The 144,179-nt window shown below is 41.8% G+C and overlaps 1 protein-coding gene and 1 long non-coding RNA gene across 2 annotated transcripts; one reads left to right on the plus strand and one right to left on the minus strand.

Moving 5' to 3' along the window:
- The first annotated feature begins 7,857 nt into the window (after positions 1-7,857).
- LOC134349227 (organic cation/carnitine transporter 2-like) lies at positions 7,858-87,959 on the plus strand. The gene is made up of 10 exons (XM_063053238.1): positions 7,858-8,333; positions 16,786-16,889; positions 23,613-23,767; positions 28,943-29,114; positions 45,455-45,581; positions 56,440-56,540; positions 67,801-68,015; positions 76,775-76,948; positions 80,196-80,331; positions 85,733-87,959. Exons 1-10 carry the CDS (start codon positions 7,947-7,949, stop codon positions 85,821-85,823), a joined length of 1,662 nt encoding a protein of 553 aa, XP_062909308.1. The 5' UTR covers positions 7,858-7,946; the 3' UTR covers positions 85,824-87,959.
- LOC134349228 (uncharacterized) lies at positions 75,151-107,156 on the minus strand. Its single transcript, XR_010018613.1, has 4 exons — positions 107,139-107,156; positions 98,188-98,233; positions 93,156-93,221; positions 75,151-75,170 (listed from the first exon to the last, which is right to left on the minus strand). It is a non-coding gene; the product is annotated as an uncharacterized LOC134349228 (long non-coding RNA).
- Positions 107,157-144,179: the final 37,023 nt, after the last annotated feature.

The following is a 144,179-nucleotide window of genomic DNA, read 5'->3' on the forward strand; positions in this document are numbered from 1 at the left end:
CCCTATCTCTAGTAATGGTAACTTGATGCACTTCATGACCCCTGTCAGCTGGAACATACACTAGACTGCTAGTGTCTTCTACAAAGAAAAATACTTACTCCATTTGCTTGTCTCCCAATACTACCAGTGGTCCGATATCCAATCTTAAAACAATCTTAAAAAACTTGCTGTCTGCGCATACACCGGTCGTGCATGCAGCCGGTTACAGTTGCTCTGTAGTTTCTTACTTTTAAACTTTTTAACTTAGTTATTTGTTGTATTTTTTTTCTCACAGTAACATGTTGAAGCTGCACCCTCTCTAACATGCTGGTGGAGAGAGTTTCATAATTTACTGGCATAATTTACATATTACTATTTAACTATTTATGGTTCTATTACTATTTATTATTTATGGTGCAACTGTAACGAAAACCAATTTCCCCTGGGATCAATAAAGTATGACTATGACTGTGACTATGAATATCTCTTGTAGTTTATCCTTTACACCCATTGCCATTGAGTGCAGAAGAAGCAGATTCTATCTGCTTTTGTTTTGGAGTGCCACAATTCCCTCTGAGTCTCTCTTGCTTGGAGGTACTTCACATGCAGTGCCAAAAAATGGTAACGGCAGGAGCAGGGTTGTTAAGGATCAGTGTTGTTAATGATCATCCACATCTAGGAAAAAGAGGATAGTCCAGGGAAACTTTACAGATCGAGGAGGCACACTGCTGTCCACCATAGGGAAAGTCATCAGTAGAATTCTCCTCAAATTCCTCCTCCCAGTGGCTGAAGGTGTGTTCCCCAAATTAGTGTGGATTCCATCAATCCAGAAGCAAGTGGACATCATCCTTAATGTGCAACAATTCCAGAGAAAATCAACTACTACATATGCTCTTCCAAAGTGTCTGATTCTATCAATTTAGAAGGATTGTGGAATGCTGTTGCCAAATCTGGCTGCTGCAGAAATTCACCTCCATCTTGTGATTGCTTCATGAACGTTGACAAGCCTTGATGTGAATTAATAGGTCTACAATAGATTAATTTCCAGTGAAGACCAGTGTTAAAACAACACTATGTCATTGTCCTAACAGTATTTACAATTAGCATTGTTAAAACATTGCATCTCACATCTGACAAACTATCCAGAAAGAGTAGAGTTAATCTTAGAAACTAATGGGAGCTATTCAACTGATGAAGTCTACATTCCAGAACCATGCTTAGCCAAAGACCTGGTCTTTTGCCTAGCCCATCCATCTGCACCCAGACCATAGCCCATCAAATCCCCCCCATCCATGTACCTAACCAAACTTCAGTTAAATGTTACACCTGAACTCCCATACCACTTCAGCTGGCAGCTCATTTCACAGTTGCACCTCCCTTCAGATTCCCCTTAAATATTTCATCTTTCACCCAAAGCCTATGACCTCCAGTTCTAGTCTCACCCAATCTCAGGAGAAAAACCTACATGCATTCACTCCATATATACCCCTCTTAATTTGGTTTACCTCTACAAGATCTCCCCTCATTCCCCTGTCCTCCAGTGATTAAAGTCCTAACAGGCGGTGACCAGTGGGGTACCGCAGGGTTCAGTGCTGGGACTGCAGCTGTTTACAATATACATTAATGATTTAGATGAAGGGATTAAAAGTAACATTAGCAAATTTGCAGATGACACAAAGCTGGGTGGCAAAGTGAAATATGAGGAGGATGTTATGGACAGGCTGGGTGAGTGGGCGGATGCATGGCAGATGCAGTTTATTGTGGAAAAATGTGAGGTTATCCACTTTGGTAGTAAGAACAGGAAGGCAGATCATTACCTAAATGGAGTCAAGTTAGGAAAAGGGGAAGTACAACGAGATCTAGGTGTTCTTGTACATCAGTCACTGAAAGCAAACATGCAGGTACAGCAGGCAGTGAAGAAAGCTAATGGCATGCTGGCCGTCATAACAAGGGGAATTGAGTATAGGAGCAAAGAGGTCCTTCTGCAGCTGTACAGGACCCTGGTGAGACCACACCTGGAGTATTGTGTGCAGTTTTGGTGTCCAAACTTGAGGAAGGACATTCTTGCTATTGAGGGAGTGCAATGTAGGTTCACAATGTTAATTCCCGGGATGGCGGGACTGTCATATGTTGAAAGATTGGAGCGACTGGGCTTGTATACACTGGAATTTAGAAGGATGAGAGGGGATCTGATAGAAACATATAAGGTTATTAAGGGATTGGACACACCGGAGGCAGGAGGCATGTTCCCGCTGATGGGTGAGTCCAGAACCAGAGGCCACAGTTTAGGAATAAAGGGTGGGCCATTTAGAACGGAGTTGAGGAAAAACTTTTTCACCCAGAGTGTGGTGGATATGTGGAATGCTCTGGCACAGAAGGCAGTGGAGGCCAAGTCTCTGGATGCTTTCAAAAAAGAGATGGATAGAGCTCTTAAAGATAGCGGAATCAAAGGTTATGGGGATAAGGCAGGAACTGGATACTGATTGTGGATGATCAGCCATGATCACAGTGAATGGCGGTGTTGGCTCGAAGGGCCGAATGGCCTACTCCTGCACCTATTGTGTATTGTCTATTGTCTATTCAACCTCTATCTATAACTCAGTTCTCAATTTATTGATATTTTTCTCATATACAGGTGACCAGAACTGCATACAATACTCTGGATTTGGCCTCACAAATGTATAATACAACTATAAAGTAACATCCCAATTCTTGTACTGAGTGCCATGATATATGAAAGCCAATATGCTAAAAACTTTTGATGACCCTTTCTTCCAGTGATGCCACTTTCACAGATTTATATATCTGCATTTCCAGACCCCTTTGTTCTACTGCATACCCCAGACCCCTACCATTCCCTATATAATTCTTGCAACACACATCAAAGTTGCTGGTGAACGCAGCAGGCCAGGCAGCATCTATAGGAAGAGGCGCAGTCGACGTTTCAGGCCGAGACCCTTCGTCAGGACTAACTATATAATTCTTACCCACATTTATCCTCCCAAAGTGCAACACCTCACACTTGTCTGTATTAAAAATCAGAATGTTACACTCATTCACCTTTGTGTTCTTTGTATAGGCAATATATATATCTGGCAATACTTGGCCACATCTCACCCCCATACCTGGCCATAACCCATGTCACTTTAGTAGATAACACATTTAGTCTTGGCCTATATGGGTAATCCAATGATACAGTTTTAGAAGATGATGTCTTAAATTGTCATCACAGCCCATGTGCAATTTTTCCATATTCCTTCCTTAGTACCCTGATTCATCTCCTGAACTTCTAAGATTCCTAGTACTTCTGTATCTGCAATAATTAATGATAGATCTATAGTTGCCTCCTTTGGAGACTGATTTGCATAGCTATTCCCCAATGGTCGTGCTTCCTCCTGCTCTGTCTTATTCTTTCTCTTGTCATGTGGTTTAGCCACTTTCCAGGGTGTCTCACTAACTTGGACAAATTATTTATTCATTTATTGATTGATTGATTGATTGAGCATGGAGTAGGACATTCTGGGCCTTTGAGCTGCACTGCTCAGCAACCCCCAGTATAACCCTAGCCTAATTACCGGGAAATTTACAATGAGCAACCAATCCACCAGCCGGTATGTCTTTGGACTGTGGGAGGAAACTGGAGCATCCTGAGGAAACCCATATGGCCACAGGGAGAAAGTACAAACTCCTTACAGACGGTGGCGGGAATTGAACCTGGGTCGCTGGTACTGTAAAGCCTTGTGCTAACCACTGCACTACCATGCCATCCAAGGTATTGTATGTTATCTCTGTTCTTCACCTCTGCCCCACTAATAGTCGTGAATCCCCACCAGCATATTTACATGTACTACCCCTAAATCAAAATGACTGTCTGTGTAAGTACTGACTCCTTAGTCTGGTCCCATTTCCTAAGCTCATATAAGAACTACAAACTCAGTCATCTGTAGAATCAATCCTGTGTTATGCTCCCATGTCTAGGATTACAGCCTTTCCCATTGATTACTACTCACCCTGTCTTGGAAATATAACATCCACTTGGCCTATGCAGGTACTTTTTGATCTCTGGGTTTACTGTGCTTTCAGGACATAGAACAGCACAGCAATATATAAATTGTTCTGGGACTCACCTTTAGTTCTCTAACTCTATCTGATCTGTACATTCATGTGCTTCTCCAGTATAATCCAGTGAGGAAGGTAAAAACTTTAATACATTTCAGAAGAACAAAAGGACATAAGAAATAGGAGCAGAAGTTGGCCATCCGACCCATTGAGCCAGCTCCGCCATTCAATAAGATTATGGCTGATCTGGCCATGGACTCACCTTCACCCACCTGCCTTTTCCCCATAACCCTTAATTGCCCTATTACGCAAAAATCTATCTAACCTTGACTTAAATATATTTACTGAGGTAGCCTCCACTGCTTCATTGGACAGAGAATTCCATAGATTCACCACTCTCTGGGAAAAGCAGTTCTTCCTCATCTCCACCCTAAATCTACTCCCCCAAATCTTGAGGCTATGTCCCCTAGTTCTAGTAAACCTTTTTCAAGGTAATATTCTAACCATGAGTGTCCTAGAGATGGAGCTGACTGACCAAATCACTTAAATTCAAGTATCCAAAAGAAACTGCATAACTGTGCACTCCGTTGGGATGGTGTGAGGATTAAGGCTAATGATATATGTAAATCCTATACTATCATTGGCCAAACCATGATTTAAACTGAACTCATTTGCATTTTATGAGATACATTGTGGTTACAGCAGATAAAAACAACTCTTTCAAAAGAAGTCTAAAACTTCAAATCCATATGTCAAAAGGCTCTTAATCTTCAGGAAAAAACTTTCTTGTTATGAAAAGCAACATTTGTTTTAATCTTCCTATCAAAATGCCAGTTTTCAAATTCCCAATTTAAGTACATGTATGTATATATATTAATGACAACTTCCCCAAATTACAAATACAATAAAATCTACTGGAAATCCAAAGCAGCATACACGAAATGCTGGAGGAACACAGCAGGCCAGGCAGCAGCTATGGAAAAGAGTAAACAGTCAACATTTCATGCTGAGACCCTTCATCAGGGTGGATGATTGTTCTGATGAAGGGTTTCACCAAAACATCTAATGTTTACTCTTTTTCGTAGATGCTGCCGGGCCTGCTGAGTTCCTCCAGCCTTTAGTGTGTGTTGCTTACCCAAATTATGGCTTCTCTGTGAAAAGTAAGAACACCATACCCAAAACAGAGACAGTCACATTTTTTATCCCTCAACCTGCATTCCACATGGATAATGTGGAATCTAGATCTTTCTCTCTTTCCCGTTGATTCCAAAGGAAATGAATAAAAGAACACAAGCTTAAAGCAAAGGTAAAATAAAACAAAGTCCATGTATAGACTTTCAAAACAGAATAAACAATGAATTTCCCAAAAATTCACAGAACTTCTTAAAGGGATACCATTTTGTAAAAAAAAGTGGTCTTACAGATTTAATAAACACACATCTCTTCCTCTCCCTATCCCTCCCCCTCTCCCTCAGTACAATTTGTCTTTTGGTTGATCAGGATATGCTGAAGTAGGGTCTCAGCCCTAAACGTCAACTGTTTATTCCTTTCTATAGATGCTGCCTGACCTGTTGAGTTCCTCTAGCATTCTGCATGTGTTAAACTGCTTACACTGCCTATTGAAAGAATTGACATGGAATCTAGAGTCTGGAGTTTACTTTCAGAACAAACATTATTTTATTACAAGTCAACTTAAACAGTGGAATCACTCATACTGAAACCAAAGCTCTCCAATCCAGAGTTTTCATTATATTTATATAATTTCTTATCTGGGGTGTATGGGGTGTCAGGGAGGGGTAGCACCTCTGGTGTGAAGACTTGTTGCACCTTCCGAGGTAGGTCCTTCACCTTTGGTCATCACCTTGCACTCAGCTCTCAGCTGTGGTTTCAAGTAAGCTGTTAGCACGTGACAGTGGCCACACCCCGGGCAAAGGCTTCAACAGACTAGGTGAGAGTAGCCGTCAGGGTTTTTTTGAATCCTCAGTGAATTCGAGCTTGTCTACCTAAAGCAGGTGAAGTCTGGATTTGGCAGACTGTGTGGAAGAAACAACTAGCTGGTTCAATGGGCAGGAAGGCATTTCGCAGCACACATTGTGGAGTGCAAAGAGCACGGCAAGACATATAGATCACCCTGGTCATCAACTGCATCCTGACCTATCTCCAGTTGTCTTGGCTCTCGTCTTGCCACTGGATCCAGATGGAGCAGGACGAGAGAGTGAGGTTGACATCCTGCACAACTCACCCCTCACTTTAATCAAACTCATGTGTAAGTCCTGACATTTCTTATCTACTTTTCACTATCCCCACCCTGCAGTACATATACACAAAAGCTAAAAATATAAGCCTTTTGTTGTGCCGTGCTTCAATATCTATGTGATGCACGTGTTTCCATTGCTTTGTGTGCTATATCAACTTTGAGTGGTTCCACTTTTACCATATGCCATATATATAGACTGGCAAGCTTCCACTCAAGAGTTAATAAGATTCTTATTAAGCTGGTAAGCAGGCATGAGTTCCTTAAATTTACAGTTTGTGGCTTGGGGTAATTTGAACCTGTTACCGGTTTTATCTCTCTGCTGCACTACAGAGCCGAAGTCCAGCTCACGTAAATGTACGGATGCACATGTCACAGACCTATTGTGAAAGTATAAAGAAGTATTATACTTGACACTGTTTGGTTATAGCAGTTGTAAGACCAGGCCATGAGGAGTATGTTTATTTAGTGTTGCATCATTAAATTGTTTGCTTCACAAACTTTTTTTTGATGACTTAGTTGGAGGCCCATTAAGAGAGCTGCGTCATCCTCAATTCTGGCAATGAATTCTCAATGCACATGACTTTATCCTCTTAAGCAATGCCAATAAAACTATCAAAAGAGACCTGCTTTGTTGCAATCCTAATCTGGATTCATAGCAGATACAATTTCTTTGCCATGTCCTCCGTGTCACTGTTGCCTCTTTGGTATTTGTATCACACTTAGTATGGAACCTCACTTCAAGCTTGTTCTCCATAAACACCATAGTTTCAAGACTTAGACTATGTAGCCTGATATTCCTCAGAACCTGAGGACAGCTTAGTTCACAGAGCAGACTTGAGAAGCAAAGTCGCCTGACCTGCTGAGTTCCTCCAGCATTCTGTGTGAGTTGCTATAAATGCTCTCCATTCGACATGCAGCTTACATTCCAGATATTTATAAATATTACTTTTCAGTGAGTAAGTTATTAATTGAGTACACTTCCCACTAAAGCACTCAACATCATCAAAGACTCCACCCACCACAGGCACCCTCTCTTCTCCCCCCTCTCATCCTGCGGAAGATACAAAAGCCTTAAAACACTTATTACCAGGCTCAAGAGCCGCTTCTATTCCACTGTTATAAAACTGTTCAACAGTTCACTGGTAAAATAAGATAAACTCTTGATCTCACAATCTATCTCGCCGTGAACTTGCTCTTAGTGTCCATCTGCACTGCTCTTTCTCTGTAATTGTAACGCTTTATTTTGCACTCTATTTTCCATCGATGCACTCTTGTAATTAAGTGATCTGAATAGATAAGTATGCTAGACAAGTTTTTTCACTCTACTTCGGTACATGTGACAATTGTTCCCATTTACCAAACGTTTTCAAGTAGTCTGTATTAAACCGCTTGGGATTCTTTTTGTATTATCTGTGGCTATATGAGTGGCGAGTTGTTGTCCTGCCCAAACGGGAAAACACTTCAGTTTAAGCAAACAGTTTGCTGACTGAAGGGTGATCCGTGATGGTAAACGTCTCACAGTCTAATTATAGTTGAGGCGATCGATATTACTCATACTTGCAATTACTTGCAATCCACGGCCGCCCTCCATTGGTGAAATCCTGCATGTTTCCGGAAGAAAGTCACAGTCGTTTCTGCCACTGCAACTGACATGCGGGGCTATGAAGAAATTGTCGCGTTTCTGGGAGAATGGGGACCGTACCAGAAGTTAATGTTTTTCATCTTGAGTTTTAGCATCTTTAGCAACGGTTTTTGCGGACTCTCCTTTGTTTTCGTTGGTGGTGTACCGGAGCACCGCTGCTTAATTCCTGGGAATCTCAACCTCAGTGAAGCATGGAGGAACAGGGCAATTCCTCTGATACAAGGTGCCGAACTACAGCATAGTAAATGCACTCGGTACCGGCTGAACGTGATAATGAACCTTTCGGAGACATTCTCCAACCCAGATTTCCTCAACATGTCTGAGATCGAACAGGAACCGTGTCTGGATGGATGGGAGTACAGTAAGGAGCAGTACATCTCCACTATCGTCTCCGAGGTTTGTGACTGGGCAGGTACACTGCTCACACTCAACCACAGTTAGCCTGGGAATATTCTTTTGAAATTAGCTGTGGTGCAATAATTTTTAAAGAGCGAATGGACGAAGTGCGTTTGAATCCATTCATGAGCCTACAGCTGTAAATTTATCGCCAATACGAGCTCGAGTCAGGGATATTTTTAATGTTTAACCTTGGATGAGGATTTTAAAGTATTAAACTTCAACCCTGTCGTTAACTCCCTCGATCAGAGTTCAAAATGTCCCCTTCTTCCAAGAGGTCTAAGTTCATTCAATTTGCCGCCCACTTCTGTTAGTTTAACATTTTCAAAAGCTCCATAACCTCCGATTGTAGATTGTAGACAGGAAGTTTCTTGGTTCTAAGAGTGGGGAGTGAATGTAAAAGCTGCCAGGGGAAGGGAAAAAAAAGTGTTTTAAGTTCCCGAACAAATTTTTGACAGTAGAATTGTTTGCTAAAATGTGCTGTAGTACCAGATGGGATGCATCATCTTTCAGTTTATTCATGTATTCCTCTAAACCATCCTTTCTTAACCTTTTGGTCCTGGAGGAACTTGTGAAATAATTTTCAGGTCTCAGGAAATTCCTCCATAAAAAAAATCTACAGCTCACAGTTCCTTAGCATGATGAGTAAGTCCTAGATATAATAATCCAAAAATAATTGTCAATGTTCCTTTGAGTAGAGAATGATTTTTTACCCAACCTTAAGAAAGCTTAGCTTACCTTTCTTGAAATTAATCTTTCTTTCCCTTCCATAAATTTGAAAAACTCATAGGGCAAATATAATACATTTCTGTTAAATAACTAGCTTAAGTCAAAATGGGATTTAATTTTTTCTAAAGGTAGGCTCGGTAGATTTAATTTGAGTAGTTTGAAAAATGATTTTATGCTATTTACAATATGAAAATTTATTGACAATTTTGAAATGTAAAGTTACTAAAAACCATAAGCCAAAGCAATACGAATAAAAATATAGCCTAAGACACAATTTTATACAAAGTCTTGAAAAAACATTTTCTTACTAAGTGCCATTTTCTTACTAAGTGACATTTTCTTACTAAGTCCTCCCCTCTGTACAATACAGCACTCACCAATTATCAATGGCATCCCGTATGACACATTAAAAAATGAGAATGGACACAACCAAATAAACACAGTCCTACTGCACACTGCCATACTGGGCTGAGAGACATCTAATGAGATTGCTAATGCGGCTACACACACACAAAATACTGGAGGAATGTAGTGGGCCAAGGAGCATCTACGGAAAAGAGTACTGTCGACATTTCGGGCTGAAACCAGTCCTGCTGAAGGGCTTCAGCCCAAAACATTGACAATACTCTTTACCACAGATGCTGCCTGGCCTGCTGAATTCCCTCAGCATTTATGTGTGTTTCTTGGATTTCCAGCATCTGCAGATTTTCTCTTGTTTGTGATTAAATTGCTTCGCATGAAGTTCACAAAACAATGATTTTTTTAATCACAATCTCTCACAGAGCCCCTAAGTGACCTCTCATGGAACCCTAACTTTCCCCAGAACCCTGGCTGAGAAACCCTGAGCTAAAGTATGCCCTGTTAATCAAGTGAGGTCAAGTTTATTGTTATTTAACTATATACACATATACCGTCAAATGAGACATTTCTCCGAACCAAGGTGTAAAGCATACATAATGCACATATAATACACAATAACTGAGGAAAGTAAGGATAAAATCTACAGATGAAATACACATAAACAAAGTTGTTGTCATATGTACGTCTCGAGAGACAATCTTTTTGTGATGTTTCTTGGGGTTGTAGTCTTGCAACTATTTGCACTTTCTAGAGTGGCTGTCCAACCCTACTCCAGAGTGACAGGCTCTTTCACAAAGGCTGCAGGTGAAGGAGGAAGGTGCTCTGGGTGATCAGCTCTGGCTTTTCTTCTGGCTCTCTTGTTGATGAGCATGTTGGTTCTTGATATCTCTGCACGTTGTACACCACTTTTGACTGCAGCCCTCCATTCTATCTGGTCTTCAATGGTTTCCTCCGAGGTGCTGAGGTCAATGCCTGCCAGCTTCATGTAGTGTTTGCAGACATCCCTGTAGCAGAGGCATGGTCTCCCTCATGGGCTTTAACCTTCACTCAGCTTGCCATGCAGCACGTCCTTGGGAATGCCTCCCTGGTTCACCTGTTTGATATGGCCCAATCATCTGAGACGTCTGTGGCTGGGTGTGCTTGGATACTGGCGGTGTCGGCCTGCTGCAGAACCTTTGAGTTGGTGCTTCTGTCTTGCCAGGAGATGTGCAAGGTGTGCCCGAGGCAGCGTAGGTGGAATGAGTTTAGCCTCTTACCTGAAGTATAGCATCCAAGCCTCACTGGCATAGAGGAATGTGCTGAGCACGCACACCTGGCACATACCCAGCTTTGTTTTCTTTGTGCGCTGTCTGTTGTTCCACACTCTCTTGCTCAGAATGGCCATGACAGCTGCAGCTTTGGCAATCTTGCTGTTTACCTCTGCTTCGAGGGACAGGGAGCTGGTGATGGTCAACCAAAGATAGGTGAAGAAGTCAATTACATAAAGACAGCAACCATCAATGGTGATGTTTGGGGGAGATTCTGCACCCTGGACAGAACTGATAAACAAAGTAAAGTGCATAAATTAAATATTGTGAGGTACAGAACAGATTAATCCATAACACTTCGAATGCAATGCTGTAGGAAGGTCAGAAGCCTGATGGGAACCCTGGTAATACTAAGGGCCTTGTTTATGCAGCATTCCTGATAAATATCCCTGATGGCTGGTTGGGAGACCCCGATGATCCTGTCAGCTGCTCTCACAGGCTTTTGTAGGGACTTCCAGTCCAATGCTTGTCTGATCTCATGCCAGAAGAACAGGCAGTTTAATCACTTGTTTCCTAAATTCTTTTATGCAATATGCTGGAAATCCCAAAATATAAAGAATGGTGCTGGAAATATCCAGCATATTAAAGAAGCTCCTCTGTCATGATTTCAAAGGAGACAAGAGTAGCTTGTAAAGCTAGAAGAGAGGGGATGTCTCTGATAGGGCAAAGCTGGGGTTACCATGGAGCAGGGTGTAAACAAAGTAACTGGCCAATGACTGAATGGTAGCGGTTAAGAATGAAAAGACAAAAAAAGAAGGTGGGTTTAGTAAAAGGGGAGAAATTTAAAGAAAATCTGAGGGGCAATTTTGTTTACGCAGAAAATGGTGGTTATATAGAACAATCTTCTGGAGGAGGTGGTGTGGAAAGTTGCATTTACTACATTTAAAAGGCATGTGAACAGGTACTTGGACAGAAGTGGAGGGATGTAAGTCCAGTTCATGGCGGGCTGTTCAAGAAGGTTCAGTCTCTTGGCATTCAGAGTGAGGCAGTAAAATGGTTTTGACATCGACTTCATGGGAACAGCTAGAAATCAGTCATAGATGGTTGCTTGTGGTGTGCCTCAAGGATCAAAGCTGTGCCCATTGCTGTATGCCATCTACATCAATGATCTGGATGATAATTTGGCAACTTGGATCAGATTTGTGTGGTGAATACCAGGAAAGGCTATTGAAGCTTGCAGTGGGATCTGGATCAGCTGGAAAAATGAGCTGAAGAATGGCAGATGGAGTCAAAAGCAGACAAGAACGAGGTGTTGCACTTTGGGAGGACAAACCAGAGTAGGTCTTAGACAATGAATGGTAGGGCATTGGGAATACAGATCCATAATTCCTTGAAAGTGGTGTCACAGGTAGAGAGGGTGGTAAAGAGAACTTTTGGTATATTTGCCTTTATAAATCGAAATACTGAGTGCAAGAGTCAGGAGTCGGGATGCTATACTGAAGTTGTATTAGACATGGGCAAGTCCTAATTTGGAGTGTTGCATGCTGTTCTGGTCATCTTCCTCCAGGAAAATTAACAATAAGACTGAAAGAGTACAGAGAAAATTTGCTAGGTATGGATGAGGAAAATGATCACAGTTTTGTTCCTAGGATAGCGGAGCCTAAAACTAGAGGGCATAGATCTAAGGTGAGAGGAGGAAAGATTTAAAAGGGATCTGAGAGGCAATTTTTTTGGAGGGTCATGGGTATATGGAATGAGCTTTTGGAGGAAGCAGGGTATAATTACAATGTTTTAACAATCGGTACATGGATGGAAAAAGTTTAGAGAAATATAGGCCAAATACAGACAAACGGGACTACCTCAAAAGAGGTAACTTGCTCTGAAACACCTGATATTTTATATCAGAGGAAGTACAGGTAGGTGCTAAGTAAAGGATAAATCAAAAGGACAAAGATTAAATCAAGTAGATTTGTCTCTTTGCTCCCTTAATATAATTTCCTATTTAAATGAAAGAGCCTTTTTTCATGAGAAATTCATTCCATTTTGTTTTACAGAAGTTGTAATGTGTTTGTAGTCCAGGGTCCCTTTTCTCGGTAACATCTGCAAAGCTGGTTGATGCACTTAAGGCTGAAGTTGTAAGGAATAACCATGCATTAAAGTATTAGGGACTGAAACATTACCCTAGATGATATGCTACGTAATGTTTCACTGTATGTTGGAATAACGGAAGAGATCTCGTCAGCAGGATTCAGAAGATGTTTTCAAAAAAGAAAGCAAGTGGGGCAGGAGTAGATATCCTTGAAGTTGTTCAATAGTCATTGGCCCTTGGAAAGAAATTATGCGTTGACTCAAATTTGCTATAAGAAATGAGAATTTGCCATAAGAACATCAGAATAGGGGTAGTTGTGTGGGTCCACTAAACAATAAGATCATTGCCGATCCTTTGTCAGTTTGAACTCACTTGATTCAGATTGTCCTTTGTTCCATCAACAAAAATATGAGTTGTTACATTATCTTACAACAACTTGACTACACATAATGATAGAGGAAGCCAGCAGACCAGGCAGCATCTATGGAGGGAATAGATGATGTTTGGGCTGAGACCCTACATCAGGACATCATTTCCCTCCATAGATGATGCCTCACCTGCTAAGTTCTCCAGTATTTTGTGTATGTTGATTCAGGTTTCCAGCATCTACAGCCTCACTGTGTGTCTCTGTTAACATATGGGCTTGCTGAATCTACTCCAGGTTTTCTAGGGCAGCCCAGAAGAAGATGGAATAGATTCTGCAGATGCTGGAAATCTCTGGCAATGCATACAAATGGTAGAGGAACTCAACAGGTCAGGAAGCGTCTTATAGAGGCAAACGGATCATCAATATTTTGGGTCGAGACCTTTCATGAGGTCTAGAAAGGAAGGGGGAAGACAGGAGGTTCTCCACCTCCTTCCTTTTATTCCATTGTCTACTGTCTTCTCACATCAGATTCATTTCTCTTCCTAACTTCTTCAAACTATCACCTCACATTGTTACATTTCACTCCCTCACCCCCACCTACCCACCTCCTTACTTGGAATCAACTATCATCTGCCAGCTTGTGATCCTCGCAATCCCTCCACCTTTTTATTCTGGCTCCTTCCTCCTTGCTTTCCAGTCCTGATGAAGGATCTCAGCCTGAAACATCAACTGTTAATTTCCCTTTATAGACACTGTCTGATCTACTGGGTTCCCCCAGCATTTTCTATGTGCAGCCCAGAATAAATCACTTACTTTCTGGTCTAAATGAATGTGCTCCAGCCTTCCAGGTCCATCTGCAATCAATCACTGTCCTTCCAGCCCAGGTCACTCCATTCCAGGATCCCAGGATCCCAGGACTGACCAGACACAGCCGCTTACCACAGAAGCATGGTAAGAGGTCTGTACTGCAACTGAGACTGAAACAGCATAGGTTCAAATTCCCTATCCGCACTGTACTACTAGTTAATGCCAGGCTGCTAAGAACAAAGTTGATGAATTAAGGGCAAAACTGACCTCCCTAAAAGAACTGAGGAACTGCTTTGTGCTCTGTTTTACAGAAACATGGCTTATACCTCTTCACAACAGCCTTGATACAGGGTGCCCTGAGGGTCTCTTCCTTTTCAGCGCAGCTAGCACCTTCAACCAGTCCAACCAAGAATGTGTTCCAAAATACTACCAGTATGTCTCCTGTCTCACCTGGGGACCAGACATCTTTGACTAAAGTGCCTACCCAGCCAACCCACACCTACACTTTGGAAAAGCAGACCTCCAGGCTGTGCTCTTTCTCTCTGCATACAAACTGAAGCTGAAACAGGATCCAGTACAGAAAGTCATTCAGTGCTGGTCTAAAGAAACAGACGATCTTCCACACAACTCTTCTGAGTCAGTAGGCTGGTCCATATTTAAAGACTCAACAAGCAGCCGAGGATGTATACCACAAACATGGGAAATCTGCAGATGCTGGAAGTTCAAAGCAACACACACAAAATACAGGAGGAATGCAGCAGGCCAGGCTACATCTATGGATGTAAACAACTGATATTTCAGGTCAAAACCTTTCATCATGACTGATGAAGGGTCTCCGCCCAAACCATCGGCTGTTTACTCTTTTGCATAGATGCTACCTGACCTGCTGAGTTCCTACAGAAGTTGGTGTGTGTTGCTTTAGATGTGTATATCACCATTGCCATGGACTTTTATCAGCAAGTGTGTTGAGGGCTACGTACCAAGGAGGAAAATCCATGTGTTTCCAAATCAGAAACCATGGATGAACTGGGAAATTCACTCCAACTGAAGACTAGCACTGCAGTATTCAAATCAGGCAGCCCTGACTTGTATTAGCCGCTGTAAGGCTATTAGGGATGGCAAGAGATAATGCCACTCCAAAATTGAGTACCCCCTCTTGCCAGGGTGCTCTCAACACAGCTTCTATCCTGCTGTTAAATATTCAACATTCAAGATTCAAGATTATATAAGAACAAACCTTTTAAACACAATGTACAAATAAGTGTGGAGAGTGGCTGTATATAAATAAGATTAGCTTATATACAGTACAGTACATTGACTGATTGCATGTACATAACGTGAGACTGACAGTAAATGATGAAGTGATAAAGTGACTCTTGGCAAGAGGAGCTCTTCTAGATTGCAGCAGGACATATGAAAACACAGTAGGACATGACTGTATCAGTGTAGGTATGAGGTGTGGAGTGTAAGCATAAAGTGGCGGTACATGGGGGCTGGGGGCAAAGTGTGTTGAAGGGTTATGGAGAGGAATGGCTGATGTCGATATATTGGTTGTGGGTTACTGTATGGAGGTGTTGGTCAGCCTGAGGGCTTGGGGATGTAAATGTTTTTGAGTCTAGTGGTCGTGGTGTGCATGCTGTATAACCTCTTCCCTGACTGAAGTGGGACAAACAAGCAGGGTAATGTTGGCCTTTTTCTGGCATCTTTCTGTATATGTGCCTTTGATGGCAGGTAGGCTGGCGTACATTGTAGAGCTGTCACGTCTGCCGCAATGCAGTTTCCGTACCACACAGTAATGCAGCATTTCAGGAAGCGCTATTAAGAATATTGAATCGTTTCTAAGTATGATGAGATGGGCTCTTGACCTCACAATCCACCTTGTTTTGACCTTTCACCTTATTGTCTACCTGCACTATACTTTCTCTGCAACTGCAACACTTCATTCTGCACTGTTATTGTTTTACCTTATACTACCTCAACACACTGTTGTAATTAATTGATCTGTATGAACAGTATTACGCAAGATAAGTTTTTCATTATACTTTGGTATATGTAATTCTAATAAACCAAATTTCCAATTTACCAGCCTTGAATATATGCAACTAAACATTCTCAACATGGTAAGGAAGTGATTTCCAAAGAATCACCATCTCGGAAGAAATTGTTTCCGTATATCTATCCTCATTGACAATTGCCTTATATTTAGACTATCTCTCAAGTTCTAGACCTCCTCAGCCAGCGGAAAGAACCTCTCATAATCCTAGAATCTTGGATACTTAAATCCCAATGCAATATGAACAATGAGATAAACACATTTAATTATTTCTGGTTATGTATACTATTGAACTAAAATTATTCATAATACTGTAAAAAGAAAAGCAATGTAATTTTACAGCTATTCCATATTCTTCAAAGGTGCCATAGAATGTTTCATATCTGTCAAAGAAAACAGCTGGATTCACAAGTTTATCAATTCATCCAAAACATATTATGACATGGCATTTTTAACTTGTCGTGGGACATTGCTCATATTATAACACTAATGAAGTTCCAAAAAACTGTAACTTTATAACCTCTGAGGCCACGTTACAGGCAAAGATAGTTGTGGCAATGGGAGTTCTTTCTCATTCTGGAAGAAAATATATAGTTCACATAACTGTATATGCTTTAGATTATTAAATGAGATTTGAAGCTCTAGACTAATGGTTTGGACATTTGTTTGTTGCTTTTGAGACTTATTGGAGAAGTTGACTGAGCTTTGCACCTGTTTTGAATGTCTATAGTGCATGAACTGTGATCCAATATGATGTAGCACATAGTTGGACCCCTCATTTTCTTCTTGTTTCTTTTTAGTGGGACTTGGTATGTAAAGATCATTGGAAAGCCCCGTTTTCTATGTCGATGTTCTTTGCAGGCGTGCTGGTTGGTTCCGTTGTATCTGGCCAATTGTCAGACAGGTGAGTTATCTCTTTTATTTAGTTTTGCCACAAAGTTTTTTTTGACATTCTTGTTTGCTATTTGTAAGAGCTGCTATGTTTTTGACTTAAAGTTCAATGTTCAAAGTTCAAAGTAATATCTATTATTGAAGTACACATACAGCTATGTTATTATATCCAACCCTGAGATTCATTGTCATGCAGATATACTCAATAAATGCATTGAATAATAACTGTAACAGTATCAATGAATGCACACACCAACTTGGGCTTTCTACCACTGTGCAGAAAACAACACACTGTGCAAATACAAAAATAAGTAATTAATAAATAAATAAATCAGCAATAAATATCAAGAACATGAGAGAAGTGTCTTTGAAAATCAGTCCATAGGTTGTGGGAACATTTCAATGTGGAGTAAGTGAAATTGAATGAAGTTATTCCCTTCTTTCAAGAATCTGATGATTCAACAGTTGTGAGTGCAAATCAAATTTGCTTAATTGAGTGTAGGCCTCTTTGTGATGATGTGAAACCATGAAATTCATTACATTATTTGATTTTAAAATATAGTTTTACCTTGAAAGAAACTATTGGTCATTGATCCAATGGGAGGTTGGTCAAGAAGTTCCAGTTGCTCGCCATTCAGGATGGAGTAGTAAATTAGATTAGACATTAGCTTTGAGGGAGAAGTCAATCAGTGGTAGTAGAGGGTTGTCTCTCTTACTGGAGGCCTGTGACTAGTGCTGTGGTGCAGGGACTGGTGCTGTGTCCTTTGTTGCTTGTCATCTTTATCAATGATCTGCATAATAATGTTGTTAAGTGGATCAATAAATATGCAGATGACCCCCAAGATTGGGGGTGTAGTGGGCAGCGAGGAAGACAAGAATGTTGATAGATCTGTTATCAAAAGTCTGTCTGTCAACATTCTTGTAAATTTTGTCTGTATTCTTTCAACCTTGTTTACACCTTTCCTTATGAAAGAGAACCAAAACTGCACACAATACTCCAAATTAGGCCTCGCCAACGTCTTATACACTTCAACATAACATCCAATCATTTGTCTTCAACCTATAAAAGAGTGAGTAGGTTAGGACTGTAATCCTTAGAATGTAGAAGATTGAAAGGAGATTTGATGGAAGTATACAAAATGATGAATGGTATAGATAGTGTAAATTCAAGCAGATGTTCTCCACTGTGGCTGGTTGGGACTACAACCAGAGGTTATGGGTTAAGGCTGAAAGGTGGAAAGTTTAAGGGGAATATGAGGGGAAACATCTTCACTCAGAGGGTCAGGACAGTGTACAATGAGCTGCCAGCACAAATGGTGCATGCAAGCTCGATTTCAACATTTAAGAGAGGTTTGGATAGGTATGTGGATGGTAGAGGTATGGGGGGCTATGGTCCCAGTAGTGCAGGTGGATGGGAGTAGGCAGTTTAAATATTTTCTGCATAAACAAAATGGGCCGAGGGGCCTGTTTCTGTGCTGTCCTTAACTATGACTCTATGAAATGTCGATAACAGTGCACTAAGCAAGCATATTCCTTTGACTTAAGGTCAAAGGAAAATGGCTGGGTTATCTGCTTCAGTTAATCATTATGTGAAAATATTATGCCAGAAAGCACTTGCTGCTGTAGATGAAACATGAGATGTTGGATTATATTTTAGGTCCAGAATGGGACTATGTGTGATCATCAGCAGACTTCCCCATTCCTGACATTATGCAAACAGAAAATCATTCATAATGACTGAATGCTGCCTTATTAAGAAATACTGCTGTATTATCCTGTGGCTATGATAAATGGCCTCTGGCTAGCCAGAGTATAATATTTGTTAGCTATAACTTCAGTCACTGTGAGCTTTGCTATCTGACACAGATGTGTTACTTTGAGCTGAGGACAGTTACTCTTTTCTGATATTCATCCAGTGCAATATTAAAAGTAGATGGATGTGTATCATCTCACCAAGCTAGCTCCGTCTCTTGCACACTGATGATCTTTGAGGCCAGGGTTTTCGGGAAGTCTTGATCCCAACTTCTTGGTTTCTCTTCCTATTATCTTGTTTTATTTTTTCTTTCACATGGTATGGATAATGCTAGCATTGCTCTCAATTAATTGTCAATTCCTGATTGTCCTGAAATGAAATTGCAGTTAACCTTTGGATGTACATTGCTGTGGGTTCTATTGTGGTCAAGATCTGAAACCTTAAGAATCAACCATCTTGGTGGGTTTGGAGTCAAATAAAGACCCAACTGTGTAAGGATGGCAGATTTCCTTTTCCAACGTACATTTGTGAATGTACAGAGGAGGAAGAGGATGCTCAGCAAAGCCATATTATCAGTGAACTCAATAGTAATGGCTTCTTTGTGCACCTTGGCTTTGTCTGCTGCAAAAGGCAAGGTCTCCCAGTGATCACCCATTTCAATTTGACCCCATTCTGATGTCTGTCCTCTACTGCTACAATGAAACCATACACGGGTTGAAGGAGCAAAACTTCATATTCCATCTGGGTAGCCTCCAGTCTGATGGCATGAACATCAATTAATCTAACTTCCAATAAGTGCTACACCTCCTCTGTTTTAATGCTCCCTCTCTCATGCCTTCTCTTATCATTTTCCCATCTCCCTCCTCTGGTGCTCCCATTCTTCCATGGTCCATTGCCTTCTTCTTCAGCCTTTTACTTTTTCCATTATCACCTCCCAGCTTCTTACGAAACTCTTTTCCCACCCACCCAACTTTCCCCTCTCCTACCACCTGCCAGTTTGTACTCATTCCCTCCTCCACCTTTTTTATTCAGGATTCTGCCTTCTTCCGTCAGTCTTGATGAAGAGTCAACTGTTTATTCCGCTCCATAAATGCTGCACGACTTGCTGAATTCCTTCAGCATTTTGTATGTTTTGCTCAATAGTCAGGTTGTTTCTGCAGGCAGGAGCATGATTTTATTCTATGTATTTTACATGACTGTTGCTGCAGAAAATTTCAAAGAGGAAAGGTTAAATTACCTGAGCCCATTCTAACCCTTCCAATAGCACTTGGCGGAAACAGGGATGTAATCAACTGGTAGATTGCTGGGAAAGAGGGAAGTTATTACAAACCAGTACTTCAGTAGTGGCAATCTTTGGGTTTCAACTAACACCAATGATGAGTGAATAACACTCAGTGGCCACTTTTTTAGTCACTTTCTGTACCTAATAAAGTGGCCACTCAGTGCATATTTGTGGTCTTCTACTGCTGTAGCCCATCTGCTTCAAGGTTTGATGTGTCAGCTATTTGGAGATGCTCTTCTGCAACCATAGTTGTAATGCATAGTTAGTTAAGTTACTGTCACCTTCCTGTCAGCTTGGACCAGTCTAGCCTTTCTCCTCTGACCTCTTTCATCAACAAGGCATTTTTGCCCATAATGTGGCAGCAATTCAAAGCACGAAGGCATACAAACATAGTCAAGAGGTTGAGTGATTTCTCAGACCAACATCAGAATGGTGAAGAAATGTAATCTATGTGTCTTTGACACTGGAATGGTTATTGGGGCCAGACAGACTGGTTTGAGTATCACCAAAATTGCTGATCTCCAGGATTTTTATGCATAACAGTCTCTGGAGCATATAGAGAGTGGTGTGAAAAACAAAAAAAAAAAAATCCAGTGAATGGCAGTTCTGTGGGCAGAAATGCCTTGTTAGTGAGAGGTTGGAGGAAAATGGCAAGACTGGCTCAAGTTGGCATGAAGGCAACAGTAACTCATATAACCATGCATTATCACAGTAGTGGGTAGAAGAGCATTTCTGAATGCGCAGTACACCAAACCCTGAAGTGGATGGGCTACAGCTGCAGAAGACCATGAACATGTACTGAGTGGCCATTTTATTAGGTACAGGAGGTACTAATAAAGTGGCCACTGAGTTTATGTTAAGCCTCCAGTCAAAGGGAAAGAGAAGAGAATATACATTCATAAGTTTTCAAGAAGTGACAAAAACTCTCGGGCAACAGTTCATCATCATCATCATCATGGACCATCTTGTATGATGTAGAAATCATGGTCTATCCATGACCATGATTGCTCTTGGCAAATTTTTCTACAGGAGTGGCTTGTCTTTGCTTTCTGGGCAGTGTCTTTACAAGATGGGTGACTCCAGCTGTTATAAAGAAGATGTAACTATGCTTGCCTTCATTAGTCAATGCATTGTCTTCAAGTGTCACAAAATGAAATTACAGCTTTATAAAGCTCTGCTTCGGCCACATCAGAAACGTTGCAATAATTTCTGGTTGCCCCATTATAGGAAGGATGTGGATACTGTAGAGAAGGTTCTGAAGAGACTTCCCTGGTTGCTCTAGGATTAGAAGACGTGCTGTAGGGAAAGGTTGGAAGAAATTGAACTGTTTTCCTTGGGGCGGTGGAGGCTAAGGGGAAAATTCGTAGAAGCTATTACAATAATGAAAAATATAGATAGACTGTTCGCACTTTTTTTGTCCCAGGGCCAAAATGCCTAATAGTAAAGGGCATGCATTTAAGATGAGAGGGAAACATTTCAAAGGAGGTGTGTGGGGAAGGATTCTTTACATAGAGTGGTGGGTGCCTGGAATGCACTGGTAGGGGTGGTGCTGGAGGCAAATATGACTGAGGTGTTAAAGAGACTTTCAGATAAGAACATGGAAATGTAGAAAGTAGAAGGATATGGATGTGGGCAGACTGAAAAGATTAGTTTGATTAGACATCATTAGCTTAATTATTCAACATAATGTGTGGGCCAAAGGGCCTGTTCTCGTGCTGCTCAATGTTCCAGAAAATCTTAAATCAGAATACAGAAAACTAATTTTGGTGTGGGGAATAAATATGGAATAAATATCAGTGTGAGAATGTTTTGTTGGCAGCAAGCATACAGATTCATTTAGATTTAACAAAGGTGAGGGAAAGCACAAACGTAGATTGAAGATACAAATCTTCAATTCGAGCAAAAATACTAGATAGAGAAAAGCTGTAGCAAAAGTTGACTGGAAAAATCTCTATAAAGTTCATCGGTGATAGTGTGGTACATATCCAAGTACATGGCAGAGTTCAGAGCAAATACATTCTCAGTATAAAGAAAGCTGGAGTTTCCAATTCTACAAAGAGCCAAAGGTGGAGAAGTATTCAGGATTGGGTGAAGCAGTAATGAATGCTTAAACTCAGTATTAATGTTCTGTAATACTGCAACTCAAAATGTAGGAACTGCAAACTGTCCATGAATATATTACCAGCAAGTTGAAAAATCAATGGTGGAGGAAGAAAGCTCAGTAAATCCAACAACTGGCAGACGCCAACGACACTCGAGGCTTTTTCAACGCAACTGAAGCTATTTTTGGCCCATCCGCTCACGGTCAAGCCCCTCTCAAAAGCAAAGATGGTTCAACCATTCTGAAGAGCAATGCTGACATCAATTCTAGATGGAGGGAGCACTTTGAAGATCTTCTAATTCAAACCGTCTCATTTGACAGGAATGTGATTAACAACATTCCAAAACAGCCTGTTGACGACTCCCTAAGCAAAATACCAACACTTGAAGAAATCAAGGAGGCCATCAAAACCTTGATAGATATATTCACCAAAAGCCATCTTTGAGGCATTCAGCGAGGTCGTACTAAAAATTAAGTTGGAATCTAGAGATTCACAGTGCATAAGTAAGATCCAGCTTAATTTCTAGTCTATCCTTGCTGAATTCCTGGTTTCGTATGATGACTGTGTAATGCCCTGGTTGAGATTTTTACTGCTATGCTGCAGGTACTTCATTTTAGCAGTTACGCAAAAGCAGATTAGAATATTTTGGTTTTGGCTAAAAGCTAAGGGGCTTTAATGTTCAGCTTGGGAATGCTGTGTCACCCAATCAGGATGGTGAAATGGAGAGACGGTTCTCGAGGGAGCTGTGTGTGGGGTGAGATTTCTGATGGGCAGTGTGGTTTGCGTTTTTTTTGATGGGAGCTGCTGAGAGGACGGGAGGGAAAAAGGCTGAGGATGCCCCGGGAAGGAGCATCCCTGTTGCACGAAGTGCTTTATGCAGATGAATGGCTTCAAGGGCCAGTACTCCCAATGAGAGCACCCGTTTGTTTGAGATGGATTTCAAGCGGTTTGGAATATGGTTTGTGTTTTCACGTGTTCCGTGGGTCCAGCGTGTGGGTAATAAGGCAACTTCAGGATGACCTCCAACTTTATGTGCATGTTTGGACATAACTTGCTGAATTTCTGGTTTTGTCTGATGCCCTGGTTAAGGTTTTTACTGCTCTTTATTTTTCTCCTTTTCTTTTTCCTATTAACTGCTCAATAAAGTTGAAATTTGTAAATACACTTTCTTTATAAATTTTATGCAGTGTACAATTTGTTATTTCTTGCTGACCGACATTTGTGTATGGACAGTATTTATGCACTATTTACTCAAATTGAGGTTTCTTTAACCAGAACATCACGACGTTCCTGTTTAGTTGAAAGCCAAATCAGACCAACCCCAGATGCCCATTGTTTATGAAAGGTGGACTTCTCACCGCTGAGTCCCGTGGCTGTTGTCAGGACTGACTGACGAGCCAGGTTAACATAAGAGCCTGGTGAGGAAGCTGCATCTGAAATAGGTTCCCATGCAGTTTTTTCATTTGTTGACATGCATAAATCTTTGCTTAGATCATTTCCATGAAGTAACGTACAGAATAAATCCATATCATGTGTATTAATCAGTGGCAGAGAGTCTGTGCATTCATATCGAAATCTTCATTTGTTCTTGCTTTGCAGGTTTGGAAGAAAGCTAGTTCTATTTGGAACGATGGCTGTACAGTGTATATTCAGCATTGCTCAAGTGTTCGCTCCAAGCTGGGAAATATTCTGCCTTCTTAATTTCCTCATTGGTCTCGGACAAATATCAAACTATGTAGCTGCCTTTGTTCTTGGTATGTATCTTTACTGGCACTTCAATACCATAGATTATTCTTTCACTGTCAGTGAAGCATTAACTCTAGTCAGTGGACTAGAGGCTAGTAGAACACCCATACATTTTTGAAATCTTATTCTTTTTCTAATTCCTTTGCTATGGAAAGAATATCTCAAAAATCTGGAAACATTTTGAGTAGTTTGAGTGCTTCAGTTGACCAGCTAATCAGATCATTTCTGAAATGCAGAAATATTCCATACAGTAAAATATACACAAAAATTCCTGAATTTTACATTTATGTATTTGAAATCTTTGGCCCTATGTACAGACAACAGCCCCACATGAGCACCTGAAGAGCAGTAAACATTGAGATTGCAGGTCAAAAGTAGGAATTGTCTTGAATAGCTTTTTAAAAAAATATTTTTGCTTAGCACAGTCATGAAGAGCAGAATAGCCTCTTATTTTTTAATTCTATAATTCTATGAGATGCATTTGTTTGGCTGGAAAGAATGGTTAGGAAGGGGGAAAACACAATTTTTGTGATCTTTATTGAATCTGCTAACATCAGGATGAAGGGAAATGGTCCTAATGAGATTTGGGAGCTAACTTCAAAAGGAGTTCAAGTGCAGTGGTTTCCAAATGCATCTGCTAATGGAAAGGGGCAATGAGATCCAGAAGGAAGAAGCAGTTTTATTTAATTTGACATTAGACTCAATATTAGGAGAGGAGAAAATGTTATTCCTGGAACAGTTTGTTTCTCAACCATGTCAGATAAGATGGTATAAAGAACTTTAGTTACCAATAAATGGGAGAGAGGTCAGTCAGAAACAATAGTGCATGCAAGGAAGTAAGAATTTGATACATAAGAAAATATTAGGGATATGGGCCAAGCGTGGGCAAATAGAACTACTGTAGAAGGCCGTGCAGTCCACATGTACAAGTTGGGCTGAAGTGCCTAATCCCATGTTATATTGCTCTGTGACTCCATGACTCTAAAAAGACAGAGTTCAGGTCATAAAAGATATTGAAGAATGGGCAATAAACGATGAACTTGCTAGTAATGTTTAGAAATTTCTAAGTAAACTGGTGATAGTGATACGGTAGGTGAATGAAATTCTTGTTTAATTATAACAGGGAAGAGAAATGGAATTAAAGAACGTACCGGCCTGATTAAAATTGGTTGGGTGATAGAAGAGAGACTTCAGTGATGATGGATAAACATTCAACTCAGCAAGAGGTGATGGTGCACAATGGCAACAATGACATAGGTAGAAAGGGGAAAGAGGTCCTGCACAGTGAGGATAGGGATTTAGGAAAGAGGCTGCAGAGCAGGATTTCCAAGGTAATAATCCCTGCTTCACTCCTAGTATTATGTGCTAGTCAAGGCAGGAATTAGATGATAGTATAGGTGTAGGAGGGCAAGGTTTCAGGTTCTTGGATCATTGGAACCTCTTCTGGGGCAGGGGCAACCTGTATCAGAAGAGGCCAAGGGGAGAGCTGATAGAGGTTTATAAGAATATGAGAAGCTGAGACAGAGCAGAGAGACAGTATCTCTTTCCCAGGGTTCAAATATTCAATACCAGAGGGCATGAATTTCAAGTGAGATGTGGCCATTTCTGAGGAGTTGTGAGGGACAAGCGTTTTACAGAGGGTTATGGGTGCCTGGAATGCACCGCCTGGGGTGGTGGTAGAAGCAGAAAATTAGTGACTTTTAAGAGATGTTTAGATAGGCACATGAGCGTGAGTATAATGTAAGGATATAGACATTGTTTTGGCAGAAGAGATTAGTTTGTTTAACCACTTGATTACTAAATTAATTGGTTTGGCACAAGATTGTGGGCTGAAGGACTTTTTCTTGTGCTGTGCTGTTCTATGTTCTATGTACTATATTCATGATGTCTCAAAAGAAACAAATGGCATTTAATTATTCACAGTTTTGTTAAATTTATAGGTATTATATTAACAAAAACATTGAAATCGACTAGCTAATTAACTTAGGTTGCCTGTGACACAAAGATTGCTGGCCCAATAAGTAGTGTAGACAAAAGCATTAAATTACAAAGAACCATGAATAATCAGAATGTGGGTTGAAGGTGGAATATGCACTTTACTGAGACCGTCCTTTCAAATAGGTATAGACCTGAACACTCATAACTGATGATAATCAAAGAATAGAATTCTAATATATTTTGGGATCTATGTACATGGATCATTAAATGTACCACTCAAATACTGAAATTTTTTTTTGTCTGCTATATCAAATAAACGGGAAGTTTTTCTCCACAAAGCACTGAATCAAGCACGCCTAGAGTATCAAGTAATGTTGTTGCATCCTAATTTCAGTAAATATGCAAGTAATAAGATCTCACTGGGAATTTATCAGAGTTCTAGTGATCAATTTATGAGAAGGGTTGCCTAAACTAAATTTGTACAGCCTGGGAATTATGAAGATAATTTCAATGAGATTTTTATGATTTTATGAGGCAGTTTGAAACTCCTAGTACTAGCAGAAACCAAAAGCAAATAGAAATAACTCTAAAATCAGAGTTGGTCCTTTAGGAGGAAATGAAGTCCCTTTCTCACAAAATGTACAAAATATATTGGAAGTGTGAAACTTTTTCTCCTCAAATATAACAGGTGAAAGAATAATCATTTTAAATCAGGTGATTCATTTGAAATTCATTAAATACTGTATTATTATAGTGTACAATATGGATGGATAAATTTAACTACAAATTAGTCCATGGTCTCATTAAATAATAGGTTGGAGGGACTGCTTCTCTAATGTGTCTGTGCTCCCATGTGTTTTAATTCTCTGTGGGTCCGATATTTGTTTTCATTGTACATGAGCTAAATTCTGTGTGCGGAAATTAAACACAACCCACTGCATTTTAACAATCAGAAGCTATACATTCCACACTCCCACAATGAAATTAACCAGTGTTTATCCCACTGACCAACACATTCCTGGTATTCCGTTACAAAAGGAAAAAAGAACTTAAGGACATAGTCATTGAATCAACTATTTTCAAATTTGTATTTTTCACTTGTGAGATAATCATTCTTCATGTATAATTGGTCAAAGTATTTAACTATTTCTATTTCACATGGTAGATAATTTTGAACTTGTTTCCTCTTATATCTCGTTAATTAATCAGAATCAGAATCACTTTATTGCCAGTATGTGAAACACACCAGAAATGCTTGTGTTTCGGTGCCAAGCACAAGCACAGCATAAGTCCTCTTCATGCATATGTTATCCTTAATATAATTTGAGGATTTTTTTCCAAGTGCGATTTCTATTCCAGTGCTCCTGTATTTCACAACAGAAATGCACTCATCAGTAAATAAGCTGTTGGGTAACTTCTGGATTTGCTCCATTAGTATCACCCTCCCATTCCAACTTGCACAGGTCACTGCCTGGGGTGATTGATTTGAATCTCCAAGAGGCTTCAATATTATCACCAGCTCAATTGCCAGGATGATAACCACATTAGCATTGATGGAATAAGAGTGGCTTAACAAGAAAACATGTTTTCTTACACTTCTGTTGAACTGACTTTATTTCTTACATCCTTCACATACATGAGAAATAAAAATCTTTACGTTACATCTCCATCTAAATGTGCAATGTGCAATCATAGTAACTTATAATAAATAGAACAGTCAATGTAATATAGAGTACACTCAAATCAGTGTGAGTTCATCAGTCTGATGGCCTGGTGGAAGAAGCCTGTTGGTCCTGGTTTTTATGCTGTGGTATTGCTTCCCAGATGGTAGCAGCTGGAGTAGATTCTGGTTGGGATGGCTTGGGTCCTCAATGATCCTACAGGCCCTTTTTAGACACCTGTCCTTGTAAATGTCCTGAATCATGAGAATTTCACGACTACACATCCGCTGGGCTGTCTGCACCACTCTCTGCAGAGTCCTGCGATTAAGGGAGGTGCACTAGATCTCACTGGAACCAATGAATACTTGCTGTTAAAATTCTATGACATTTTAAATGTCCTTAGCAAAACCTGTGTTAGTTTTCTACATTTTGGGTGTTGGGTACTTGAAAAGATATAATTTCCCATGGGAGACCATGAAGCCTGCTAGTGGCATAGTGGCATCAGCGCTGGACTTCGAGGCGAGAGGTCCTGAGTTCGAATCCGGCTGGCTTCCTTGTACGCTTTCCAGCCGTGCCATGCCTGGATTGAATGTCGAGCTAACAACTCGACCTCGTAAAAAAAACCTGGAGAAAGATGGTCTCCGCCAGGTTTCAGATGCCCAGGACACACCGTATGATGAGCATACCAATGAAGCTTGTCATGATGGCACCCCGACAACTGGATGCTGTCCAAGTTGCATGCCATAGTAGCAGCTGTACAATAGTACATAATGTACTGGTTGGGCACAGGAGTACATTCAGTCAGAGACTCATTCCACCAAGATGCAACACTGAGCGTCATAGGAAATCATTCCTGTCTGTGGCCATCAAACTTTACAACTCCTCCCTTGGAGGGTCAGACACCCTGAGCCAATAGGCTGGTCCTGAACTTATTTCCTGGCATAATTTACATATTACTATTTAACTATTTATGGTGTTGTTACTATTTATTATTTATGGTGCAACTGTAACGAAAACCAATTTCCCCCGGGATCAATAAAGTATGACTATGACTATGACTTAAGTACACACACACACACACACACACACACACACACACACACACACCCCCAAGAATTTCCCTAGTTATATTTCTTTGTTTTGGGAGGACATATAACCCTTTCCCCAATCCTCATCTAATACCTTCATTGTTCTCTATAAATGAATTTGAATCATACAAACACACAGTTTCCATTCTCTTCTCCTGTGAAGAAACTCAGAACTAATTGCAAAAATAGGATTGTTGGCTTCTCCTGATCTGATTTATGGTAGTCAATCAGATGTTACAATTGACCTTTGCACTTCTGGCCAGTGCTGAGGAAATAATATTTCATAACCATACATTTGCTCATATCATGTTCACGTGCTCTATTTTAGGTATGACTGGACAATCAAGTCAACAAAATGATGGTTAAGAAGAAGATGTATACTACTGACAGAAAATGCGCAAAGTGCAATATTGGCAAAGAACAAAATGTCATTGTGTTGACCTATCACCAACTGAAGTCAAGAATTCTGTTGTAATTACTACTTTTTTTCTTCCAGGATCAGAAATTCTCGGAAAATCCACTCGGCTTGTGTACAGCACGTTGGGAGTGTGCATTTCTTATGCTCTTGGCTACATGTTGCTGCCCTTCATTGCATACTTTCTAAGAAACTGGCGGATGCTGCTTTTGGCCCTTTCTCTCATAGGCCTGACATACATTCCTTTGTGGTGGTACGTAGGAATTTCTACCTTAACCACTTATTCTTACTGTCTTCTGCCAGAAATTATAAACAACTTAAAAAAGGATGAGTGTCCTCCTCAGGTGAGGTTAGGGATTGTGTTAATACTGGCAATGTATTTAAAAAGTCTAGTAATCTCTTGCTTGTTTGTAACATAAGTATCAAATATTTCTTGGCATCAAATGATTGCTAGCCCGTTGTATCATTTTCATTAGACCAAGCCAGTTAAATTAGGTTGGGTCTAATTAAACCTGAATTTTATTTTAATTTTTATAATGAATTACATTTTTGTTTGGTGTTCAATTAAGAAATACACAGGGAATTAATTTAAATTTCTGCTTAATAGAATCTGCAAACAGAACTATGCAAATGACCTTTAGTGCTCAGTTGTCACGTCAATCCATATTACTGCCAGCCAAAATCCAATGACTGAGGGAGAAGGTGAAAACCAACTATCAGGGCAATTGTTAGAAAAAACTGTAAAAAATTGAGTAAATTTGAAATGACTGGGCCAGATGGAACCAGCATAGACTGGACAGGCTTCACCGCGTTTGGTATTGCTCTCCGGGAGGGTTTAAACTCGAGTGGTAGGATGACAGGAACTAGAACAGAGAAAGAGAAGGGAGAAACATGAAGAAATCATCAAAAAGGAAGCATAAATGGAAGAGAAATCAAAAAAGACGAGGGGGAAGTTGGGCCATGACGCAAGTAAAAAAATCTAGGAGGGGTTATAATATTCCAAAGATCAAGTCTAAGGACATTGTACCCGAATTAAAGTTCCAGCTCAGAAATGGGAGAGATTACTACCAGTGAACAAAGAACTGGCAAAACATTTAAATGTTACTTTGGTTCTGACCTCACAAAGAAACCACATAAGAGTTTACTTACAAATCTAATTTTACTTCAGGTCCAAAAATTGCAAGTCATTATGCCAATATTATCCACTATCTCTTTTAATAACAAAATGCAAAGTAAACTTTGGACGGGAAATAATGGAGAATAATGATTGGATTCAGAGGAATTACAATCTCCTGATACACAACCACAAGAACAGTCAAGCTAAGCACCATTTTGTTCTGTTTCCCTCTGGAACAGGGGTTCCCAACCTTTTGGCATAAAATGGGACTGGGCCAGAATAGGCCCTTCTGGCCCAACAAGTCTCACTGCCCAACAACCCACCTATTTAACCAAAGGACAATTTACAATGACCTATTAACCGACTAACCGGTTCATCTTTGGAATGTGGGAGGAAACCGGAGCACCTGGAGGAAACTCACGTGTTCATGGGGAGGGTGTAGAGGCCCCTTGCAGATGGTATGGGAATTGAACTCCAAACTCCTACACCCGAGCTGTAATAGTGTCATGCTAATCACCAACTGTCCATCGCTTTGCTGGTTCCATCTGGACTAGTGTCATTTATCCTAAGGATATGAATCCCTCCCTCCTACATTCATTTCTCTAAACACATACTTATCCCATATCCTGTATCTTCCTGTTTCAACTTTTACTGTAGAGTGGTACGGGGAATAATTTTGAGATTACTAACTTTAGGACTAACTTCTCATATACAGGTTGTGGGGCCTCAAGCAGTATACATCAATGTCAATGTCAAAGTCAATATCGTTATATCAATCAATATCATTGGAATAGTAATATGCCACACCTATTACAGGTAATTCATACTTCACAGCTTTACAGTGCCTTTTATTTAGATTCAGAGCTCTTAGTTTCAGATTGAACTACGTCAGTTTCATCTTACTGATCCATTCTGTCATGTTATGATCACCCTTTTAGTTGTTTAGTCCAGTGGTCCCCAACTACCAGGCCGTGGACTAGTACTGGGCCGCAAAGCGTGTGCTACCAGGCCGCAAGGAAACAATATGATTTGGTAGTATGCTAAGTAAAGAACAAACGTCACTTGAGAGTTTCTTTAGAAGAGGTGGTAGGGGACATAAAAGGCCTAACGATGATGATAACGCAGAGACAACTGAGGCCAAGACAACAAAAAAAAAGAAAGCTTTCTTCAACAGAAAACACGACGAGTTGTACATAAAATATGGCCTTATTGTGACCGGTGACTCACACGCTCCAAGCCCCAGTGTGTGATATGCAGAGACAAGCTGGCTAGTGAGGAAATGAAGCCCTCAAAACTGCTTCGGCACCTTGTACAAGCAGCCTGCACTTAAAGTCAAACCCGTTGAGTTTTTTGAGTGGAAAAAGCATGAGCTAGTGCTGAGAGCCACCACTTCCACAAAATGCTGCTGCTCTGAGAGTGTCGTGTTTAGTGGCTAGCCGTATTACTAAGGCTAAGAAACGTCTATTTGAGCGGTTTTGCGAGAGCACAGAGCACAGACGCTTCTCTTATACACTGAAGTCAGATGGCTATCAAGGGGGAGAGCCCTGGCCAGGATTTTTGAGTTAGGAGAGCAGCTACAGAGATTTCTTTTAGGAAAAAAGTCACCACTGGCAGCTCACTTCAGTGATGAGGAATGGATAGCAAAACTCACTTATCTGTGTGACATCTTCAACCTGCTCAATGAACTCAATTTGTCACTTCAGGGGAGAATGACAACTGTCTTCAAGTTGGCAGATAAAGTGTCTGCTTTCAAAGCCGAACTGGAACTGTGGGGATGGCGAGTGGACAGAGGCATATATGACATGTTCCCAACATTAGCTGGGATTTTGGGAGAGACTGAGGCTGCACCATCTTTCTCACAGCTGGTGCGTGATCACCTATCTTCGCTGTCAACAGAATTCGAGCGTTACTTCCCAACCGCAAATGAACCAAAATGTGCCAAAGGAATGGGTCCGTGACCCATTTGTGAATGTCCCCGGTGAATCATCCATGTCAACGCGGGAAGAAGATCAACTCGAGCTTGCAAATGACGGTGGGCTGAAAAGTATGTTTGACATAACATCTCTGCTGGCATTCTGGATCAAAGTCAAGGCTGAATAGCCTGAGATAGCCACGAAAGCACAGAAAACATTGCTTCCATTTCTAACATCATATCTCTGCGAAGCGGGATTTTCTGCAATGAATACAATGAAAACTAAATTGTGGAATAGACTGGACATAAGGAACCCCCTTTGAGTATCGCTGTCTCCTATCACCCCTCGATGGCACCGTCTCGTTGCAGGAAAACAAGCCCAGGGCTCCCACTGATGCAGCGATATTGGTGTGTTGCAATGATTTTATATGTTCATACAAGAAAAATATGCGCTGTGTGTTTAATATTTAAACATTACTTAAAATGTTATGACACTATAGACTTTTAAGTGTCTTATAATTGACTTATCACTACATTCATGCGAGGAAAATTTGCACTGTGTGTTTAACGCAGCAAGCCTGCTGCATTCCAGCAGCAATTTTTGTGTGTGTTGCTTGAATTTCCAGCACCTGCAGATTTCCTTGTGGCTGTGTGTTTAATATTAAATTCGTTAGGTAAACACTTTTAGAAACGAAATTGAGTGTATTAGCCACTTATAAGTGACTTATAATTGAATTATCACCTATATTCCGGTCGTGATTAACCCCACACCCCCGTCGGCCAGTCTGCAAGAATATTGTCAATGTTAAAGCGGTCCGCGGTGCAAAAAAGTTTGGGGACCCCGGTTTAGTCTGAGAAGTCATGTTCTCAAATTTGGGACTTCGATAAGGAGAAATTTTTTCACCCACAGAAAGGAAACTTGTGGAATTGACTACCATGGAGGACTGAGGAGGCAAAGTTGCTGAATACTTTTAAAAAAGGGAATAAGTTTCCAAATGCAAAAGTCTTTGGGACTGTGAGGAGAGCATTTCAATATGGCACTGAGGGGGATTAATCACAATGAGCATAAATATGTGTTAGTTGTAAATTTAGCTCTGAAATATGTTCTGCACTGGAATTTTATGAAGTTGCAGTCACTCGGTTCATGTAGCACTATTTCTAGAACTTAGACAGGCAATAAATTAGACATCGGAACTTAGTAGCAGAGGTACATGAAAAGTCATACCTCTGGCAAAAATAGATCAGGGAATGCTTTAACAGCTGACATAATTTCCTCTAGTTTACTATTTACATTTGGTAATTACAAATGTTCATTCAGTTCAAATGTTATTTTCTAAATTAATATAAGTTTTGCTAAATCTACAGATACAGATTCATTTACAAAGTAGCTCAGAGATATTGAAACTTCCTATGCTCTTATGGAAGTATTATTGAACCAAAATTCTATGAAACCATAGAAACCATAGAAGAACTACAGCACAGAAACAGGCCTTTTGGCCCTTCTTGGCTGTGCCGAACCATTTTCTGCCTAGTTCCACTGAATAGAACCCATGTTGAAACTACAAAACGGAAAGAATCTTCAACTGCATTTTATGCTACCGATTGTATTCCCTGAAATTTCAAATGATATGAACTTCTAAAATTGAATTAGTTTTCAGTTAACGGCACATATCTTCAAATAGGGTGTTTATTGAAAACATGGGATGAGAAGTAACAAATGGAAGATGAGTCAATGATTCACTGCAGTGCTGTTGTCATTTGACATCTCAATTTAAATTGGCGGTAATTGTTAAAGTCCTTGGCAAGGCTGAGATAAACAAGTTCTAACTCTGAATGCCAACTGACAAAGTTTTAACTTAGATGACAGAATTTATGATTTCATTTATTCTTTATATCTCAGTAAAGAGATGGAAAATTCCGGTCAGTAAACATACAAACTGATATTTTAGACGCAGGAGTTGTTGACTGACAATTTCTTTTATTGCAGCTGTCTTTATCGTAGAGCAGAGGTTCCTGCTATCCTAGTACTCTGATACTGATGCCAGTAAATTTCATGATGAGGCCTCAAGGTGAGGCCTCACTAGTGCCCTATAAAGCATCAGCATCATGTCCCTGCTTTTGTATTCCAGACCTCCTGAAATGAATGCTAACATTGCATTTGCCTTCCTGAACACCAATTCAACCTGCAAATTAACCTTGTTCTGTACAAGGACTCCCAAGTCCCTTTGCATCTAAGATTTTTGGATTTTCTCCCTGTTTAGAAAATAGTGGGCACATTTATTTCTACTACCAAAGTGTATGAACATGCATTTTTTAATGTTGTACTCCATTTACCACCTTCTTTCCCATTCTTCTGATCTGTCTTCTGCAGCCCTCCTGTTTCCTCAAATCTACATGTCCCTCCACCAATCTTCGTATCATCTAAATGATTGATATACAACATAAAAAGAAGTAGTCCCAACACCAACCCCTGCAGAACACTACTAGTCACTGGCAACCAAACAGAAAAGGAACCTTTTATACCCACTCACTGCCTCCTATCAATGAGTGAATCAGCTATGACCAGAATGTTTCCAATGGAAAATACTTTGCATTTGTATGGATAGTTGTCAAAAGGGATAGTGCACATGGAATCTTGGGTAATGTACTGACATAGCTAGAGAACTGTATGCCAGGCATAAGGCAAAGAGCATGAGTGAGGGAATCCGTTCAGCTTGTCTGGTGGAGTACTGCAGTAGTTAGAGGTTGGGCCACAGTTCTCCACAATGAAAAATATGACCTCAAGAACCAAATCTTGTATTGCCATGAACTTGCTAATTTAGGTGGGATTTTGATTACAGAGAAGAATGTAAGTAGGCTCTCGTGTAATATACGGAAACTAAATAAGTGGGTGAAAAGATGCCAGAAGGAATTGCATGTGGAAAAAAATGTGTGAACATATTTCTTCGACCCATTCCAAGGCTAAAACTAGAGCAACCATCTCAGATGTGAATACCAATACTTTGAGAATCCTTTCTTAATAATCATCTGAAACTTTGGAATGTAAACAACAGCTGAACATCCTGTCACTGGATCTTTTAAAAGATCTTTAAAAAGAAAAGACAGTATGTATATAAAATTCAGAAGATGGTGGCAACCCAACTAGGAGATGTTTCTGATTAGAGTAATATACTTTTTAAAGTGAACTCCTATTTGCCGTCGAATCACACGCAGCTAAGCACCTGAGCACATTAAGGGCTTTTTCACACTTCTCTAGAATTTTATTCATATGGACCTTCTATGTTAGCCTTATGTTCATCCACATGCCTAAAAACTTTACAACTGACTCCTGTTCAAGAGATTTCCCATATAAAGTGAGATCAATTGTGGGTGTAATTTTCCTATTAGAAAAACAAATAACTTGAATTTTAGCAACAAAAAATTTAACCCCCCCCCAACTAATGTCCCCATTCCACTACTTCATTAATAGCTGCCTGCATTCTCCTAACTATATAATTTATATTCCTACCTTTCTTGACACTGCACCATCACCAGCATTTGACAATTCGGAAATGTCAAGATTCAAGTACATTTATTATCAAAGAGTGTACAAATTATAAAACCTCACAGGTAGCCACAAAGCAAGAAACCTGAAGGAACACAATTGAAGGAAAAAAAGAATAGAAATAAGAATAAAAGACCAACTCTCAATGCGCAAGAGGAAAAAAATACAAATCATGCAAACAATTGAAGTAAACAATAGCAATCCGAACCAAAAATGAGTCCTCAGATCCGAACTCCAAAGCAGCCTGGTATTGGCTCAAAGCCTCACTTATGAATTCATCGTAGTAGTGGAGACAGAGCACAGCAGCCCGGGCGGTCTTCATAGCCTCAGTGCTATGGAGATGACCATCGCAGAGAACAAGCGAAATTGGCTCTTGCCCCAACTGATCTGGGCCGGCAAATAAATTGACCAAACAATGGAACAATGAAAGGCTCTGTGCCTGTCGTGGAGAGTGCGTGATATCGGTTCTCACCTCTGGTGACTGAGCCAGCATTTAAGTAAATGTGATTAATCATAATATTAAAAAAGAGTGGCTACACACACTCCCCTGTAGAGTCCCATTTTCAGTCTCATACTCCTCAGAAAATGTTCTCTACACCAACAAAAAACTGCTACCACTGAAACATTATTAACTTGGGCTTTACAAATATCAGATTCCAAAAGTAACACCAAGTCTATGGTCATTCTCCATTTCAGAAATCCATATTGGTATGCAGCTAATTTTTCACCACTTTCCACAAAATATGAAAGCTTTGCTGTAACCATTCATTCTATAATATTACCTACATGAGGATTTAGTGAAATAGGTCTATAACTGGAACGATCTGATTGATCCTTACCAGGTTTCTAAAAACCAGAGATAAAAACCATTAATTTCCAGAAAGCAAGAAGTCACCCTTCAACCCATAGCATTAAAGAATTTCAAAACTCGTATAAGTTTCAAATCCAATAATATGTAAACCTATAACAAATACCATCTTTCCAAAGTGATGTCTGGCCAGCACAATTAATAGCCCTTTTACTTTCAACCAATATACAGTATAGTAAATTCAACATCTAAGCAGGAACTGGAAAATTCTTTTTTCATGGCAAAGCGAGGATTGCTTGCCTAAACTGTTTGTGTATCTGGTCTTTCTTTTTTTTTTAAATTTAAATTGGCTGAACTATATGTACTGATAAAAGTTTTTGCCAATAGTTCTACTTTTTTTTCCAAGTCAGTAACTGCAAACCTCTCACAAAACTAGTAATGCATCATATTTTCTAACAGCACTCATTTTCTGTATCATACCCCAAATTTCTCCTACCTGGAACTGCTTCCCAATGCTATTACAGTATGCTCTCCAATACATTTTCACTGCTTCTCACTACTTTTCTAACTATAGCTTGAGCTCTTTTATATTGTATGAATAATGAATAGGAGTAACACTACCTAACTTTCCTAAAAGTTTTATTCCACTCCTTCACAACTCTTTTTCATTGATCCATCCACCAGGAAACTGACTTCTTTTACTATTTCCCAATAATTTGGGAATTCATTCCTGAGTTATTGAGCTGCGTACAGAGCACAAGGTACTCAACTCAGTCTCCTCCAAAACAAGAAAATCAGGAAATCTACTTTCACATAGATCAGGGATGGCCAACCTATGGCGCATGCGGCAAAAGTGGCGCATTGCACCTCAATGATAATAATAAAAAAGTAAGCCTACTCATGCAAAAATTATTTAACCAAAAACCAATTTGTAGAAAAACAACCTATAACAGGATTTCAAGTAGCTTAGAGCCAGAAATGGGTTTTACTGAGAATAAATGTAAAATTTAGCAATTATTCTTAGCGATTTTATTATCTCGTGCACATCTTTTGGCGAATGTTATCTTCTTTCACATTAACACACATAAAAATTGCTGGTGAATGCAGCAGGCCAGGCAGAATTGCTAGGAAGAGGTACAGTTGATGTTTTGAGTCGAGACCCTTTGTCAGGACTAACTGAAAGAAGAGATAGTAAGAGATTTGAAAGTGGGTGGGGGAGGGGGAGATCCAAAATGATGGGAGATGACAGCAGGGGGAGGGATGGAGCTAAGAACTGAAAAGTTGATTGGCAAAAGTGATATGAGAGGATCATGGGATGGGAGGCTTAGGGAGAAAGAAAGGGGGAGGGGGGAAGCCCAGAGGATGGGCAAGGAGTATAGTGAGAGGGACAGAGGGAGAAAAAGGAGAGAGAGAGGAAAAAAAATTAATAATAATAAAAAATAAATAAATAACGGATGGGTTACGAAGGGGAGGTGGGGCATTAACAGAAGTTAGAGAAGTCAATGTTCGTGCCATCAGGTTGGAGGCTACCCAGACAGAATATAAGGTGTTATTCCTCTAACCTGAGTGTGACTTTTTCTTGACAGTAGAGGAGGCTGTGGATAGACATATCAGAATGGAAATGGGACGTGGAATTAAAATGTGTGGCCCCTGGGAGAACCTGCTTTCTCTGGTGGACAGAGCGTAGGTGTTCAGCGAAACGGTCTCCCAGCCTGCATCGGGTCTCGCCAGTATATAGAAGGCCGCATCGGAAGCACCGGACGCAGTATATCACCCCAGCCAACTCACAGGTGAAGTGTCACCTCACCTGGAAAGCAGGATCTCCCAGTGGCCACACATTTTAATTCCATGTCCCATTCCTATTCTGATATGTCTATCCGCGGCCTCCTCCTCACCTTATGTTCCGTCTGGGTAGCCTCCAACCTGATGGCATGAACCTTGACTTATCTAACTTCTGTTAATGCCCCACCTCCCCTTCGTACCCTATCCGTTAATTTTTTTTTTTCTTTCCCCCTTTTTTCTCTCTTTTTTCTCCATCTATCCCTCTCACTATAACTCCTTGCCCATCCTCTGGGATTCCACCCCCCAGCTTCTTTCTCCCTAGGCCTCCTGTCATGATCCTCTCCCTTCTCCAGCCTCGTATCCCTTTTGCCAATCAACTTTCCAGCTCTTAGCCCCATCCCTCCCCTTCCTGTCTGATTGTTGGTGGTTTTGTATTGCTATATTTATGCTCTATTCTTGGTTGGTGCAGCTGTAATGAAACCAAATTTCCCTCAGGATTAATAAAGTATATCTATCTATCTATCTATCTATCTATCTTCTATCATTTCGGATCTCCCCCACCCCCTCCCACTTTCAAATCTCTTATAATCTCTTCTTTCAGTTGGTCCTGACAAAGGGTCTCGGCCCAAAATGTCGACTGTACCTCTTTCTATAGATGCTGCCTGGTCTGCTGCGTTCACCAGCAGTTTTTATGTGTGTTGCTTGAAATTCCAGCATCTGCAGATTTCCTCGTGTTTGCGTTCTTTCACATTAATCTGTTTTCAATTTTAAAAAATGTTCAATGAGTCAAACTAGGAAAGAAGGACTTTGTTCTGCGGTAGTTCCATAACTGTTCAACACACGTTTTATACTTGTTTGATCCTGAGGCGCCAGGCGTCTGCGCCAGCAGTGCGTCGCAGGTTTTTGCCGGTCAGTTTACAGTTGACACTCGTGCCCTACGGAGTTGTGCTTTATTTGTCCTTTGTAGACATTTGCAGTTTTGTACTTTTTCAAAAATTAAGCCTTGTTTTTACATTCAGTTACCCATCACAGTGCAAAAGAAATGCAGAAAGTGATAGTAAGCGTGAATTCAATGAACAGTGGGAAAAAGAGTTCTTATTTTGTAGCGGGTCCGTCAGGAAAACTGTTGTGCATTGTTTGTGAAAACACTTTCTCACATAATAGAAGACATGATCTTACTAAACACTATAAAACACAACATCAGAATGAAATAGAAGGAAAACTGAAGCTAGTGCTTGGGTCTGACTTACGGAAAGAATACATGATTAAGAAAAAGGAAGAAATCAAAAAAAGACAAAATATATTTGTTAAAAGAAGTCTCATTAAGGTAAGTAATGTTTATCTTGTTTTTATATCAAATCAATTCATCATGTAAAAATGCTAAATATGTCTATATTAACATATTTTTACAAGAACTGAATGCGGGTACAAGAGTTGTATGGTGCATCTGAACTCGTGCATGAAAAAATTGCTGCATGGAATGTAAAAGGTTGGCCAGCCCTGACAAAGATCATCAAAAACATGTCAATTTGTTTTTTTTTCAAATTCCATCTGGAGATACGAGAACCTTTCCTCTGATTCACATCAACTCCTCACTGTTCTATCTTTATACACTCCCCAGTTACACCCACTTGCTACATCCTCAAATACCAGTATAAAGTCTGTAGCAGGAAAATTGCTGTTAAATAGATTCACTCTTGTACTCCTACCATTATTCAAGCACACCAAATACTTTTCTTCCAGAAGGTTTTCCACCACCGTTCCATTCACATTTGTGTCACCACGCTTCTACATAGTACTATAAGCATCAAAATTCCTACACCATATGACGTTATTTTTCCCATTTCCACCCGCACTTGCCAATATATTAGATGTTAACATTTCACATGGGTTATAAAAAATTATTATCTGTACTTTGCTATTCTTTCCCCAAATTACAACCACAATTGACTTATAAACAACTCCAAACTCTATATGCTATTCCATTTTTGACAAAGGTAGCCATTCCTCATCCATTACCCATTTTCCAATCGTGTCTTATATCAATGTAACCATGTACCTTATAACTTAAGATTTTAACAAGGTTTATTTGGTAAATCTTCAATAAATGTCTTAAATTCTTGACCATTAGGTAACAGGCTTCCAGCATTCCAGTGTAAGATTAGAAAAGCCATTCGCAACCCTCCTTTGAAGTCTGAACATTATTTATCCCTCCTTGTAAGGCGTTATTAGTAACTTCTAGAGTTAAGTCTTTTATCTTTGAATGTTTTTCTGCAGCTGTTAATATAATCTTAATTCTTTCTGTCCAACTATTAGTTTGTGCTGGGCAATTTACCACACTTGCCATGAAAGAGACAATTTTTAGTTTATCAATGATCTACAATAATCATGCTCTTCACACAATGTCCCTAATATATCTGTATTCCGGATATAAATATGTCCCATTACAGAAGTCATGGTTTTCTGTACATTCTGCAGAGCCTCAACATATGATATGCCCATTTCCACTCGAACACACTGGACTTCCACAGCTTTCTCTTATACGGAGCATCCTGCATCGGCAGAGCTATGTTCTCCTCCACAGTTGGTACATTTTAGCCTAACAGCTTCTCCACAATTGTCAACGTCATGTTCTCCACCACATCTACCAAACTGCTTTTTACCCTTACGCACAGCCTAACTTCAAGCATTGAAAATATCTCAGAAGAGGAGGCACATAGGCTCGAACCATGTAACTTTTATAAATGAAATTTACCCTATCTGGCAAATTTTCCCATCAAATTTAATCAACACAGATAAGTTATCTGTTCTTACACCACCATGGAACCCATTTAAACATTTAGCATTCACAACTTTTCCCCGGACTAAATTATTTTTAACACTGTCCATGAAAAGATCGAGAGGCTATACAGGGACTGCAAATCTCCTCACTGAGATGCTGTTTTTAAATTTAGAACATTAGCCAATGCTGTTAAATTATGTGCAAGTGCAACTTTTTTGCTGACTTCCAAGGATTTGCATTCTCTTTCCTAAAAAGCTGTTCTGAGGATCGTCACTTTGTTATGATGGAGAGGCTCGTGAGTTCTTGAGATTCTAAGAGCAATGCTGTTTGGAGTTTATCTCCTAGTAGGCCTCTCAGGACAGTAAGTTCAAGGCAAAGGTTCCAGACAAAGAACGATCCAAACAAGAACTGAGCAGTGAAGCTGGCAGAAGATGATAACTCATCACAATGGCAATGAAGGCAAAGGAAGGCTGCAGCAGTGAAGGGTCTCCAGTGGTCTTGCGTTCCACAGCACTGGACCCTGACACCAATCTGTCGAGGACTGTGTAGTGGCTTCCTGTGCACGTTAAACAGACATCCTCCATTAAGGGAATAACCCCTTGGGATAACATTCACTTATGTAATGCTTCAAAAGATTAAAGTTGTGCTGCTGGACAATGAACAATCTGTCTGCATATCGAGACATCTTGTGAATTATTCCAGCTGAAGCTGTATTCAGGAATCACCCTGCTCAGTGCAAGATGGTTGATTCTGTCTTCCGGCACTCATTACTTCTGCACGAAGGGAACCCAGGAATACAATATGTTGGGCAGCACATGGCGGTAGTGACATTTGAAAAAAAAGCGAGTTGGGGCAATTAGGACATCGTACACACCACAGATCCCAAGGAAGTTAGGTACTTGACAAGGACCAAAACAAACAGATTTTTAGGGTCTGTGACATTGCATGTGGAATAGCATTTGTGAGACCTCCCATCCCCCTGTGAATAAATGTCAGCCTGGTGTAGATTCTGACACAGATTAAGCATATTGATTCCAAGGCAGGTTTATGGATTTATTGGAATTATTACTTTACAAGCCTCTTTTGTTATCTAAGTATGGCATTGTTTTTCATCATTTCTGAATCACTCTTTTTAAGTAAAACCATTCCGCTACACTTGATATCCTTCAAGAAAACTCATTGTTACCCTCAGTGTGAAATAATTACAGAGCCAAAGACTGGGTGACCAACCAAACAGAGCCCTGACTTTCCACCAAAGGAGACAAGACTACTATTTAATCTGAAACCTACCGTTAGTGGCCACTTTATTAGGTACCACCTGTACACCTGCTTATTAATTCAAATATATAATCAGCCAACAACTCAATGCACAATCATATGCAGACATGGTCAGGAGGTTCAGTTGTTGTTCAGAACATCAAAATGGGGAAGAAATGTGACTTCGACTGTGCCAGACGGGTTGGTTTGAGTATCTCAAAAAACTGCTGATTTCATGGGATTTTCACACACAATAGTCTCAAGAGATTACGGAGACTGGTACGATAAACAAAAAGAATATCCAGTCAGTGGTAGTACTGTAGGCAACAAAGCCTTGTTAATGAGAAAGGTCAAAAGAGTATGGTCAGACTAGTTCAAGCTGACAGGAAGGCAACAGTAACTCAATAAGCATATGAAACAACAGTGGTGTGCAGAAGAGCATCACTGAAGCACAACATGTAGAACTTAGAAGTAGAGAAGCCATAGCAGCAGAAGACTATGGACATACTTTCAATGACCACGTTATTGGTTACAGAAGAAGCCAGACACAGTTGCAACTGAGTGCATTCTCATGGCTAGCAGGACTATTGCTGCACCTGCCCCCTCCCTGTGGCCCTCCTTCCTCATTCCTCTTCCCTTCCTCATCTTCCAGACTTACCTCCTTCCTCTTTGTCTCTCCTCCTCCATCCCTTCAATGTCATTCTTCCTTTCCCTTGTCTCTCCTCCTCTTCCTTCCCCAAGACACTGTCTCTCCACCTTCCTTTCTCCCTGATCTCTATCTCCACCTTCTTTTTTCCCTTGCCCCCCCCCACCCGTTTCTCTCACTTTGCTATCTTTCCCTTCAAACTCTCTCCCTCTCTCATCCTCCTCCTTCTTTCTCGGGGGATACTCCTGCAGATAAAGGCAATGTAGTTTGCCTCATGTAGTTGAACATGTCACCTGCAAATTCAGCAGGTTTCATTCTCATATTATGTGTCAAGATTAACCCAGTTCTTAAAGTGCAGGAGTCAAGTAGATGCACATCTGATAATATTGAGGGCAGCTGAACGACATCCAAGCAAAGAGGTGAGGGCATTGTGCACCATGCCAATTCAATTCTGATGGTGCATCACTGCATCACAGCGTGCCAGGGGAACACGGATTCGTAGTAGATGACTTTAATAATGGTACTTTTTGCTGATAGGTACATGTCCTTATGAAGTTGGTAGTAAGCTATTTTCTTGAAGTGTCAAATTAAAGTCCTACCATAATACTGTTAAAGTCAACAGAATGAGAATTTAGATCCAGTGACAATGAAGGGAAGAAGAAACACATTTTAAGTCAAAATAGGTTGCTGATTGAGAAAGGCAGATCTTTGCCAATGACACAGGATTGCTGATGCTTTTCCATAAGCCTGTCAGAATATTAAGCCATCTTTCATACTATCTTCTGCTCTTTGAGATTTCTGAATCAACTTCAAGCTAATAAGAGGGATATAATTTTAAGGAGAATGGAGGAAAGTATATGGGGGATGTCAGGGATAGGTTTTTAAACAGAGAGTGCTCAGAATATATTGCCAGGGATGGTGGTAGAGGCAGAAACTGTATACTGGGGACATGTAAGACACTCATAGATAAACACATAGATGAAAGAAAAATGAAGGATTATGTGGGAGGAGGGCTCAAACTGACTGGCATCTCCTTAGAGCAAAGGGTTTGGATGGGGTGGAGTTTGTTAGATGTGCTCAGGAAGGTTTTCTGACGCAATATGTAGATAAGCCATCTGGAGGAGAGGGTGTTCCTGATCTGGTATTGGGAAATGAACCTGGTCAGGTGTCCGATTTCGCAGTCAAAAAACACTGCAACTACTAACTCTTTATTTCCCTGGACCTTCCTTATTTCAGTCTCTAACCTTATCACTGAGTCCTCCTTCCTAAAACCACTCTGATAACTTGCCAGCATTCCCCTCTTCTCAAGCTCATACGATAACCTTTCTGTTATCATCCTTTCCATTATCTTACGTATATTTGATGTTAACGCTGTTGGTCTGTAGCTAGTGGGTTTTGACAGATCCTTGCCAGGGTTCCTTATTAGAATCACTACTGCTTCTTTCCATTCACTTGGTAATCTTCCATCCTCCCACACTCTGTTATAAAAATGCAGCAACTTCAAGAGCGCTCCTTCTCCTAGATTTTTTAGCATAACATAGCATATCAGATCTTTCCCTGGGGATGTTGGTCTCGATCTCTTTATTGCTCTCACCGTTTCTGCCAATGTAAATGGATCATCAATTATATCATCAGTTTCTTCCCTCCTGTTTAACACACCTGGGTGTTGACTGATGTTAACATTTGGAGTGAACGAGCGAAAAAATTGATCGCCAGGAAAAACAAGTTTCGGGTTGAGGGAAAGAGAGTGGAGAAGGAGTGGGATACGGATTCGGGATCAGAGGTAGGCTGCTGGGGAGAAATGGATTATGGTGAAGGGAGAAATAAAGGGAATGAGGAGATAGTGAGGGGACAGATGAATCAAAACCAAGACAAAGGGAATAAAAGAATAAGAAATGACAGTGGAGAGAACTCTGAAAGTGAGGAAGATAAACAAGTTCAGAGAGAAGGTGTTGTCATAATATCCTCCTTTACTTCCTGGAGTGGACACTTCCTGGATGTTACAGCTATATAAGATCTTAGTTAGGCCCCACTTGGAGTATTGTGTTCATTTCTCGTCACCTCACTACAGGAAGGATGTGGATATTATAGAAAGAGTGCAGAGGAGATTTACAAGGATGTTGCCTGGGTTGGAGAGCTTGCCTTATGAAAATATGTTGAGTGAACTTGGCCCTTCCTCCTTGGAGCGGCAGTGGATGAGAGGTGACCTGATAGAGGTGTATAATATGATGAGAGGCATTGATCCTGTGGATAGCCAGAGGCTTTTTCCCAGGGATGAAATGGCTAATACGAGGGGGTGCTTGGAAGTAGGTACAGAGGCAATATCAGGGGTAAGTTTTTCACACAAATTATGCTGGTTGTGTGGAATGCACTTCCAGTGAAGGTGGTAGAGACAGATACAATAGAATCTTTTAAGAACCTCTTAGATAAGTAATTGGAGCTTAGAAAAATAGAGTGCTATGTGGTAGGGAAATTCTAGGCAATTTCTAGAGTAGGTTACATGGCCAGCACAACATTGTTGTCTGAAGGGCCAGTGTAATGTCAGTGATGTGCTGGAGAGTTCTATGTTCTATGATCTTAGATGAGGTTGAAACGTTGGCATTGTGGGCTGAGGGGCCTTTACTGTGTTGTAATGTTCTATGCTTCTAGGTAATTAAATTACGTTATGTCATGTGATTTAAAAGTATTTCAACTTGCGAAATTATTTGTGAAGTCAGTATCCTAAAATAACACTTCTACTTTCAGGTTTATTCCTGAATCTCCACGCTGGTTGTTGGTAAAAGGAAGGGTAAAGGAGGCAGAAGAAATACTCCAATATATTGCAAAGAAGAATGGTGTCACTCTCCCAGAGGTGCTTTTCAATGAACCTGAGGTATTAGCTGCCATGTTTCTGCTTACTGTGTGATTGGTTAGCTCAATAATAGAGACCAGTTCATTTTTAAAAAAATAATATTTCTTCCCTATCCCCTCTCTTTTTGCTGTAGCAAGCTGTGTGTAGGTAATTTCAGCTCCACTTTCACCCAGCAACAAACCACACATGTACTTTCTAGGAGGATTCTCCATTTATTGATTAGACCATGAGAACCTCGATGAATACTTCCCCATAAGTTTTAGCAACAACAATATTATGAGCAAAGCACAGAGAAAAGTTCAGATATGTTTGACAATACTATTTTGTATTGATTAAGTTTGCTTACTCTCTCCTTAGTAATGTAGGCAACTATACCATGTGCCTTTTTAACAAGTTTATCTATATCTGCTGCCACTCTCAGGGACACTTGGATATTTGCATTTAGCTCCCTTAACCACATTATGGATATATAAATAAGAACCCAAGCATTGAATTCTGCTTCAACACACCAGTCATCACTTGCCACCCTGACAAAAGATCTCTTTATTCCTCTGGTCTGTTTCTATCTGGCAATCACTTCTCAATTAAGGGCAGGCCCAGTTACCCAGTTCATCTGCTAAAATGTACACTTGCTTCTTATGAGATCTTGTTGAAAGCTTTGTGAAAGACTGAATAGAGCATAATCTCTGCTTTGCCTTTATCTGTTCCAGCAGTTACATCCTCAAAAAACTGCAGTAAATGTGTTGTGATTTCCCTTTCAAAAATCAATGTTCACTTTGCCCAATCCCACTAACATTTTAAATCTTTTATTACTTCTTTCACAATAGATTCTAACATTTTCCCCATCACCAAGGTTAAGTAGATTGTTCTGTATTTCTCTGTTATACCCTTCCTGCTTTTTATTTGTCATCCCTAATCTGGAGGAACTGGTTTAGGGTCCTAAGAATCTTGCAGATGGGAGCCAATGCATCTGGGGCTGCCTCAGTTGATGCTTGTGGATTTCCAGAACATAAAGAATAGGAAATCTGGCCATACATCAAGACCATGGCTTGCTTGCTATCTCAGCATCACTTTCTCACTTGACTCCTTAATTGTCCATAAACATATTGATCTCTTTTGAATGGAGATGACTGAGCCTCCATAAACCCCTGGTGTAGAGAGTTCCAAAGATTCAACACAATCCGTGTGAAGTAATTTCTCATTATCTCAGTACCAAACAACTTACCTATAATTCTCAGATTGTCCCTCCCACTCCCCAGGTCCTCAGCCAATGAAACAGCCTCAATGTCTCAAGTCTATCAAGCCATTTTTAACATTTTAATTGGATCTCCCATTGTTCTAAATTTTAGAGAAGACTGACCAAGTCTGCTTAAACTCTTCTCATATGCCATCCCTCTAAACAGTAATTCTTCGCGACACTATCTCAATGGCAAGAACAAGTTTTCAAAAGTAAGGAAGCCATAGTTTCACACAGTATCTGACGTACATCTCACCTAGATCTTCAAGATTCAGAATAAAATTTTCATGTCTCAAATCCTTCATGATTCAAATCCTCTTTTAAATCAGGTGAACATATTACTTGCCACTAATTATCTGCTACACCTGCATGTTGCTCCTGAGCAATTTATGCACAATCACATCCGGCTCCCTCTGAATATTAGAGTCTTTCTCTATGTAGTAAATACTGCTTCACTTTCTTATGCTGTGCTCCAAAGGGAATGACTTAATATTTTTCTACATGACAGTCTATTTACAATAATCTTGGCACACATACAGTTTCCCTAGTTATCCCTGGAGATTCTTTCTATTCTCCCTCAAAGTCACAGTGTAGCTACTTTAATGCTTCAAGTGGATAGGGCAGTTTAAAAGTGGCAGGATTTGTTCATCTTCATTAGTTGGGGTATTGAGTTCAAGAACCATGAGGTAACTTTGCAGCTCTACAAAACTTTGATTAGACTACATTTGTATGCTATGTAGGAGGGAAGGTTAGATTGATCTCAGAGTATGTTAAAAGGTCAGCACAACGTTGTGGACCAAAGGGCCTGTAATGCGTTGTAGTGTTCTATGGTGTAATATCATCAGTAAACTCTGAAGTATGACATTGATCTCATCAGCCAACTCACTGATATATGTACAATATGAAAAGAGGGGCCCAAGCATTGATCCTTGCAGTCCCCTACTTGTTTGTCAATCTGAGGATGATCTATTTATTCTCACTCTTTGGTTATTTGCTGGTAATTTATCTGTTAAAGATGGCGCCGGTAACTGGCGACTTTGTACATGCTGTCCCAAGTAAACTGCCCTCTCCACTATCCTATACCCAAGAAACCCTTCTAAACCTCCAATCTAGCAAGATCAAGATCAACAACACCCTGGCAAAGCTACTGACCCAGCTGGAGATCACCGCGCCAGAATTGCTCCTTAAACTCCGGACCGCACCTGGACCTGACCAATGAGGCCCACCACGTTCCCGGAGACCTGCGGTCTGCTACCTGCCGGAGCGCTTGGAGACACGGCTCATTCCGACCAGCACCTCTCCGGAGCAGACCACCTCACAGAAGTGACGGCGGAGACCTCAAGGTGCCCCAGACGCTTCCCCGGAGCGACCACCATAAAGCCCCATTGGTGGCCATCCACAGCTGCTGGAAGTGAGGCCTCTACCGCCGACCTCGGAAATCAAGCCCGAGGCTCGGCTGGAGTGGAGGTCTCCACAACCGTGACTCGGCTTACTGACTGGTTTCAGCAACAAACCCGGCCATCTGGGATTAAGTGTCGGCTTCGGGGCCTGACCCAATTGACAGCCTGGGCCCCCAGCAGCTGGAAGTGGCACCAGAGCCTCCCCCACTACTCGGCCCGACCCAGAGCGCACGATGACGCGACTCGCCACTCGATCCCTGCGGAACACATCCTCCTACCTCAAAGAGCTGCCAATAACACACTGCACCGATGAAAACCTGGAAAGATGCACTATTTACCGAGGAAGTGTGGGAAAAGAGCTGGGCTGCTGGTCAGATTGAAGCTGAGGGGCTTCAGGGTCCCCATGCCCACCATCCTACTAGCTAATGTGCAAGCTATAGAGAACAAGGTGGATGATCTTAAAGGGAGACTCACCTACTGCAGGGAGATGCAGAACTGCTGTGTATTCTGTTTCACTGAGACCTGGCTCTCCCCTGCCACACCCGACTGTGCCATCCGACTGGAGGGACTTTCGATCCATCGGATGGACTGCACGGCATCTTCGGGCAAGACGAGGGGAGATGGTGTCTGCCTACTGATCAACACTGTGTGATGCTCGGACACAGTGGCACTGACAAGCTCCTGCAGCCCGGACCTGGAAAACTTGTCGGTGAAGTGTCGTCCCTACTATCGGCCACGGGAATTACCTCGGTCATACTGACAGCGGTCTACGTTCACCCCCAGGCGGACATGGAATGTGCTCTGAACATACTATATGCCAGCATCAGTGAACTTGAGACCAGGTATCTAGAGGCTTTGCTCATTACAGCCGGGGACTTTAACCAGGCCAACCTCAGAAAGGCGCTGCCAAAGTTATACCAACATGTCTCCTGCCCCACTAGAGGCCCGAATATACTTGACCACTGCTACACAAGACTCAAGGATGCCTACCGTTCCATCCCACGACCTCACTTTGGAAAATCGGACCATCAGGCCGTACTCCTCCTCCCGGCTTACAAAAAGAAACTGAAGCGGGAGGTCATTGTGTCAGAAGTAGTGTCGCATTGGACGGAGGAAACGGATGAGGTCCTCCGTGACTGCTTTGAATCGGTGGACTGGTTAGTATTCAAGGACTCGGCAGCTAACCTCGATGAGTATGCCTCAGCTGTCATGGACTTTATTTGGAAATGCACGGAGGACTGTGTGTCTCACAAGGTGATCCGGGTATTCCCTAACCGGAAACCTTGGATGAATTATGAGGTCAAGTCCCTTTTAAAGGCTAGAGCTGCAGCTTTTAGGGTCCGGGGATACCAGTCGCTACACGGAATCCAGGCGTGAACTCCGGAAAGCCATTAAGGGCGCCAAGAGGCAATATCAAGCGAAGTTGGATGCCCAGGCTAACCAAAGGGATGCCGGTAGACTATGGCAGAGTCTAAATGAGATCACTGGGTGCAAAGAAAAGGCTGGGAATATCAATAACTGTGGAGCTTCTCTTCCTGACGAAGTTAACGTATTCTATGCAAGATTCGAAAAGAAGAGGAGCGTCCTGCTCCCTCCGGATGAACTGGACCTGGTGGCATCGAGATTCATCGTCACCAAGGAGGACATTAGAAGGGCCTTCCTGAAGATAAATCCAAGGAAGGCGGCGGGCCCAGATGGCATCCCAGGACGGGTTCTCTGGGCCTGTGTAAGCGAGCTAGCGGGAGTGTTTGCTGATATCTTTAACTGCTCCCTGCTTCAGTCTAAGATCCCCCCGTGTTTTAAGAAGGCAACGATAATCCTAGTGCCGAAGAAGAGCAAGGTGGCATGCCTGAATGACTATCGACCTGTGGCTCTGACATCAATTGCTATGAAGTGCTTCGAGAGATTGATTATGGCACACATCAGCCACAGCCTACCGTCAACCTCGACGCTTTGCAATTCGCCTACCAGAGCAGCAGGTCAACAGCAGATGCCATCTCTCTGGCCCTACATTCCTCCTTAGAACACCTGGAGAATAAAGATGCATACGTTAGGCTCCTTTTCATTGACTACAGCTCTGCCTTCATTCCAAATAAACTGATTCCTAAGCTCCAGAGCCTGGGACTTAGCACTCAGATCTGCAGCTGGATCTTCAACTTCCTCACAGACAGGACCCAGGCTGTAAAAATAGGGGACAAGCTCTCCTCTACGATCACTCTGAGCAGCGGTGCCCACAAGACTGTGTACTCAGCCCCCTGCTGTACTCAGTGTACACCCATGATTGTGTAGCCAAATTTCCATCAAACTCAATATTTAAGTTTGCTGACGACACAACAATTGTAGGCCATATCTCAGGTAATGATGAGTTTGAGTACAGAGAGGAAATTAAGAACCTGGTGGCATGGTGCGAAGACAATAACCTATCCCTCAACGTCAGCAAGACGAAGGAATTGGCTGTTGACTTCAGAAGGAGTAGCGGACCGCACGACCCAATTTACGTCGGTGGTGTGCAAGTGGAACAGGTCAAAAGCTTTAAGTTCCTCGGGGTCAATATCACAAATGACCTGACTTGGTCCAACCAAGCAGAGTTCACTGCCAAGAAGGCCCACCAGCACCTTTACTTCCTGAAAAAACTGAAGAAATTTGGCCTGTCCCCTAAAACTTTCATTAATTTTTATAAATGCACCATAGAAATCATTCTTCTAGGGTGCATCACAACCTGGTATGGAAGTTGTTCTGTCCAAGACCAAAAGAAGTTGCAGAGGATCGTGAACACGGCACAGCATATCTCACAAACCAATCTTCTGTCCTTGGACTCACTTTACACCGAACACTGTCGGAGCAGTGCTGCCAGGATAATCAACGACACAACCCACCCAGCCAACACACTTTTTGTCCATCTTCCCTCCGGGAGAAGGCTCAGGAGCTTGAAGACTCATATGGCCAGATTTGGGAACAGCTTCCTTCCAACTGTGATAAGGCTGCTGAACGGATCCTAACCCGAATCTGGGCCGTACCCTCCAAATATCCGGACCCGCCTCTCGGTTTTTTTTGCATTACCTTACTTTCCATTTTTCTATTTTCTATTATGATTTATAATTTAAAATTTTACTATTTACTAATTTTTACTATTTTTAATATTTACTATCGATTTGTAATCCAGGGAGTGGAAGCGCAGAATCAAATATCGCTGTGATGATTGTATGTTCTAGTATCAATTGTTTGGCAACAATAAAGTATAAGTAATCGGAATATAGTCCTATTGACTTACATGACACTGTGAGAATAAAATTGTTCTTTGACAACACAGACAATATCACAAATTTTGACATGGCACTGTAACAATGAACAATGCCTTTGATAATCAGGGAAAAAAAGCTCAAATTAATTTTACTAAGCTGTATTAACAGTTACAGTCACATTAAATTTACTTAACATATCAGTTTTCTTATGTTTTTAACTTAATCAAGAAGACATTCCTGTTTAAGGCATGGGAGACAGAAGGACTTTGCTTCCAAATGAGCTCAATGCCTTCTATGCTAGCTTTGACCGTCAGAACACAGTGAAACAATTGTGAACCCTCACATCTTCCAATGATCCTATGATCTCGATATCTAAGCTGATGTGCATGCTGCCTTTAGGAAGGAGAATCCAAGGGAAGCCTCTGGATTAGATAGGGTACCTGGATGTGTTCTAAAGACCTGTGCTGCCCAACTAACTGATGTGTTCTCAAAGATCGTTAATCTCTTGGTTCAGCAGTGTGTGCTACCCACCTGCTTCAAGCAGGCTTCAATTATGCCAGTGCCCAAGAAGAGCATGGTGACCTGCCTCAGAGACTATCACTCAGTTGTAAATACATCTACAGTGAAGAAGTGTCTGGAGAGCCTGGTGATAAAACATATCAGATCCTTCTGAGAGGCAATGTGGATTCACTCCAATTTGACTACTGGAGCAACAGGTCCATAGCAGATGCCACCTCACTGGCTCTTCACTCAATCCTGGAACATTTGGACAGCAAAGGTGCGTACATCAGCATGCTCTTTATCGACTACAGCTCAGCATTCAATAGCATCATCCTCTCAGAACTAATCAATAAGCTCCAAGGCCTTTGCCTCAACACCTTCTTGTGCAATTGGATCCTGGATTTCCTTACTTATAGACCCCAGTCAGTTCAGATTGGCAACAACATCTCCTCCACGATATCCACCAGCACGGGTGTACCACGGGGCTGTGTGCTTCACCCCCCTCCCCTACTCACTTTACTACGACTGTGTGGCTAAGCACAACTCCAATGCTAGATTCAAGTTTGCTGATGACACCACTGCCCTGGGCCAAGTCAAAACTGATGATGAATCAGCATACAGGAGGGAGATTAAAAACTGGCCGAGTGGTGTCATAACAACAGCCCCTCATGCAATGTCGACAAGACAAACGAACTTATAGACTTTAGGAGAAGTAAACCAGAGATCTATGAGCGCCCCCCCCCCCCCCATCAGAGGCAGAGGATCAGAGGTGGAGGCAGTTAGCAACTTTAAATTCCACTGTATCATTTCAGAGGACCTGTCCTGAGCTGAGCACTGAAGTGCGATTCCAGAGAAAGAACAGCAGTGACTCTACTCCCTTAAGAGTCTGCAGATATTCAGAGTGACATCTAAAACTTTGACAACCTCCTATAGTTGTGTAGTGGAGAGTATGCTGACTGGCTGCACCATGGCCTGGTACGGAAACACCAATGCCTTTGAATGGAAAATCCTACAAAAGGAGGTGAATTCAGCCCAGTACATCATGGGTAAAGCCCTCCCTACCATTGAGCACATCTACATGAAGCAAGCAGCATCCGTGATCAGAGATCCCCACCACTCAGATCATGCTGTCCTCTCATTGCTGTCATCAGGTAGGAGGTACAGGAGCATCAGTACTCACACCACCAGATTCAACAACAGTTACTACTCCAAAACCATCAAGCTTTGAATAAAAGAGAATAACTACACTCCCTTGGCCCCATCATTAAAATGTTCCTACAACCAATAATCTCACTCTAAGGACTCTTTATCACATTAACTCATGTTCTAATTGTTTATTGCTCTTTGTTTATGGATTCAGAGATCCAAAGTACATTTATTATCAAAGTATGTATGCAGTATGCAAACCTGAAATTCATCATCTCCAGAGTCACAAAACAAATAACAACCATGAAACCAACCCGGTCAAAGAAAAGCATGAAACGTCAAAACCCCACCGTGCAAAAAAAATTGTGCAAACGGCAACAGAAAAATACCAGCCAAAAACATGGAATATAAACCACAAAATGAAAAGACATATTTCACTACTGTTCCACTCAGTGTTCATTGTCTGCAGGCTGCCCAAAAAGAGCAACAAAAAAAGAGTGACCAGAAATGGAACTAGAAACCAGAACACATCCTAGAAACAATCTACATTCTGTGGTGATTACTCCAGCCCTCCCCGCCGACAGCATCGAGGGAGAGAGGGATCACTGGAATGCAAGGGTACTCCCTTGGGAGCAGCCAGTGAGAGTGAACAAGAGACCACCATACACAGACACCCTCTCTGGCAGCAGCGAGAGGCTGGTAGACTGCGCTGAATGCTCGCTCGCATTCACAATCACCTCAATCACTTCATTCCGCTCGGCACTTTAATCGGTGAGGTCGGCAAGTGATGGAGTCGATCCTGGGCTCGCACCCCGTCTCCTGGCTCCCTGGCCTGCATGGTCACAGCTTCGTGGAAGACTCTCGGAAACAACAAACCCCGCCGATCGCCCAGTCGGCCCGAAATCACATCGCCAGAAAGTAGATGAAGGGCCTAATGGTACTGGAACCATATCTGAAATAAACACAAGATGTAAACAGAGTGAAAGTGGGACGGCACACTAGTGTGGTAGGCAGCACCACGCATTACAGTACCGGTAACTTGGGTTTAATCCCTGCCTCTGCCCGTTAGGAGTTTGTACATTCTCCCCGTGACCGCATGGGTGCTCTGGTTTCCTCCTACACTCCAAAGATGTACTGGTTGATAGGTTAATTGGTCATTGTAAATTGTCCTGTGATTAGCTAGAATTGAATTAGAAGTTGCTAGGCAGTGTGGCTCAAAGGGGTGGAAGGACCTGTGCTGAGCTATATCTCAATTAATAAACAAAAATAAATAAATGAAAGGAATTGCTTTGTGACAGATCTTGAGGATGTTGTCTTTGGTAGCATTGTTTACCGGCGCCGTCTTCTTCTAGATGTCTGCATTTGCACAGTTTGTTCTCCATGTAAGCTGCTTGTTTGGGTTACTATTGAAGATAAGAGATAGGAAAAAATGTGTGCCTTCCAATTGGGATAAACGGCTTCAGTGGAAATTTCTCTGGTGAGGGACACTAAGGTTGGGCTTGGGGCTTTTGAGAGGGGAGAAGAGAGAAGATGCCGGAGAGAAGAGGTCAAAGGAGTCGACCCATAGTAGGGTCGTGATTCGATGAAGCCAGTGGAGATCGAATGAGGATCGATGAAGGGAAAACCGTGAGCTCCAACTTGTGCATATTAGACTGTTTCATTTAAAATGGGCCCTTTTCATTTTTTTGCTTTTTCTTTACTAACCCTTTAGTCAAGTTAAGAATTATAAAGCTAAGTCATTTAGTTGTAAGCACTGTACTGTCTGTTATTTCATGGTACTTATTTGTAACAGGCTAACAAATCACGTAGCATCCACGCAAACAAGGGGATTTTGGGAGGCTTGCACTTCAACCTCCCACGATTGGCAGGGCCGGAGGGTGTCTCCCTAGACTTACACAGCCAACAAAACCAGAGTGTTACATAAGCAAGAATGATAGTTGATTGAAGTGGGGTTGTAATCATATATCCCAGGAATAAAGAGAGAAGTGCTGAAGATCAAAGGATCACATTCCAGCTCATTATTTTCATAATGAGACTAGCTACTCTTAATTCCAGTCTGTTCAAGATGAACAGAATAGGAAAAAAACACAGGTGAACGAACAAAGCTGTGAATGTGATAGTTCTCACAGGAATATTTCCATATTTCCATTGTGCATGTTAGGGTGTATTCTGGAGTTATGGAATATAGCAAATAATAATTTGAACAGCAGCCATTCTTCAGATCTGAATGTTGATTTTGGATTGAATTTAAAATCTAGCTCAGAACAATGACTGAGCACCTATGCTCCATCCACCAGAAAAAGTGGGATCTCCCGGCAGCAACCCACTTTAATTTTACTTCCCATTTCCATTCCGACATCTACTGCAGCGATGAAGTTGGAGGAGCAACACCCTATGTTCTGTCTGGCTAGACTCCAAACTAATGGCATGAGCATTGACCTCTCGAACTTCTGGTAATTGGCCCCATTTCACCATTCCCATTTCTGTTTCCATCTCTCACATCATTTCCTTACATGCCTGTCAACTCCCTCTGGTGCTCCTCCCTCCTCCCATTCTACCAAGGTTATCTACCTCTCCTATCAGATTCCCCCTTCACCAGCCCTTTATTTCTTTCACCTTTCAGTTTCCCAGCTCTTTACTTTAGCCCTCTCCATCTCCCAGTTTCACCTATCACCTACCACGTACCACCTTGTAATTCTTCCTCTTCTCCCACACCTTCTTCCGCTAACTTACCATCTTTTTTTTCCAGTCCTGATAAAGGGGATCACCCCAAATCATCAAAAGGTTACTCTTTTCCAGAGATGTTGCCTGACCTGCTCAGTTGCTCCACCATTTTGTGTGTGTTGCTGGCATTTCCAGCATCTGCAGATTTTCTCATCTCAGCACAATGGCCTTCCTGGAGCTGCAGATTGGGGTTGATTGCAAGTCAGGAAACACTTCATTGACCTGAGGTGTTGGCAGATGCATGAATGTAGCTCAGAGACAGTGCTGATTAACATTCAGTTTAGGGTGTCTTGAGTGTTGGTGCAAAATTCTAGTTGTTTGAAAATTACATGTAACTCAAAGGAAGCACTGTGAATGCATTGTAACTTTAGAATTGTCCAGCTGTTACCTTTGATCTTCGGCATATAAAGATGTAATGGTGGGTCAGGGAGCCTCTCTCCAGAGTGACTCCAAATTCTGTCAGTTTGTGTGTAAAGACTGTTTTATTACCAGCAGCAAATCTCTCCAGTGGCTTTCATTGACAGTCACAACAGTGCAAGTGTCACCATGGTGAAAGTTAATATTAGCAGTACTTTACATTAATATACTTTACATTAACAATAAAGGTTTATTTTCTTTTGCTATTTCAGCTTGAAGATACGAGAACCAGACATGCACAGTCTTACACAATTTTCCATCTTGTTAAAACTTATAACATCCGAGCTATCACTGTCATTAATGTTCTGATATGGTGAGTATTTCGTGGAACCACGATACAAAGACTGTTTGTTTTATAAGATCTGACATGGACCTCTCATCCCCTAGTCCAGCCATCCTCTTTAACCATATTTCTGCAATTTTTTATTATTGTAGTGTTAATTTGGTGCCATTTTTAAGGACCCTATTTAATATGTATCAGTCATCCTTTCAGAGAAATCCTAACCACACATTGCATAAAAGTGCTTTTCTTCCTATTGCTTCAAGTTCTTTGGCTTATCACCTTGAGTTATGTACCTTCATTAATTTGTCAATTTCACTTTCAGAATCAGGGTCATAATCATGTTTCATATCACTATCGTTGTGAAATTTGTTGTTTTGCTGTACATTGAAATGAGTAATTATAATTACACTATAAATGACAATAAAATATAGAAGTTAAATTCAATATGTAGTACAAAATGGGAAGAAAAACAGAAAAAAAATTGTTAGTGTGGTAATGCACATGGATTCATTGTACATTCAGAAATCTGATGGTGGAGGGGAAGAAGCTGTTCTTCATGCTCCTGTACCTCCTTGATGGCAGCAATGAGAACAATGTGTGCCTCCTAGTGATGTGTTCCTTATTGATGGAAGCCTCCTTTTGGAGGCATCGGATTTTGTAGATGTCCTCAATGCCAGGGAGTGTCGTGACCGTAGTTGAGCTGAGTTTTCAACCTTTCGCAGCTATTTCTGCTCCTGTGCTGCAGTCCACGGTCCTTCTGTAGAAATTAGCCAGAGCCTTTGTTGACATACAAAGGCTTCTCAAACTCCTAATGAAGTATAGCCACAGTTTTGCCTTCTTTGTAAATGCATCAATATGTTGGGCCCAGGACAGATCTTCGGAGATGTTGACACTCAGGAACTTTCCACTGCTGATCCCTTGATGAGAACTGGTGTGTGTTTCCTCGCCTTCCCCTTCCTGAAGATCACAATCAATGTCTTGGGCTTCCTGATGTTGATGTTGCAACACTACTCAGGCAGCTTATCTATCTCTCTCCTGTATGCCACCTCGTCACCATCTGATATTCTACTAACAATAGTTGTATTACCAGCAAATAGATGGAACTCGAACTGTGCCTAGTCATATAATGTCACTTTTATGATCAGCTAGAATTTCTTCACACCTCACAGAGAGACACATATCTTGGTCATAGCAAGGCACACCAAAAATATTGATCATTGATTTGCCACATTTTGTTGTTTACTTAATTGAAATTGCTATTATCACATTGTGATTTAGTGAGCATTGATTCTCATAATTAATAATGGTAAATAAGACACTATGTGTCTGATGCTCTGGGCAGCATTATTTACCTTCTCTACACCAGTCATAAACTCTACTTTTTGGCTTTCTTCTCTAATTCGTTTTGTTTTGTCACCATTTGGGCAACTTTCTAATTTAAGTTGTTTCAGAGGGCCTTCCACCACAATCCGTTGTTTACTGTCATATGAAGCTAGTGGCAGCAACACGGTGAGATTATTAACTGTCAATAGCCATGATGTGACAACTGAGTGGATAGCCATGGTATGATTAATCCAGCCCAGTGCAAAATTTACATGAGTAGTTCAGCTCGGGATGAGAACAAAATCATCTGGTTAAAAAGCCTCTCCCCCACTTCTGCCCTTGGGACTCCAAATGTTGCATATTAAATGCAGCCCCTGTTAAAGCACATCAGAAAATTATATTACCCAACAACTATACTCCTTAATCACAGTTAGTACAAACAACTCAAAGATTCACTATGTACTTTCAAAGAAGACATTAACACTTTATTTTCCGAACTCTTTTAGTCACACAACTTCTAGCTTACTTCCATAACTTCCAAAACACACTACCTCTATTTAGATATTACTCACTCTTGAAGAACCTGTCTGGGTTTCAATCTTGATGAGTTCTTCTCTGAATCACTAACTTAAGAGTCTTCTTCATTAGTCATTGATTTCTGGAGTTGCTGTAGCCAGTATCTCATGAGGCACTGTTTTATGCATTCTTTCTCATACCTTGCTTAGTTGTTATTTAGTTCTTTATTGACAATTTTACAACTCAAGTCCAGTCCTCATTCACATAAACGTGTATTTCTCTAACTTCTTCAAATTCCTGCTGATGATTTTCCACAATTACCTCAATCATTGGTTCCTTAATTATCAGAGAGTCTGTTTCTGCTTTTACTATTGATCTGGCTGTCCTTTTCACAAGATGTCTCTTTCCTAAACATCCTCATATGTTTGTCTTGATGAAGGGTCTCGGCCCGAAACGTCGACTGTACCTCTTCCTATAGATGCTGCCTGGCCTGCTGCATTCCACCAGCATTTTGTGCATGTTCTTCATATGCCTGTTCTGTTTTATGAACAGTTCACAGTGAGATGTAAAGCTATGTCAGCTATGTTCTCACAGTAATACTGACCATGTGTCAATCATCCAACTGTTGTCCTTGATTCTCAACATCCCTTTCTAGCCAGCAGTGTATCATCCCAAAGCCTGATGGGATATTTGAACTCCATATGATACAATCCCAAGCCTTTTTTAACCCTTTTTCATTTGTGGCTTATATTTCTACTTTGACTTCCAGTCCCCTTCTGTTCTTAATTTAAAATCCTTTCACAAACTCTTCTTATGTCTGAAATGTTAGTCATAGGAATCGGTTTAGGTCTGTTTAATCTCAAGCTTGTTTATAATCCATCTATACCTGATTTCCATACTACCTTCACATTCTGTGAAAGAACATTGCTTGAGCTAAATGTCCAGATTTAGCTTGAGCTAATCTGTTCAGTTTGTTTTGTCTCCAACATTCACCTACATCAAAATCAATGGAGCTTGGGAAGCATAGTACAGCACATTTATGCATTCCTGGTTTACCTCCAGAACAATAACTATTTAATAAGCATCAATAATTCTTACATGTGTATAAGTTATCCTAATATTCCGAAATTCCATTGGACTGTGTGAAAAATGCACTTCCTAATTTTACTCATAAATTGACAATCATTAATTTTAAGATCCTGCAGTGTTATTCTTCATGTTCTCATTGGTTCTCTCACGTTCCTTAAAGCTTCCAGAATCTTGATTAGCTCTTTTGAATCAAGACGGCACAAAATAGGTCTGGTGTGGAAACACCAATTCCTTTGGATGGAATATCTTACAAAGTGTAGTGGTTTTAGTCCAGTATATCACAGGCAAAGGCCTCCCTACCATTGAGCACATCCAAATGAAATGCTGACTTAGGAAAGCAGTAACCATCATCAGAGATCCTCATCGCTGAGGCCATGTTCTTTTCTTGCTGCTGCCATCAGGCTGAAGGTACAAGAGCCTCAAGACTTATACCACTAGGTTCAAGAACAGTTACTACCCCACAACCGTCAGGCTCTTGAACAAAGGGGATAAGTACACTCACTTGCCAATTCATTGAGATGTTCCCATAACCAGTTATCTCACTTTAAGGACTCTTAGTTTTGTTATTTCATGTTCTCATTATTTTTTGCTATTTGCACAATTTGTTGTCTTCTGCACTCTAGTAGATTTTTCATTGATCCTGTTGCAGTTACACTTGCGGAGTATGTCCACAGGAAAGTGAATCTCAGGGTTGTATATAGTGATATATATGGACTTTGATAATAAAAATTACTTTGAAATTTGAACATTGAGAGTAGGTTTAAACAAACTTTCCACATAAGCAAAGGTGCTGGTAAAACTGCACTAGGCCTTCAACATGTACCAGATGCTTATTGCCCAAAAATGAGCACACCTTTCCAACTGAGGCCTGACCTGAGATAATGGACTTTCCTTTTGTACTGAATACCCTTCAAGACAACGGCTAACATTGTATTTTAATTATGCATAGGAGCCATTAATGTGTTGTGCACAAGGGCATTCAAATCCCTCTAGTACTTCATAGTCCTAAGCTTTTATCATGGAGAAAATAGAGGAACGACTGCGCAGGCGCGTGGACGTCAGCGAGTTAGAATGGTGGGAAGAGTATAAAAAGAAGACAGCTTTATACAGCGGGTGAGGAAGGAGTGGGAGACAGAATAGGAAGGCTTTATCTCGACGGGGCAGCGATAACGGGTTGAGGCGAGGTAAGTTACTTGTGAAGAATAGGAAGTATGTCTGTGAGACTGGTATTCTGTATTGGGTGTCAGATGTGGAATGTCCGGGAGACTCCCAGCCTCGCAGACAGCCACATCTGTGCCAGCTGCATCGAGTTGCAGCTCCTCAGGGACAGGGTTAGGGAACTGGAGATGCAGCTCGATGACCATTATCTGGTCAGGGAAAGTGGGGTGGTGATAGAGAGGAGCTATAGGCAATTAGTCACAACGGGAGACAGATAAGTGGGTAACAGTCTGGAGAGAGAAGGGCAAGAGTCAGATACTAGAGAGTACCCCTGTGGCTGTCCCCCTTAACAATAAGTACAAACCCCATTTCCAGAAAAATTGGGATATTTTCCAAAATACAATAAAAACAAAAATCTGTGATAAGTTAATTCACGTGAACCTTTACTTAACTGACAAAAGTATTAAAGAAAAGATTTTCAATAGTTTTACTGACCAACTTAATTGTATTTTGTAAATATACACAAATTTATAATTTGATGGCTGCAACACACTCAACAAAAGTTGGGACAGAGTTAAAATAAGATTGAAAAGTGCACAGAATATTCAAGTAACACTGGTTTGGGAGACTCCACATTAAGTAGGCTAATTGGTAACAGGTGAGGTATCATGACTGGGTATAAAAGTAGTGTCCATCAAAGGCTCAGTCTTTGCAAGCAAGGATGGGTCGTGGCTCACCCCTTTGTGCCAAAATTCGTGAGAGAATTGTTAGTCAGTTCAAAAGGAACGTTTCTCAACGCAAGATCGGGAGTACTTCAGAAAACCATTGTCACTCAACACAGTCCGTCGCTGCATCCAGAAATGCAACTTGAAACTGTATTACGCAAGGAGGAAGCCATACATCAACTCTATGCAGAAACACCGGCGAGTTCTCTGGACCCGAGCTCATCTCAGATGGACTGAAAGACTGTGGAACTGTGTGCTGTGGTCAGATGAGTCCACATTTCAGCTACTTTTCGGAAAAAACAGGTGTCAAGTTGTCTGTACCAAAGATGAAAAAGACCATCCAGATTGTTATCAGCGAAAGGTGCAAAAATCAGCATCTGTGATGATATGGGGGTGCATCAGTTCCCCTTGGCATGGGTGAGTTGCATGTATGTGAAGGTACCATTGACTCTGAGGCATATATTAGGATTTTAGAGAGACATATGTTGCCACCAAGGCGACGTCTCTTCCCGGGACGTCCATGGTTATTTCAGCAGGACAATGCCAGACCACGTTCTGCGTGGGCACAACAGCATGGCTTTGTAGACACAGAGTGCGTGTGCTTGACCGGCCTACTGCCAGTCCAGATCTATCTTCTATTGAAAATGTATGGCGCATCATGAAGAGGAGAATCAGACAACGGAAACCATGGACTGTTGAGCAGCTGAAGTCTTATATCAAGCAAGAATGGACAAAATTTCCAATTGCAAATCTACTACAATCAGTATCCTCAGTTCCAAAACGATTAAAAAGTGTTTTTAAAAGGAAAGGTGATGTAACACAATGGTACATCATGCCTCTGTCCCAACTTTTGTTGAGTGTATTGCAGCCATCAAATTCTAAATTTGTGTATGTTTACAAAACACAATTAAGTTGGTCAGTAAAATTATTGAACATCTTTTCTTCGTACTTTTGTCAGTTAAATAAAGGTTCACGTGAGTTAACATATCACAGATTTTTGTTTTTATTGCATTTTGGAAAATATCCCAACTTTTCTGGAAATGGGGTTTGTACTTCTGTTTGAGTACTGTTGGAGGGACGACCTACCTGGGGAAACAACAGTGGCCATGCCTCTGGCACAGAGTCTGGCCCTGTGGCTCAGAAGGGTAGGGAAAGGAAGAGGATAGCAGCAGTGATAGAGGACTCTATAGTAAGCGGGGGCGGCGGGGGGGTCAGACAGGCAATTCTGTGGACACAGGAAAGAAACACGGATGGTAGTTTGCCTCCCAGGTGCCAGGGTCTGGGATATTTCTGATTGCGTCCTTGATATCCTCAAGTGGTAAGGTGAAGGGACAGAGATCGTGGTACATATTGGTACCAACGACATAGATAGGAAAAGGGAGGAGGTCCTGAAAACAGACAACAGGGAGTTAGGAAGGAAGTTGAGAAGCAGGACCTCAAAGGTAGTAATCTCGGGATTATTGCCTGTGCCACGTGACAGTAATTATAGGAATAGATTTAGGTAGAGGATAAATGTGTGGCTGAGGGATTGTAGCAGGGGGCAAGGATTCAGATTTCTGGATCATTGGGACCTGTACAAAAAGGATAGGTTCCACTTGAATCGAAGGGGGACCAATATCCTGGCAGGAAGGATGGCTAAGGAGTTTAAACTAGAATCACTGGTGGTTGGGAACCGAACTGAAGAGATGAATGAAGAGGTGGTTGGCTCACAAATTGAGAAAGCTTGCAGACAGTGTGAGAGGGAGGATAGGCAGGTGAGAGAAAAGGGATACGCTCAGACTGATGGTTTGAGATGTGTCTATTTTAATGCAAGGAGTTTCATGAACAAAGCGGATGAGCTTAGAGCATGGATCAGTACTTGGAGCTATGATGTTTTGGCTATTACAGAGACTTGGATGGCTCAGGGGCAGGAATAGCTATTTAGAGTGCCAGGCTTTAGATGATTTAGAAAGGACACGGAGGAAGGCAAAAGAGGTTGGGGCGTGGCACTGCTGATCAGAGATAGTGTTACAGCTGCAGAAAAGGAGGAAGTCATGGAGGGATTGTCTACTGAATCTCTGTTAGGAACAGCAAGGAGTCAATAACTCTACTGTGTGTCTTTTATAGACCACCCAATAGTAACAGGGACATTGAGGAGCAGATAAGGAGACAGATTCTGGAAAGATGCAATAATAGCAGGGTTGTCGTGGTGGGAGATTTTAATTTCCTCAATAATGATTTGCATCTCCCGAGAGCAAAGGGTTTAGAAGGGCAGAGTTTGTGAGGTGTGTTCAAGAAGGTTTCCTGACATAATATGTAGATAAGCCTACAAGAAGAGAGGCTGTACTTGATCAGGTATTGGGAAATGAACCTGGTCACGTGTCAGGTCGCTCAGTGGGGGAGCATTTTGCAGATAGTGATCAGAATTCTATCTCCTTTACCATAGCATTAGAGAGGGATAGGAACAGAAAGGTTCGGAAAGCTTTTAATTGGAGTAAGGGGAAATATGAAGCTATCAGACAGGAACTTGGAAACATTATTTGGGAACAGATGTTCTCAGGGAAATGTACGACAGAAATGTGGCAAATGTTCAGGGGATATTTGCATGGCGTTCTACATAGGTATGTTCAAATGAGACAGGGAAAGGATGGTAGGGTACAGGAACCGTGGTATACAAAGGTTGTTGAAAATCTAGTCAAGAAGGAAGAAAATCTTATGAAAGGTTCAAAAAACTAGGTAATGATAGCGATCAATAAAATTATAAAGCTAGCAGGAAGGAGCTTAAGAATGAAATTAGAAGAGCCAGAAGGGGCCATGAGAAGGCCTTGGTGGACGGGGTTAAGGAAACCCCCAAGGCATTCTACAAGTACGTGAAGAGCAAGAGCATGAGAGAATAGGACCAATCAAGTGTGAGAGTGGAAAAGTGTGTATGGAAGTGGAGGAGATAGCCGAGGTACTTAATAAATACTTTGCTTCAGTATTCACTACTGAAAAGGACCTTGGCAATTATAGGGATAACTTACGGCAGACTGAAAAGCTTGAACGTATAGACATTAAGAAAGAGGATGAGCTGGAGCTTTTTGAAAGTTGGATAAATAACCGGGACCGGAAGAGGTGTACCCCAAGCTACTGTGGGAGGTGAGCAAGGAGATTGCTGAGCCTCTGGCAATGATCTTTGCATCAACAATGGGGCAGGAGAGGTTCTAGAGGATTAGAGGTTGCAGATGTTGTTCCCTTATTCAAGAAAGGGAGTAGAGATAGCCCAGGAAATTATAGACCAGTGAGTCTTACTTCAGTGATTGGTAAGTTGATGGAGAAGATCCTGAGAGGCAGGATTTATGAATATTTGGAGAGATATAATATGATTTGGAATATTCAGCATGGCTTTGTCAAAGGCTGGTCATGCCTTACTAGCCTGATTGAATTTTTTGAGAATCTGACTAAACACATTGATGAAGGAAGAGCAGTAGATGTAGTGTATATGGATTTCAGCAAGGCATTTGATAAGGTACCCCATACAACGCTTATTAAGAAAGTAAGGAGGCATGGGGTCCAAGGGGACATTGCTTTGTGGATCTAGAATTGGCTTGCCCACAGAAGGCAAAGAGTGGTTGTAGGTGGGTCATATTCTGTATGGAGGATGGTGACCAGTGGTGTGCCTCAGGGATCTGTTCTAGGACCTCTTCTTTTCGTTTATAAATGACCTGGATGAGGAAGTGGAGGGATCGGTTAGTAAATTTGCTTATGACACAAAGGTTGGGTGTATTGTGGATAGTGTGGAGGGCTGTCAAGGATTACAGCGGGACAATGATAGGATGCAAAACTGGGCTGAGAAGTGGCAGACGGAGTTCAACCCAGATAAGTGTGAGGTGGTTCATTTTGGTAGGTCAAATATATTGGCAGAATATAGTATTAATGATAAAACTCTTGGCAGTGTGGAGGATCAGAGGGATATTGGAGTCCAAATCCACAGGACACTCAAAGCTGCTGTGCAGGTTGACTGTGTGGTTAAGAAGGCATGCAATGCGTTGGCCTTCATCAACCATGGGATTGAGTTTAAGAGCCGAGAGGTAATGTTACAGCTGTATAGAATCCTGCCGCTTGGATTTCTGTGCTCATTTCTGGTCACCTCACAACAGGAAGGATGTGGAAACTATTGAAAGGGTGCAGAGGAGATGTACAAGGATGTTGACTGGATTGGGGAGCATGCCTTATGAGAGGAGATGTCAGGGGTAAATTTTTTATGCAGAGAGTGGTGAGTGCGTGGAATGGGCTGTCAGCGACTATGGTGGAAGCAGATACAATAGGCTCTTTTAAGGGGCTCCTGGATAGGTAGATGGAACTTAGAAAAATAGAGGTCTATGGGTAACCCCAGATAATTTCTAGGGTAAGAACATGTTCGGCACAGCATTGTGGTCCAGAGGGCCTGTATTGTGCTGTAGGTTTTCTGTGTTTCTATGTTCCTAAAATATTCTCTTTTCTTTTTGGTTTTGACAGCCCCATAATTACCCTGAAAGTTATTTTTGTTAAAATCAATTGTACAGAATCTTTCAAGTCCATTTAGGGAATATGCATGCACTTAACTATGCATCATTATATCAATCTACTTCAAAACAATCAAGTACGTTAGGAGATGACCTCCTATTTCAAAATTTCATTAAAGAAAACTATCTTAATCAGCTATGATGTTACAAATCATAGCCCTCTATTCTACTGAGAGACCTAGACAATTAGTGAACTACTTGTGTGCTTTTAAGTGTATAATATATTTACAGGTCACAAAGAACCATAGAGAAACTGATTATTGTGGAATATCTCCATTAAATCTACAACATAATAATGAGCTTCTAGTTACCTGTCAGTTTTGATTTTTCATTCTGTTTGGATCTTGGCTTCCTATAAATTTCCAGTGAAGCTCAGAATGCGACATCAAGTAATATCTTAGGATATAGCGGGAAGCAAAGGAAGAAATTGTTGCAGTTTGAAATGGATAAAGCCTCAGAAGATCAGAGGATGAGTAATCTATGTCTTTATTTAAGAACTGCAAAGACAAGCCAGGGTACTGTGATAATGAGCCTAACATGAATGGTGGGAAAGCTACTAGAGGGGATAATGGGATACAGGATCTATCTATGTTTCAAAATACTTTGTTTCGGTAAGTTATCATGACATTGTGTGTGGTTAATGTTGTCTCACAAAATTGATTATTTGAAGAGATGACTAAGAGGATTGTTGAGGGTCAGAGCAGTAGATGTTCCCTACATGGACTGTAGTGTGGCTTTTAATAAGATCCCACATGATAGTGTAGTTTGGAAAGTGGAATCAAATGGGATTCAGGGTGACATAGCCAATTGGATGCAAAATGGCTATGCAGCAGGAAGCAGATAGTTGTAGTAGAGGAATGTTTTCCAGATTAGAGACCTATGACCGATGGTATGGCACAGGAATTGTTTCTAGGTTCACTATTGTTTGTTATATTTATTAATGATTTGGATGATAATGTATGATCAGTAAGTTTGCAGATAACATTAAATTCGGTTGTTTGGTGTGTAGTGAAAAAGGTTGTCAATGTTGCAGTAGGACCTGTATCAAGTGGGACAGCGAGCAAAGGAACAGAAGATAGAATTTAACCAAGATAAGTGTAAAATGAAGCATTTTGGGAAGTTAAATCCAGGCAGCACATATGCAACAAATAGCTTGACTTTGGGGAGTGCTGTAGATCAGAAAGACTGAGGGGTATAAATACATACCTCCATAACAACAATAGTATGGGTAGATTTAGGATGGAGTTTTGAAACCGTTGACAAGATGGCGGAGAAGGTTTATAGTGTGCCTACCTTCATTACTGAGATATTGAGTACAAGATTTGGAACGTCATGATACAGTTATATAAGATATTTGTAAGGCTGCACTTGGAATATTCTGTGAAGTTCTTGTCACCATGCTATTGAAAGAAAGTGATTAAGCTAGAAAAGGTGCAGAAGAGATTCAAAAGGATTTTTTCAGGACTGGAGAGCTTCAGTATATGGACATGCTGTATCAGTATAGGAAGCTGAGCAGTAGTCTTATTGACATTTATAAACTCACTAGAGGCTTAGATAAGGTAATTGGAAACATTCTTTTTCTAAGGATCTAAATCTGAAGGGCACATGTACAAGGTGAGAGGAGAAAGATTTCAGGGGAATCTGAGGGACAAGATCTTCACACAGAGGATGATGGGTTTTTGAAACCTGCTACCAGAAGAAGTGGTGGGGTGTGTACAATTACATTGTTTAAAGACATTTTGAGAGGTCCATGGATAGGAAATGTATGGGCCCGATTTGATCAGATGGTACTAGCTCAGGAGGGCACCTTGACTGGTATGCATAAGTGGGGCCAATGAGCCTCTTTCCATGTATGTAACACTATGACTGTATCTGTGACTCTAATATGATAATGATGGCCTGATGACAGAAGTTACTTGAAGATCCCTTACAATTAGTTTTATCATTTTGTTGCAGGATGATCTTAACAGTTGGATACTTTGGCCTGTCCTTGAGCACTCCCAATCTTCATGGTGATAACTATTTGAACTGCTTCTTCTCTGCTGCCATTGAGGTTCCTGCCTACACAGCAGCCTGGTTTTTCCTTCAGAAGTTTTCACGCAGGTGCACCCTTTCAAGCACAGCTCTTTTTGGTGGAGCTGTTCTTATACTCACCCAGTTTATGCCTTCAGGTACAATATTTTCAGAGTGATACTAAAATAATGGTAATCATTTTATTATTGGTTTACTGAACTAGATAGTTTTTTCTCAATCTGAATAGGTTTTAATATTCAACTTATTATTTCCATAAGTATCATAATCTCAGTCATATTTGTTATATTATGACTATGAGGTGCTGCGATGAGAACACTGAGGGGAAAATGGTGGGCTGAAACATTTCCAGGAACTGATTGTGAGAGCATTAATGCCTTCACTATGATTTTCCAAAGTTCTTTTAATTCTTGAAATCTTTCCTATTGGTTAAGAAAATGGTACTTGCTAGAGAGATCCTATATCTCAGAATTGCTTCCAGTAACTTTTCCACCATTCATTGTCACAGTTCCCTAAAGCACCTGAGAAGTGAGAGAAGGAAGTGGGTGGTGAATTTTAAATGAAGTACCCTGTCATCTCAAAGGGCTTATTTCTTTATATTTTCCTAAGATGTAAAAGCAACATTAAAATGCCTGTACTTCTGTAAGGGGTCATTTCCTCAGTGGTCATATTCCAAGAAAATTAATCCATTGTGTAAACACTGTGAACAAAATCACCAAAATCTGTTCTTTAAATCTTTGAATATAATTTTTAACTACTGATATGTTCAATTTCTATTCATATCTGAAGCTTAATCAAGGTTTTCTGCAAGAAATCGGAGTCTTAATTGGCACTTCCTATGTGATGCAATTATTTGCAAATACTGTGTTCAAACAGCATGGAAATGCTAATTGTTTCTTAAAATCTGTTCACTCTACAGATCTTTTCTGAAGACTTACCTTTTAAAATGTAAGCAATTTTTCAGACTTGTGTTTGAAAAAAGATACTGTCATCTATAGTAAGTTGCAAGATTAATAGAATTCTGTATTGAGCATTTTATTAACAGTCACTCTTTGATTAGTTGAAACAGAGAACAATTAGCCATGGATGGCAGTGGATGCAAAGTCAATGAGTATATTTAAAGAGGACATTGATAGGTTCTTGATTAAACAGGGTGTCAAAGATTACTGAGAGAAGACAGAAGACTGGGGTTGAGAGGGATAGTAAATCAGCCATGATGGAATGGTGGAGCAAACTCAATGGGCTGAATGGCTTAATTCTGAACCTATGTCTTATGGTCTTGTGGACAAATAAGGAAGGGATTAGAAATGATTGCAAGCAAACCCTGATTTTTTAAAAAGGAACCTTAAAGGGACATGGTTAAACAAAACTTATGCTTGCACTAGAAGATTAGAAATGGCAGAGCTTCACAATTGTGATTTCTATAAGAATATTTTTTTTTAAAACAGAAATGTCCCTTATTTGTTATGGCCTGAGAAATTAATTATACATTCCTCTGAATTTAATCTACACTTTTGATGTGTGTCACTAACTGAATTAGTGTTTTAGCAACTGATCCAGATCAATTGTAAACAAAATCATTCATTTTAATTTATACACTTTGACACAAAGTAGTTTTTAATAAATTAGAGCAGCATTTCAAAAGCTCAGTTGATTGATGACAGGATACTGTCCTTCAACAGTGTCATAGAATGGAGGTTTCAAGGCCCACTTTCTCTCTTCATTTATATTTTTTTAGATTATGAGAACACTCAGTCCTCTTTTTATTGTCATTTAGAAATACATACATGCATTAAGATATGATACAATATTTCTCCGGAATGGTATCACAGAAAACAGGACAAACCAAAGACTAACACTGACAGAACCACATAATTATAACATATAGTTACAGCAGTGCAAAGCAATACCATCATTTGATGAAGAACAAACCATGGGCACGGTAAATAAAGTCTCAAAAGTCCCCGAGTTGATCGACTCCCGAGTCCCCGATACCAGGCAGCAAAAGGGGAAAACTCCCTGCCATAAAACTCCGGGCACCGTCAAATTGCCTATGCCTTGGAAGCAGCCGACCACAGCCGACACTGAGTCTATCCACCCAAAAACTTCGAGCTTCCGACCGGCCTCTCCGATACATCTCCCGAGCGCCATCCTCTGCCGAGCGCCTTCGACCTCGCCCCGGCCGCTGAAACACACAAAGCCGAGGAATCAGGGGCATTCTGCTCCGGAGATTCCAGTTACCACACAGTATCAGCAGCAGCGAAGCGGGCATTTCAGAAGTTTTCCAGATGTTCTTCAACAGTGTCATAGAATGGAGGTTTCAAGGCCCACTTTTTCTCTTCATTTTTCACTGTTTTCAGAAGTCACAAGACAAAATAAAACATGTCAGTCTTTTCAGTAAAAAAAACTTTAATCTTTAATTCAAAATGTTCCCCCATGATCAATTGTACAAAGTTAAATGTCTAAAACATTACATTTCCAATCTCCCTTGCAATTTAGATACTTTGATCTCTTATAATGGTATAGAAACCTAGAAGGTAATAAATGCCAGGCTCTTCAGCAACCTGCAATTCTTAAAATATTAATTAAAAATCTACTGATGACTACTACTAAGAACAGTTGAACTTAGCTGAAACTGCATTTTCTGAGGTAAATTATTAATCTGATTAGGAAGATGGCTAATTTACAACAAGGAGTAAGTTAAATGGACAATTAAATATCCTAAATGATTAATTGTGATCCATTACCCAGGGATCAGTGATAGGGATATGGCTATTCTGGTATCCATTAACAATTTAGTTTTGCATCAGAACAGAATGCATCCATGTTTCCTGATGAGATACCACAGCTAGTGTGGTTTAAGACAAAATAATTTACAGATTACATGAATGAGTTAAAATGTAACAAATATTTATCCGGACTTAGCTTTGCTGAGTCTGCTCCGGATGTTGTTTTTGGTCCCACAGTCCTGCCGAATGACGCTGCCCAGGTAGGTGAAGCTGCCGGTGCTGGAGAAATCGACGCCATATGCCTTGACCGCAGGAGGAGCCTCTACATTGAGGGTCATGGTCTCAGTCTTTATCTGGCTGGCTCTGTGTCCAACCTATCCACCAAGGGTACATAGGTGCTGAGTTTTCTCTTTCTGGCGTGTGTGTGATAAGGTCTTCCACAAAGTTAAGGTCTTCTAAAGCATCTCTGTTTATCTTTGACTTCTCCATTGACTTTTCTAACTTCCATTAATGCCCCACATCCCCCTTGTATCCCATCTGTTATTTATTTATTTTATATATATATATATTCTTTCTCTCTCCTTTTTCTCCCTCTGTTCCTCTCACTATAACTCCTTGCCCATCCCTCTGGGCTCCCCCCCCCCGCACTTTCTTTCTCCCCAGGCCTCCTGTCCCATGATCCTCTCATATCCCTTTTGCCAATCACCTGTCCAGCTCTTGGCTCCATCCCTCCCCCTCCTGTCTTCTCCTATCATTTTGGACCTCCCCCTCCCCCTCCCCCTTTCAAATCTCTTACTAGCTTTTCTTTCAGTTAGTCCTGACGAAGGGTCTTGGCCCGAAACGTCGACTGTACTTCTTCCTATAGATGCTGCCTGGCCTGCTGCGTTCACCAGCAACTTTTACATGTGTTGCTTGAAATTCCAGCATCTGCAGATTTCCTCGTGTCTGCTTATCTTTCATTGTTTGCCTCATAACCCAGTCAATCTTCAGCATCAGTATCACCAACATCACACAGCCTTGCCTGACTCCTGTCTTGCTTTCAAAGCTCATTTGCAGTCCCCTACTGTGCAGGTGAAATTAGCACAGAAACTCTGGATAAGATGGACAGCTTTAGAAGGGATCTTGTACGATCTGAGGATATGCCAGAGACTCTCCCTGTGGATGCTATGAAAAGCCTTTTCAAAGTCCATGAAATTCACCTACAGTTGTCTCTGCCATTCTGTGATGCTACGCAGTATGAAGATCTGGTTGACATTGGCTCTGTTTCTCCTGAAGCCAGTTGCTCTTTCCCCTTGCACACTTTGAAGACATCTGTAATCCACTGGACAATGACTCTTGCTGGGCATTGACAAAAGTGTGATGCCACACCAGTGTTGCAATCACTTAGTGCTCCTTTCTTGGGGATCCTAACAATAACTCCCTTTGTTCAGCATACAACCTGTCACATCCTGGAGTTTTGCTGTTTTTTGATGGTTTAATCACAGCAACGATCTCTTCTTTCTTGTATGGACCTGTCGAAGTCTTCTGCTGCCTCTTGTATGTCAGGTTCTTCATTTGATGGTGGTTTATTCAGTAATTCTCTGAACTACTCTGTCCATTGTTCTTCTTGGTTTTTCTCAGATGTCAAAAGGAGACCATTCTTACCTCTCACAGGACCACTAGATCTGCCCTGGAACTTCCCTCATACCAATTTTGAAACCTTGTATATATTTCCCTGATCACCTCCATTGGCTGCTGCTTCAGCCTCCTCTACAAGGTCTTCCATGTAAACTCTCTTAGTCCTTCTTCCAAATCTCTTCACTTTCTTGTTAGCTTAAGCGAATGCTAATTGAAGTTACACCTTAATTTGTGTTAACTTTGCATGAAACACTTTCTTCTTAATTTTCCATCTTTATTCTAAGGCTGACCATGTTTCCTTCTGTACCCATTTCTTCTTTTCAGCTCTGTATCCTAGACACACCTTACTACTCACCTTGAAGACTAAGGCAATCCATTTCCACATTTTGTCAATCTTGTCTACTGACACATCCTCGGCAAGGTCTTGCAAAGCCTGGAAATCTGGTCTTAAGCTGAATGGTGAAGGGAGATCCCTCACTGGTATCCTTGAGCTTTCAACATCAAAACATCTTTGTACATGTGGTCCCAGTGCTTCTCAACTTGAGTTTCATCACTGCGACAACAATGTGGTGATCACTTCCAGGATTGTCTTCACATACCATTGGTCATTAAATGGTCAAGCTGGTTCTTCTCACATCCATTGATGTGATCACCATGTAGGTTGTGAATTTCATGGTGTGGAACGTGGATCCCTCCTATGACCAGATTGTTCATGGCAGAGGATTCTGCCATTCTTTCATCCTTGTTCCACATCCATGCATGCCCATGACCCTAGTGAAATGTGAGTTGTTATTTCCCACTTTGGCATTTAGATTTCCCATGAGTATGATTAAGTCATGGCATAGTGTTAACTCTATCTCCAATTGCAGTTGTTCATAGAAGACACCATTTTCTTGAATGTCATTGTTGTTAGTTGGAGCATAGCACTGGATCACTTGCTTCCCTCTCAGCCTGACTCTCATCAGCCTACTACTGATTGGTTTCCACTCCAGCAAGCACTTCTCGAAGACTTTCTTCAAAATGACAACTACATCATTATTTTCCTGACCATTTTCCCTTCCTGAGTATAAAACTGTTTCACTGGTTGCTGCCTTTAGTCTGCCAGACCCTGTCCATCTGCTTTCACTGACACCCAGTATATGCAGGTTGTAACAACGTATTTCTACAGTTATTTGTACTAGCTTGCCAATGTTATACATAGGTTATACATCACAAAAACCAAGCTTGGTCTTGGTCTTGGTGGTGTTCAGGGCATCTGTCATCTTGCCAATAGCTTCTTTTCAGTTTTCACTACTGTCAGTCATGCAAATCCCAGGTGGAGACTCCGGAATACCTTTGCACACAGATATAGGATTCTTCATTGCTGTTGCTGTAACATTTTTTTGTCTGGTCAGTGTTGCTGGCCCTGAACAGAACCTCCAAATCTGGAGAACCAGTGGACTACTCTCATTCTGGTCTCCACCCTTTGACCTGTTTACCAAGTGTGATCCTAGCAAGATTTAAAGCACAAAGCCCTGACTCCTGCCAACATAGCTCTCTGGATCATTGAGGCATACAAGCCTCCAAACCCTATGGCATGGTTGCTGTCCTCTTGGAGGTACAGATGAAGCTTACTTTAATTAATACCACAGAACGAACACCCACGGGATATGGTTACCTTATGTTGTGTGTTATTAAACGGGAACAATGAATATCAATCGAGACAGGTTATATAAAAGCAAACAAACATTTATTGAACACGGATAAATGATAAAAAAAACAAATGAAAACTTTAACCGGAAGTTAACCGTTATGCAGCCGTTTAACAAATCGTCACTCCACACTGGTTCTTAAAGCGTTAAATGCGAAAATAGTTCTTTAAGCGATAAAGTCAGATAAAGTTCTTAAAATGGTAAATTTGAAAGTCCAACAAATTTATACGTTCAATTGGGAGAGACGTCTCTGGAGAAGGATTTCTTCATAGACACGAGTCTTCTGCCAGTTCTGTCCAAGGATTCACGATGCAGTAAATAAACAGTTTAAAACAACTGACCTTAGTTTCTAGAGAGCAAACCTTTGCATGAACTCTTTTTTACTCTTTTGGCAAGAGTTATCTTAATGCAGGTCGCTACTCCTTCAACGAAGACTCAATAAAGTCGATCCTTTATTAAACTGCCGACCGATGCCGACTCCTCTCAATCCTTCGGTCCTGTACTTCGATAAAGTCTTCACTCTCCCTTCTACTGCTGGAATTGAGTAAATCAGCACATCTAGCCAAAAATTTCCAGTTCAATAATATTGTATCTTGAAACATAACACGCAACCGTTTCAAAAATGAAACTGCATCACAAAAACAAAAGCACAACAGAAACAGAGACACAGCACGTTCTACCTGGAAATCTACAAACTAAAAAACTAACTGTGTCATCTGGGTCTTCCCTTTATATACCCATGGTGCACATGTCATCACGTGACCTGACATCGGTGGGAAGATTACATCAGGTGACCATCACATCATTCTTACAAAAAAAAACACACAGATCTCCTTGAGGCATGTAACATGTGAACTAAATCTATCCAACACTTTACTTCTTCCAATTGTCCCAAATCAACTTCATCACCCAATGTTGTTGGCACATACCTGTGAGTCAATTCAGCATTGCCTGCAACATAAGAACAAGGTACGCATTGTGGCCACTTTATTAGTTACACTTATCAGGACTGCCTAATCAGTCAATCATGTGGCAGCAACTCAATGGATAAAAAACAAGCAGACATGGTCAAGAGGTTCAGTTGTTGTTCAGAACAAACATCTGAATGAGTAAGAAGTGTGATCTAAGTGATTGACCACGGAGTAGTTGATGGTGATAGGCAGGGTGGTTTGAAGCTGATGATCTCCTGGGATTTTCATCCATAACAGTCTCTAGAGTTTACTTGTGTGAAAAACAAAAAAATCCATGAATAGCAGTTCTGTGGATGAAAATGCCTTGTTAATGAGAGAGCTCTGAGGGGATTGTCCATATTAGTTCAAGCTGACAGGAAGGTGACAATAACTAAAAAAAAAAACATGCATCACAACAGTAGTGTGCAGAAGAGCATCTCTGAGTGCAGAACACATTGAACCTTGAAGTGGATGGGCTATCACAGGAGAAGACCATGAAGATACACTCAGTGTCCACTTAATATTAGGTAAAAGAGAGTTATTTCTACCTGTCAAATCAGTGTAACACTAACATTAGAGATCTCCTTTTATGAATAGATGTTTTGATTGTACATCTGTCCATTGGAGAAACATATTACAAATAATGGAAGAATGTTTTTTTTTTCTGGCCATTAATTTGAATGAATGAGGAACACACCATTACATCCTGATTTGTGGCACATGACCACAATTCTGTTAGCTTTAAAATTGTTATGGAAAAAGACAGAACAGGTCCATAAGTTAAAAGTGCTGAAATGGAGCAGCGTCAACTTAGAGGGCACTCGACAGGATTTCACTGAAGTCGACTGGATGATTTTATTTAAAAACAAAGCAACAGTTAGCAAGTGAGAGGTTCTTATCAAGAGACCAGGGACAACATGTTCCTGTCAGGGTGAAATGTGGACATACCAAGAACAGATGATGAGAGATATTGAAGCTCTGGTAAGGAAAAAGAAGGAAGCGTAAATTGTATTTACTTTAATGATATTAACTTTCATCTTCAGTGTGAGGTGATGCACATTGGACAGTCAAACTAGGCTAGTGTTTATAGAGTGAATGGTAGTTTCTGATGAGTGCTGTGGAACAGAGCAACCTGTGAGGAGTACAAATCCACAGTTTGTGTGAGTAAACAGTGTGGTGAAGAAGGCATTTAGCATGCTGACCTTCATCAATCAGGGTAATGAGCTCAGGAGTGGGACATTATGTTGCAGTTATAAAGCAATTTGTGGTGTGGCCCCAGTTGGAGAATTGTGTGCAATACTGGTCATCCTATTATAGGAAAAAAATTCAAACTGGAGAGAGATCACTGGAGAAGTGATTTACAGGGATGCTGCCTAGATTATAAGGATACAACCTGGGTTACAAGGAGAGGCTGGCTACACTAGATCTTTATTCTTTTGACAGCAGGAGAATGAGCAGTGTCCTCATAAAAGTTTATAAAATCGTGAGGGGTGTGGATAAGGTGGATGGTCAGTCTTTTCCCCAGGGCTGGAGAGCCCAAAACACAGATAGAAAAGGGTAGAAATTTAAAAGAAGTGTGAGAAGTAACTTCTTCACACAGAGGCAGTGAGTACCTGGAATGAGCTGCCAGAGGAAGTGATTGAGACAAGTACAGGTGCAACACTTAAGAGGTATTTTGGATAGGTACATGGAGGGGAGGCCTTAGGGGGTTGAGCTGAATGCTGTCAGCTGGGACTGGTTGGCATGCACCAGCTGGGCTGAAGGACTTGTTTCTGTGTTGCATTACTCTATGAATAGGTCAGAGGTATGTTTAGGGAAAATCTTCCTGTGTAACAAGCGCATGGCAGGAAGTACAGACAGGAGTTTAGGAACCGATTTGCCTGATTGCTTCTGGTGTATTTACATATTTCAGGACTTGCCACGGCACTGGTGATGAGTGGAAAACTTGCAACTACATGTGGCTTCTCCATGATCTATGTCTACACAGCTGAGCTGTACCCAACAGCAGTAAGAAATATGGGTGTTGGAGTCTGTTCAATGGCCAGCAGGATAGGCAGCATTGTCTCACCGTACATTTTTTATCTTGGTAAGAAAATTGTTTGACATTATCTATTGCATATAGATTTTAAAAAAGAATATTCTATTCTGTCTCAGCGCACAGCGACTATTCCAAAACTAAACACTTTGTGCACACAATGTGTAAATGGAGATAAATAATGGTATAAGTATGCAGAATCAACCATTCTTTCTATTATATACAGTTATGTGTCCCATATTTTGAGTTTGATGGTGTTTTCAGGTATATCATTAGCAGAGTGAATATTTGTTGAAGCAAGAGTAAGCATTTTATCACAGACAATGACAGATAATCCTCTCAGAATTTGGGTCTGGACCCTGATTTTCTTTATATATAGTGGTAACATGCCTCTTTTTCAGTGAAGATTGTCTGGATTTCCACAACTTTAGTTATCTTAGAAGGAGGCGAGAACAGCTGGATTCATCTGCACAGCTCCAAAGGAGCAGGGGAGTTTTTGTTTTAACTAGCCCCAATAATCAAAACTCCAAACACCCCTAATCCATTGGCTTCGTTTTGTATACATCTTCAAAGATGAATTACTCCCTTTTGTTTTTGTTAACAGAAAATAGATGAAAATTGAAGAAAACAAAGTTCCCATGAAAGTTCTGAAAAGGTCTAAAATGATCATTGTTAGTAAAGAATATTTTCCAGCAACATTAAAAGTACCAAAATCAAAACAAATTTCAGTATTTTAAGGCTGTAACAAACAGCTAACCAAATAAATTATTGAATGTTAAGTGGATTTTGAGAAATTACTATCTGAAGTGTCTTGCTGAGGTGTTGACAGAAAAGCAAGGAATCAGATATAAACAGGGAAAGTGGATTTGTTTGCAGACAGAAAACTTTTTCTGAAATAATGGAGTGAAATTGAGATTCATTAGGTCTCAAAACTCAATAAAGAATAGATTTCTCTGGGAGTGGATGCAATAAGAGTTCACTGGTTTGAGAGCTCATTATGATGTATTATCAACTAGTATGTAAATATATTCTCTTAATTTTAAAAAATGAAAAACAATTTCCCTAGCTGAAGATTGCTAGAATTAAGGATCATAGTCTTAGACATGCGATCAACTATATTGGACTGAGAAGAGTTTTCTTCACTTAGAAGATCTTGAATGTTTGGAGTTTTCCTTTTTAATAGGCCATGGCTGCTCAGCCAATGAGTATATTCAAGGTTGAAGTCAATTGAACTGTTGGTGTTAAGACGGTGAAAGGACATGGAAGTGGAAGTGACAATGTCAAGCACTACTTGGTAGATTCGTAGGCCACCCTCAGAAGGCATGTGATCTACTCTTGCTACTGCTTTTTTTTAATGTTCACTTGTTTTTCATTGTGGAAATATAGGCAAGGAGAAACAATTTCTGCTGTTTAGGATGTTGCCACTCTGCACAGATGACATCAGTAGACAGTGACTAAAGTCATCGTAGCATTTTAGCCATTGTATAATAACATACATAATATCTGAAATCACGGTACTGCGTTATGACATGATCCATCCGTGCCAGCTTCTGAGGATTAGATGCTCTAACTCCCTAGAGTATGAATAGCTGGTGTGGCACCCAATATCAAGGATTCCTCCACCATGGGCTCACATCCCCATAGACTTTGTCATGGGTCTTCATCCTTCCAAGGGGAAGACTGTTACCATGGAAACTGAGTATCGTTTTTCAAAGGCCTGCAAATTCATCACCTTGGACAGACTTCCATCTGTGGTTGGAGACAACCAAGACTGTCCTGAAGCAGGCCTTCAAGATCCACGGTTTTCCAGTGGGCGTTACGTCGGATCACGGTCCACAATTTGCATCATGCTTCTAGAGGGTATTTTGCAGACTGATTGGGACAGCAGCGAGTCTTTCTGCTGGGTTTCACTCACCATCCTACAGCCAGGCAGAGAGAATGAATCAAGTAATGGAATGTACCACAAGATGCCTGTCCTCTAAAATACCGTACAAGTGGTGAGACCATTTGATGTGGGCAGTGATTGCCAAAAACACTTCACGGCATTCGTCGCATGGGATATCTCCTTTCAAATGCCAATCTGGGTATTCTCTGCCACTCTCCCCTGAACAGGAGGCAGAGGCTGTGGTTCCTGCAGCCAAAGAGCTCATCCAGTGTTGTAAGGAGAGATGTACTAGGGCCAGGGAGATTTTGTTAGCTAACCACAAGAGAAGACAGGGACCAGTTTTGCAGCCTAGGCAGCTGGTCTGGTTGTTGACTCAGGGTTTGCCTCTCCAAGTGGAGTCCAGGAAATTGGCATCCAAGTTCATTGGACCCTTCAGGATTCTCAGGAAAGTAAACCTAGTGGCTTATACCTTGCAGATTCAGAAAACCCTTAAGATCAATCCCACTTTCCACACTTCCAAGTTAAAGCCTATGAACAACAGCTGTTAGCCCCAATACCATCAGCCCTGCCACCACCCAGGTTTGTTGATGGGGGGACAGGTTTTCACCGGGAGAGGAACTTTGGACTCACGTACTTTTTGAGGTGTTCGGCAATATCTTGTGAACTGGGAAGGATTTGGATCAGAGTAGAGGTGCGGGATGTCTGAAAGAGACATTTTGGATCAGGCTGTCATCCATGACTACAATTATTATCTGTCAGAGCAGCTAGGTCTGTCAGGAGTCAGCATAAGGGAAGAGGTTTTGTTATGACATGCACCCATCCACACCAGCTTCCGAGGTTTAGACTCTCTAACTCGCCAGAGTATGGATAGTTGGCACGGCCTCTTTAAAGATTCAGGATGGTCCCACTAATTGGCAATCATATTTTGAGCACCAAGGATTAAGCATTTAAAGGGCACCCGAACTAAGGTTCGGTGCTCAATTATAAGCCGACTCGTGATTTCATCTAGTGTTTGTTTTGTTCTCAGATTCTCGATCCAGTTTGATATTGTGTCTCAATCTTAGCCTCAGATACTCCAGCATTTGGGTCTAAGCCATCCTCATCAAGGACTCTCGTTACAGTCCTGTATAACTTGCTGTAAGGCCTTCTGCACTTTATGACGAAATGACAGTCTGTGGATTTGAGTCAGTTAGTAAATTTCAAATGAATTTTCCAGTTGTTCATTGGAAACAAACTGCCCTTTTTTTCCTGGAATATATTGCCTACCATAAAGGGCTAAAAGCTAACTTAGAAATTAAAGTGTCTGCATTAAGGGTGTTTATTGACAACATGTGGTGAGGTAAGCTGAGTCCATTGTTCTGTGTGGATGTACACGTGTTCATATTATTAAAAAATAACTCTGTATTTTCACAGGAGCACTTGATAAGTTTTTGCCTTTTACTCTAATGGGAATTTCTACAGCATTATCAGGACTTCTTGTTTTGTTGCTGCCTGAAACATTCAAAACCCCTCTCCCAGACACCCTTGAACAGATGCAAACTGTAAAGGGGTAAGTTGTAGTAATAGTTTCTATTTTTCTCTCAGTTCTCTGCTCCAAACAACTGTTGACAGTACATTAGTATAACAATTTCAATGCAGCAAATGTTACAAGATGACCTTAACAAGAAATTAAGAAACCATCTATCTTTATTTTTTAATTTAAAATAACAAGAGTTGAGTTAGACCATAAGACATAGGAGCAAATTTGTCTATTTTGCCTGTCAGATTTGCTCTGCCATTCCATTATGGCTGATTTATCATCCCTCTCAATCCCACTCTCCCACCTTCTTCCTGCAACCTTTGACACCCTAACTAATCAAAAGCTATCAACCTGCTCTTTGAACATACTCAATGGCATGGCCTCCACAGCCCTCTGTGGCAATGAAGTCCACAGATTTACTCAGGAAATACACCGACTGGCTGAAGAAATTCCTCCTCATCTCTGTTCTAATTGGACATCTGTTCTGTGGCTGTGCTCTCCAGATTCACCCACAGGCCCAGAGCCATCAAACGCTCCTCATACATTAATCCTTTTATTACTGTAATCATTCTTGTGATCTTCCTCTGAATACTCCCTGATGCCAGCACACCTTTTCTTAGATAAGTGGCACAAAAACTGCTCACAATACTCCAAGTGCAGTCTGACCAATGACTTATAACGTCTTGGCTTCACATCCTTGTTATGGTATTCCAGTCCTCTCAAAATAACTGCTAACATTGTATTTGGCTTCATTACCACAGACTCAATTTGCAAATTAACCTTTAGGGATCTGTTCCCTCTAAGCTGCACGGATGCGGGGTTGCACAGGAACTGAACTGCTTCCACGCAGATAGCATTTGTTGCTATGCAGCTGGAATTTTCTATTATATAATTTTAAGTTAAACTGTCGCGCAGCTTCTAGCCATGTTAAAATTCCTTGCTCAGAATAATAGTTGGTTTGCGCAGCTATGAAAACAAATTAGAGGGAACATTGCTTTAGTGAATCCTGTACAAGAACTGCAGAATCTCTTTTCACCTTTGGTTTTTGAAATTTCTCCACATTTAGAAAGTAGTCTACGTCTTTATTCCTTCTAGCAAAGTGCATCACCATACACTTCCTTTCACTCTTTTCCATCTGCCACTTCTTTGCCCATTCTCCTCATCTGTCTGCGTCCTTCTGCAGACTCCCTCCTTCCTTGTCACTACCTGCTCTCCGCTTATCTTCATATCATCTGCAAATTTGGCCACAAAGCCATTAATTCCATCATCCAAATTATTGATGATGTTTTAGATTAGAGTGTGGCAGAGATCAGCATTATTGGAGTAGATGATTTCAAAGAGCCTTTAACAGCTGATCTCTGCCACCAACAATACAGTGAGGAGACCAGGGAATGGAAAGCAAGCCAGAGAGATAGACCATTGGATTGCAGAGCTTATCAGTTGTGAAATGACACTTTGGAAAGTGCTTAGACAGAATAACAGCTTTAAATTCAAGCTATTTGAGGCAACAAACTCAAAGTTAGAAGATACTGGATAAGTTAGAGTTGCGTAGAACAGAATATTAATGGCAGAGTTTGATTTTGTGACAAAGGACAGGAGGCTACCATGGAGAGTATTTAACAAAAAACGGAAGGGGTGAAGACAGGTTTGTAAATATTTAAAAGATAGATCAAAGCACGTAAAATTGCAGTAAACATAAACTTTACCTGTAAAATTACATGGAATCTACAGCAAAGAAATGGCTATAAACTAGTCTGTGCTAAGGTGAATTACATACTCTATATATGTACATGTCCTCTACTTTCTTTACTTTACCCTCGTAACAGAGAAAGGAATGAAGCCTTTTCTCTATTCCTTTCTGCTGCATGTTTACTTCACTACTTTTTAATGCACCTCAACTACTCAATGAAGTAGCAAACTCAACACAATTTAACAACACTTCAACTGTGAAGTTCGAAATGAAATTTTGAACCAAAAAATGACTCGGCTGAGTACAATTTGTTTCAGCCTCAGTAAGATCCCAGCGACCAATGAAGTCAATAAACAAGGGTGGGAGATGGAAACAACCGTTTCACAGTTGTCATTCTCTTTAATTGCAAAAATATTCACTTATGACTTGGTATCAGGCAGTCCAACAGGACAATGTGAAGGTTATCTGGGAGTTGAATGAGAAGCTGCCACATTATCAGTGCCCATTTTCATTATGTTTGCAAGCTGTCACTCCTCCTTTCAAAAAATTTATCACAAAATTGCAAACATTAGCCTCTCTCCTCCCTGAATGTCTTAGTTTCCTCATCCCCTGTCCAAGAATGCCTGTCTCTCATTGTAATTCTCATTATAATTTCCACAGTTCTCAGCTGTCACAGAATGTGGAGCATTTTAAAACACCCAGCACTGCAACAATGACTGGTGTCCTTGGCCCTTTCTTCCTTACTACAGCACAATTATTTTATAGTCATAGTCATAGTCATACTTTATTGATCCTGGGGGAAATTGATTTTCGTTACAGTTGCACCATAAATAATAAATAGTAATAGAACCATAAATAGTTAAATAGTAATATGTAAATTATGCCAGTAAATTATGAAATAAGTCCAGGACCAGCCTATTGGCTCAGGGTGTCTGACCCTCCAAGGGAGGAGTTGTGAAGTTTGATGGCCACAGGCAGGAATAACTTCCTATGACGCTCTGTGTTGCATCTCGGTGGAATGAGTCTCTGGCTGAATGTACTCCTGTGCCCACCCAGTACATTATGTAGTGGATGGGAGACATTGACCCAGATGGCATGTAACTTAGACAGCATCCTCTTTTCAGACACCACCGTGAGAGAGTTCAGTTCCATCCCCACAATATCACTGGCCTTACGAATGAGTTTGTTGATTCTGTTGGTGTCTGCTACCCTCAGCCTGCTGCCCCAGCACACTACAGCAAACATGATAGCACTGGCCACCACAGACTTGTAGAACATCCTCAGCATCGTCCGGCAGATGTTAAAGGACCTCAGTCTCCTCAGGAAATAGAGACAGCTCTGTCCCTTCTTGTAGACAGCCTCAGTGTACTTTGACCAGTCCAGTTTATTGTCAATTCATATCCCGAGGTATTTGTAATCCTCCACCATGTCCACACTGACCCCCTGGATGGAAACAGGGGTCACCGGTACCTTAGCCCTCCTCAGGTCTACCACCAGCTCCTTAGTCTTTTTCACATTAAGCTGCAGATAATTCTGCTCACATCATGTGACAAAGTTTCCTACTGTAGCCCTGTACTCAGCCTCATCTCCCTTGCTGATGCATCCAACTATGGCAGAGTCATCCGAAAACTTCTGAAAATGACAGGACTCTGTGCAGTAGTTGAAGTTGGATGTGTAAATGGTGAAGAGAAAGGAAGACAAGACAGTCCCCTGTGGAGCCCCAGTGCTGCAGATCACTCTGTCGGACACACAATGTTGCAAGCACACGTACTGTGGTCTGCCAGTCAGGTAATCAAGAATCCATGACACCAGGGAAGTATCCACCTGCATTGCTGTCAGCTTCTCCCCCAGCAGAGCAGGGCGGATGGTGTTGAACGCACTGGAGAAGTCGAAAAACATGACCCTCACAGTGCTCGCTGGCTTGTCCAGGTGAGCTTAGACATGGTTCAGCAGGTAGACGATGGCATTCTCAACTCCTAGTCGGGGCTGGTAGGTGAACTGGAGGGGATCTAAGTGTGGCCTGACCATAGGCTGGAGCAGCTCCAGAACAAGTCTCTCCAGGGTCCTCATGATGTGGGAGGTCAATGCCACCGGTCTGACGTGCGGCGTCTATGTCACAGGGACGAGGCAGGACATCTTCCACAGCACAGGAACCCTCCGGAGCCTCAGGCTCAAGTTGAAGACATGGTAAAGTACTCCATATAGCTGAGGGGCACAGGCTTTGAGCACTCTGGTACTGAGACCATCTGGTCCTGCAGCCTTGCTTGGGTTGAGACATTTCAGCTGTCTTCTCACCTGTTCAGCTGTGAAGCCCACCGTGGTGGTTTCCTGTGGGGAAGGGGTATAGTCATGAGAGCAGGGTGGGGGACTGTGAGGAGGGGTAGGAGGGGAGAATGGAATACGTGTTGGTTGGGGGCCACCAACAGATGGCTCATGTGGGGGATGGGCAGGGGCCACAATGTCAAATCTGTTAAAGAACAGGTTAAGTTCATTGGCCCTGTCCACACTGCCTTCAGCTCCTCTGTTGCTAGTTTGCCGGAACCCAATGATGGTCCTCATCCCCCTCCAGACCTCTCTCATGTTGTTCTGCTGGTGTTTCCACTCAAGCTTCCTCCTGTACCTGTCTTTAGCCTCCCTGATCCTGGCTTTCAGGTCATTCTGTATTGCCCTCAGCTCCTCCCTATTTCCATCTCTAAACACCCTCTTTTTAGCATTCAGGATGTCCTTAATGTCCTTTGTCACCCATGGCTTGTTATTTGAATAACAAAGGACGGTTCTTGTTGGAACATTGCAGTCCACACAGAAGTTGATGTAATCAGTGATGCACTCTGCGAGCCTTGTCTTCCCTTGAAGGCTCACTTCAGCTTCATTCTACAATTGGACTCCTCTTTGACATGATATTTTAAAATTAACCTTCAGCAACAGGTTCTCACACACTCTGTGGAATTCCATCAGCATATAGACTTGGTGTTTCTCCCTTTCAGCTGCAGCGTTAATCTCAGTGGTGTCATCCTGATCTAACAGATTGATGACATCCTGTTACATGAGGAGGGTGGGAAATGGAATGCCAGCCAGAGATAACGGTCAGAGCAGAGTGAGGGAAACATGGAGGGACGAAGCTAGGGGACGAACCAGGACTCTATGATCCCCATTTAATTTTTAATTTATTATTTTCTTTATTGCTTTCTGTGGTTTGGGAACTATTTATAGCCAAAGCCATGGCAAGGGTTGATGTGTGTTTTGATTGTTCAGGATCATTCAAATTCCACACTTGCTCAAACCTGGCCATTGGCTTCATTCCTTACAATACACCATCTTCCTCCAGAGTACATTATCCACTTTCACCCATCTTCCAGGGTGTTAATTCCAGCCTAATGCACTCCTGGAAGTCCCATCAAATAAATTCTGCCTCCAGTTGTCCCACTTTCTGCAGTATTTTAATAATAATGTGGTCACTAATTGTGGTTCCTGCTTAATGAATTAAAACTGATGTTTCTATGAACGACCATATGTGCAAAGTTTCCTTTACTATCTTTGACATGTGGCATGTTTTGCTAATGGAGTTCTTTGTCATAGTAATGTGTTTCTTTGTTAACATATATTGCCTGCCACAAGTCTTATAAAATAATGCCATTCTGAAATTATATACTATGTCACTGTATCAATCCATGGAATATGTTGGAAAGGGTTCAGTTAACATTCATTCTTTATAACAATGCTTTCTTTTTGATTTGATTGTAGACTCAAATGTGGAAGTACGAGTAAAGGTCACATCGGGTCTTATAAAAAAGGAAAACCTGAACATAATGATCAAAACAATGAGGAAAATTAATCCAGCAACTGATCTGCAGTGGTACAGATGAACAATCACTTTCCCGGTTTACTCTGTATTGCAATGACTTATATTGAAGAAACCAGAATGTAGTGATACAACCAGAATACTCAGGGATCAGTGTAAAACACACAGACCTACAGAATATCGCACAATTTAGATTTCTAGAAGATCCTCAATTTTATACTAGTTCACTTATAATTTTTGAGAACATGCTTTGTCAAGTTATTTTTACTATTTAAAAAATGTATCATTGGAGCATGCCAGCTGCTCAGCTGCCTACCATTTCATCGCTGGCCACTTTTAATACCAGCTACCAGACTGAGGGCGTTAGCACTATCCTGATGTAGCTCAACAGCATGAGGTCACCCAGTATAAATCTGTCTCAATCACCAGCAAAACACTGCTCCTGAAGATTCCAGAACACTTAAGGGGAAGTTAGCATGGCTGAAACTCAGCAGATCTTATCCTCAGTTTACTTTAAAAAAAGTAGTCACGTTCTTATGCTCCCAAAGCTGAAAACAAATGAGAGGGAGAGACTTGACCACTTAACTGTAGGCCCCTTTGAAAATTGAAGCTTTTTTAAATAGAACAGTAGTAATTACAAACTCCATTTGAGCACATAACACTCACTTTAAATCCATCAAATGAAGTGAAATTAACCCATACAAAATAACATTCTCTAGTTTCTCTTCAAAGAGAGTAATTTTGCTGTGAACTGACAATTGCAGTTCATACTGTTTGCTATTTCTCAAAGACATTGTTCCTGCTCCATTCCTCCATATGGAATCATAATTCCCATGGTTGAAATAAAATGGGAATTACATCATTTGTGTCAAATACATGGAGAAAAGTTACAAGACAAATAATTGTACATTAAGATATTTTTCTGCATAGTAGCAGAACAAGTGAGTATTCATCGATGAAACAACCGTGATTGAAATAGCATTTGGAGATAATAACTTGACAATGAAGAAATATAGTAATGTTCTGTAAACAGAATAAATTGCAAACTAGCATTTAGGATGAATGAGCATAAGTCAAACTCAAGAATAGTGTTTCCCAATATCAGGGTATAAAGAGATACAGGTTAAGTTGAGTATAGGGATCTTAGATTTCTAAAGCTTCATATATTTGTTGGCAGTGGATGCAGGCAACAGTCATCTCAGCATGAAATGAGAAAGTGGAAGGTAGGTTGGGTTCAGCAGTTGGTTGGGATTTGCTCAGGTGGTTTCGGGGAATAAAGTTGGGTAGATGGTGAGCAGGTCATCAGTTAGTTGATTGAGGGATTTGAGCAGACAAGTGGTGATGGGCAAGTGATAGTATCAGCACAAAGAGGTTAACACGTTCATGGATAAGGGTTCATAGAGGTGATATGCCTGCCAGTAAAAATACAGGAAGAAATGTTTGGAGCGATCCTGGCAATCTTGCACAATTGATTGTAAACTGTGAATGCAGAAGTTGACACTGGTTCAATGGCACTTTTTACTGAAGAGAAACTGGATCATTTTTATTAGACATTATGGTTATTAAATCTAATTTTAAGGACTAGGTGTGAGCAATGTAACTGAAATACTGGATTTTGTTTGCTCATATACGAATAAATTATAGGATTTAAATATGTATTATGACATGTTCAAATCTGTTTTATCTGATATTTACTTTCTATATTTCTTTTCCTTCACCAACTATGGGCTTCATTGATGAAGCTGGTATTTATTGACCACTCCTACTTCCTCCTGAATTTGTCGTTAGATCATTCTGAGGTCACTTACTAGTCAATCGCACTGGTAAAAAACTACACAGTCTGGATAATACTGTTCTATTCGGCACATAATAGCTGCAACAATTAAAACTGATTGTATGCATTATAATTATAATTGTATGTTGGAACTTAATAGAAATAAACAGACCTAAGTTGCAAATTAGCTAAGATACTTCTGAATGGAAATAAAGTCTGAGGGACTCAATGCATCACCAATTTATTAATGTCCCAACAGAAAATGATTTGTCTCATAAGAATAATTTAGATTTAGTTCCAGGTTATTCATGCAAATTTTAATATAAATCCTGTGTATACAAACACAAGCTATCTTCAATACCATTAAAACAATTTTCTTCTGACTCCAATAAAAGTAGAAACTGAACTGACGCATTATTTTTGATACTCTATATATGTGGTTACTGCTCAGGTTTTAACTGGATGGGAACTTGTCCCCTTCAAGTACTAATCAAATGGTTTCTATACAATCTGATATTCGCTAAATCAAAAATAAAATTTGGGGAACTTTTCAATATGACAAGATTCAATTCCACATAAAAGCTCAATACCTTTTTTTTTCAATTTATTGGGTTGGGACTGGGTCCTATTCAGTGATTCAGTTCAGTGTTTCTATTTTGGGTACCGAAGGCTTTATTTAAACACTGGATAACTGACTCATGACTGACATTAACTAAATTTTTGACCAACAGTATTGAGTACAAAGTCTTAAGTGTTCTATTATGTTGCCAACTTTCCATTTGTCTCCATGCTGCATGAATATAATCAGCCAAACCTGATACACCTAGAAAGTTTCAGTATATGATTTTTCACTGCTTTCTTTTTGTTTGTGCTCTTGTTCACAATTTGCCATCATTTGTTACTTACTACATGATTTTGCTGTATGCATTCCGGCATTATGTCGACAACTGATGGCAGGTTAACTGGTTTACAGTTCTCTGTATTTTCTTTCATCTCCTAAAGAGCGGTTTTGCTCTACTCCAATCTGTTGGGAAAGTTCCAAAGGATTATTATTTCGTGTCTATGGAGTATCCTGAGCCCAGACTGTTAGGGGCAATCACTATGTTTCGTACTTATTGCAGTGGAAAGAACATCATTAATGAAATGGTTTAAGATGGTTGTACTGAGGGTACTGAGGAACTACTATGGTGATATCCTGGAATTTAGATAGTAAAAGGAAGATACTGGTAAAACTCTACAGATCAGACTGCTTCTGTTGCTGACTGGCTCCTTACTGTGTTGGAAATTCCTTGTTATTGGTTCTGATTCTAGAGATACCACAACTAGTCTATTCACCTCACTCCAAGAATTGGCCACATTTGAAATCCTTGACCTTAGTTCAAGAACACAATGCATTGTTATTAGCTAATGACTAGATTGAATATGGGATTGTGGATCCCATATGAAGTTGTGGCCTTAAGGCACTCAACTTCAGAACTGCCTGGGAAGGTGAAAATAGAACATAGACCAGTTCAGAATAGGGACAAGCTTTTCAGCCCACAATGTTGTTCCAAACTAATTATATTAGTAAACAGATAGCCAACTAAACTAATCCTTACTGCTTACACAATGTCAATCTCCTTCCATTTCTCAAATGTCAAATGTAACTACCTTTACCAGCATCCCAGGCACCCACGACTCTCTGTGCAAAAAAACTTACACACGCTCACCCTAAATGCATGCCCTCTGGCATTAGGCATGTCAATCCTGGGAAAAAGACACAGTTTGTCTACTCTATCTATACCTCTCATAATCTTATGGACCTTTATCACATCTCCCCTCAGCCTCTACTGCTCCAGAGAAAACAACACAAATTTGTCCAACCTCTCGTTATAGCACATGCCCTCTAATCCAAACAGCATTCTGGTAGGTATCTTCTGCGCCTTCTTCAGAACTCATCATCCTTCTTGTAATGGGGCAAACAGAACTGTATGCAACGCTCCAGATGCCGCCTAACTGGAGTTTTATAAAGCTGCAACACAACTTCCTAACTATTGAACTCAAATCCTCAACGAATTAAGGCAAGTATGTTGCATGCCTTCTCAACAACTCTATCAACTTATGTAACCACTGTCAGGAAGCTATAAACTTAGACCCAAGATCCCTCTGTTCAAGGGTCTTGTCCATAACAGTATGGTGAAGATGGCTGTCTAAGGCTATGCACTAAGAAGAAAAAAGCTGCAGGCTTAGTAAGGAGTGCTTGTGGACTGCACCACTTGCTGCTCAGCTTTGATGCAGGGTAACAAAAGAGAAACAAAACACTTCAGAAGGTATCATACAAATATAATGGGTTCAAATACATGCAAATCACCCAACTGTGACTCCATAGAGGATGTTAAGTGTGTAGATAAACGTGTCCACGTTTGAGTGTGAGAATATTTAATAGGTTTGTACACAAACAAGGGAAAGTCTGCAGATGCTGCATGTCCAAAGCAACTCACACAAGATGCTGGAGGAACTCAGCAGGCCAGGCAGCAGTTATGGAAAAGAATAAACAATCGACGTTTCGGGCTGAGACCCTTCAACAGGACTGGAGAAAAAAAGATGAAGAATCAGAGTAAGAAGGCAGGTGGAGGAGAGGAAGAAACGCAAGGCAATAGGTGAAGATGGGGAGGGAGGGGTGAAGTAAAGAGCTGGGAAGTTGATTGGTGAAAGAGATATGGGGCTGGAGAAGGGAGAATCTGATAGGAGGGAACAGAAGGCCATGGAAGGAAGAAAAAGGGGAGGAGCACCAGAGAGAGGTGAGGGACAGGTAAGGAGATAAGGTGAGAGAGGGAAATGGTGAAGGGGAGGTTTGAGAAATCAATGTTCATGTCTTCAGGTTGGAGGCTCCACAGACGGAATATAAGGTGTTGCTCCTCCAACATGAGTGTGGCCTCATCATGACAGTGGAGGAGGCCATGGATTGACATGTCAGAATGCAAATGCGGAGTGAAATTAGAATGGGTGGCCACTGGGTGACCTCTGTTCTGGCAGACAGAGAGTAGATGCTTGGTGAAGCGACTCCTAATCTACGTTGTGTCTCACTGATATACAGGAAGCCACACTGGGGAAACTGAATATAGTAGATGATCCCAAAAGATTCTCAAGTGAAGTGTTTTCTCACCTGGAAGGACTGTTTGGGGTCCTGAATGGTAATGACGGAGGAGGTGTAGGGGCACGTGTAGTACTTGCTCTGCTTGCAAGGATAAGTGCCAGAAGGGAAGTCAGTGGGGAGGGATGAATGGACAAGGAATTTGTGTAGGGGCGATCCTTGCGGAAAGCAAAAAGTGGTGGGGGGAAGGGAAAGGTGTTTGGTGGTGGGATCCTGTTGGAGATGGTGGAATTACAGTGAATAATGTGCTGGATTTGGAGGCTGGTGGGATGGTAGGTGAGGACAAAAGGAACACTATCCCTGGTGGGGTGGCGGAAGGATGGGGTGAGGGCAGATGTGCACAAAATGGAAGAGATGCAGTTGAGGGCGGAGTTAATGGTGGAGGAAGAGAAGCCTCTTTCTTTGAAGAAGAAGGACATCTCCTTCGTTCTGGAATGAAAAGCCTCATCCTGAGAGCAGATGTGACAGAGACGGAGGGACTGAGAGAAGCGGATGGCATTTTTACAAGTAACAGGATGGAGCGATCCTTTTGGCAATAGGCTAATAATTTTTAAAGATTGCTTTGTAATTCATTCTGATGTATCCATCTTATGCATATTTCTTTTGGTTCAGATATGTGCAAACAATGTCTTGGAATTATGGAAATATTGCACAAGATTTGATTCCTCACCTTAAAGACTGATCATAATTTGACTATGATCTCAAACACATAAAAATGATCCTTCTGTAATGTCTGCAGATCTCAAGTTTTTGATTTTGTTTGCTAGGGCAATGTGAAAACTACAAATCATTTAAACAGAGATGTTTTTAAAATGAAAGGTTCATCTTTGATGCGGTGTTCATTGTCGCAGGGAATGGTAGTGACACAGAATTAAATTTTATTTGATTTTTGGGTATTAAATTGCAAACCACTTTATGTGAACTTAAATGCTGTCATTATAGGTCTTCGACAGCCGTATTATTGGAACCTCAAACAGTTGGCTGAATAAAAAGAATGCTTTAGTCTCAAATCTTCAGCACTCAAGTAATAATCTGCAAGACAAATCACCTACTATTCTTTGGGAATGTTAAACATTTACTTGGAGGCAACCAAGCCATTTTCCATCATCCTGATATGGAAATATATCAGCATTCTTTCACCATCTAGGTATTTGCTCTTTCTATCTATAGGACTGCAGGAGTTTAAAGAAGGACATAGAAGGACTGCAGGAGTTGTAAGGATGGGAAATAAATGTTTGCCTTTCTGGGACGGTTCCTACAGATTCTACATTTCCATAGATTTCTACAGATGAACTGTGGAGAGAATTCTAACTGACTGCATCACCATCAGGTCTGGTGGTGGGGTGGGGTGTAATGCACAGGATTGAAGTGAGCTGCAGAGAATTTTAAAGTTAGTCAGCTCCATCATGAGTGCTCCCTTCCCTAGTATCCAGGACATCTTCAAGGAGCGATGCCTCAAGAAGGTGGCATTCGGCACTGAGGACTCCCATCACCCAGATCATGTCTTGTTCTCATTGCTACCATCAGGATGGACATACAGAGGCCTGAAGGCACACACTCAATGATTCAGGAACAGCTTGTTCCCCTCTGCCATCTAATTTCTGAATGGACATTGAACCTAATATATATATCACACACATATATACAAAAAATATGGTCAGCGAAGTTTATGACATATGCCAATGATATTAAACCTGATTCTGATTTTGACTTTGAAGGTTCTCATCCTCTCAATGGGAAAAAAGAAATGATTTTCATTCCATTGAAAGGAGTAACTCATCAATTGACTAGAGAGGGATGGTAACAAGAGCAATCTACTTCATTACATTTAAAACCAAATAATTGTTGATACTAAAGATTAAGAGTGCCATCAAAATTTTCAGACAGTTCAGTACATACCCAGAACAAGCACGCTTAAAGACATTTTTTTCTCTTTTTGCTTGGCATGTCTGTGAAAGAAAGGGAAAAAAGGGACTTGACAAAATAAAGGAAACTTTGCTCCCAAAGAATATATTGTTAATTAGTTGTTTCTTTCCACAATCCTCCGCAGATGGCTGGTCTCAAAACGTTCACTGTTCATTGAAAGTATTTCTGTCACATAATGACTTCTAGAAGTCTGTTCAGCTTTTGCATGGCTTTAATCCTTAGAGATCACATACATCCTTTTTAAAAGAATCAGTCATGCTATTATTTCATTAAATCACTAAGTAAATTCATAATTCATATGCTGTTGTTGTAGAACTCAGAAGTCAGAGTTGTAGAATTGAACTTTGCTATTGCGGGATTCATCTGTGGCCCCTTTTCCTTTTAAACGGGATTCTGTGTTGGATTTGCAGCATAGTTGAATTGCTCCTCATATTTATCCACTGTACTGAATAGCATGTAATTCAATCATAAAGATTAAAATAACTTATTCCATACTAATTAAATCCATACTAATTACAAAGAGGATACTTACATTTGTTCTCTTTGTCCATTTTTTTTTTAGTGTCCATCACTCATTTTATAGGGCTAGATTCTCTACCTGCTCACAGAAATTTGAAAGAAAATTAATGCTAGATTGACAGTAATAATTGCTATGGAATCCGTAATTCTGCTACAGGAGAGGTCTGCAATGAGGCTTGACAGTACTAGTGCTCAGGAAGCTTTGAATTTATTTCCTTCTGAATCTTATAAAGGTTAAGTTAGGTGGTCCAAATATTAACACCTCGGGCCTTCACCTGCACAAACTCCTGCCCACACTAACTCTCCTTCAGCTAACTACTGGTCACATTTTGCTCTGTTTCTTTTCACCCTATTTTTTCTTTACTTTTCTTAACCAAAAGGGTGGGGATTTTGGCAAATGGAATGGCTAATACTTTAGAGAGCTATGAGTCATTGCAAAGTCAGGATGCAGGGAGTTCTGTAATTTACATGGGCCCCTTTGATGTGGCATGTACATTGTCCTGTTGATTTAGACTAGAATGAAAGCTAAAGAAAAATCTCCAGGTCTTATAATTGACAAGGGAGTTAATAACTCATGACTACTGGATCAGATAAGAAAATGAATTGAAGACAATCCATAGCCATCTCTTGTGGCCACCCTCGAGGTGGAGGAGCAACACCTTATATTCCATCTGGATAGCCTCCAACCTGATGGAATGAATATCGATTTCTCCTCTCGGTTAAAAAAATCCTTCTCCCTTTCTTCTTCTATTCTCCACTCTGGCCCTTTACCACTTCTTACCTGCCTATCACCTCCCCACACGTACCCTCCTCCTTCCCTTTCTCCTATAGTCCACTCTCCTCTTCTATCAAATTCTTTCCTCTCCAGTACGTTACCTTTCCCACCCATCTGGCTTTACCTATCACCTTCCAGCCGGCCTCTTTCCCCTCCCCCGACCTTTTAATTCTGTCATCTTCCCCCTTCCTTTCCATTCCTGAAGAAGTGTCTCAGCCGGAAATGTCGACTGTTTATTCATTTCCACAGATGCTACAGATGAACAGGATTTGATAAGCGATCTTGAAGTAAAGGAGCCATTAGGAGGTAGTGACCATAATATGATAAGTTTTTATCTGCAAGTTGAGAGGGATAAGGGCAGATCAGAAGTGTCAGTATTGCAGTTGAACAAAGGAGACTATGGAGCCATGAGGGAGGAGCTGGCCAAAGTTGACTGGTCGGATATCCTAGCAAAAAAGATAGTGGAACAGCAATGGCAGGTATTCTTGGGAATAATGCACAAGGTGCAAAATCAGTTCATCCCCCGGAGAAGGAAGGATTCAAAGGGGGGAAAGTGCCACAGTGGTTGACAAAGGATGTCAGAGATAGCATAGCATTAAAAAGAGAAGAAGTATAACAGAGCTAAGGTGAGTGGGAAGACGGATGATTGGGAAATTTTTAAGGAGCAACAGAACTTAACTAAAAAGGCAATACGGGGAGAAAAAATGAGGTATGAACGCAAGCTAGCTAGGAATATAAAGGAGGATAGGAAAAGTTTTTTTAGGTATGTGAAGAGAAGGAAGATAGTTAAGAACAATGTTGGGCCCTTGAAGAATGAATTGAGAGAAATTGTTATGGGAAACAGAGAAATGGCAGACGAATTTAATAAGTACTTTGGATCTGTCTTCACTAGGGAAGACACAAGCAATCTCCCAGATGTATGGATGGGCCAAGGACATAGGGTAACAGAGGAACTGAAACAGATTGACATTAGGAAGGAAACTGTGATGATTAGACTGATGGGACTGAAGGCTGACAAATCCCCAGGTCCAGATGGTCTGCATCCTAGGGTACTAAAGGAGGTGGCTCTGAAAATTGCAGATGCATTGGTGATCATTTCCCAATGTTCCTTAGATTCAGGATCAGTTCCTGAGCATTGGCGAATGGCTAATATTATCCCACTTTTTAAGAAAGGAGGGAGGGAGAAAACAAAGAATTATCTCCCTGTTAGCCTAACATCAGTGGTGGGGAAGATGCTAGAGTCCATTATTAAAGATGAAATAGTGGCATATCTTGATAGCAGTGATAAGATTGGGCCAACCCAGCATGGGTTTACCAAGGGCAGATCATGCTTGACTAATCTATTGGAGTTTTTCGAGGATGTAACCAGGAAGATAGACACGGGAGATCCAGTGGATGTGGTGTACCTTGACTTTCAGAAGGCATTTGATAAGGTACCACATAGGAGATTGGTGGGTAAAATCAGAGCTCATGGCATTGGGGGGAGGATATTGACATGGATAGAAAACTGGTTGGCAGTTAGAAAGCAAAGGGTAGCAGTGAATGGGTGTTTCTGGGAATGGCAAATGGTGACTAGTGGGGTGCCACAGGGCTCGGTATTGGGACCACAGCTGTTTACAATTTACGTCAATGATTTAGAGGAAGGTATTGTGAATAACATCAGCAAGTTTGCTGATGATACTAAGCTGGGTGGCAGTGTGACATGTGATGAGGATGTTAGGAGAATTCAAGGTGACTTGGATAGGCTGGGTGAGTGGGCAGAAACTTGGCAGATGGCGCTTAATGTGAATAAGTGTGAGGTTATTCGCTTTGGGAGCAAGAACAGGAAGGCAGATTATTATCTGAACGGTGTGGAGTTAGGTAAGGGAGAAATACAAAGAGATCTAGGAGTACTTGTTCATCAGTCTTTGAAGGTGAATGAGCAAGTGCAGCAGGCAGTGAAGAAGGCTAATGGAATGTTGGCCTTTATTACAAAGGGAATTGAGTACAAGAGCAAGGAAATCCTTTTGCATTTGTACAGGGCCCTGGTGAGACCACACCTGGAGTATTGTGTGCAGTTTTGGTCTCCAGGGTTAAGGAAGGACATCCTGGCTGTGGAGGAGGTGCAGTGTAGGTTCACTAGGTTAATTCCTGGGATGTCCGGACTGTCTTACGCAGAGAGGTTAGAGAGACTGGGCTTGTACACGCTGGAATTAAGGAGATTGAGGGGGGATCTGATTGATACATATAAGATTATTAAGGGATTGGACAAGATAGAGGCAGGAAATATGTTCCAGGTGCTGGGAGAGTCCAGTACCAGAGGGCATGGTTTAAGAATATGGGGTGGGTCATTTAGGACAGAGTTGAGGAGGAACTTCTTCTCCCAGAGAGTTGTGGAGGTGTGGAACGCGCTGCCTCAGAAGGCAGTGGAGGCCAATTCTCTGGATGCTTTCAAGAAGGACTAGATAGGTATCTTATGGATAGGGGAATCAAGGGTTATGGGGACAAGGCAGGAACTGGGTATTGATAGTAGATGATCAGCCATGATCTCAGAATGGCGGTGCAGGCTCGAAGGGCTGAATGGTCTACTTCTGCACCTATTGTCTATTGTCTACCTGACCTGCTGAGTTAGAAACATAGAAACATAGAAAATAGGTGCAGGAGTAGGCCATTCGGCCCTTCGAGCCTGCACCGCCATTTATTATGATCATGGCTGATCATCCAACTCAGAACCCCGCCCCAGCCTTCCCTCCATACCCCCTGACCCCCGTAGCCACAAGGGCTATATCTAACTCCCTCTTAAATATAGCCAATGAACTGGCCTCAACAGTTTCCTGTGGCAGAGAATTCCACAGATTCACCACTCTCTGTGTGAAGAAGTTTTTCCTAATCTCGGTCCTAAAAGGCTTCCCCTCTATCCTCAAACTGTGGCCCCTCGTTCTGGACTTCCCCAACATCAGGAACAATCTTCCTGCATCTAGCCTGTCCAATCAGATCCCCCCTCAATCTTCTAAATTCCAACGAGTACAAGCCCAGTTCATCCAGTCTTTCTTCATATGAAAGTCCTGCCATCCCAGGAATCAATCTGGTGAACCTTCTTTGTACTCCCTCTATGGCAAAGATGTCTTTCCTCAGATTAGGGGACCAAAATTGCACACAATACTCCAGGTGTGGTCTCACCAAGGCCTTGTACAACTGCAGTAGTACCTCCCTGCTCCTGTACTCAAATCCTCTCGCTATAAATGCCAGCATACCATTCGCCTTTTTCACCGCCTGCTGTACCTGCATGCCCACTTTCAATGACTGGTGTATAATGACACCCAGGTCTCGTTGCATCTCCCCTTTTCCTAATCGGCCACCATTCAGATAATAATCTGTTTTCCTATTTTTGCCACCAAAGTGGATAACTTCACATTTATCCACATTAAATTGCATCTGCCATGAATTTGCCCACTTATCCAACCTATCCAAGTCACCCTGCATCCTCTTAGCATCCTCCTCACAGCTAACACGGCCACCCAGCTTCGTGTCATCCGCAAACTTGGAGATGCTGCATTTAATTCCCTCATCCAAGTCATTAATATATATTGTAAACAACTGGGGTCCCAGCACTGAGCCTTGCGGTACTCCACTAGTCACCGCCTGCCATTCTGAAAAGGTCCCGTTTATTCCCACTCTTTGCTTCCTGTCTGCTAACCAATTCTCCACTCACACCAATACCTTACCCCCAATACCGTGTGCTTTAAGTTTGCACACTAATCTCCTGTGTGGGACCTTGTCAAAAGCCTTTTGAAAATCCAAATATACCACGTCCACTGGTTCTCCCCTATCCACTCTACTAGTTACATCCTCAAAAAATTCTATGAGATTCGTCAGACATGATTTTCCTTTCACAAATCCATGCTGACTTTTTCCGATCATTTCACCGCTTTCCAAATGTGCTGTTATCACATCCTTGATAACTGACTCCAGTTCCTCCAGCATTTTGTGTGTGTTGCTATGTGACAATAGAAGTAATGATTTCTGACATCCTGATAGATGGGAAATTATATTTGTTTATTCCATCCATGTAACACATTAAAATACATAACTATTCCATTGGTTGTAAGCTTTGTTTCTTTTTATGTCTTATTTGCTCTACATTGTTCTGATTTTATACTTGTATTTAAGTTGGTGTAAAGCTGTCTAAATAATTATGAGCCGTTCGAGCATAGAAATTATTAGCTTGTTTTGGCATTTCTCCCAGTTTTATACACGCTGACCCAATTTATGTTGAAAAATCATACCTTACCTCTATGTTTGATCAGAAATTGCTGATTTCACATTTCATCTTCAGTCTAAATAAATATAAAACAGCTACTAAATTTTGTGCAGGGACATTCAATTACTTCTAGAATGGAACACAATGTTTGCATGCTATTTAACTTGAGGAGCTAACAGTAGCTTTTGTGTCATATTTTTTTAATATTCTGCAAGCCGAGCAAGTTTAGCTCATCTGAAATTAACAGGTGCATTGTTTTTTCACTGCCTGTATTCTAATGACAGTGATGAATGCCCCAAATAATTCCCACATTGACATCAAACTTAGTTCAGTGCCAAATAGTTCATAGTAGCTGTCAAACACAAATTAATATTTAAAAGATCATATATGCCTTAATCACAAAGTTGCATGCATTCAGGCATGCAGAAAAGTCGTACCACACCTCACTTCAACTTTCTGTAACATGATAGTGGAGCCTTGAATAAGATATTATAATGGAAAATCATTTCATTAATGTGTTAATGTTTTTCAATGATACAGTGTGAATGATACAATGGTATCTTCTAAGAAATAGTAAATGTCCATTCATTGCCTTTCACTTTGACCCATGTGGTCCTGCTATAGTCATTAATGTTTTGAAGTTATCTGAGATTGTTAGATCTGTGTTCAGTAAATCCAAATAACTGATCATTACAACTTGAATTGCCATGAATTTTCCAAGCAGCTCAAGAGACACCTCTTAAGCAGTGTTTTTAGCTTATTCTTTAAGAACGAGTTGTGATAGTCCCAGCATTAACACTTTGCTCTAAGTCAATGGTTTGCCAAGGTCAGACGGGCACACAAGTTAGTCATACATACAGCAATAGTGCATGGATACAGAACTTTCAGCTCACAGTTGACCACTGTCCCCACCCAGCTAATCCCAATTTCCTCCATTTGGTCCATATACCTCCAAGCCCTATACCTCCATGTACCCATCCAAGTGCTTCTTAAATGATTCTCAACCATTTCCTCTGACAGTTCATTCCATAAGCTCACTACCCTTTCTTGCCCCCCCCCACCCCCGGTCTCTTTTAAATCAGTCCCCTCTCGCCCTAAACCTAGGTACCTAGTTTTGGTCTACCCAGTCTTGGGGAGAGGACTGTTACCACCCCATATGCCTCTCGTAGTTTTGAACATTTCTATGAGGTCACCCTTCATTCTCCTAAGCAAGAGATGTTCTCCCACATGTTTGTCCTAATATGCTCATTTTTCTGCATCATTGCAGCGGTATACAGTAGATTCTGTCTAACTGAGACACATTGAGAACAGTATATGTTGGACCAATTAAGCAGCTGCCCCAATGAGACGAAGTTTCATGGAAATAGTTCAAAGTACATTTATTATGAAGGTACTGATTGTAAACTGTATGTTGTATACTGTATACTTGAGATTCATCTTCTTCCAGGCAGCCACAAAACAAAGAATCACAATAAGATCTCATTAAAAAACCCACACAATGAAGACCATCAACACCCATTGTGTGAATAAAGAACAAATTGTACAAACAATAAAAAAGTAAACAAACAACATACAGAACACGAACCACAGACTACCTGAAAGTGAGTCCACAAGCACGGAGCCAGGTCAGTTCCTAGCCAAGTGGCAATGGCTTTAGGCCACAGCTGCAGAGTCAGTTCCGTGCTGAAGCACCTTGATCAAATTGTGCAAATAGTAAAAGAAAAGTGAACAAAAACACATGGAACATGAACTGCAGAGTCCCTGACAGTGAGTCCCCAGCTGCAGAGCCCATCCAGTGCTGAAGTGAGTGAAGCTCGTCCAGGAGCTCAACGACTGCAGGACAATAATTGCTCACTTGGTGGCCTGGGGTGATGGTAGTTGCGAGAAGAGAGGGAGACCAGTCAAACGCAGGCAGATGGCGCCAAACACCTGTGTGTTTTCCACGCTCACCCTCGACGATCTTAATCTTGCTCAATGCTTTAATTGGCAGGGAGTAATGGAGCCATCCATGGGTTCATCTTCTGTGATCAGGCATTGACGCAGCTGACACAGCCAGCAATGGACGCCCCAGTTGTACCTGCACACTTGAGAGTCTAGTTTGCTGAATCCCACAGGAAGTCACAAAAATGCTAAATTATTTAGTCAGCTCAAAAGTGCTTTCTTCAAAGGGAAATTACAGGCTGCGATCAATTGTAGTTCAGAAGTATATCTTTATTGTTCTAGCTGTCTTATTAGGAGCAGGAGTAGGCTACTGGGTCCCTCAAGCCTGCTCCACCATTCAATAAGATCATGGTTGGTCTGAATGGAATCTCAAATCCCCATTGTTGTTTCATCTGGTAACATTTCATCTCCGTTTATTAAGAATCCATACACTTCAATCTGAAATCTATTCAAATCTCTGTTTCCGGTTTTCTTTGCAGAAATGAATTACAAAACTCACAATCCTCTGCAACAAAGAAACATGCCTAATTTTTGCCTTTGTTGAGAGATATCATATGAACACTAGGAGGTGGCGACTGCCTTGCAGCTTCAACAGCGCCAGTGCATCAGAGTATCAGAGGTCTGCGAACACTGTAGGTTCCAGATGCCAGGGTCGTCTACGGTTCATTACAGATATATTACACTTTCAGGACGATGCTTCCTGTGTGACTCAGGTGCTCAAGTGAGTGGGTTACCAGTATCACCTATTGATGAGAAAGCAAAGAGTGAAGAAACCTCGCTGAAGGCCACCAACAGCAGCAAGATCCAGAGTTCCGCGACATGATGGGAAACGCTCTGTTTCACTGGGCAAATTTACACATGGGGCTTTGTCCTAGCTGAAGTGGCTAGACCTCCGCTCAGTGCGGATTTCCTGTGTGCCTGAGGACTGTTAGCAGATCTTAAAAACTGCCGACTTGTGGATGTCCAGGACTTTGGACCATTATCCTGCTCCCCCAGTAAGTTCCCCATGACTCTATCAAGTGCATGCACTACTGCATGTGAGTTTACTCCGCTGCTGGGCGAATTCCCAAACCTCACCAAGCCCACATTCTCCACTACAGTCATAAAACATGGGGTCGAAAACCACATTCCCACAACTGGCCCACCAGTTCATGCCCGGGCACATAAACTGGACCCAGAAAAGCTGGCAACCACAAAGACTGAGTTTGCCAACGTGGAAAGACTTGGCTTGTTGATCTTGTTGATCTTTTTCACCCCTCCTGTGGTTTCACACACCTCCTTACTATGGTGAACTATACCACTAGGTGGCAAAAAGTCGTCCGTCTTGCATCAATGATGGTCGTAGACATGCCTTGGGCGTTCATCAGCACCTGGGTTGCCCGGTTTGGCACCCCATCTGATATTTCCTCCGATTGCGGTCCCCATTTCATATTAGACCTCTGGGTGCACTGACCCGGAACCTTAATGTTACACCATGGCATATCACCCACAGTCCAATGGCTTTTTGCAAGCAGCTTCTTCACTCCTTAAAGGCTGCTCTGAGGGCTTCCCTGACCAATGAGTCTTGGCATGATTGTCTCTCATTGATCCTTCTGGGACTTAGAACAGCTCCAAAAGAGAACCTACAGTCATCTGTGGTAGAGTTGGTATATGGACAGCTGTTACGAGTGCCAGGTGATATCATTCCTGATGCCACAAGCACCTGGTCGGCCTCTCAACAGTCTTCTACCCTCAGAAAATTAATTTCCCTTTCACCTATTCCTACCTCCCATCATGGAGTACAGCTCTCTTGTGTTCCTGTTGATCTACATTCACCTCGCTTGTTTTCATCCACCATGATGCAACCAATATCCCCTTAGGCCCTCTTACGATGGCCCCATCCACATTTTGGACAGGGAGAAAAGACTTTTATCATAGGAAAGAGGGGTAAACCTGAACAAATTTTGGTAGATCACCTTAAAACGGCCCACCAAGATTTGGAGTATTCCACTGCCATGCCTCTGCCGTCATGACATGACCATGAGCATGTCGACGCACTTTGGGATGAGCGAGAGGCATCTGCTGTTCTTCCACCCATGGAACATAGGACCCGAGCCGGGCAGCTCATCTGTGCTCCAGACAGGCTCAAAGTGCCAGTTTTAGTGAATTCTGTGGGCTCCTGTGTAGGGTAATATAATTGTGGGAAATGTACTGTACATAATTCACAACAATTGACACTGAGTTGGTGTTTCACTTTAAGAGGCTGGTATGTCATTATTGCGTAAAGATTTTTAGCATGCTTTTGTGTTTCGGTTTTGGAGTTCAATAAGATGTGTTATGGGTTTCATTAAACATAAAATGCCCCACGTCATTTTATTTTCAAAAGCCTACACTGGCCCCTTCCTGTATATACTGTATGCCCTTGTGGATGGGTAGGGTGGTGACAGGGATGCGTTGGGCAGTTTTGACCACCCATTGTGAAGTCTTGCTGTCCACCGCAGTGCAGCTTCCATACCATACAGTGAAGCAGGGTGTTCTCTATTGCACATCTGTAGAAGATGGTTAGTACTGATGTGCTTAGTCCAGCTCTCTTCAGCCTCCTCATAAAGCAGAGACATTGGCGAGCTTTCTTGACTGTGCAGGTTGCGTTCTAAGACCATGAGAGGTTGTGTGAGATGGGCACTCCCAGGAGTTCGAAACTGATCACAATTTCCACTTCTGATCTGCTCATGTAAAGAGGGGTGTGAGTGGTGTGAGTTCTCCTTTGTCTTTTTCATTTCAATTTTAAAATCTATTTTATTAATTATTATTAAACATCAATAAAACTACATTAAGGTAATCAAGTCAATATGTACAATGAAGAATTAAATTAGCAAATGACTGATTAACAAAGCTAAGCAATATATCAATATTAAGAGAAAAAATAAAGTTTTAAGAATATTTTTTGAAAGAGAAAAGGAAAGGTAAAAAAGAACCCCTACTAACTAAAAAAATTACGGGAAAAAAACCCCATTGGGAGCACAATCCCGGAGCTATACGTCATACAAGCTTCCATAAAAGAAAAACGTCAATCCGCCAACTCAAATCCATTTAAACAAGAATCTTTTTACAAAATGTATCTTGATAGGTTAAATGTAAAGTGAAACACCTCAATTCAGTGCCCATATTTGCAACTGATCTATATACTGCTATATTCTTTGGACAAACTTATATGCCATCCACAACACCACCAATCTTCATATCAGCTGCAAACTTACTTACCCATCTATGTTTTACACCAGTCATTTATATACATCACAACAGCAGAGGTCCCAGTACAGGTCCATGTAAAACACCACAAATCACAGACCTCCAGTTAGAATAAGTCCCTTTGACCACTATCTACCCTCTGTCTTCCATGAGGAAGCCAGCTGTGAATCCAAATGGCGAGTTCACCATTGATCCCATGTACTTAATGTTCTGGATGAGTCTCCCCCAAGGGACCTTGTCAGATACCTTATTATAATCCATGAAGAGAACATCCACAGATCTACCTTCATCAATCACACTCATCACTTTGTCAAAAAACTCAATCAAGTTAGTAAGACACACTAGCTGTGTCTAATTAGCCCATGGTTTTCCAAATGCTCATAAATCCTATTCCTAAGAATTTTCTCCAGTAACTTTCCTACCACTGATGTGAGACTCTCTGATCTATAGTTTCTATGATTATCCCTGGTTCCCTTCTTGAATAATGCAACAACAATAGATATTTGTCAGTCCTCCAGGATCTTGACTATGGCTAGAAATGACACGAAGACATTTGTCATGGCCCGAGCAATCTCATCTACTGCCTCTCTCAATAACCTGAGCTATATCCCATCAGGCCCTTGAGTCATCCACTTCAATATTCTTCATTTCATTTTTAAATCTTTTTATTAATTATTATTGAAAATCAACAACAAAAAATATTGAAATAATTAAGTCAACATATCAATATGTATCATAAGAGTTAAACTATCAACCAAGCTAATCAGAATATCAATAATAATAAGAAAAAAAAACAAAATGTTAAAGCTATTTTTTTTTGGAAAAAAAAGAAAGAAGGAAAAAAGAACCCCTACTAACTAAAACAAAAAAAACCTACTAACAAAAAAAAAACGAGAAAAAAACCATTTGGAGCACAAACCCGGAGCTATACACCATACAAGCTTTCATAAAAAAAAGACATCAATCCACCAACCAAATCCATTTACCCAAGAATCAGAAGGTGACTAACTTAATTAAATCAAATGATAGTAGCGGGCAAAAGAGCCCCACCTTTTCTCAAAGTCAAATCGAGGATCAAAAGATCGACTTCTGATTTTTTTTCCCGAACTATGACATAACATCACCTGAGAGAACCATTGTATCAAAGTGGGAGCAGAAGCATCTTTCCATTTTAATAAAATAGCCCTTCTAGCCCATAATGTGACAAATGCAATTACATGTTGGTCTGATATAGAATTACCGTGAATATATTGAGGAATTATACCAAACAAAACTGGCAATTTATTAGGTTGTAAATTAATTTTTAAAGCTTTAGAAATTGTAGAAAAAATAGATTTCCAAAACTGTTTCAATACAGAACATGACCAAAACATAACTGTTAATGTAGCTGTCTCAGTTTTACAACTATCACACTAACTATTAACATTAGGAAATATTTTAGACAGTCTCTCCTTTGTCAAATAATAACGATGTACAATTTTAAATTGAATTAGAGAGTGACTGGCGCAAATTGAAGAAGAGTTAACCAACTTCAAAATTTGCAACCAATCTTCTGTTATCAAGGTTATGTTAAGCTCTCTTTCCCAATCTTGCTTAATCTTAAGTAAAGGATGATTATCCTGTTGTAATAGTAAATTATGAATTTTCCTAATGAAACCTTTCACTAAAGGGTTCATTTTTAAAATAATGTCTAACAGGTCAGAATCTTGTATATATGGAAAATTACTTAAATATTCTTGTAAGAAATGTCTGACCTGAAGATATTGCAAAAAGTGTGAGTATGAGAGAGAATATTTAGTTACTAATTTCTCAAAGGAAATCAATCGGCCTTCTTGAAACAAATCCATAAAGGAATAAATAAATTCCTTTATTCCTCCAAAGAGAAAAGGTAAGATCACTAAGTGAAGGTTTAATTAAATAGTTCCAATAAATTAAACTAAGAAGGTTAAATTTTTTAAGATTAAAAAACTTACGAAACTGGTACCAAATTCGCAATGACTACTTAATCATAGGATTTATATTTAGAATAGAAATTTTGGCTAGTTGTACAGGTAAAGAAGCTCCTAATAATGAAGTTAAGTAAAATTGTTTCACAGCTTTCAATTCCAGATCAACCCATGGTGGTCGTTCATTTTTATCGGTCCAATATAACCAAGAACACGCATAACGTATATTAACCACCCAATAATACATTCTTAAATTAGGCAAAGCAAGACCTCCATCCTTTTTCAATTTTTGTAAATGACATTTTCCAATTCTTGGTCTTTTATTATTCCAAACAAAAGATGAAATAATAGAATCAACCTGATCAAAAAACTTCTTAGTAAGAAAAACAGGAATATTTTGAAATACATATAAAAATTTTGGTAAGATCATCATTTTAACTGCATGTATTCAACTGGCTAACGAAAGTGTAAGTGGATTCCATCTAGAAAATAATTGCTTCATAAAATCCACTAAGGGAACTAAATTAGCTCTATAAATGTCTCCATAATTTTTAGTGATGATAATACCTAAATATTTAAAAGAATACGTAACTTTAAAAGGAATGTCATCATATATAGAAGCAGAATCATTTAAAGGAAATAATTGACTTTTATGCAGGTTTAAGTTATATCCTGAAAACTTTCCAAATTCATTTAATAATTTCAATATACTAGAAATAGATTCTTCAGGATTTGAAAGATAAAGGGATCATCAGCATAAAGGGAAATCTTATGAATAGTCCTATTTATGGAAATTCCTTAAAAATCTTTAGCTCAGGGGTCCCCAACGTTTTTTGCACTGCGGACTGGTTTGATATTGACAATATTCTCAAACAGAGTTAAACTTAAAATCACGTCCTCAAACTCTGTTTGGTTTCTAGTTAGCCCATTGCTTTGCTTTGCTTTGCTTTTAGTTAGTTGTACGGTGGGTTTTTTTTTGGGTTTTTTTTCCTTTTCTCTATTGATATATATATAAAATTAGTATACTATTATGTTACCTTGGTATGTTATGTTTAATTTACATTGTTTGTAGTATTTTTTTGCATTAATATCTTGTGTAATTTTATTATATTCTAACAGTGTATTAGTGTCTATATGGCTTACCTTTTTGTATACTTATTCAATAAAAAGATCTAAAAAGAAAGAAAGACAATATTCTCGCAGACCGGCCGATCCGGGGGGTGGGGGGGGGTACATGGGTAGGGTTGCCAACGGACAAGAGTAGCAGTCAAATACGTTGGGTTTACCCCGAGAAAGACTACAATGACCATGAAGCCTTGCGCGGGCACCACTGCGCATGTGTGCACGTGCTGATTATTTCTCTACAAATCGTTTTTGGCGATTCTGTTGGCGGGGGGGAGGTGTTAATCAGGACCGGGATATCGGTGACAAGTGGCTAATACACTCAATTTCGTTTCTAAAAGGGTTTATCTAACGAATTTAATATTAAACACACAGCGCATATTTTCCTCGCATGAATATAGCGATAAGTCAATTATCGGGGAGGACAGGGAAGCTTGAAGTAAGTGTTGAAAGAACTTCCAGTAGAAGTGGCAGAAGCAGGTTCGATATTATCATTTAGAGTTAAATTGGATAGGTATATGGACAGGAAAGGAATGGAGGGTTATGGGCTGAGTGCAGATCGGTGGGGCAAGGTGAGCGTAGTGTTCGGCACAGACTGGAAGGGTAGAGATGGCCTGTTTCCGTGCTGTAATTGTTATATGGTTATATAAGTCAATAGCATCATAACATTTTAAGTAACGTTTGGATATTAAACACACAGCACATATTTTCCCCGTATGAACATATAAAATCATTGCAACGCACCAATATTGCTGAATCAGGACTCAAGACGGTCCTATCGAGGGGTGACGGGAGACAGTGATACTCGAAGGGGGTTCCTTATGTCCATTCTATTCCGCAATTTAGATTTTGTTACATTCATCGCAGAGATATGTTGGAAATGGAAGCAATGTTTTCAGTGCTTCCGTGGCTATCCCAGGATATTGAGCCTTGACCTTGATCCAGAGATGTTATGTCAAACATGCTTTTCAGCCCGCCGTCATTTACAAGCTCGAGGAGTTGATCTCCTTCCCGCACTGACATGGACGTCACGTGCGTAATGGCTCAACAGTGGGCGTGACAGGGAATGAGGAAAGGTGCAGCTGACTCCTATCACCAAATCATATCGTTTCCTCGCGGCCCGGCAGGGAATGTGGAAAGGTGCAGCTGACTCCTATCACCAAATCATATCGTTTCCTCGCGGCCCGGCAGGGAATGTGGAAAGGTGCCGCTGACTCCTATCACCAAATCATATCGTTTCCTCGCGGCCCAGCAGGGAATGAGGAAAGGTGCCGCTGACTCCTATCACCAAATCATATCGTTTCCTCGCGGCCCAGCAGGGAATGAGGAAAGGTGCCGCTGACTCCTATCACCAAATCATATCGTTTCCTCGCGGCCCAGCAGGGAATGAGGAAAGGTGCCGCTGACTCCTATCACCAAATCATATCGTTTCCTCGCGGCCCGGCAGGGAATGTGGAAAGGTGCCGCTGACTCCTATCACCAAATCATATCGTTTCCTCGCGGCCCGGCAGGGAATGTGGAAAGGTGCCGCTGACTCCTATCACCAAATCATATCGTTTCCTCGCGGCCCGGCAGGGAATGTGGAAAGGTGCCGCTGACTCCTATCACCAAATCATATCGTTTCCTCGCGGCCCGGCAGGGAATGTGGAAAGGTGCCGCTGACTCCTATCACCAAATCATATCGTTTCCTCGCGGCCCGGCAGGGAATGTGGAAAGGTGCCGCTGACTCCTATCACCAAATCATATCGTTTCCTCGCGGCCCGGCAGGGAATGTGGAAAGGTGCCGCTGACTCCTATCACCAAATCATATCGTTTCCTCGCGGCCCGGCAGGGAATGTGGAAAGGTGCCGCTGACTCCTATCACCAAATCATATCGTTTCCTCGCGGCCCGGCAGGGAATGTGGAAAGGTGCCGCTGACTCCTATCACCAAATCATATCGTTTCCTCGCGGCCCGGCAGGGAATGTGGAAAGGTGCCGCTGACTCCTATCACCAAATCATATCGTTTCCTCGCGGCCCGGCAGGGAATGTGGAAAGGTGCCGCTGACTCCTATCACCAAATCATATCGTTTCCTCGCGGCCCGGCAGGGAATGTGGAAAGGTGCCGCTGACTCCTATCACCAAATCATATCGTTTCCTCGCGGCCCGGCAGGGAATGTGGAAAGGTGCCGCTGACTCCTATCACCAAATCATATCGTTTCCTCGCGGCCCGGCAGGGAATGTGGAAAGGTGCCGCTGACTCCTATCACCAAATCATATCGTTTCCTCGCGGCCCGGCAGGGAATGTGGAAAGGTGCCGCTGACTCCTATCACCAAATCATATCGTTTCCTCGCGGCCCGGCAGGGAATGTGGAAAGGTGCCGCTGACTCCTATCACCAAATCATATCGTTTCCTCGCGGCCCGGCAGGGAATGTGGAAAGGTGCCGCTGACTCCTATCACCAAATCATATCGTTTCCTCGCGGCCCGGCAGGGAATGTGGAAAGGTGCCGCTGACTCCTATCACCAAATCATATCGTTTCCTCGCGGCCCGGCAGGGAATGTGGAAAGGTGCCGCTGACTCCTATCACCAAATCATATCGTTTCCTCGCGGCCCGGCAGGGAATGTGGAAAGGTGCCGCTGACTCCTATCACCAAATCATATCGTTTCCTCGCGGCCCGGCAGGGAATGTGGAAAGGTGCCGCTGACTCCTATCACCAAATCATATCGTTTCCTCGCGGCCCGGCAGGGAATGTGGAAAGGTGCCGCTGACTCCTATCACCAAATCATATCGTTTCCTCGCGGCCCGGCAGGGAATGTGGAAAGGTGCCGCTGACTCCTATCACCAAATCATATCGTTTCCTCGCGGCCCGGCAGGGAATGTGGAAAGGTGCCGCTGACTCCTATCACCAAATCATATCGTTTCCTCGCGGCCCGGCAGGGAATGTGGAAAGGTGCCGCTGACTCCTGTCACCAAATCATATCGTTTCCTCGCGGCCCGGCAGGGAATGTGGAAAGGTGCCGCTGACTCCTGTCACCAAATCATATCGTTTCCTCGCGGCCCGGCAGGGAATGTGGAAAGGTGCCGCTGACTCCTGTCACCAAATCATATCGTTTCCTCGCGGCCCGGCAGGGAATGTGGAAAGGTGCCGCTGACTCCTGTCACCAAATCATATCGTTTCCTCGCGGCCCGGCAGGGAATGTGGAAAGGTGCCGCTGACTCCTATCACCAAATCATATCGTTTCCTCGCGGCCCGGCAGGGAATGTGGAAAGGTGCCGCTGACTCCTATCACCAAATCATATCGTTTCCTCGCGGCCCGGCAGGGAATGTGGAAAGGTGCCGCTGACTCCTATCACCAAATCATATCGTTTCCTCGCGGCCCGGCAGGGAATGTGGAAAGGTGCCGCTGACTCCTATCACCAAATCATATCGTTTCCTCGCGGCCCGGCAGGGAATGAGGAAAGGTGCCGCTGACTCCTATCACCAAATCATATCGTTTCCTCGCGGCCCGGCAGGGAATGAGGAAAGGTGCCGCTGACTCCTATCACCAAATCATATCGTTTCCTCGCGGCCCGGCAGGGAATGTGGAAAGGTGCCGCTGACTCCTATCACCAAATCATATCGTTTCCTCGCGGCCCGGCAGGGAATGAGGAAAGGTGCCGCTGACTCCTATCACCAAATCATATCGTTTCCTCGCGGCCCGGCAGGGAATGTGGAAAGGTGCCGCTGACTCCTATCACCAAATCATATCGTTTCCTCGCGGCCCGGCAGGGAATGTGGAAAGGTGCCGCTGACTCCTATCACCAAATCATATCGTTTCCTCGCGGCCCGGCAGGGAATGTGGAAAGGTGCCGCTGACTCCTATCACCAAATCATATCGTTTCCTCGCGGCCCGGCAGGGAATGTGGAAAGGTGCCGCTGACTCCTATCACCAAATCATATCGTTTCCTCGCGGCCCGGCAGGGAATGTGGAAAGGTGCCGCTGACTCCTATCACCAAATCATATCGTTTCCTCGCGGCCCGGCAGGGAATGTGGAAAGGTGCCGCTGACTCCTATCACCAAATCATATCGTTTCCTCGCGGCCCGGCAGGGAATGTGGAAAGGTGCCGCTGACTCCTATCACCAAATCATATCGTTTCCTCGCGGCCCGGCAGGGAATGTGGAAAGGTGCCGCTGACTCCTATCACCAAATCATATCGTTTCCTCGCGGCCCGGCAGGGAATGTGGAAAGGTGCCGCTGACTCCTATCACCAAATCATATCGTTTCCTCGCGGCCCGGCAGGGAATGTGGAAAGGTGCCGCTGACTCCTATCACCAAATCATATCGTTTCCTCGCGGCCCGGCAGGGAATGTGGAAAGGTGCCGCTGACTCCTATCACCAAATCATATCGTTTCCTCGCGGCCCGGCAGGGAATGTGGAAAGGTGCCGCTGACTCCTATCACCAAATCATATCGTTTCCTCGCGGCCCGGCAGGGAATGTGGAAAGGTGCCGCTGACTCCTATCACCAAATCATATCGTTTCCTCGCGGCCCGGCAGGGAATGAGGAAAGGTGCCGCTGACTCCTATCACCAAATCATATCGTTTCCTCGCGGCCCGGCAGGGAATGTGGAAAGGTGCAGCTGACTCCTATCACCAAATCATATCGTTTCCTCGCGGCCCGGCAGGGAATGTGGAAAGGTGCAGCTGACTCCTATCACCAAATCATATCGTTTCCTCGCGGCCCGGCAGGGAATGTGGAAAGGTGCCGCTGACTCCTATCACCAAATCATATCGTTTCCTCGCGGCCCAGCAGGGAATGAGGAAAGGTGCCGCTGACTCCTATCACCAAATCATATCGTTTCCTCGCGGCCCGGCAGGGAATGTGGAAAGGTGCCGCTGACTCCTATCACCAAATCATATCGTTTCCTCGCGGCCCGGCAGGGAATGAGGAAAGGTGCCGCTGACTCCTATCACCAAATCATATCGTTTCCTCGCGGCCCGGCAGGGAATGTGGAAAGGTGCCGCTGACTCCTATCACCAAATCATATCGTTTCCTCGCGGCCCGGCAGGGAATGTGGAAAGGTGCAGCTGACTCCTATCACCAAATCATATCGTTTCCTCGCGGCCCGGCAGGGAATGTGGAAAGGTGCAGCTGACTCCTATCACCAAATCATATCGTTTCCTCGCGGCCCGGCAGGGAATGAGGAAAGGTGCCGCTGACTCCTATCACCAAATCATATCGTTTCCTCGCGGCCCGGCAGGGAATGTGGAAAGGTGCCGCTGACTCCTATCACCAAATCATATCGTTTCCTCGCGGCCCGGCAGGGAATGTGGAAAGGTGCCGCTGACTCCTATCACCAAATCATATCGTTTCCTCGCGGCCCGGCAGGGAATGTGGAAAGGTGCCGCTGACTCCTATCACCAAATCATATCGTTTCCTCGCGGCCCGGCAGGGAATGTGGAAAGGTGCCGCTGACTCCTATCACCAAATCATATCGTTTCCTCGCGGCCCGGCAGGGAATGTGGAAAGGTGCCGCTGACTCCTATCACCAAATCATATCGTTTCCTCGCGGCCCGGCAGGGAATGAGGAAAGGTGCAGCTGACTCCTATCACCAAATCATATCGTTTCCTCGCGGCCCAGCAGGGAATGTGGAAAGGTGCAGCTGACTCCTATCACCAAATCATATCGTTTCCTCGCGGCCCAGCAGGGAATGTGGAAAGGTGCCGCTGACTCCTATCACCAAATCATATCGTTTCCTCGCGGCCCAGCAGGGAATGTGGAAAGGTGCCGCTGACTCCTATCACCAAATCATATCGTTTCCTCGCGGCCCAGCAGGGAATGTGGAAAGGTGCAGCTGACTCCTATCACCAAATCATATCGTTTCCTCGCGGCCCAGCAGGGAATGTGGAAAGGTGCCGCTGACTCCTATCACCAAATCATATCGTTTCCTCGCGGCCCAGCAGGGAATGTGGAAAGGTGCCGCTGACTCCTATCACCAAATCATATCGTTTCCTCGCGGCCCAGCAGGGAATGTGGAAAGGTGCCGCTGACTCCTATCACCAAATCATATCGTTTCCTCGCGGCCCAGCAGGGAATGAGGAAAGGTGCCGCTGACTCCTATCACCAAATCATATCGTTTCCTCGCGGCCCAGCAGGGAATGAGGAAAGGTGCCGCTGACTCCTATCACCAAATCATATCGTTTCCTCGCGGCCCAGCAGGGAATGTGGAAAGGTGCCGCTGACTCCTATCACCAAATCATATCGTTTCCTCGCGGCCCGGCAGGGAATGAGGAAAGGTGCAGCTGACTCCTATCACCAAATCATATCGTTTCCTCGCGGCCTGGTAGCGCATGCTCTGCGGCCTGGTACTGGTCCGCAGCTCGGTGGTTGGGGACCGCTGCTTTAGCTTCACGAAGTGCAATAGCCAAAGGTTCCAGCAGCAAATTAAATAACAAAAGCCTTAATGGACATCCTTGTCTCATACCCCACGAAAGTCGAAAAAAGGGGGATCTGCAGTTATTAGTAATAACAGTGGCAATAGGGCTTTTATATATCATTCTAATCCAGTTATTAAAATTAGCACCAAAGCTAAATTTCTCTGAAACGTTAAATAAATATTTCCATTCCACTCTATCAAATGCCTTTTCAGCATCAAGAGAAACAACACATTGGAGAGTTTTCCAGAGGGATGAGCATATAACATTTAACAGTCGCCGAGTGTTAGAAAAGGAATAACAGCCTTTTATAAAACCTGTTTGGTCCTGAGAAATAATTTTAGCTAGTATATTCTCCAACTGATTAGCCATTATTTTTGAAAAAATTTTAGCATGCACATTTAATAATGAGATAGGTCTATATGAAGCACAATCAGTAGGGTCTTTCTTAAGAATTAAAGAGATAGAAGCTTCATTAAATATGGAAGGTAACTCTCCTAACAAAAAAGAATCTTTAAGCATTTCCAACATATAAGGAGTAATCAAATCCTCAAATTTTTTATAAAATCCTACAGAAAAACCATCCAGTCCAGGAGCTTTACTGGATTGCATTGAAAGAATAGCTTTCTGAATTTCTCTTTCAGTAAAAGGAGTATCAAGAATTTGTTGATCTTCAACAGATATTCTAGGAAAATCAATCTTTTGTAAAAAGGCATACAATTTAGAAGAATCAGCTGGAAACTGAGTTTTATAGAGTTCACTGTAATAGTTTTGAAAAATTTTATTATTATCTTCATAATTACAAGCTAAACTACCATCTCCCTTACGAATTTTAAAAATTTATCTTTTAGCTCTAACTGCCTTTAGTTGGGATGCTAATAGCTTATTACTTTTATCTCCAAACACATAAAATTGACTTTTTAATTTAAGCAAATTTCTTTCAATAGGATAATTTAATAGTAAGTTATATTGTGATTGAAGTTCAACCCTTTGTTTAAATAAATCAATATTAGGAGAAACTGCATAGGTGTTATCCGTGTCTTCAATTTGTTTTGAAATTCTATCTAACTCTATTTTTGTCTGTTTCTCAAGCTTAGCCAAATAGGAGATTATCTGACCTCGCAAATATGCTTTAAATGTATCCCATATAATTAATTTTGACACATCTCCCGTATTATTAAAAAGAAAAATATCTTTTATCTGAATCTCTATAAATTTGACAAACTCTGAAATTTGTAATACATTTTCTGGAAAATGCCAAGGCAAGTTTACATTACTAACATCATTCAATTCCAAAGTTAAGCTTAAAGGTGCATGATCCGAAACAGCAATAGCATCATATTCACATTTCTGGACTTTGGACAAAAATCGAAAATCAGCTATAAAATAATCAATTCTTGAATATTTTTATGGACATGTGAATAAAAAGAATAATCTCTATCATTAGGATGTAAATTTCTCCAAATTTCTATCAAACCGTAATCAATTAAAAAGGAATTAATAAGTGATGCAGAACAACTCAGAAGCTGCTGATTGGTTGAACTCTTGTCAATCAAAGAATTTAAACAACAGTTGAAATCACCTTCCATCAGCAACATATATTCATTTAAGTCTGTTAATAATCCAAGTACATTTTTAAAAAAAGGATCATCTACACTAGGTCCATATAGATTAACCAGGACAATTTTTCTATTACAAATTGTTCCTTTAATAATTAAAAATCTACCATTGATATCTGAGACAATGTCTTCTTGGATAAATAAAATATTAGATTTAATAAAAATAGATACTCCCTTTGTTTTATTTTGACAATTAGCATGATATTGAAGGCCCTTCCACATTTTAAAAAATATATTTTGATCGCCCGTTCTGATATGCATTTCTTAAACAAAAATTATATCGGGCTGGAATCGATTAATAATTTTAAAAGTCTTCTTTCGCTTAATAGGGTGATTCCAGCCATGGACGTTCCAACTGTTACGTACCCCGTAACTGGGTTGCCAAACCAGCAGAAATGGACCACTTAGTTGGAGTCTGGATTACTGGAACTAAGAAAGTTTTATTAAAGAAATAAGCAACACAATACTCTAATCATAAGGATATAAATGCAACAGGTTAGCAATGATAAAACACACATGTACACAGAACTAGGATAATAGGATCAATTAAGCTCTATCGCAGTCTAGGGGTAGAATGATCAGCCTCAAGTGACACAGAGTTCAGTTCAATTTAGTTCAGTTTGCAGTAATCACTGTTGTGCCATTGGGGAGGGAGAGAGAGCGAATGAATATGCAAATCGGATTCCAAACAGACCTTCGATATTCCTCGCAGTTAGCTTTCGGGCGAGCCCTTTGTAATGTCTTCTGAGGTCACCGACTGTGACCCCTCTGTTCCAGATACGATCGTTCTTCTGCGGTGAACCCGGCACCCAGGCAAGGGCAGACACACACACCAGGTTCCCGCCAACCGTACTGTTCCACCCTGTGCGTCTATGGCTGGTCCCGCGACCAGACCCCCAAAACTCCCACCAACTTGTGGGGGCACACCGCTTCCAGGGTCTCGTTACCTCGTGGTGTCGTGGTGTGTCTGTTGCCTTAGCGAACCTGTCCCTTTTATCCCCCTGCTGGGGTATCGCCTGTCCATCAAACTTCAAACAGTTCAAGTTCAAAGCAACCGGTCTTGACAATACTCGGAACTGTGTCTCCCTTTCGTTAATCTCTCTCATCCCCCATTAACATTTCTGAATGTTCCCCCATTGTCCTCTTATTGGCATCAATTTTCTGATAATTTGGTCTGTTGTCACACAAGTACTAATGTTTATCTGTTTAACAACCATAGAATATTGTTCTTAACACGAAAATACACGCGATAAATCCCAAAATACAAAAGTACCCCAAATCCTCCCACATCCCAAAAGGTAGAAATCCAGCAAAAAGAGAGAAAAGGCCGGAATGCATCCCCAGAGAAAGAAGGAAAAAGCAGATCTCCGCGTGCCACTCAATTTAAACAGTGATTTAAAAGTTTTTTCTCTCAATTCCCCCCCCTTACAAAGAAAACACATGACCCTAAGATAAGAAAGCCTAGCAAAGAAGAAGAAAAGATGTTTATACTGAATCATTGAAAATAAACTAGGGAATGCAAAAACAATCTCCAGAGACGTCAAAGCAATACTATTAAACCTAAAAAATATCATCTCTAACAAGAGAAAAATGGCGCCATTACTCCTTTGGCTTACTACCCAATTTTAACAAAAAACCCAAAGCTAATTATCTATTACTAAACACTCCTCACTATATAAGAAAAAGTCTATATAAACTATAAAAACTATCACTTAATTAATGAAAGAAAAGGAAGAAAGAAGCAGATAATCAAACCAATTAACAATCTGTCCACTGTGTTAATTCACTCCGTATACCAGACTTCAAAAAAAAGTCATTCATTAGTCAAACCAAGAAGTTCACCTCTTCTTTAAATAGTCCATTGATCAAAGGATATCTTCAACATATCAGAAATCTTCAAAGCCTGTTTTCTTTCAGAAAATTATTCAGCAACCCTAATATCCTTCATACGTTAGCCGACTCCACGATAGAATTAATATAGTCCAATGCCGCTTGGGGATCCAAAAAACAGGAGGTGTAGAATCTTTAGGAAATAATTTTAATCGAGCAGGGTAACGGAGAGATGGGAAAAAATCCCTTTGCATGGGCTATCTTCATAGCTGGAACAGATTTGATCCGCTGTTCCATAACTTCCCGTGGATAGTCTTTGTAAAAATGGATCTCGGAACCGTTAAATTTAAAAACTCTCTGTTTCCTTGCACATTTTAGGATTTGGTCTTTAACTTTAAAGTGAAGAAAATTGACCAAAATTGGCCGAGCTTTACCTGAAATCTGAGAATTTGAAGTGAAAATTCTATGAACTCTTTCAATATCGGGAGGCTGAGGTAGAATATCTGGAAATAGAGATTGAAACAAATTGGCAAAATAGTCCAATAAATTCCCACTCTCAGAACCTTCCTTCAGTCCAACAATTCGAATGTTATTCCGACAAGGCTTCGCCTCTAAATCGACAATTTTACGTTGAGCCTGTTCAAAGCGGGTTGAAATATCCACAATCTGATGTTTCAATTCTTTAAACTCAGTATTCAAGGAAATAATATTTTCCTCTATAGTCTGAAAACACTGTCGGAACGACTTCAACTCAGAAGTGTTATTGTCTATTTTGTTGTCGAGAGCCATCAATGCACATTCCAAACACTCAGCCCAGACAGGCATATCTTCTGATTTTTCTTTCAAAGTTTTTCCCTTTCCATTGCTGGATTCAAGGAGCTGCTTTCCACTTCTTAAAGGATATGACATAATGACAACTATTTCCCTCTAAGATCCGAGGTTTAAACTAAAATTCAAGGTTTAAACTGGGCAAAAGGAGGAATTAAAGACAGCCACAAAATTTATGTATTACTCCATTGAGCTGCAGGTGGAAGTCTAATGTTCTTTAGGAAACCCAACACTATCTGCTTCCTTATATCAAAATTCCCAAGCATATCAATACATTCAGCACTGAACTCCTTTTCCTCCACATCCTTCTCCTTGATAAATACTGAGCAAAGTACTCATTAAGAAACTCACCCACATCCTGCACTTCCAAGCAAATGCTTCCCCCGCCTCCACTCTATACTTGGGTAGTCCTCCCTCTCCCTACTTGCTCTTGCTCAATATATGGATAGAATGCTTTGGGATTCTCTTTATTCCCACTTGCCAAAGACGTTTCCTGGCCCTTTCTGACTTCCCTAATTCACTTCTTCAGGTCTTTTGTCACTTGTTTATAATCCTCAAGGGCTCTTTTTGATCCTAGTTTCCCAAGCTTTATTTACTTTTCCTCTCGACTAAATTCATCACCTCCCTCAACATCTCCTAATTAAGACCTTAGTTATGCAATAGCTAGAGTCCAATATGCAACTCTTTTTGCAGAGTGTGCCGAGAAATTTACCAGGATATTGACTGGGATGGAGCTTGAAGAGGCAATGGAGAATCTGGTTGTTTTCCTTGGAGCGAGAAGACTGAAAGCAGACCTGACTGAAGTGCAGAAAATAATACAAAACATAAATAGGTTGGATAGTGAGAAGAGGAGCCTATGATAAGAAAGAATAGACTTATAGATTTCTGAGAAATCTGAGAAAGATTTTTTCACCCAAAGCAGGTTAGAATCAAGTGCCAAAAAATCAATTGTCATCACTGAACTCCTCAATACAATCTCTTAACCTTCCTATTCTACTTCAATCCTGCAATCTTTCCTATATAGTCCTGCAATCGATTCTCTCATCCACATCCATCTCATGGACCTCATACTGAATCCTCTAGTAGAATTACTGAAATATCTCTAACAAGAATCATAAATAATATACAGTTTGAATATCTCAGAAGCAAACCAATCCACTTTTAAAGTACAATTACTTTTAACAAAGTAGTTGACATACCATATGCATCCAATACCTCCCCATTCAATGTCCAGCGAGATGGGACTGCACTCAATGGTTTCTTTACTTCATAGACAAGGAATATCCCTTTTTTCTTCGTGATGGGATATGGAGACCATTGGCAATACCATCGTCAATAGTCTATTTTAAATTGTTCTTGAAAAGTGGATATAGAAAGAATATTTTCTCTAATGGAAGAAACTGGGACTCGAGGTCACTGCTTAGAAAGAAAGCAACAATGAGGAACTCAGCGGGTTCTGATTCGTTGGAACACTTTCCCTAAAGGGCAAAAGAAGCAGAATCTGTGAATGTTTTTAAAGCAGAGGTAGCTAGAATCTTGAAACACAAGGGTATAAAAGTTATCATAGGTAGATTGGAATGCAGAGTAAAGGTTACTGTAAGATCAGCTGTAATTTTATTAAAACACAAAGTCAACCAGTGTGGCTAAGTCCTCAAATCCTGTATGTTGTTCAAATGATTGTGTATTTGTAATCATCTTCTAAAAAGAGGCCAGTGAGCAAAATGATTTTTATTGCAACCTGGTAGTTTAATTGTCACCATCGCAAATATGAGGTTGTAGCGATGTGCTACACACAAAGCTAGAAATAACGACATGCAGTCTGTAAGTTGCACTCGAGACTAATTTATTCCAACTTCGCGGCACTGGCTTTTACGCAGTTCTGTTCCCGCCCTCTCCGAGCGGAAATGACATCAGAGGTGCATTACAAAAGTCCCTTCCTGCGTGCGGGCTTTCTCCCCTCATTGGTGAAGAAGAAGGCCCAGCGCCATTTTGGGGCTGGCCTCTCTGCCAACGCACGCGCCATTTTGTGAGCCGGTTCGCCTGCATAGAAAGTGGTCGCCACATAACCCCCCCCCCCAGAACCGGCGATACACCCCCCCAATGTCCACAGTCTGGATCAGTCTCTGTTTGGGCGGTCTACCTCTGCACCGTGGTGCCTGAGCGTCAACCGGCTGCGCCAAGTCCACATCTGCCAGGTTGAGTCGTCCCACTGTGAAAATCTCCTCTTTCCCCCCAATGTCCGGAACACACGTGGACCCGTTGTTCCTGATCACCTTGTACGGCCCCTCGTACGGCCGCTGTAGCGGTGCCCGGTGTGCGCCCCTTCGTATGAATACAAACTTACAGTTCTGCACGTCTTTGGATACGCAGGTCGGGATCTGTCCGTGCTGTGAAATCGGTACGGGGGCCAGGTTGCCGAGCCTTTTGCGTAGTCTGTCCAGGACTGCTGCCTGTTCTTCCTCTTGTCCCCTTGGGGCTGGTATGAACTCTCCTGGGACGACCAGGGGTGCGCCGTACACCGACGAGGTGTGCAGATCCTCTTTGGGCGCCGTGCGGATTCCAAGCAGGACCCAGGGAAGCTCGTCCACCCAGTTAGGCCCTTTCAGGTGGGCCATGAGAGCCGACTTCAAGTGATGGTGGAAGCGTTCCACTAGTCCGTTCGACTGTGGGTGGTAGGCAGTTGTGAGGTTCAGCTGTGTTCCCAACGGGCTGGCCACAGCCGACCACAGGTTGGAGGGGAACTGGGCGCCTCTGTCGGAGGTAATGTGGGCCAGTACCCCAAAGCGTGCTACCCAGGTTGCAATCAGCGCTCAGGCACAGGAATTGGTGTTGGTGTCGTTGAGCGGGACTGCCTCTGGCCATCTCGTGAACCCATCTACCATAGTTAGGAGGTACCGCGCTCCTCGTGACGCTGGCAGGGGCCCCACGATATCCACATGAATGTGGTCGAACCTCTGGCGGGTGGGTTCGAACCGCTGCGGCGGAGCCTTGGTGTGCCGTTGCACCTTGGCCGTTCGGCACTGCATGCACGTTTTGGCCCATTCGCTGACCTGTTTGCGAAGTCCATTCCACACGAACATGCTGGAGACCAACCAGACGGTTGTCCTGATAGATGGGCGCGCCAAGCCGTGTATGGAGTCGAAAACTCGCCGCCACCAGGCTGCCGGGACGATGGGGCGAGGTTGGCCAGTAGCCATGTCACACAGGAGGGTCCTCTCACCTGGGCCTACGAGGAAGTCTTGCAGCACCAAACCCAAGACTGCGGTCCTGTAACTGGGCATCTTGTCGTCTGCCTGCTGTGCCTCTGCCAGTGCTGCATAGTCCACCCCCTGGGACAGGGCCTGGATAGCTGGTTTGGAGAGTGCATCCGCCATGACATTGTCCTTTCCGGAGACATGCTGGACGTCCGTCGTGTACTCGGAGATGTAGGACAGATGTCACTGCTGGCGGGCTGATAAGGGTTCGGACACCTTCGTGAACGCGAAGGTCAACGGTTTGTGATCCGTGAACGCGGTGAACGGCCTGTCTTCTAAGAAGTACCTGAAATGCCGGATTGCCAGATATAGTGCCAACAGCTCCCAGTCGAAGGCACTGTACTTGAGTTTGGGTGGCCGTAGGTGCCTGCTGAAGAACACCAGGGGTTGCCAGCGCCCCTGGATGAGTAGCTCCAGCACCCCACCGACTGCTGTGTTGGATGTGTCCACTGTGAGGGTGGTTGGAACGTCCATTCTGGGGCACACCAGCATCGTGGCATCTGCCATGGCTTCCTTGGCTTTAACGAAAGCGGCCGCGGCCTCTTCGTCCCAAGCAATGTCCTTGCCTTTACCCGACATCAGGGTGAACAAAGGGCGCATGATACGGGCTGCTGAGGGGAGGAAGCGGTGGTAGAAGTTCACCATACCAACAAACTCCTGCAGGCCTTTGACTGTGTTGGGCTGGGCGAAGTGGCGGATCGCGTCTACCTTGGCGGGCAGAGGTGTTGCCCCGTCTTTGGTAATCCTGTGGCCCAGGAAGTCGATGGTGTCGAGTCTGAACAGACATTTGGCCGGGCTGATCGTGAGGCCGAAATCACTCAGGCGGGAGTAGAGCTGGTGGAGGTGGGACAGATACTCCTGACGACTACTGCTGGCTATGAGGATGTCATCCAAATAGATGAATGCAAAGTCCAGGTCGCGTCCCACCGCATCCATTAGTCGCTGGAACGTCTGTGCGGCATTCTTCAGGTCAAACAGCATTTGGAGGAATTCGAACAGGCCGAACGGGGTGATGAGTGCTGTTTTGAGGATGTCTTCAGTGTGTACCGGGATTTGATGGTATCCCCGGACGAAGTCTACTTTGGAAAAGATGCTTACCCTGTACAGGTTTGCTGTAAAGTCCTGTATGTGTGGCACAGGGTAGCGGTCTGGAGCTGTAGCCTCGTTCAGTCTGCGGTAGTCGCCGCATGGTCTCCAGCCCCCAGCTGCTTTAGGCACCATGTGGGGGGGGGAGGCCCATGGGCTGTCGGACCGCCGTACGATTATCAATTCCTCCAGCCTCTTGAACTCCTCCATCGCCAGGCGGAGCTTGTCCGGGGGGGGGGCCTTCGTGCGCGGCCATGGAGGGGTGGTCCCTGGGTCGGAATGTGGCGCTGTACTCTGTGTCTGGGCATGGCTGCCGTGAACTGTGGTGCCAGAACCGATGGAAAGTCTGCCAGGATTCTGGTGAATTCGTTGTCAGACAGTGTGATGGATTCCAGGTGTGGGGCTGGCAACTTGGCTTCACCCAGGGAGAACGTCTGGAAAGTCTTGGCATGGACCAGTCTTTTCCCTTGCAAATCGACCAGCAGGCTGCGAGCTCGCAAGAAGTCTGCCCCCAGGAGTGGTTGGGCCAAGGTGGCCAGTGTGAAGACGCACGTGAACTGGCTGGCGCCGAACTGCAGCTGCACTGTGCGGGTGCCGTAAGTCCATATCGTGCTGCCGTTTGCAGCCCTCAGGGTGGGTCCTGGCTCCCTGTTGCAGGTATCATACTCCGTCGGGGGTAAGACACTGATTTCCACTCCGGTGTCAACCAAGAAGCGGCGTCCCGACTGTTTGTCCCAGACGTACAAGAGGCTGACCTGGTGGCCAGCCGCTGTAGCCGTTAGCGGCGGCTGGCCCTGGCGTTTCCTGGGAACTTGCAGAGTGGGTGACAATGGCAGGCTGCTGTGCTCCACCGCTGGTGGTAGAAACACCATAGTTCATTGGCCTCCTCACTCCTGCCTCTGGGTTGTGTGCGTTCCGTTGCCGGGACTGGTCTGGCCTGCTGTTGGGCGCGTGGCTTGGTAATCTGTCCGACAGATGCTTCACTCTCCCTCTTGGCTTTCCACAGCACATCTGCCCAGGCTGCCACCATCCAGGGGTCACTGAAATCTGTGTCGGCCAGCAGCAGATGTATGTCCTCGGGCAGTTGCTCTAGGAATGCCTGCTCAAACATGAGGCAGGGCTTGTGTCCTTCAGCCAGGGCCAGCAACTCGTTCATTAATGCTGATGGCAGCCTGTCTCCCAAACCGTCCAGGTGCAGCAAGCGGGCACCTCGTTCACGCTGTGAGAGGCCAAAGGTCCCTATGAGCAGCGCTTTGAATGCTGCATATTTGACTTCTTCCAGGGGTGACTGTATGAAATACTCAACCTGGGCGGCTGTCTCCTGGTCAAGGGAGCTCACTACGTAGTAGTGATATGTGGAATCAGAAGATATCTGCCGAATCTGGAACTAGGCTTCTGCTTGGTCAAATCACATGTGTGGTTGCAGCGTCCAAAAAATTGGTAGTTTTAGCGAAACTGCGTGAACAGTTGAAGAGTTGATCATCTTTGGTCCGAATCCCATTTGGACCGTTGGGGTCAGAAATGTAGCGATGTGCTACACACTGAGCTAGAAATAACGACGCGCAGTCTGTAAGTTGCACTTGAGACTAGTTTATTCCAACTTCGTGGCACTGGCTTTTAAGCAGTTCCGTTCCCGCCCTCTCTGGGCAGAAATGACATCAGAGATGTATTACAAAAGTCTCTTCCTGCGCACGGGCTTTCTCCCCTTGCTGGTAAAGAAGAAGGCCCAGTGCCATTTTGGGGCTGGCCTCTCTACTGACATGCGCGACATTTTCTGAGCCAGTTCGCCTGTGTAGAAAGTGGGTCACCACAAAGTTTTCATTCAATTAATAGCTTAAATTCTCCATTTCCCATTCTCCATTTAACATGAACCCAGCCCTCTGGAGATGATTATAGTAAATCAATCACATTGCAGTGATGATTGTGAGAATACAGTGGGTATGAATACTGAAGGATGTTCATGTCTAACACATGGGAATAAACCCATGTGAAGGTAGTGGCTAGATGATATGTACAGTAAACTTAGAAGTTGGGTAGATTTGCCTTGTCACCAGAAACTTCAGATTTGAATTTTGAGTTTTGATAATAAACAGGATTTTGAAGGCCTGGCGAAGACTTGTTTAATACATCAGGATGAGAGGCCACTGCTCCAGTGAAAGTGTAATGGTAGCTAGCCTGTCTTTCAGGAGGGTGCATGTTGAATCCTTACAAATTGTAAATGAGAACTTTCTTATTTTGGTCAAGAGTCTGAAAGGGATTAGAGGTATGGCCCATGATATGTCCTCTAAGATATTGATGAATCAGCAGTTCCATACACAGCCAAGTTAAAAACAGCCCCTTAAAAGAAATGGAAGAAAAGAAGAGGAACTAGAGGGGGTTAGTATGAAACTATGTGTGTGGACAATTGTCATGATGAAACCATGGAATTACATTGGGGGTACTAGGACCTACACCACACGACAACAAAGGTGAATGTTAGATTTTTAAAAATTTGAGTGCAACATCTGTTTCCTGCACCTGGCACACCCAGTATTGGTGATAGAGAATGTCAAGTACAGAATGAATATGAAGTGGAAGTCCACAAGTTATAATGACACATAATTACGAGAGCACTTACAGTTCACAATGTATACAATAGCCATAACAAAGGAGAAAGCGTGTACTGACAAAATGTGATGTATCACAATCATTGGCACTTGAAGTTAATTTACATCTGGGCATCTATGTATGAAATAAACTGACTGTCTTATTTCATATTCATAAGCAGTTTAGCTAATTGTATAGTTCTATATTCAACAGAAAACAGAGTCATGAGTCTGTGTATAGTAATAAAGTTTATAAAGCAGTAACCAATACTGTGGCGTTTGGAATAAAGTGTTTGTTAAATTCATTTTGACTGAATGTCTGCTTCTACAGCTGTTTCAGGAAAACCCACAGAAATAATACTCACCATTTCTGTATTCTCCACAACTTTACAATCTTCTTCTTCACTACTTCTAGACTCCACACGACCCTTGGCCCTCTCCTGTATTTCAGGAAATTCCTTAATCTTTTGTCAAAATTTTGGATACGTGCCCCAATAACTCTCTATGAGGCTCAATGGTAAACTGTTTCATATCAAGCCTGTGAAAATCCTTGGGATATTAACTTTGTTGAGGGGCTACAAAATACAACTTTATTGTTTAACTTAGGTCCCAAAATGTGGGTTGCACTATTTTTTATTCTTGCAATTGGCATTCATTTATGATTCATTATTTTAAGTCTACATTTATCATAAACTGATGGAGAAAGATAGGTAGATATTTTATTGATCCAAAAGGAAATTACAGTGTCACAGCAGCATTAAAAATGCTCAGATATAAATATTAGAAGAGAAGTAGAAAGAATAAAAAATTAGTTACCACAACAAGTCTAAAAGGAGGGGGTCATCACTTCCCCGGCGATAGGTTGACTCATTGTTGAGCCTAATGGCCGAGGGTAAGAATGACCCTCATATAGTGCTCTTTGGAGCAGTGCAGTTGTCTTAGTTGTTTAACATATAATTTATCAACAATAGGATGAATTTTTGACTAGTTTATCACTTGCAGAAGATGAACATTTTTATTCCTGCAATTCACATGCTACATTATTCATTATTTTGTATTGGTGTTGGTTAATCATTCTCACATGTACAAAGATGTAGTGAAAAACTTGTCCTGCTGACTGCTCATACAGATTGAAATTATTACATAGTGTATCGGAGGAAGAACAGGGTAAAAGAGCAACAATGCAGTGCAAGTGCGGTGCATGTAAACAATAAAGTACAAGATCATCACAAGGTAGCATGTAAGAGTCCGACTTATTCTACAACTGGACCATTCAAGAATCTGACAAGGTGGGTTAAAAGCTGTCATTGTGCTTTCACATATTTTATAAATACTTAGTTGGTCAGTGGAGAGAGAACTACAGATCATGTTTCAGGCTGATTTTATTAAATCACTAATTCTGTTTCTCTCTGCCAAAGCTGTCTGATCTGCTGAGTATTTCCAGAATTTATCATTTAGTTTTGGTGCATTGTGCTGGTGGCTATATTTGAAATAAAGTCCCAGTTTAATCCCATAACCCAGCTTTTTCTTCAGGCATCTGCAAATTAAATATCTTCAGGTAGATGCACATTCAGCTTTGGAAGTTGTATTCCATTCTTATAACAGGAAGCACATTCCATATCCTGCTCCTTAATGTCTAACAAAACTCTTCAATGATTTGGTATACAGACACTAATGCTGAAACAACACTTATTAGCTGGGGCTGTCATCCGGTGCGGACATTGCCGTAGTACGGAGTGAGAGACACTGAAGCAGGTCGACTTTAATTCAAACAATGTTTGGCGTTTTAATTCGTTGCTGCTTCAGGACTCGGATTTTGTTAACTTTATGAATGAACAGATTGATTTCTTTTTTGCAATCAACTACACAGAGGATATTTCTGTGAACATTCTTTGGGATACTTTTAAAGCTTATATTCGTGGTCAGATTATCTCGTATTCTGCTGCTTTGAGGAAGAAGTTGAAGCAGGAGGAGTTGGTAATTGTGGACAAGATTAAGGAAATTGGTAAGAGATATGTTACAGCTCCCTCTGAGGAGCTGTATAAACAAAGAACTGAACTTCAAATGGAGCACAGCTTATTACTTTCATCCTCGATTGTAAACCAATTAAAGAAAACAAGAAGTGAATTTTATGTACACAGTGACAAAGTTGGTAAACTGTTGGCTAACCAACTGAAGTCTAATTATACTAAATCTCAAATTATTCCGATTTATATATCAAAATGATCGACTGATATTTGATCATGCGGAGATCAATCAAACCTTCTTTGATTTTTATTCTTCCTTATATCAATCTGAGTCTTTACAAGACTCTAAATATATGAATGACTTTTTAGATAACCTAGATTTCCCTCAGATTTCACAGGATATGTCTTCTATGCTTGAAACTCCCATTACTACTGATGAGATTAAGAATGTTATTTCCTCTATAAACCTGGGGATAGCTCCTGGCCCTGATGGGTTTACCATGGAATTTTATAAGTTTTTTGCACCTTCATTAATCCCTTGGTTCTGTAGGGTTTTGGAGGCTTCATTAAAACTTGGTAAACTTCCCAAATCCTTTTATAGAGCGTCAATCTCTCTAATATTAAAGAAGGATAAAGATCCTGCTCAATGTGCATCTTATAGACCAATATCTTTATTAAATGTTGAGTCAAAAATTTTTTCTAAATTATTAGCAAACAGATTAGAAAAAGTACTCCCTTTTATTATTTCGGAAGACCAAACGGGTTTTATTAAAGGTCGTTACTCTTTCTATAACATTCGCACACTGTTAAATATTGTTTATACCCCCTCACAAAATGTTCCTGAGTGTGTTATCTCTTTAGGTGCTGAAAAAGCTTTTGATAGAGTAGAATGGCCTTACTTATTTAAGGTGCTTGAAATGTTTAATTTTAGCTCGAAATTTATATCCTGGATTAAACTGTTATATCATTCTCCTATGGCCTCGGTCCCTACCAACTCTTTAAGCTCACCTTTTTTCCCTCTTTTTCGAGGTACTCGACAAGGTTGTCCTCTTAGTCCTTTATTATTTGATATTGCATTAGAACCTCTTGCAATTGCCATTCGAGAATCTCCAAATATTATTGGGATAACACGGGGCTTAAAGTCCCATAAAATATCACTCCATGCTGATGACTTACTTTTATATATTTCTAATCCTCAAATATCTATCCCTGCTGCTTTAGATTTATTAGCACAATTTAGTCTTTTTTCAGGTTATAAATTAAACCTTAGTAAGAGTGAACTTTTTCCGATTAATAAACAACTTCCCTTGTATCATAACTTTCTGTTTAAATTGATTAATAATTATTTCTCATATCTTGGGATTAAAATTACTTGTGAATACGAAGATTTATTTAAGACTAATTTTTTACCCTTAATTGATCATATTACTCAACTTTCATCTAAATGGTTTCCATTATATTTAACTTTGATTGGTCGTATTAATGCAGTTAAGATGTTTATTCTGGAAAAATTTTTATATATATTTCAGGCATTACCGATTTTTGCTCCAAAATCTTTTTTTGATAAAAGTTGACTCTAAAATTTCTTCATTTATTTGGCAAAATAAAAACCCGAGATTGGGTAAAATACATTTACAGAAAGCCAAGAGAGATGGAGGTCTAGTATTACTTAACTTTAGATTCTATTATTGGGCAATTAATATTCGACATATGAAATTTTGGTTACTTGAACAAGATACACTATCTATTCCTAAATGAGTAGTATTGGAATTACAATCTGCTCAGGGCTATGCACTTGGCTCAAATTTAGATTCCTCTCTTCCTTTTGATTTGAAACGCCTCAAACTGGTCTCTAACCCGATAGCTAAGTATACCTTGCGTACTTGGTTTCAATTCAGAAAATTTTTTGATCTCAACCAATTTGGGCTAGCGATCCCTATTTTAGGCAACATATTTTTTCCTCCCTCTTTCACGGATCGTGCGTTTCAAATTTGGAAGACTAAGGGTATTTCATGGTTTTTGGATTTATTTTTAGATGGTTCCCTTATGTCTTTTGAACAATTATCTAATAAATATAATTTACCAAGAATACATCTTTTTAGATATCTTCAAGTTAGAAATTTCCTAAGTACTATACTCTCTTCCTTTCCGACGCTACCTCCTACATATATTTTAGATACTATAATTAACCTTAATCCATGTCAGAAAGGTGTAACGGCTATTATTTATAATATTATTATGAAACTTAGGAAAGCTCCATTTGATAAGATTAGGTCAGATTGGGAACAAGAATTGGGTTCCATTATTTCCGTGGATGACTGGGGGCAGATTTTACAATTAGTCAATACTTCCTCTATCTGTGCTAAACATTCCCTAATTCAATTTAAAGTTGTTCATAGAGCACATATGTCCAAAGATAAATTAGCTCATTTCTATTCTCATATTAATCCTTTTTGTGATAGATGTCCTGGGCAGATAGCCTCTTTAACTCATATGTTTTGGTATTGTCCTACTCTGGAAATTTTTTGGAGAGACATTTTTAATATTATCTCAAAGGTATTGAATATAGATATTTCTCCTCATCCTATTACTGCTATCTTTGGATTACCTAAAATTTCCAGTAATCTTTCCCCTTCAGCCCGTAGAATGATTGCATTTCTTACTCTAATGGCGAAAAGATGTATCTTACAACATTGGAAAGAGCCTAATACTCCAACTACCTTTTTTTGGTTTTCCCAGACAATATTATGCTTAAATTTGGAGGAAATTAGAAGTAATCTTTATGATTCCTCACTTAAATTTGAACAGACCTAGAGATCTTTTATTCAATATTTTCATTTAATGTAATATTTTTCTCTTTTGTTCCATATTTATATTCACTTCTTGCCTTTTTTTTTAACTGTTTTTAATGGAGGTCGGGTTTGAGGACGTGATCTTAAGTTCTTTAACTCCACCTGTTTCCGAGTTAGCCCGTTGCTTTGCTTTGCTTTTAGTTTAGTTGCACGGTGGGTTTTTTTGGGGGGTCTTTTTTTGGGTTTTTTTTTTTCCTTTTCTCTATTGATATATATATATATATATAAATTAGTATACTATTATTTTACCATATTATTTTATGTTTAAATTGCACTGTTTGTATCAATTTTTTCTTCTGTATTAATATCTCCTGTAATTTCTAACAGTGTATTAGTGCCTTTATGGTTTACCCTTTGTATACTTATTCAATAAAAAGATTTAAAAAGAAAGAAAGAAAGAAAGAACAGTGTTAAAGGGAAAAGAAAACACTCAACTCTAGGTCAAACAGGACCGTTAACTAAAACATTCAAATGGACAATGAAGCCTACGTAGCAGCTGAAAAGAACAACTAAGAATAAAACTAATACCGCTAATCTTCAGAGTCATTTGACTCGACAGTCTAATTTCTCAGGCAATGCAAAAACCGAAGCATAGCTATGTCTTGGGTTCAAGTCTCGACATACACTACGACGGAACGAATGGAGTTAAATACCATAGAAACCATAGAAACTACAGCACAGAAACAGGCCTTTTGGCCCTTCTTGGCTGTGCCAAACCATTTCCTGCCTAGTCCCACTGACCTGCATACGGACCATATCCCTCCATACACCTCCCATCCATGTACCTGTCCAATTTATTCTTAAATGTTAAAAAAGAACCCACATTTACCACCTCGTCTGGCAGCTCATTCCATACTCCCACCACTCCCTGTGTGAAGAAGCCCCCCCCTAATGTTCCCTTCAAGCTTTTCCCCCCTCACCCTTAACCCATGTCCTCTGGTTTTTTTCTCCCCTTGCCTCAGTAGAAAAAGCCTGCTTGCATTCACTCTATCTATACCCATCATAATTTTATATACCTCTATCAAATCTCTCCTCATTCTTCTATGCTCCAGGGAATAAAGTCCTAACCTATTCAACCTTTCTCTGTAACTGAGTTTCTCAAGACCCGGCAACATTCTTGTAAACCTTCTCTGCACTCTTTAAACCTTATTTATATCCTTCCTGTAATTTGGTGACCAAAACTGAACACAATACTCCAGATTCGGCCGCACCAATGCCTTATGCAACCTCATCATAACATTCCGGCTCTTATACTCAATACTTTGATTAATAAAGGCCAATGTACCAAAAGCTCTCTTTATGACCCTATCTACCTGTGACGCCACTTTTAGGGAATTTTGTATCTGTATTCCCAGATCCCTCTGTTCCACTGCACTCCTCAGTGCCTTACCATTAACCTTGTATGTTCTACCTTGGTTTGTCCTTCCAACGTGCAATACCTCACACTTGTCTGCATTAAACTCCATCTGCCATTTTTCAGCCCATTTTTCCAGCTGGTCCAAGTCCCTCTGCAGGCTCTGAAAACCTTCCTTGCTGTCTACTGCACCTCCAATCTTTGTATCATCAGCAAATTTGCTGATCCAATTTTCCACATTATCATCCAGATCATTGATATAGATGACAAATAACAATGGACCCAGTACTGATCCCTGTGGCACACTACTAGTCACAGGCCTCCACTTGGAGAAGCAATTCTCTGCTACCACTCTTTGGCTTCTTCCATTGAGCCAATGTCTGATCCAATTTACCACCTCTCCATGTATACTTAGCGACTGAATTTTCCTAACTAACCTCCCATGCGGGACCTTGTCAAAGGCCTTACTGAAGTCCATGTAGACAATATCCACTGCCTTCCCTTCATCCACTTTACTGGTAACCTCCTTGAAAAACTCCAATAGATTGGTCAAACATGACCTACCACGCACAAAGCCATGTTGACTCTCTCTAATAAGTCCCTGTCTATCCAAATGCTTGTAGATTCTATCTCTTAGTACTCCCTCCAATAATTTACCTACTACCGACGTTAAACTTACCGGCCTATAATTTCCCGGATTACTTTTCGATCCTTTTTTAAACAACGGAACAACATGAGCCACTCTCCAATCCTCCGGCACCTCACCTGTAGACAGCAACATTTTAAATATTTCTGCCAGGGCCCCTGCAATTTCAACACTAGTCTCCTTCAGGGTCCGAGGGAATACCCTGTCAGGTCCTGGGGATTTATTCACTTTAATTTTCCTCAAGACAGCAAGGACCTCCTCCTTTTCGATCTGTACAGGTTCCATGATCTCATTACTTGTTTCCCCTAATTCCATAGACTTCATGCCAGTTTCCTTAGTAAATACAGACGCAAAAAAACCTATTTAAGATCTCCCCCATTTCCTTTGGTTCCGCACATAGCTGACCACTCTGATCTTCAAGAGGACCAATTTTATCCCTTACAATCCTTTTGCTCTTAATATACCTGTAAAAGCTCTTTGGATTATCCTTCACTTTGACTGCCAAGGCAACCTCATGTCTTCTTTTAGCCCTCCTGATTTCTTTCTTAAGTATTTTCTTGCACTTCTTATACTCCTCAAGCACCTTATTTACTCCCTGCTTCCTATACATGTCATACAACTCCCTCTTCTTCTTTATCAGAGTTGCAATATCCCTTGAGAACCAAGGTTCCTTATTCCTATTCACTTTGCCTTTAATCCTGACAGGAACATACAAATTCTGCACTCTCAAAATTTTCCCTTTGAAGGCTTCCCACCTACCGATCACATCCTTGCCAGAGAACAACCTGTCCCAATCCACGCTTTTTAGATCCTTTCTCATTTCTTCAAATTTGGCCTTCTTCCAGTTAAGAACCTCAACCCTAGGACCAGATCTATCCTTGTCGTATTTGTCCTTGATCAAATACGATCACAATTAAATAATAATTGGCTGACAGGTGCATATTCACAAGCGCAATTGCCGAATCTGCAGCGCTGCCGAATCCATGGTTGTGACACAGGCTTAATAAAGTTTTTGATATGGCGTTTGTATGCTTTTTTTATTTGCATTGAAATCAATGACCCTATTTACAAAGAAGAATCTCCCTTACACTCCGATGTCCACATTTGGAACAAACACCGCCAGCATCAAAAATTCAGAATTCGCATCTGCAGAACTTTTAGTTCTTCATCCTATCAAATCCCTGACCTTAGATTGTAATTCTTTTCTACATTGTCTTATAGATCGCCACTTCAAACTTAATAAAATTCAATAACATAAATTATTTATTTTATTAAATTGGTTGCTATGACTACCCATTGTACTTGCGGCACAGTAGGTGTCCTCCTGATGCCTGCTGTCCTGCTCATTATTTACAGCATGGCCAAATTATTAACCATCTGCAATTCCAAAATGTTATTCAGATTCAGATTTACTTAATCACATCGAAATATACAATGAACTGTCGGATTTGCGTTAACAGTGAATACACGCAAGGATGTGCTGGGGTCAGCCCGAGATTTTGCAACACACTCCATCGCCAACATAACGTGCCTACAATGCCTGGCGGAACTACACACAACACAAAAGAACGGAACATACCCAGCAACAAAGCACGAACAGCGAAATAAAGTCTCATTCGTCCCTCACTCCCGCCCACCCAGCCGCGCACATATACAGCCTGTTGTTGCGTGAATGAAATCACTGGAGAGAGATGTACTGGTAGATAGAAAATAGCTTCTTTATTCGACAAAACAAGATACAGCAGGCATCATACCGAGACGTTTTCGGTGGAAAGGTCTGCTGGCCCAACGTGGGGCTCGAGATTTATTTAATAAACACAAAGGACAAGTCAATATTTACAAAGTATAGGCAATGCTTTCTTTTGAAGCTACATACAGACTTCACACCTTCTGGGTCACATCCATCCCACAGACGCCAGCATTGTCTGTGGACTGGGATTCACAGCTTTTAGGAAATGCAGTGTTCCAAATTAAATCCACAATTACATTGCCAAGGAACAGAATACTGGTAGCCAAAGCCATTTGCTAAATGTAAATAACCTAAACCCAAAAATCACTCTAACACAGCCCCCAAACCCCTATCTTCAGTCTCCAGCAGACTCGTAGATTCGCAGACACCGGACCCCGATTTGCCCGATGGGCTCGTGGAGATTCGCAAACTCGGGGCTCTCACTGAACCAAGAACCAAGAACCGAATAGTTTTTAGATACAACAGAAATACAATGGTTCTAAAAATGAAACAAGAGAACACACTGTGTATTTTCCTTGCATCCTAGTCTTTAAATGCTTTGGGACCTGATCCATCAGTGTGTTAGAGAAATTTTGCTGTTCCTTTTATCACTTCTACTGCCACTGTTTCTCAATCTATAGTAGTGTCGTGTGATTAATTCAAGCTCGTACTAATTGTTTCTAACATCGCTATATTTTTGTAGCAAGTTCAAGCCTGCTGCACAAACACCGAGGTTTCAAACTTCGACTGAAACCTGCAAATAATGTTGCAGTTCCATCCCATCTCTGGAATCCATGTGGTCTTCAGTGGTGGAACAGGATTTTCTGGAACTTCTCAGGTTAAAATGGTCATTTGCGCACACTGACTGTCAATGGGTGACCCGTTCACAGATTTTGACTTTCTTTACCATGATGGTGCTCATATCCCAAACTATGATATGAAGTAGTGCCTTGTGTTGAGTTTGCACTGCAGTTAAATCTGCATATAGTGATGGCATTGATTTCCCGCGGCATTCCTGTCACTAAGATGTGATAAAAAGATCCCGGCGAAACAAAATAGACTTGTGTTTAACGTTTTGTTGCGTACTACAAATAACTATTACTAGTCGTTAGGCTGAATGACGAGTGAATTACTGAAGCAAAGAGACATATCATCGCTTAGTAAGAATACGGCTCTGGTGCTGCTGGTCCGCCCACCACCGGTTAACGTTCCAAGCTTCGGGAAGAAAGTCGCTGTCTGCGCTGTGGCTGCCGCTAACATGCGGGATTACGATGAAGTTACCGCTTTCTTGGGAGGCTGGGGACCACATCAGAAACTCCTCTTCTCCCTTCTGAGTGTCAGCGTCATTCCGAATGGTTTCACCGGATTAAGTATCATTTTCGTCGGAGATATCCCAGAACATCACTGCTTAATTCCCGAGAATCTCAACCTCAGCGAAGCATGGAGGAACAAGACCGTCCCTCTACAAGGCGCCGAACAGCAGCGCAGCAAGTGCAGTCGGTACCGGCTGGACGTGATAATGAACCTTTCGGAAACGTTCCCCGACCCAGATTTCCTCAACATGTCTGAGATCGAACAGGAACCGTGTCTGGATGGATGGGAGTACAGTAAGGAGCAGTACATCTTCACCATCGTAACCGCGGTTTGTGCTTGTGCCAGCAGTGGCTAGCCCAAGAATAATTCGTAAAGACGGTTGTGATAAATTCAGCTGTCTCAATACAATCTGTGTGCTTTCCAGATTTGGCCAAAACAATGCATTTCACTATATGTTTTGATGTACATGTGACAAATAAAGCAGACCTTAATCTTATTTTATTTAAACACACGCATAAGGAAACAAGTTTACTTTTCATTCGGAGTCAATGAAGAACTAACAAGCCTGATAAGTTCTTTGAGGAGGTGACCAGGCATATAGATGAGGGTAGTGCAGTGGATGTGATCTATATGGATTTTAGTAAGGCATTTGACAAGGTTCCACATGGTAGGCTTATTCAGAAAGTTAGAAGGAATGGGATCCAGGGAAGTTTGGCCAGGTGGATTCAGAATTGGCTTGCCTGCAGAAGGCAAAGGGTGGTGGTGGAGGGAGTACATTCAGATTGGAGGATTGTGACTAGTGATGTCCCACAAGGATCTGTTCTGCGACCTCTACTTTTCGTGATTTTTATTAACGACCTGGATGTGGGGGTAGAAGGGTGGGTTGGCAAGTTTGCAGACGACACGAAGGTTGGTGGTGTTGTAGATAGTGTAGAGGATTGTCAAAGATTGCAGAGAGACATTGATAGGGTGCAGAAGTGGGCTGAGAAGTGGCAGATGGAGTTCAACCCAGAGAAGTGTGAGGTGGTGCACTTTGGGAGGACAAACTCCAAGGCAGAGTACAAAGTAAATGGAAGGATACTTGGTAGTGTGGAGGAGCAGAGGGATCTCGGGGTACAAGTCCACAGATCCCTGAAAGTTGTCTCACAGGTGGGTAGGGTAGTTAAGAAATCTTATGGGTTGTTAGCTTTCATAAGTCGAGGGATAGAGTTTAAGAGTCGTGATGTAATGATGCAGCTCTATAAAACTCTGGTTAGGCCACACTTGGAGTACTGTGTCCAGTTCTGGTCACCTCACTATAGGAAGGATGTGGAAGCATTGGAAAGGGTACAGAGGAGATTTACCAGGATGCTGCCTGGTTTAGAAAGTATGCATTATGATCAGAGATTAAGGGAGCTAGGGCTTTACTCTTTGGAGAGAAGGAGGATGAGAGGAGACATGATAGAGGTGTACAAGATAATAAGAGGAATAGATAGAGTGGATAGCCAGCGCCTCTTCCCCAGGGCACCATTGCTCAATACAAAAGGACATGGCTTTAAGGTAAGGGGTGGGAAGTTCAAGGGGGATATTAGAGGAAGGTTTTTTTACTCAGAGAGTGGTTGGTGCGAGGAATGCTCTGCCTGAGTCAGTGGTGGAGGCAGATACACTAGTGAAGTTTAAGAGACCACTAGACAGGTATATGGAGGAATTTAAGGTGGGGGCATATATGGGAGGCAGGGTTTGAGGGTCGGCACAACATTGTGGGCCGAAGGGCCTATACTGTGCTGTACTATTCCATGTCAATGTCTATGTCCATAGCTTTATTGACTCTGTTTCTCTCCACACAGTTGAGCGACATGCTGAGTATTTGGTGATCGCAGTAGGCCAGGCAGCATCTCTAGGAAGAGGTACAGTCGACGTTTCAGGCCGAGACCCATCGTCAGGACTAACTGAAGGAAGAGCTAGTAAGAGATTTGAAAGTGGGAGGGGGAGGGAGAGATCCAAAATGATAGGAGAAGACAGGAGAGGGAGGGATGGAGCCAAGAGCTGGACAGTTGATTGGCAAAAGGGATATGAGAGGATCATGGGACAGGAGGCCCAGGGAGAAGGAAAAGGGGGAGGGGGAAAACCCAGAGGATGGGCGAGGGGTATAGTCAGAGGGATGGGGGGAGAAAAACGAGAGCGAGAGAAAGAATGTGTGTATAAAAATAAATAACAGATGGGGTACGAGGGGGAGGTGGGGCATTAGCGGAAGTTTGATAAGTCAATGTTCATGCCATCAGGTTGGAGGTTACCCAGGCGGAATATAAGGTGTTGTTCCTCCAACTTGAGTGTCCTCTCCCAGTGGCAACACATTTTAATTCCACATCCCATTCCCATTCTGATATGTCTATCCACGGCCTCCTCTACTCTAAAGATGAAGCCACACTCAGGTTGGAGGAACAACACCTTATATTCCGTCTGGGTAGCCTCCAACCTGATGGCATGGTATAAACTATCCTTTGCTTTGTTTCTACAAACGTCAGAAATCCGAATTTGATGACAGGCTCCGAACTCGTTTCTCCACGTTCAGCTTTTCCCCGCTCAAGTTTTGAACGAACTGATTTAAATTTCTAGCTTTGAACTTGGTTTAAAATTGTGGGTGATTCTAAAACTTGGAAGAAAATTTTAACTTAGATCTACTTCATGCCGGTGGCGGGCTGGTGTTATTCGTGAGAGGAAATTGCAGAAGCAAAGTGCTGGGCTGCTTCCGTGGCAGATTTAAAGGAGGCTTGGACAGGAAGACATAGGGTGGAAAAAAAAGACAACGAGCGTTCTCTACTTCTTTCAAATAAACCCACGGTGTAGCCAAGAGCACTCGCATGGGTCCAAGCTGTGGATGCCGTTTCATCGGCTATGTGGAATAGTCCGTGTTCCACGCCTACACGACCATCGCTCCCCAATTTTCCTACGCTACATTGATGGGCGCATTGGTGAGGCCTCATGCACCCATGCTGAGCTCGTCAATTTCATCCACTTTGCTCCAACTTCCACCTTGCCCTCAGATTTACTTGGTCCATTGCTGACACCTCTCTCCCCTTTCTCGATCTCTCCGAATCCATCTCTGGAGGCAGTCCATCTACTGATATCTTTTATGAACCCAGTGACTCTCACAGGTATCTGGACTATATCTCTTCCCACCCTGTCACTCGTAAAAATGCCGTTCCCTCTTCTCGGTCTCTCCGTCTCCACATCGTCTGCTTTCAAGATGAGGCTTTTCATTCCAGAATGACTGAGACATCCTCCTTCTTCAAAGAAAGGGGCATCTCTTCCTCTACCATCACCCGCACCTCTCCCCTTTCCCGCACATCTGTGCTTACGCCATCTTCCCGCCGCCACACTAGGGATAAATTTCCTCTTGTCATCACCTACCACCCCACAAGCCTCCGCATCCAGCACATAATTCTCCATACCTGCCGCTATCTCCAACGAGATCCCAGCACCAAGCGCATCTTCCCCCCCACCCCCGAACCCCATCTAAGTTTCAGCTTTCCGCAGGGAGCACGACTCTCTTATCCACTCGTCACTCCCCACTGATCTCCTTCCTGGATTTATCCTTGCAAGCAGAACAAATGGCACACCTGTCCCTACACCTCCTCCCCCACTATCATCAGAGCCCCAAATAGTCCTTTCAGGTGAAGCGACACTTCATAGGACATAGAACATAGAATAGTACAGCACAGTACAGGCCCTTCGGCCCACAATGTTGTGCCGACCCTCAAACCCTGCCTCCTATATAAACCTCCACCTTAAATTCCTCCATATACCTGTCTAGTAGTCTCTTAAACTTCACTAGTGTATCTGCCTCCACCACTGACTCAGGCAGTGCATTCCACGCACCAACCACTCTCTGAGTAAAAAACCTTCCCCTAATATCCCCCTTGAACTTCCCACCCCTTACCTTAAAGCCATGTCCTCTTGTATTGAGCAGTAGTGCCCTGGGGAAGAGGCGCTGGCTATCCACTCTATCTATTCCTCTTATTATCTTGTACACCTCTATCAGGTCTCCTCTCATCCTCCTTCTCTCCAAAGAGTAAAGCCCTAGCTCCCTTAATCTCTGCGAATTTGTTGGGGTCATCTGGTGCTTTTGTTGTGCCCTCCTGTGTATTGGTGAGACGCGACATAAATTTCATCGAGCACAAAAAGCAGGATTTTCCGGTGCCCACTCATTTCAATTCTACTTCTGACTTCCATTCCGACATGTCAGTCCATTCCTTCTCTACTGACGGGAGGAGGCAACACTCAGGTTGAAGGAACAACACCTTATTTTCCATCTGGCTAGCCTCCAACCTGATTGCATGAACATCTATTTCTCGAATTCTGATGATTGTACCTGGTCCTCTCCTTCACCATTCCTATTCCTATTTACCCTTCACACCTTCTCTCCTTACCTGTTCATCACCTCCTTCTGATGCTCCTCCCACTTTCCTTTCTTCCATGGTCTTGTATTCTCGCCTTTCAGATTTCCCCTTCTTCAGCCCTTTTATCTATTTCACCAAAGGACTTCCAAGAATTTTACTTCACCCCTACCCTGCTCCTAGTTTCACCTATCACCAGCCACCTTGTACTTCTTCTACATTTTCTCCAACCTTCCTATAATTTCCCCAAACCTTCCATTCCAGTCTTGATGAAGGCTCAGCCCAAACATCGACTGTCTTACTCTTTTCTCTGCAGCTGCTTGGCCTGCCGAGTTCCCCCAGCATCTTGTGTGTGTTGCTCTGAATGTTCTCTAATTTTGTCAGCTATTTCGACTAGGCAGGTAGATCTGCAATAACAATAAGTGGTGCATGAACATAAGAAATTGGAAAAGAATAGTTTTTCTGAGCTGCTCTATACTTCGTTAAGATTACAGCCGATATATCTTGACACTTTTTTTCTGGAACTATTCCTCAATTTCCTTAAAGCCCATAGATCTACCATTCTCTGTTGTGCATGGAACCATAGTGACTGTGCCTCTACAGTCTTTCAGGGTATAAATTCCATAGGTGCCTTTCCTTTTGAGGGAAGAAATTTCCCCTAGTCCCAACCACTCATCCTACCCCCGCCCCATCTGTAATCAGCTTCTCTTTTTGAAAATATGCCTTGGTCCTCAGCTTCTAAACCCCAGAGAATACACTTCTTATTTGCTCAGTGTCCCATGCAGCACATGCCTGGACCGCGCCCAATGAATCTGAGCTACACTCCTTCTACAGTAATAACATATTTTCTTAGATTGGGTGTCCAGAATTTCACATTATTATCCAGATGATCTCTCAACAAGACACTACACCTACTATCATATATGCCAACAAAATTTTTGTCATAAGCACTTGGTACATTTGTGTGTTGGTTTCTAGTGCCCTATGTACAGGCACAGCTAAGTCCCATTGAACATCAGTGTGACACAATCTCTCACCATTTAATACGTGATCCACTTTCAATTATGTGCCTCAAAGTGCCTGACCTCATATCTTCCCAATTTCTATCAGCCAAATTCATTTCCATTTATTCAGATACAATAAGGGAATTTGGCTCATCGAGTCTGCTCTGCCATTCAATCACAGCTGATCCTTTTTTCTCTCCTCCTCAGCCCCGCTTTCTGGTCTTCTCTCTGTAACTTTTGATGCCATGTCCAATCAACAACCTATCAAACACTGCCTTAAATACACCCAATGACCTGGCCTCCACAGCTGCCTGTGGTAATCAGTTTCACAAATTCACCATCCTCTGGATAAAGAAATTATTCTACATCGCTCTTTTAAATGGACACCCCTCTGTCCTGAGGCTGTGCCCCCTTGTCCTAGCCTTCCCAACCATAGGAAACATCCTTTTCACATCTACCATGTCTAGGCCTTTCAACAGGTGAATGGTTTCAATGAGATCTCCCCCCTAGGTAATTTCTAAAGTAAGTACATGTTCGGCACAGCATTGTGGGCCAAATGGCCTGTATTGTGCTGTAGGTTTTCTATGTTTTCTATGTCTATGTTCTATGTTCTACTAAAGGAAATCACCATTTACAATTGAAGTAAGGAATAGATTTCAAAGTTTAGAAATAGAATCCGTTGAAGATGATGATAATCATGTAGAAATGAAATTTAACTCTCTAAAGGATGCCTTGGTAGAATCAGCAAAGATAGTGATTCCTAAAAAAGAAAAAAACCACAAAGAATAAATGGATGACAGATGAAATCAAAATTCTACTGGAAAAAAGGAGACGGAAGAAAGCAAATCCTATAGAATATAAGTCCTTAGATAAAAAAGATAAATGCTTATGTTAAAAAGCCAAAGAAGAATGGTTAAACCAGGAATGTGAGCAAATAGAAAGAATCCCTATTACTGATCCAAAAAGGTTACATCAACAAATCAAGAATATCACTGGTAAAAAACTCCTCTGTTCTTCAGGTGGATGTCTGAAAGCAAAGGACGGGACCATTATCATGGAAAAAGATGAGATTATGAACAGATGGACTGAATATATTCAGGAATTGTGTGCATAATACCAGAAGAGATGAAAAAATCACTCTTCCTAAGAAACCTGGAGCAATAGATCTAGAGGACCATAAGGGCCATAAGTTTAATGAGTCATATCGCCATGATACTTCCAAGAATTTTGACAACAAGAGTTAAAAGTAAGATACAAGCTGAAACAGATAAAGAACAATGTGGTTTTGTGAAAGACAACGGTACAGGAAATGCAATATTGATGTTAAGGATACTATCAGAACGAGCTATTCAAGTGCAAAAAGATTTGTTTGCTTGTTTTATCGACTACACAAATGCATTTGATAAAGTGAAGCACAATATGTTATTTGAAATATTACAGAAAACTCTAGATCTAGATTTGAAAGACTTCCGCCTAATCAGAAATCTGTACTGGGAACAAACTGCCCCTGTAAGAATAGATGGAGAAGTGAGTCAGTTTACGAAAATCAAGAGAGGTGTTAGACAAGGGTGTGTTTTCTCCCCTGATTTATTTAATGTGTACAGTGAAACAATATTACAAAAAATAACAGACATCTTGGGAATCAAAGTTAGTGGTGAAAACATCAATAATTTCAGATATGCTGATGACACTGTGTTAATTGCAAGTACGAAGGATGAACTGCAACACCTAATTGATATAGTTGTTGAAGAAAGTGCAAAAATGGGTCTATCTATCAATTGCAAAAAGACAGAATGTATGATGATATCCAAAAAGAAGGCTGAGAATAAATGGGGAAGACATAAAACAAGTACAGAACTTTTGCTACTTAGGAAGCTGGGTGACATCAGATGGCAGGTGCGATATGGACATCAAAAGAAGAATCGGGATGGCAAAAGACACCTTTACGAGAATGAAGAGTACACTGACCAATACTAAACTAGGCATGGAAACCTGCTTCAGAGTACTGAAATGTTACGTTTATTCAGTTATGTTATATGGCTCAGAATGTTGAACAATATCTAGTAACATGAGGAAACAAATTGAAGCAGCAGAGATGCAAACACAAGGAAATCTGCAGATGCGGGAGTTTCAAGCAACACACATAAAAGTTGCTAGTGAACGCAGCAGGCCAAGCAGCATCTCTAGGGAGATGCCTCTTCATGGACACCCCGCTCTGGTCTTCTGCCTGCTCTGGACCTCTTTATTGCTAACTGCCGACGGGACATCAACTGTCTCGACTTCACCGCACCTTGTTCCCATTCCAACCTCACTCCTTCCAAACGCTCTGCTCTCCACTCCCTCCGCACTAATCCTGACCTTACAATAAAACCCGCCGATAAAGTGGGTGCTGTTGTAGTCTGGCGTACTGACCTCTACCTTGCCAAGGCAAAGCGACAACTCGCGGATACCTCCTCTTATTTACCCCTCGATCGTGACCCCACCAAGGAGCACCAGGCCATTGTCTCCCACACCATCACTGACTTTATCCGCTCAGGGGATCTCCCATCCATTGCTACCAACCTTATAGTTCCCACACTCTGCACTTCCTGTTTGTACCTCCTACCCAAGATCCACAAACCTGCCTGTCCTGGTAGACCTATTGTCTTAGCTTGCTCCTGCCCACCGAACTCATTTCTGCATACCTCGACACGGTTTTATCCCCCCTTGTTCAATCCATTCCTTCCTATGTTCGTTACACATCTCACGTTCTGAAACTTTTCGATGATTTTAATTTCCCTGGCCCCCACCGCTTCATTTTCACCATGGATGTCCAGTCCCTACATACTTCCATCCCCCATCAGGAAGGTCTCAAAACTCTCCGCTTCTTTTTGGATTCCAGACCTAACCAGTTCCCCTCTACCACCACTCCGCTCCGTCTAGAGGAATTAGTCCTTACTGTTAATGATTTCTCCTTTGGCTCCTCCCATTTCCTCCAAACTAAAGGTGTAGTTATGGGCACCCGTATGGGTCCTAGCTATGCCTGCCTTTTTGTTGGCTTTGTGGAACGATCTATGTTCCAAACCTATTCTGGTATCTGTCCCCCACTTTTCCTTCGCTACATCGATGACCGCATTGGCGCTGCTTCCTGCACGCATGCTGAGCTCGTTGACTTTATTAACTTTGCCTCCAACTTTCACCCTGCCCTCAAGTTTACCAAGTCCATTTCTGACACCTCCCTCCCCTTTCTAGATCTTTCTGTCTCTATCTCTGGAGACAGCTTATCTACTGATGTCTACTATAAGCCTACTGACTCTCACAGCTATCTGGACTATTCCTCTTCTCACTCTGTCTCTTGCAAAAATGCCATCCCCTTCTCACAATTCCTCCGTCATGGCCGCATCTGCTCTCAGGATGAGGCTTTTCATTCCAGAACGAGGGAGATGTCCTCCTTTTTTAAAGAAAGGGGCTTCCTTTCCTCCACCATCAACTCTGCTTTCAAACGCATCTCCCCCATTTCACGCACATCTGCTCTCACTCCATCCTCCCACCACTCCACTAGGAATAGGGTTCCCCTTGTCCTTACCTACTACCCCACCAGCTCCGGGTCCAACATATAATTCTCCATAACTTCCGCCACCTCCAACGGGATTCCACGACTAAGCACATCTTTCCCTCCCCCCCCACCTGCTTTCCGCAGCTATTGCTCCCTAAGAGACTCACTTGTCCATTCGTCCCCACCCCCCCATCCCTCCCCACCGATTTCCCTCCTAGCACTTATTATTGTAAGCAGAACAAGTGCTACACATGCCCTTACACGTCTTCCCTGACCTCCATTCAGGGCCCCAGACAGTCCTTCTAGGTGAGGCGACACTTCACCTGTGAGTCGGCTGGGGTGATATACTGCATCCGGTGCTCCCGATGTGGGCTTATTTTTATTGGCGAGACCCGACGCAGACTGAGAGATCGTTTCGCTGAACACCTACGCTCTGTCTGCCAGAGAAAGCTGGATCTCCCAGTGGCCACATATTTTAATTCCACATCCCATTCCCATTCTGATATGTCTATCCACGGCCTCCTCTACTGTAAAGATGAAGCCACACTCAGGTTGGAGGAACAACACCTTATATTCCGTCTGGGTAGCCTCCAACCTGATGGCATGAACATTGACTTCTCAAACTTCTGCTAATGCCCCACCTCCCCCTCGTACCCCATCCGTTATTTATTTATATACACATATTCTTTTTCTCTCTCAACTAGTGCACTGAAGATGGGTCCAGGGCCAGTGGTGTGTTCTTCATGTGAGATATGGGTACTCTGGGAGACGTCTATTAGGAGAGGGAAAGGGAATAGGCTAATAGCACAGAGTTCTCCTGTGCCTGTTCCCATGAATAATAAGCATGTGGGGAATGATCTACTGGGGAAAGCCGCAGTAACAGGATCTCTGACTCTGAGTCTGGTTTTGGGGTTCAGAAAGGAAGTGGGAAGTAGAGGAGTGTGGTCGTGATAGAAGATTCTATAGTTACAGGAACAGACAGGAGATTCTGTGTAAGTGAAATAGACATCCATTGCAGCCTGCCCTGCATCAGTGAGGGGAAGAATAGAATTATTTGGCAAATGAATGCATGGTTGAGGAACTGGTACAGTGTGGATAGTTTCAGATTTCTGGATCACTGCGATCTCTTCTGGGGTGAGTTACACCTGAACTCAAGGGGGATTAATATCCTTGCGGGCAGATTTGCTTGAGCTGTTGGAGATAGTTTAAACTTTTTTTCAAGAGGTTGCGAATTGGAATGATAGGGGAGAGGGTGGAGCCATTGATATACAAGTAGATGCAGTGGGCAGTGAGACAGTGAGGAAGATGATAGAGCAAAATAGTAGTCAGTGAGATGGGTTGGACTATCTAGTGGATTCAGTAGTTCAACAGATAGGAAAATCAAGGATAAAGTAAAAGGGAAGGAGAT

This window comes from Mobula hypostoma, chromosome 7, assembly GCF_963921235.1.
Source record: "Mobula hypostoma chromosome 7, sMobHyp1.1, whole genome shotgun sequence".
Classification (NCBI taxonomy): domain Eukaryota; kingdom Metazoa; phylum Chordata; class Chondrichthyes; order Myliobatiformes; family Myliobatidae; genus Mobula; species Mobula hypostoma.

What these genes read in the sequence shown, in the direction of transcription:
- LOC134349227 (XM_063053238.1), top strand. Translation starts at nt 7,947, where the DNA reads ATGCGGGGCTATGAAGAAATTGTCGCGTTTCTGGGAGAATGGGGACCG. An exon ending in GTCATTAATGTTCTGATATG is followed by an intron (nt 56,541 to 67,800) that starts GTGAGTATTTCG and finishes ATTTTGTTGCAG; the next exon opens with GATGATCTTAACAGTTGGAT. An exon ending in CAGATGCAAACTGTAAAGGG is followed by an intron (nt 80,332 to 85,732) that starts GTAAGTTGTAGT and finishes ATTTGATTGTAG; the next exon opens with ACTCAAATGTGGAAGTACGA.